Source organism: Phalangium opilio, unplaced genomic scaffold (genome assembly GCF_054372755.1).
Source record: "Phalangium opilio isolate 3A_F unplaced genomic scaffold, DU_Popi_V2 ptg000002l_1, whole genome shotgun sequence".
NCBI classification, from domain to species: Eukaryota; Metazoa; Arthropoda; class Arachnida; order Opiliones; family Phalangiidae; genus Phalangium; species Phalangium opilio.
The window spans coordinates 7,831,306-7,947,417 of record NW_028324144.1 but is presented as its reverse complement, the minus strand read 5'-3'; the positions used below and the strand labels follow the sequence as shown (position 1 = coordinate 7,947,417).

General features: G+C 38.1%; 7 protein-coding genes and 2 long non-coding RNA genes across 12 annotated transcripts; 3 read left to right on the top strand and 6 right to left on the bottom strand.

Annotated features, from left to right (window-relative positions):
* Positions 1 to 5,743: 5,743 nt before the first annotated feature.
* On the bottom strand, positions 5,744 to 14,007 carry LOC149718599 (medium-chain acyl-CoA ligase ACSF2, mitochondrial-like). Its single transcript, XM_089860953.1, has 15 exons — positions 13,779 to 14,007; positions 12,190 to 12,349; positions 10,727 to 10,855; positions 10,599 to 10,652; positions 10,258 to 10,424; positions 9,780 to 9,888; positions 9,611 to 9,703; positions 9,334 to 9,482; positions 9,173 to 9,264; positions 9,026 to 9,099; positions 7,988 to 8,098; positions 7,781 to 7,926; positions 7,215 to 7,356; positions 6,809 to 6,919; positions 5,744 to 6,032 (listed from the first exon to the last, which is right to left on the bottom strand). The coding sequence occupies exons 1-15, from the start codon at positions 13,814 to 13,816 to the stop codon at positions 5,862 to 5,864; spliced, it is 1,746 nt and encodes a 581-aa protein (XP_089717079.1). The 5' UTR covers positions 13,817 to 14,007; the 3' UTR covers positions 5,744 to 5,861.
* Positions 14,008 to 25,944: 11,937 nt separating this feature from the next.
* LOC149718598 (ATP-binding cassette sub-family C member 1-like) lies at positions 25,945 to 43,742 on the bottom strand. Its single transcript, XM_089860952.1, has 12 exons — positions 43,701 to 43,742; positions 43,435 to 43,641; positions 42,879 to 42,969; positions 42,047 to 42,417; positions 41,250 to 41,417; positions 34,130 to 34,314; positions 33,062 to 33,167; positions 32,433 to 32,957; positions 30,612 to 30,811; positions 30,321 to 30,447; positions 26,633 to 27,402; positions 25,945 to 26,563 (listed from the first exon to the last, which is right to left on the bottom strand). The coding sequence occupies exons 1-12, from the start codon at positions 43,740 to 43,742 to the stop codon at positions 26,452 to 26,454; spliced, it is 2,904 nt and encodes a 967-aa protein (XP_089717078.1). The 3' UTR covers positions 25,945 to 26,451.
* Positions 43,688 to 65,648, bottom strand: LOC149718597 (multidrug resistance-associated protein 1-like). Its single transcript, XM_089860951.1, has 14 exons — positions 65,626 to 65,648; positions 56,126 to 56,191; positions 54,988 to 55,060; positions 54,688 to 54,864; positions 54,427 to 54,540; positions 54,226 to 54,363; positions 54,021 to 54,158; positions 53,582 to 53,640; positions 52,437 to 52,739; positions 47,947 to 48,121; positions 47,632 to 47,886; positions 47,195 to 47,398; positions 47,032 to 47,107; positions 43,688 to 43,752 (listed from the first exon to the last, which is right to left on the bottom strand). The coding sequence occupies exons 1-14, from the start codon at positions 65,646 to 65,648 to the stop codon at positions 43,742 to 43,744; spliced, it is 1,812 nt and encodes a 603-aa protein (XP_089717077.1). The 3' UTR covers positions 43,688 to 43,741.
* LOC149718596 (ATP-binding cassette sub-family C member 3-like) lies at positions 62,180 to 88,651 on the bottom strand. Of its 3 annotated transcripts, none has more exons than XM_089850467.1 (22): positions 88,337 to 88,651; positions 88,210 to 88,270; positions 87,390 to 87,566; positions 87,181 to 87,294; positions 86,979 to 87,116; positions 86,792 to 86,911; positions 83,971 to 84,029; positions 83,164 to 83,457; positions 82,299 to 82,473; positions 81,984 to 82,238; positions 81,710 to 81,913; positions 81,228 to 81,374; positions 79,257 to 79,347; positions 78,740 to 79,110; positions 78,283 to 78,450; positions 77,510 to 77,685; positions 70,157 to 70,259; positions 69,532 to 70,056; positions 68,615 to 69,126; positions 68,319 to 68,445; positions 66,015 to 66,775; positions 62,180 to 65,945 (listed from the first exon to the last, which is right to left on the bottom strand). In XM_089850467.1, the coding sequence occupies exons 2-22, from the start codon at positions 88,252 to 88,254 to the stop codon at positions 65,834 to 65,836; spliced, it is 4,674 nt and encodes a 1,557-aa protein (XP_089706593.1). In that variant the 5' UTR covers positions 88,255 to 88,270; positions 88,337 to 88,651; the 3' UTR covers positions 62,180 to 65,833. The 3 variants fall into 3 exon arrangements, with proteins under 3 accessions (XP_089706593.1, XP_089706610.1, XP_089706641.1); XM_089850484.1 differs by having other exon boundaries at positions 88,391 to 88,651; XM_089850515.1 differs by having other exon boundaries at positions 68,319 to 68,447; positions 68,929 to 69,126; positions 88,210 to 88,649.
* Positions 88,652 to 97,093: 8,442 nt separating this feature from the next.
* Positions 97,094 to 98,569, top strand: LOC149718595 (uncharacterized). Its single transcript, XM_089849560.1, has 5 exons — positions 97,094 to 97,586; positions 97,665 to 97,836; positions 97,896 to 97,935; positions 98,002 to 98,343; positions 98,431 to 98,569. Exons 2-4 carry the CDS (start codon positions 97,784 to 97,786, stop codon positions 98,245 to 98,247), a joined length of 339 nt encoding a protein of 112 aa, XP_089705686.1. The 5' UTR covers positions 97,094 to 97,586; positions 97,665 to 97,783; the 3' UTR covers positions 98,248 to 98,343; positions 98,431 to 98,569.
* On the bottom strand, positions 97,567 to 99,848 carry LOC149718594 (uncharacterized). The gene is made up of 4 exons (XR_016371959.1): positions 99,641 to 99,848; positions 98,669 to 99,564; positions 98,372 to 98,576; positions 97,567 to 98,297 (listed from the first exon to the last, which is right to left on the bottom strand). It is a non-coding gene; the product is annotated as an uncharacterized LOC149718594 (long non-coding RNA).
* LOC149718593 (uncharacterized) lies at positions 99,031 to 100,139 on the top strand. The gene is made up of 4 exons (XM_089849552.1): positions 99,031 to 99,164; positions 99,227 to 99,546; positions 99,604 to 99,915; positions 100,025 to 100,139. Exons 1-3 carry the CDS (start codon positions 99,123 to 99,125, stop codon positions 99,812 to 99,814), a joined length of 573 nt encoding a protein of 190 aa, XP_089705678.1. The 5' UTR covers positions 99,031 to 99,122; the 3' UTR covers positions 99,815 to 99,915; positions 100,025 to 100,139.
* A 2,646-nt stretch (positions 100,140 to 102,785) lies between these two features.
* LOC149718592 (uncharacterized) lies at positions 102,786 to 106,543 on the bottom strand. Of its 2 annotated transcripts, XR_016372038.1 has the most exons (4): positions 105,654 to 106,543; positions 105,465 to 105,572; positions 104,794 to 105,322; positions 102,786 to 104,720 (listed from the first exon to the last, which is right to left on the bottom strand). It is a non-coding gene; the product is annotated as an uncharacterized LOC149718592 (long non-coding RNA). The 2 variants fall into 2 exon arrangements; XR_016372040.1 differs by having other exon boundaries at positions 104,794 to 105,087; positions 105,145 to 106,543.
* Positions 106,544 to 114,463: 7,920 nt separating this feature from the next.
* LOC149718591 (uncharacterized) lies at positions 114,464 to 116,039 on the top strand. The gene is made up of 5 exons (XM_089849305.1): positions 114,464 to 114,517; positions 114,576 to 114,744; positions 114,851 to 115,068; positions 115,130 to 115,449; positions 115,504 to 116,039. The coding sequence occupies exons 1-5, from the start codon at positions 114,506 to 114,508 to the stop codon at positions 115,712 to 115,714; spliced, it is 930 nt and encodes a 309-aa protein (XP_089705431.1). The 5' UTR covers positions 114,464 to 114,505; the 3' UTR covers positions 115,715 to 116,039.
* The last annotated feature ends 73 nt before the right edge of the window (positions 116,040 to 116,112 follow it).

The window sequence follows — 116,112 nt, the reverse complement described above, 5'->3', positions numbered from 1 at the left end:
CAACTCTTGCAGTTTCATAATATCTATCAGGATATCGAAATAATGATTTTGGGTGATTTTAACTGTAATTTCCTCCATAAACCAGTACTACCAAGAGTACGAGCGCTGAAGAAAACTCTCCTTAACTTTAAACAATTAATTGAAAGTCCCACACGTACAACCTTAACAACGCAATCGTTACTTGATCTAATTTTTACAACCCGTCCAGATAGAATCCTATACCAAGAAGTTATACAAACCGGTGCATCTGATCATGACCTAATTATGTGTATAAGGAAGAAAAAAGCTCCGCGTAAAGAAAAAGAGATTAGTTTTATTCGGGACTACAGAAACTTTGATAGTGAAGAGTTTGTAAAGGACTTAATCAGTAACCTCGATCACTTAGGATTAGAAAACATAGATGATGGTGTCTCTTCTTTACAAAATACTATAAAAAGCACACTTGACAAGTATGCCCCACTACTATCAAAACGCAAATTTATAAATAGCCCACCTTGGCTTTCCAATGAGATAAAACATGTTATGCACCTTAGGGATATGGCCAAAAAGAAATCTTTTAAACAACCATTATTTATTGATAAATATAAAAAATTACGTAATTTGACGAGTAACTTGGTTCAAAAAAGTAAAAAAGATTATTTTCATAAAAAATTAAAGGGTGGGGCTAACTTATGGAAATTGGTAAAGCCCTTCATGAAAGCCAAATCTAAATCTATTGTCATGATACGTAATAATGGAATAGAATATACAACTCAATTTGAGATAGCAAATAACCTAAACAGGCATTTCACGAAAAATCCATGTATAATTAATCCACAGTTAATAATCGAATTGAATGATGTATGTAATTTAAAATTAGTAGAAGTATCAGAAAGCATGATTTTTACTTATTTAAAGAATTTAAAGTCTTCGAAAGCAACAGGGTCAGACGGATTGTCGAGTGACCTGATAAGGGGTCTAGCTATAGTAATTACGCCATTCTTAACTAAGCTAATTAATTTATCCATAAACAGTCACACCTTTCCAAATCAATGGAAAGATGCCAAAGTAGTCCCTTTATATAAAAAAGGTGACCCAACGGAACCTAATAACTATAGGGGCGTTTCAGTTCTGCCAATTCTTTCAAAGATCCTTGAAAAGATCGTATACGACCAATTGCTGGCACATGTTATCGATAATAATTTATTATATGAAATGCAGGCTGGCTTCGTACCAGGTCACTCGACGACCACGTGTGTCATGAACCTTTTTGAGACCATAATACAAAGTATAGAAAAAGAGTGGTATGTTGGAATTGTCTTTGTTGACTTGTCTAAGGCCTTTGATTGCGTAAATCATGAAATATTGCTTAATGAACTTAGATCATGCGGGGCAGATACGGGCACCCTTAAATGGTTCACGTCTTATCTTAGTCAAAGAACACAATCCGTAATAATTGGTAATACAAAATCTCAATCAATGACTGTATCTACAGGTGTTCCTCAAGGTAGTATCTTGGGGCCACTATTATTTAACATATATACGAGACATAATCACAAATGCTTAAAATTTTCAAAGTCTTTTGAATACGCGGATGACGATGCCCTTCTCTCTGTATCAGATGACGCTTCTAAATTGATCACTGAATTAGAATCGGACGTAATAACTCTAAAGAAAATGTTAGCCTCACGAGGCCTTATTTTTAATGAATCTAAAACTGTTTTTATGATTATTGAACCTAAAAAATTAAGAGGTACAACGCAAGACATAATCAAACTTGGGTCCCTAGATATATCACGGGTAAAATCATATAAATATATCGGAACCATCATAGATGAAAAGTTAGATTTTATTGATCACATTGAATATGTACTAAATAAGGTAAATAAGAGACTCTGGCTCGTCCATCCACTTTATAAATGTTTGAACATTCAAAGTAAAATTACGCTACATAAATCTATGATCCAACCCATCTTTAATTACGGTAATTTATTTTACAATATTGGCCCCAAAAAATACCTACATAGACTTCAAATTATACATAATAAATGTGCCAAATTAATATTACTCCGAAATAAGAGATCATCTGCCACAGAGGCTCTTAAAAACCTAAATTGGATGACCCTATCTCAAGAATATGAATATCAGCTATTAGTACTAATGTATAAAATCTATAATAATCAAATGCCAAAGTATATCCTTGATATGTTTCATTTAGTCGATCATAACTATAATACCCGCATAAATCTTAAAACCTTTGTTCTGCCATCAAAATTAACGACAACCAACTTGAAAAGTCTAAAAAACAGGGGAATCCAATCTTGGAATAACTTACCATGTGATATAAAAAATATAGCTAACATTAATGAGTTTAAGAGAGAAGTAAAACAGTATATTTTTAATGTTTAACAATTAATTTAACTAATGGACCCCTTTGTAAACCAGTTTCGACTGAACAGGGATATCCAATAAAGCTTTAATTATTATTATTATTATTATTTTTATTTCTAGTCTTGAAATACCCAATGCCAAAACTGTATTGAAAGTTTTCTAATAAATATGTGATTTTCTCTTATAGATTTAAGGGTTTTCACGTGTTAAAGGCTTGTTACTTTAGTGTTCATTTTCCCGATTCATGCTAGCCCAAAATGGAACTAAAAGAATTTGAATTTCTTGGAAAAGATCGATATTTTAAATACAGGTAGAATTAGTATTTTGAAATTTGAAATGTCATATTTGACTTGAAATGAGTTATCATAGGTACGCCAAAGAAACTCCAATAAACATTACGACAGTCACGGTGAGTTCATCAACATTCGGTCGTTTGTGCACTTGATGAAAATCAAACTTTTAATATTTATCCCAGGAAACGTGGAAGAAGGAGAATCAAGTGTCATTTTACAAAATCATGGGGGATTATTTACAACGATCCCTCAACATGAAGTATTTTTTTTTCATAGTTCTTAACAAGAAAGAATCATTTTAGCACCTAAGCATGGTTTTCACTTGACCGAAAAAGCACTTTGCGGCTAGACGTTTGTTTTCCGTTGTCGCCCAGCATTATAGTGTTTTCACTCAAAATTCAGTCGTAGTATGAATGGTCTACCGCCGGACTCCGGCGTAAGTTTCAATTTCTACCGTCGGCTGCATGATTTCCGCCGGGTTTTTTCGGTCGAGTGGAAATCTAGCTTTAGCGTAGTTCCCGCAAATAATGGAACCTAAGCTTTTACCAGATTATCTGATAATTGCACCAATTACGGCCCATTGTTCTTTGTAATCTTTGTGTCCCATATCATAAACATATGGATGGTTTCGAATCCCTTCAATAAAATTTTCCGAATTGAACTTCGGCATTCTAAGGAATTTGTACTAGTAACTGACTCGATTATTTTATTATAACTTTATTTGGTCGATGATTTTAGGTCAATTTACGAAGGGCATAAAGTTAACTTTTTAAACGCTAGTAAAATATATACAGCGCCTGATGTGTTCAACGTAAGTGAAAGAGAAATCAGACCAAAATTAAAGAACTCAATTTTTCAAGACCCTTTTTCTGATTTTAGAATGCTAACTTCATATTAATACCTGTGTCAAGGTCTTTTTTCGCTGGTCGACAAAAATATTTCAGTCCGTCTCCGGTATTCAATACGGCTCGGACAATTATCGTGTCCGCCGCCCCGAAGAGAGTCATGTCAACTTCTTTGTCCTTCTTAAATATGGACACTGAAGTAAATTTCGATCAACAACAATGCACTTATTACCCACTTTATTGAATTTCCTCCTTGGTTCCATCAGCTGGTGATTTTAACGGTGTCAACCGTGCTCCTTCTGTCCCTTTTGCTCGTCATTCACTCCTTCGTTACGAACAAATACAAATCGTTGCCCACCAAAAAAGCCGTTAAGAAACTAGCCCAAGAAACCGTCGGAAATGTCTGGGACAACGCGTCCCTCTTCTGCGCCGAACGTAAGTATTTTAGTGATCGCTTACATTTGAAAAAAAAACCATTACGTCACATTGTAGAGCAAGCCAGTTATGAATGAGTTATCTAATAAACAGAGCCAGGAAAGAATGGCAAGCACAATAATCATACAATAATTATTTTTAGCGATTCCCGTCGTATCGCCCCACATTACTTCTCGTCTACTAGTTTCATCGTGGCTAATCGGAGTCACTTTCATTCTTGTGTTTTTGGGTTGTTCCTTGCATACGGATTTCACGACGGAAAGCTACAATTGTATCGACACCCTCTCGGACTTGATCAAATCGGGAATTCCACCTACTTTGATAAAAGAAACCGGAACTCTTGACCATCTGAAAGTTTTGGTAAATTCTCGTTACCGTGTTAAGTTCTCTTTTCTTCTGACGGCATTGTTGCGTATCTCTAGGCATCAAAGGATCCTGTTGTTAGGAAATGGCTAGACACACTCGATCAGAAGAAAATTTTCAGCAATCCACTAGAATATTTTCAGCGTGATGGATTCATTCCTATTCTTTCTGGGGAAAAAGCTCTGATTACAAGGGATCCGTTTCTCGTTTGGGCAATGGGAACTGTCCTGATAACTGATTCCGAGAGTAAAGATTTCTTCGCGAGCAAAGGAGGATTTTACTTTTCGCAGCATGAAGTTGGCTTCGAGTACTTGCATTTCATTTACAACACCTCTTGGATAAGGAGCAGTCCACTGGTGCACGAGAACGCCCAACTAAGGTCGGTGCAAATTTTATCGCAAAATGTTTAACGGGATTGACAACAGTTACTGTTTTTTTCAGCCTTGAACCTATTTTCGAAACACAAGTTTTCAATCATATGCAATTTCAGCTAAGTCACGTCATTGAACAAGTCACTTGGAAGAGACCGTTGAAAAGCACCGTTGCCTTGGACCTCAGTAGCGTTATAGTTCCTTTCTATATGCTCTTCATGCTGATGTCAGGAACAGTATCTGTTGTTATAACCGAAATATTCTTAAATCACTTCGCATAAACGCTAAAAGTATTATTTTTCACGACAAGAGATCTTTTCTTGGAAAATATGAAAAACTTTTAAGCTTTTAAATGTTGTATACATGTGATGTCATTTTACATCTACTCATAAACATATAGTATGTATTCTATCAGGAGTTTGGTTGAAGGTTATTAGTTCACCTCGCGGGGTTCTGGAATTTCTCCAGGCAGAGTTTCTTTATGAGGAAGGTAAAGGGTCTTTGTCTTTGGGTTAGTTCTTAAGGCTTTTGCCAAACTAGCTTCAAACTTGCTAGCGTGAAGACGGGGGCGCGCGTCAGCGTGGGACCAATCCCTAATTTGATCTGTCCTACTCTCCAAAATTATCCAGCCTTGTCTTTTCTGACACGTTTATCACTAGGTAGTTCGGGGTCAGTTCTAATGTCATTGAGCCAAGTATGATTAGTTAGGGGTCAGCCTTCCCTTAAGAAATAGCTTGAAGTTCGTTGTAGGCCACATCAACTAGAGGGTACCCAGCTTAAGGGAAAATCCAGCCATAGAATTTGAAAAAGGGAGCTTTAGCAGCGTATATTATTGTGAAGGGGTTTTTTTAACATGAACAGTTCGAAAAATAGTATTTAGAAGTCCACAACATAAAATAAAATTGTTACAAATCATTACAGGTGGCAAACTTATTGCTTCAATTACGTAAGCTAAAATGACGCTACAAACGGACTACAAGTTTTGCTTTTGTATCCTTTACAATTTGTGGATAACCTTTTTTAGATGAGGTTAAGAGTGTGGAAGTAGTGCTTTGAAAATCTTTATTTACAGAAACCATGATTAGAACCAATAAAATCATTAAAATCAGTGAAAATTGAAAACTTCACTATTCGTCCGTCAAAGGCTTATGTCGTATACTTAGATACGTTTTGAATAAAATTTTTCAAAAACCATTTGAAACTGCGGTCGTCAAATTTTCGAAGCTTAATCCTTCAGATATTTTTAACTGTTGAAGTGCCAGCTTCGAAACTTCGCGTTTCATAACCTTCCCACTAGGAGTTTGAGGCAAATAGTCCATAAACAGGCAGTATTTTGGTATTTTAAAGTATGAGATCTAAAAATGAAATAGTTTATTATTTCTTTTTTAACCGGAATTCATGAAAGTACTAATTGGAAGCAACAAGTGGTAGCCCCTTTTTAGCTACTATGGTAAAACTAAGTTGAAGAGGCTTCGGTCTGCCTTTCCCAACCGGTTTCGGATTTTACATTGAACTATTTCCAAAATTATATACCGCCACGATGTCGACTACTTTAAAATTACTATGATACGTCTTACTGCAATGGTAAGCCTTGTGGGCAAGATATTTAATAAGACCACCTTCGCCAATCGGCACGCTTACGGCAGCTTGAGCGAGAACAGATTGGAATGTTTCTTGCTTCACCTGGCCAGCTATATCTACCGCAAACCAGGCACCAAAGAGACTCAATAAAGGGAGCGGAAGCTCCTCCCTTTGGCAATGCAAAATACGCTGTAGCTCAATCGAGTGGGCACGTTTCAAATAGTTGGGCAGGTTAACTTCCGATCACATGACAAATCTAACACCTTCGAGCTTAGGAAGAAAGCTGACCTATCTCAACTCTTATGTCCGATCACTTGGTTTTTAGATATACTTCTTTCCCTCCCAACAAATTTCCACTTCATAATTCGCTCTGTGTTTTCGCGCACACATACCACTCTCATGTGAAAAAGTAGCCTTGGCATTAAAGCAATTAAGATGAGAACTCTGGATCGACTAACGTATCTCTTCCACCCCTCCCCTTCAAGTCATCTACTCTGGGGTATGTTTTACTTCATGTTTCCAAGTAGTACTCTGATAGTTTTACTGTTACCTTTTCTTTTAAAAATGATTTGATGTGTTCGGTGGTCAAGTTTGCGTCTGGGTCTGAAATTATACAGGCGCACACTTGTTCGCCAAGTTTTGAATCAGGAACTCCAACAACCTGAAATCGATGTAGTAAAAACACAAGTTTATAACACTAAACTCTACAGTCTAATGCATGACACGTTAACATAGTTCAAAAACCACGGTAAAATTAACTACACAAGGGTTATCAGTCAAGTATTTACTGACTAAGCCTTTGATAATGCCTCTTAAGGATTTATGCATATCTAAGATAACCTAGCCATAATCAACTTATAAAACATTTATATACTTATATTTAGGTCTAGTACGAGAAAGACTCGAGAATTGACTATAAATTACAAATCACAAGCCTCTAGTGGAAGAAGACATACCACAACATTGCGCACAGCTGGATGCCTAAGTATGTAATCTTCAATTTCAGCAGGATAGATATTGACACCTCCTCTAATTATCATGTCCTTGATTCGGGCTACAACGTGAAGATATCCTTTTTCATCGATATACCCAAGATCACTGAAAATTGAGAATGAAAGTTCATAATTAAATATTGTTAACTCCACTCAATAGCAGAAAAATTAAAAATAGAATATGACTTTTTTAAATGTGCAATACAGTAAGTTTTACAGGTGAACCTTCTGTAATTCTACTATTTCACTTGCATTTGAAAAACGTCGTCGTTGGTACAGTAACGGATGGGGGAAAGGGGGGAGTAGATAGTTCGTTAGAAATAAACTGAGTTTCAAGTAGGCGACAGCGCATATTCTCGTCGTTTGGAGCTACACAGGAAAGTTTCACTAAAGGGGCGCCAACTGAGCAGAGTTTCCCTTTAAAAACTAAGGGAAATGTGGCTTAACAAACGGTTCTACGTAATGTATTCTTTATAGAAGCGTACTGAAAAATAAGTCATTCCTTTAAAATTAACATTACTGATATTTACCCTGTTCGATACCATCGGTTATCATCAATAACTTCTTTCGTATATTTTTCCTGACAATAATATCCTAAAAACACTTGATATCCTCTGACCAAAATTTCACCTCGGTAGCCAACAGGTACTATTCCCTTAGCATCCACGATTTTTACCTGAAAAGGCAAAATTTCAGAATGTATCGCAACTTAAGCGCCTTTATTCAAAGTTTATCACCTCAGTGTGATCCATAACACTTCCGCAAAAGCCTTCTGAACTTAAATCCACTCGGTCGTAATAATCGATGTTAGTAACAGGGCCACTAGTTTCAGTAATTCCATAACCAATCTGATTAGCAAATTAGAAAAAATATGGATATTATAATTGGAATGCTGTCTGGGCTTAATGAAATGTGTAATTTTGGCATATTGAAAGAACCAATATGAAAACTTGCGTCAAACCGTTCATCTGCTATTTTAATACGGCAAGTCGATTTTTAATATGAGCAATCTGCCTTAATGTATCGTTTGTGACGAGCTAACAAACACACCGTTACTAGCACTGTGGGTCACTTTCAGTCCTTTGCTACTACCTAAGCCCTAACTTAAGTTAATGGAACCTCACATAATATCAAGAGGAAATAACTTAGTAGTAAGTAATGTAGGAAGGATAGTGAGACCCGCGTCCGTTTATGTCATAAAACAGGGCAGGTGGGCATTGTTACAGAGAACATCCCGACAGAGTTTGACACCGAAACTCTCAAGGTAGAGGTTTTCCTCTACTTTCTTGGCAACGATTTTGCCGCTGGTGAAGCTGTAAAAATCATTGACAAAGACCACCGCTGCCTAGATTTTCTAGGTAACTATGAACTCTGTCAAACGAGTGGGTGAAAAATTTGTTTGTTGAAAGGCTCAATTCCTTATAGACTACTCCATTGATTCGAATAGAGAAGTAAACGAACAGGAGGAAAGCCTACCATCAAAGGTTATTTCTCTAGCGCCAAGAAGATCAGCTAGAGACAGTGCTTCACGCGCGTGGTAAGCACGGGCTATGTCTGGCATTGCCTCTTGGCGATCGAAGAAAGAAATCTAAAATGGTGGCCGTGGTCTAACTCCTGTATGTTGGTTTCTTCATGCTATTAATGAAGTGATCTATTCTGAGTAGAATTAGTTTTTCTTACATGCTCATGACAATAAGCACTGAATTCAAACATAAAAATAATGATGCAATGGCTCGTGTTCATATTGGTACTTTGGAACGGTATTTTATATTTACAAGAGGTTTGGCATCGAAAAACTGTTGAACTTGAGCTATGACCTCTGGCCGGAAGATCGAGCCTCCCATGGAAACTACAAATTCATTAAAAAAGTGATATAGTAAATGTATGTCAAGTGCTAGTCAAGTGTGTAAAAACAGCATTACCAATTTTTAGGCTTGAGAAATCAATGGTACGTTTGGTCGATAGGTTCATCATCGTCATAAGCATAGCCTCAACTCCAAGAAGGACAGTGCATCTGCAATAAAGTTATCGCTTTATTTCAACAGTTCTTCGTTGAATGTCTTATGATTGCAAGTGTATTAACCGTTCAGTTTCTATTGCCTCCAATGCAGGCAAAGGCTCAAATTTAGTAGATGGAAGTACCAAAGTTCCTTGCTGACTTAACACGCTTCCCATGGTCAATAACAGGCCAAACATATGGTACAATGGCACAGGGCAGCATACAACCAAATCCTTGAAAGAATAATAAAGAATAGCTTCAATTAATATGTTGGTTAATGTAACTACAGAAACATAACTGCTTTAAAATAAGTAGTTAAAACAATCGGTCTTTGTGATCAAATAGAAAATTTAGAACTCACATTGTTCATGTGAAATTTTTCGGCAAAGAACCGACCGTTGTTGATAATGGCAAAATGAGAAATTGAAGCTGGCTTTGGGCGACCAGTAGTTCCCTGTGAAAAATGCTCATTTAAATTTTACTTCAACTCCGCGATTCCCGAATCAAAAATTGCTGGTATTCTTTATTACAGATGTGAACTGAATGAAAATGATGTCGTCAGGAGAAACTTTTATTTGTGTATCTGTTCCAAGAGATTCAACTGGAGTTTTCAGTAGATCGTCAAACCAAATAGTTCCTCTAGAAACGTTTATTTGTTGAAGAATACATTTTTGTGGTGTGATATGATATCATTTATTAATTTTATCATAAGTTTATAAGATATGTTCCATAAGTATGACATAAATATACTTCGTAATGCTAGAGACTTTTCCATCTTCCAATCTATTCTGTGCTAACCTTTGACATCGCCTCACCATGCGTCACTTTAAGAGAATCTAGGACTTTTCACCTACGTCACTTCAGAACAAGCTCTCATTAACCAATGACAAACTTATGGAACATGTCTTATGAACTTGTGATTTTATCATATACGATTTAATTGGTAAATGCAAGCGCATGTTTAATTGCGATGAACAGAAACAGTTAAAATGGCCGCTATTCTCTTACTGTTTGTACTGTTTCCCGCTGTAGATAACTGTTTTCAAATGGGGAAGTTTTTCAATGTTCAGATGAGATCCAGCAGCATTGGCGAAACACGAATCAATCCGACAGAGAATGTCGAAGTAGTTTGTTTCATCGGAATCATGGAGGATTATCACAGCCTTGCATGGAACCTAGAATGACAAAGACAGATTTTTGGAATAGAATTGAAACTTGATTATTGGTTACAGGGATAAAATCAAATCCGGTCGTCTGGGACTAGGGTACAAATATTTGAATCTCATAAGCTCACAAGTTTGCCAATTTTGTGAAATTCAATTTAGCTTCATAACATTCTGTTTACTTACTGTCTCTAGAATGTACTGAACCTCCATTTCTTTAAACGCCGGACATACTGTAACCTGCAATTAAATTTATTCAATTTTCAGAATTTGATTTTTCAGAACATTAAATACTTAAGTTATCAAAAACATACCATTATGATCCCCGCTTTAGCTAGAGAGAACGCTGTCAAAATCCATTCGTACGAGTTTTTACCCCAAACAGCAACGATGTCACCTTTGACGAGACCCAGTCGATGATAGCTCGATATTAGACGATCAACCTAAGAGGGTTATAAAAAATCCAACACAAAACTGTAGCAAAGTCAAACAGGAATAACAGAAAGCCTTCCGTGGGGTCGAGTAGTTTAGTAAGTGAAGTCTCATTTTCTCTCTTACTTCAATGGTTGGTAAGTCCCCATTAACTTTTCAATGTCTGACTAAATAATTCGACTTCTGAGGTATTCGGGACGTTAGAATATTTTTCGGTGTTAGCGATCACACCTTTCATTGTTCAAAGCTGATAAGTGTAATTCACCCGAGAACTCGCGCTAGTCATACGTGAGTTTCCTCCATGTATAATATATATCACGTGGGTAAGGGGGCAGTAAATATGTTCTTAGTTTACTCAGAGGCATCGTGAATAGCGTCTGCCCTCTCTTTAATTTCCAGCTATCTGATATTTCAATTTCCCTTTGTCCCAACATTGTCAATGAAGTAACCCATATAAAGGGTACTTTTGAAAGGTCCATGGCCTTTTTTGTCAAACCGATTAAAAAAAATCAAGTTCCGGCGATATTGGCCCAGGGAGAAGTTGGTCCCCAAAAAAGGGACATGATCAGAATATTATGTTACTCAAGAAATTCGGCCCGACTTAATGAACATTTACACAGGTCACGAATGAAACGAGATAATCTTAATGACAAAAAGAAAACGGCAGAATCTCATAATGTTAAGGATTACAACATAGTTAAAGGTTGTAGTGTTGAGTTAGTTGAAGCTACGAACACTGTTCAAGGGTTAAGGTCAGACTTGCCTAATTGAAGTTATCTTGAAATGTTCTTTGTAGTAACTCATGGGAACATCAAAATAACAAGTCTGATCCTAACATACTCAGGTTTAGCCAAGGACTTTTCAAAAATATCTTGTATGAAATAAATATATAGCCAGGGATAGATTTAATTTTAGATGTAGGAATGGAGAACAGAGTAATGTGGGCGCGCGTCAAAGTCCCGGACCCCCTTCCCCGGGACGGAGGGGTATGAAAGAAAAATCGGGTCATAGCGACAGAGGTAAAATGGAATCACACATTTTTTGCCGTACCCGTTAGCAACGTCATCAAAACGTATAGTTTAAGTGAGCCAATAAGATAATTTTAACTTTTCGATACGTGTTGGAGGGAGGGGCTCTATACCGGGCTATGAGTCGGACTGAAGAAAATACTGACCGTTCTTCATTCCTACTTCTAAAATTAAATCTATCCCTGATATAGCATAATAAAAAATGAGGTTTAATGTAATATTATCTATTTTCCCAACCGGAGAAAGGGAGATACAAGAGTTTGTTAATGCCAATGAGTAGCAGCTCATTTGTACTCCCTTTAGTATAGTAAACGTACTTCAGCGTTTAATTCCGCATAGGTTTTCTTAATGGATTGATGACACGAAACCACAAATACTTTGTTGGGAACTTCTGCTGCGGCTTTCTCGAGGACATTCCCGACTGTTGTATACTGTAGAGGTTTATCACTACAGTTGTGCACGTAGCTCTCTTCTGATCTGTGATTAGAAAGTTGTTATTGTTTGCGTTTTATTTCGATATAAAAGTAACAAGTTACATAATTTATAATTGCTCGTGTATCGACATACCGATATTTTTTTTCCTATTACAGCCTATTTGTATGGAACTCGAAAGTTCTTAAGCTAGGTTTTAAATTAAAATAAACTGACATTTTTCGATTTTATGTTAGTTTTAACCTTAAATAAGCAAAACTTTACGCGTTTATAAGCTATAGCATAAGTTTATCATGCCTCTAAGTAGAGAAATGGCTACTACTCCTATGGCAATAGTGTTTGTCTGGCTCCCTTTAATGAAACCCTATACTCTCTCCGTATCATTTATCACCTCAACTTCAATACAAAATTGTACTGCCTAGCCTAGCGTTTCTTTTGTCCCTTTTAGAATGTTTCAGGACTGAAACCGCCTCTATCTCACGAGAGAGAGAGAGGGATTTGGGGTTGCTTAAGTTAAATTCATTTCCCACCCCCAATGCCTGCCTATACGAAACGTAAAAATCTTGACCCATTTAGTAATTGTCTCGACCGCTTGGCGGCTGCACCGCTGCAGAAATTTCAAAAAAAATCTCTCTTCGGATCTTAGCGCTATACGAGTTCTGACGTCACAGTAGCCTGCGGAAGATGCCCAGTTGTAACCCATATTTGTGTACTTAGAGGTATGATAAACTTATGGCTATAGTAGAGTCGTGAAGTCATTTTTGACCATGAATGTTCGGAAGAGAACTTCTGCGGTCCGCCATGTTTTAATTAATTTATTTAGTTCGTAATCGAGGCAGTTACTAGTAAAAATCCCTGATAATGCCAAAAGTTCAATGCTGAAAGTTTTATTGAACAGGTTCGGAAACATCCGAATTTTTATGATGTGGGACACAAGATTACAGAGACCAAGAAAAAATAGATAAAAATAAAGACAATATATTGGTGCAATGTTCAGTTTATCTTGGTTGCATTATTTGCGGGAACTACGCTAAGTAGTTGTTTTCGGTCATGTGAAAACCACGCTTAACACGCTGGTAATAAGCATAGCATAGCATAGTTTTTGAGTGGTTCTGAATCTTAAGACTTTAGTAAGTTTATAACCCCCATTTGGTAGGATTTTACTTTATCTACCTAACCCAACTAAAACTTCATTCTGACTAATTAGAGTTGGAAAAAAGTAGTGAAAATTTGACCAAAAATTGGTCAAGCATTTTTCAGAAAATTTAAAAATTGCATGTACGCGACTAAATTTACAATTCTCATTGATCAACTTCTCGTAGGATTAGAATTTTTCACTGCTTTTTTCGAACTCCCCGTGGTCTTATTTGTCCGAATGAAGTGTTGGTTGGGTTAGATAGATAACATGAAATCCTACCCTTCATTTAATAAACTAATACCAAAATTAATATAAGAACAATTATTCAGCACTTACTTGCAAATTCCAAATCGTTTTACAAGCGGTGTCGTCATGATTGTTAATAAATATCAACCGCCGAGATCCCGATTAAAGCAAGCTTAAACCTGTTACAAATTACTAGCGGCGCGAGCACAAATGGAGCTACCGTCTACGATGACAATTAAAACTAACTGTGGTTCGTCTGTTAACATTACTAGTAGCATGCAGCTCAGTAATAAGGACAGAATCTATTCGAAAATCACCTCGAAATATAGGTACTCGTTCAGTCTTCCTTAACAATGGTATGAATTGGGAGCGGAAAATCCCACAGATCAAATGCTACACCCCCTTTCTAGTTCTACCCCTTCCTACAATATTCCAATTATTTTCTCGAGTCAAGTAACAATATTTTAATTTCCTAAACAGCTAAAAAATATAAGTTGCATAAGTTTATAAGATATGTTCCAAAAGTATGACACTTCCTATACTTCGTAATGCTAGAGACTTAAGTGAGAGATGGTTCGAGAACTACGCGAGAATTGACTTCACACAGTTTTGCTGTCCCTCTTCCTATTTAGTCTGTACTAAGCCTTGACAACGAATCACCAGGCGTCGCTTTACAAGAATCTATGACGTTTCATCTACGCCACTTCATGACAAGCTCTCAGTTACCAGTGACAAACTTATAGAATATATCTTATGGTGTTAAAATATTTCACATGATATTTCTTTAAACAGAGTTCGTATATTACGAAAACTTAAAAATTCATTAAGTTACGTGTGCTACAGTAACTCCAAAAAACCAGGAAAGTTTTTATCTTAACCGAGACGCAAATCACTTACGGTTAGGTTGTTTTTTAAATAAAAGTAAAATTAGTCTAAATTAAATCTTACGCCATTTTCCATTGACGTTTTACATAGAGTAGCTTTCCTGGATTAAATTTAAGGTGCCATGAATAAGAATTAAACTGAAATTGGTCTTCCTAAAATATTACTCCATGGTTGTAATTAACTAGCAGACAATGGAAAACGGCATAATAATTTTAAAGAATTTTTATCAAAATCATCATGTTAGGGTAGATCATTTAACAAAGAAGTGGTTTGACTCTCTAATTAGGGAAGTAATTGAGGTTCGTACAGGTGGTGAAAGATGGTGGATTCGGGGGAAGTCCCCAACCAATGAGAGGAATAGGAATAAGCCAATCACCAGAAACCGGATCTAATGTATTAAAAATAGATGAAGCCATTTTAAAACGCTTCATTTTCTGCTCCTCCTATTACATTCTCTTTGCTTTTAACGTCCCTTTGCTCTTCTCTCTCGCTTTAAAGCTTGTTAAAGTTCGGCCAGGGATAGATTTATTTTTTTTAAGACGGAATGGACAACGTTTGGCCTTTACTTCAGTCCGACTCATAGCCGAGTATGGAGCCCCTTCCTTCAACACGTAACCAAAAATTAAATTATCTTATTGGCTCACTAAAACTACGTATTGGTGACGTTGCTGACAAGGAGGGCCAAAAATACGTAATTCCTGTTTACCTCTGTCGCTATGACTACGACCCCTCTTGCGTTGTACAGATTAGCGTCTTCACAGGGGTTCAAAATGGAGCCGTCTAAAAGCGAGGGTACCGAAATTATTCGGGAATTGTTTTTAAAGGGATGTACAATCCGTTATGTATGGGCGTGTCTATAAGACTCAAGAACTATATTTTTTAGTAGTAGTGTTACTATTTCCTGGAGTAGTGATTAGGCTGTCGTCTGCTTGAACGTCTGTTTCTACGGTAGATGCCCGTTCCCAATGCACTGATAATGCTACGAACTTCACGCATGCTCAGTAGAGCTATATTTGATGGAAGATAAGTTTGATATAGGTCCCGCCCATACATAACGGATTGTACATCCCTTTAATAGCAATTAAGATGATAGTTTAATTTGGTGCCGGTGTTTTGGATTTGGAATACATCTGTAAGGGTGAAAAGTGTTCACTAACTCTTTCTTAAGCCAATCATGTCTACTATCCTCATGATTTTGTAAGCGAATTTGATGAAGTTAACCAAGGCTTAGTGAATGGCCAGGAGTTTTGTGAGCTTAGTGTTTGGTTAAAACCTGTTCTTGTTGTAATATCTATGAAGAATATTCGATTTCATTACTCAATTCTAACTCACTTTTAACTTTCTTGGGTCTTCCCCGTTTTTTTCTTCAGTTTCAAGCCCTATGTCTTGTGTAACTTCCATTTTTAAACAATGTTCTTTCAAAAATTACAATCCGAGCCCATTCCAACTTGGCAGACGAAGGGGCAGATGTCGTTTATTTGACCCGGATATACATACAACCATAAGTAACATAATAAACATAAGTATGACTCTTCCTATTGTAATAATGCAAATTTCAAACTGAAACCTATAATCAACACTGACACTCTCACTTACATCAGGCCAGGACTTGCAACCCCGTCGAGTACTTCATGCTGGTCTTTGGCGAATGACATAGTTCTACAATTTCAGCCAATCAGAATAAACCATCTCCTTGAACGTATTTGTGTCGGAAATAGCTCGTCTGCTATTTATTTTACAAGCTCGCGCTGTCGCTGTGTTTGTATGTATGACTTTGAGATTGCCATAAGTCGGATATTTCAGCACCAGAAATGATAATCCTAAATATTCGGTAACTAAATTTACCTAGTGCAATTTTCAACTTCGTAATGTGGTCGCGCTAAAGTCGGTAAAAAGTCAATACAAATCAACTATATAACCAAGGCTTAGGACCGTTGACTCAAATCTCAATGGCGTCTCTATAAACCTCTGAACCGGATTTCCGATATGGGGCGGAAGTCGCTTCATTTTCCACCGCTAGGGGTCTCTGTGCTGGGCGCGAACTCATTATGACGTAAAAGGTCCGAAAATAGGTTTATAGTTAGTTTTGGCTAAGTGTCATACTTATGGTTATTATGTTACTTATGATACAACGCCATAACGAAAATAAGACCCGCCTCTTCTTTCATACCCCTCCGTCACGGGTAAGGGGGTCGTGGACTTGGACGCGCACCCGAATAACCCTGTTACCCATTCCGTCTTAAAAAAATAAATCTATCCCTGGTTCGGCACAGCAATGCCTAAAATCGTTCTCAAGGGCTTCAAAAACTCAGTTATGGTTTAGCGAATCCTACTTTCCTAATAAAATGCGACATATTATATCAGGGATAGATTTAATTTTTGAAGTAGGAATGGAGAACAGAGTAATCTGGGCGAGCGTCGAAGTCCCGGACCCCCTTCCACGGGACGGAGGGGTATGAAAGAAAAGGTGGGTCATAGCGACAGAGGTAAAATGGAATTACGTATTTTTCGCCGTCCCCGTCAGCAACGTCATCAGAACGTAGTTTAAGTGAGCCAATAAGATCATTAAAAAATTTTCGTTACGTGATGGAGGGAGAGAGATCTCTACTAGGCTATGAGTCGGACTGAAATAAATACTAACTGTTCTCCGTTCCTACTTCTAAAATTAAATCTATCCCTTATGAAACTAACCGATAAACGTATAAGCCAACGACAACGTGTTGCATCTATATTTTTACGGGTAAAGTGTTAATATTATAGTTCATTTATCGAGGAGTTTTGTTATAGATTTAGAATCTTTACTATGCATGGAAAAGTTTTTGAAATTTGAATTTTTGTTGAAAGAGTTTTGAGTGGTTTCAGAAGCTATTTCAAGGAACTTCAAATGACATATTTCTGATTTCAAACGACTTCATGCATGACTTTGTTATGAGCCTTGAATTTCACGAGTGGTTCTCTGTCAGTTCAGTTTTGATTAGTGCATTAGGAAGTATTGGAATTATATTTTGTTTTTCTCCGGAGTTGGAAGGAGCCATTTTGCAGCTCTTCATTATTTATTTATGTCGTTATAAATACAACTACCATACACTACAGACGTCTCGGTTCTCTATTATAGTTCATAAGAATCATAGCTTAAAAACATGGGGAAATGGGTCAAAAGCGTTGACGCCACCTTTAGCGAGGTTACTTATTATTAATTTACGGTAAAACTAGCATATGTGGGGGATTTTCCTACTTATTTATAAGAACTAATTGCTCATTAACCCTATTTTATCGTAACGATTTGATAAGGTTAATAGAACGGGAAAGCAATTAGGACTACTTTAGGTTTTTCCGGTTTTCTTCAGATCCATAAAGATTTTGTCAACAATTTCAAGAATTGTTCTCCTTTTAAAACCGAGCAACTAGGAAAACGCGTCGCAAACTCTAAACAACTATTTAAATCATGATCGTTTCAACCGTGAGTTTGTATTATGACGTAATATAAAACATTGTTTTATACCCCTTTTAAACAAAAGCCAGATAGTGGTCCTCTCACGTGGATATGTATAAATACTAACGTATCATGGATTCCCATCTCTTATGTTCCACAAGACATTACGCTTTGGAGAACGTTCAGCAGAGAAAATAAAATGAGCAGAAACCCCCACCCTTGTGAGGAAGAGCGAAATTCGTATTTTTTCTCTCTCTGCGCATGGGATTTACACAGCCGTCTTAAATCCGATGGTGTAACGCGTTTTTGGTGACCAGATTTTTTGCCTCTTTGAGAATCCATAATACCAAATGTGGATGAGAGGGAAAGTATGACAATGACCATAGAGCCTGTGTTAAAAAACGCGGACACCAAAGTTTCGCCAATAGCTATTTAGTTTACTAGTGACTGATGGACTTGCAAACTCGCGATTGAAAGTAGTTCAGACATTGATGCTCCTTGGTTTAACCATAACCTACTCGATCACGCGCATCACGACGCAAGCTGCTCGCGCTATAGCTAAATTACCGAGATTACACAATAGCAGACGACAGTAACCGCGTAACCGTGAATAAACACAAGACCTATTTAAAGGGAGTGAACAGTCGCAGTATAGCTACGCCAATAAAACGGTCAACTACGGCGAAACTCTGATGACTCCGACTTTTGGCCATTTTCATACTTTTCCTCTCATCCACTTTTGATAATACGTTAGTGGAAAATCAGCCCAGGATTAGAGAATTCAACTTTTAATGGAGGTGACTTTTTGTTGCGAGTTTGAGCCTTTGTTGGTCTCTTATCTAAATTAAAAGACTCCTACGAAATACATGTCAATCACAATTACATTCCCTTCATTGCTAAATTACGGGGAATCTCAAGTATATTAATCAAAAATGTCTTGATTAGAATCAATACCTAACAAGTTGGGAAAACCAAAATATTACCTCTCCGAGTCAAGACGACTACTTACAAACTTATTTACCCAGATATGGAAATGTTTCTTAAGTTAAAATTTATGAAATATTAAAGCAGTATACAAAGAATAGCAAATATACTGTAAATCAGACGACATTTTACATCCAATAATGATATACTTGTACACATTAAAATCATCCGATGGGGGAAAAACGGGAAATGAAGAGATAAAACTTTGGAGGGATATTACCTTTACGTAATTGTAAAGGCCCAATTTTCTACTCCTCAACTGTATGCCCTCTATGTTCAAAGCCATATTCACAACAGGGTTGCCATGTAAACACTATCCTCTCGTTTCATCTCAACGATTTTCTTAGTTTGTCAACATGACTGTTAACGTTACATAACACCAAAGCTTATTTGTGGCTACACACACTGAAAGTAAATGCGTACCATAAAAAGCATGAAAACACGAAGCTATTATCCGATTACGATCAGACCTTTCACTGGTCTGGGCTGCGTTCAGCAGAGCTCACCAAAAAAGACAGCGGAATATGGAAATTTTACCGGTGAGCTCTGTCGTCATAGCTTTTCTCCGGTCATCGGCGTTTTATAAATGACGCTAGCGCAATAAAGCGTGCAATGTACCAAGGCTTAACAAAAATTGGATGATAACATATTTATAGAGATAGATAACAACTTTTTTAATTAAAATTAGAAACTAACATATCTCTTAAAATTCTCGCGTGATCAACTGGTTTCACGCCAATTAAATAGCTGTAGTCCCATAGAGCTATTTGTATTAATTCCTCCATGGTTTTTTCGCCAAGCTGAGAAATAGGCGTTTTACGTCACGTTACCAAAGAGCCGACTACTTTCTTTGAAGACCGCGCTAGCTAAGCGCTAAGCACCGTGACGTCAAAATCCAAAAACAAAATCCCGTTAAGTAGGACACTGTTAACAGCGCTGGGCTCTGCTGAACGCGGCCCAGATTTCCACCATGATTATAATATCTAAGCCTAAAGTGTATTTAACTTTCGGCTCACTCTGAACCGTTAATGTCTCTGCATTACAGAAACGAAAACCAAACCCAAGCGTTTACTTTTTGGTTCACTATGCCTATTGACAAATAAAAGTTCATTTGACCAACATAGTAGTGTTGTGCTTGTATTCACTTAAGAAAGGATTATGCTATAAACAGATGTAGTATAGCTTAAGTAATATATAAACATCCATTTTAAATAATAATATTAAAAAAAATCTTTGGAATATCAAAATGAAATAGAGCTTTAAAGCTACAAAAGTACTAAATGCATCATAATTACGAAAAATATTTCCACATATTCACTTTATATTAAGGATAAAGGGAATATTAGGGTTCTGTAGGATTTCTTTACGCATCAAAACAAAACGAACTTTTAACGCAGCGCACTACTGTAACAACGGACGGACACACACAGACAAAAACATAGACTGCTTTTTAACTCTTTCCGTATTAATTTTGAATTGAGAAACAAGATTATCTTAAATATTAAAATAAATATAATTAATATTTAATATTTTCTTCGTTAGTTATTCGCCTTATTGAACGTTACATCGTTTTAAAAAAGAACAATTATACAATCTTGAGAGACTTGACTAATATTGGCGTTTGAAATGAAGCATACCCCGGTTGCTTCGCCTTTCTCAAATAGGTAGTATATAAGGGTGTCGAACTACAGCTAAAAGCAAGAACAACCGCAATTGCGAAAACCTTTGGTGGAGATCCCACCTTAGGGAGGCTAGACGTTTCTCGTAACCCTAGCTGATCGCCGCGAATGTCTTAAACCAAACGATGACGATGGAGTAGAAGCCAGTGTTTACAGACTGGTGTCCAAGTGGGATGGACAAAGACCAGAAGATGGTGGTGATTAGAAGCCAGTATGTACAGACTGGTGTCCAAGTGGAATGGACGAAGACCAGAAGATGGTGGTGTTAGAAGCCAGTGTGTACAGACTGGTGTCCATGTGGGATGGACGAAGACCAAAAGATGGTGGTGAATAGAAGCCGGTATGTACAGACTGGTGTCCAAGTGGAATGGACGAAGACCAGAAGATGGTGGTGATTAGAAGCCAGTATGTACAGACTGGTGTCCATGTGGGATGGACGAAGACCAAAAGATGGTGGTTATTAGAAGCCAGTAAGTACAGACTGGTGTCCGTGTGGGATGGACAAAGACCAGAAGATGCTGGTGTGAGAACTCAAGTAGAGGAGCCATTTCCGTGACTGTGAAAGCAGTTCGGAAATGGCGAACACGTTTGCTCCGATTTGGAAACTGCGAACGCGGTCACGTGGGGTCTGACAGACACACATCCACACAGACAGACAGACAGACAGACACACACACACACACAGACACGTCCAGTGTAAAACCTCTCCGTGACGTCATCGTCACTCGGAGAGGTAAAAAGTATCGATAAGACTGAGGTTATCACTTGTCTGAAGGATCAGATATTATTTTTTCTTTTTAATTGAAACTTAAATGCATGCTTAAGAAAAAACAACGTTCCATTACCGTTTTCCGTTGAAATAAATTATTTTACTGGTAATCAATTTCAAAAATTTACTTATCTCGGCTTTTCGACCACAATTCCATTCCCCGAAAACATTTTATCATTACATTAATTAGTTTTGGGAGAGTACGTGTATGGTTTTACGTTTTAAAAGGTTCCTAAAGACGTTACATCACCATTCGTGACCGGCACGCTTCGCAGTGGACCATTTTAATTATTCTAAAACCAATGGCACCAAATTCAATAGGGACAGTAAGATTTTTAATCGCGGTTTTGCAAAATGATGTAATATCAAGTGTACTTTAGTCAACCGTCGTATTGTTCTTTCTCATAGTTCAGGGCATGATCAGTGTTACTGCGCAATTTCTCTCTCTAGTTTTTAACAATGGTTAGAGACTATTTGATAAGTCACGGCAGAACGTTATATACATTTGTAAATTCTAAGTAGCACAAAAGGAAAAAGAATCCATTTTTTGATATTTTGGTTTGAAATAAATAAACTCATGATAGTAGTTATAACGAACAGAAAGTCAAGGGAATGGCACCGGTAATGAGCAGCAAAAGGAGAGGAAAGTTTGCTTCAAGTTAGCAGAGGGACATGGTAGTGAAAATAGTAATCTAGAATTTTGTTCGTTCAAACTTTAATATATCATGAAAAATTCAAGTAAGGAGGCGACACTACCTAGAAAGATTGATTTTGGCAGATAACAGCGAAAAAATTATGTTCTACACACACTGGGACTATGAAAGAGTTTCAGGGCCGCAGGTCGCACATGATGAAATTTCAACTCCAGTTTACATCAATTCTCCCTGTTTGTGCTAGTAGCAGGTAAAGCTATAGTTTGCTAAGGTCCTGTTAGTCTCGAAAGGGTTATATAGTCCTTGTAACTTTTAAAAGATTGTTGTCATTGCTAAACAGACCGCTATTACAGTTTTTTATTTTTTTATAGGACATTTTGACACGTTATCTCCCAAAAGTAATTAATGTAATGATAAAATGTTTTCGGGGAATGGAATTGTGGTCGAAAAGCCGAGATAAGTAAATTTTCGAAATTGATTACCAGTAAAATAATTTATTTCAACGGAAAACGGTAATGGAACGTTGTTTTTTCTTAAGCATGCATTTAAGTTTCAATTAAAAAGAAAAATTAATATCTGATCCTTCAGACAAGTGATAACCTCAGTCTTATCGATACTTTTTAGGTCTTGATTCTAATCAAGACATTTTTGATTAATATCTGTTCCTTCAGTCTTCATTTTAATTAAGAATGTTAAGAAACTGTTTTACATTTTCAAAATCTGCACTAAGCAGAAACATATATAAAGGGGACTATAACTTTAGCTCAATCAGACATTTATTTATAATGATACATTAGAAAAAAACGTAAATCAATAAAAGTTTCTATTCTTATTGTAATTAACATAATACAATTTTTTACAATCATTTATTGAAACGCCAGGCGCCCCCTAAAAATTCCAGAAATAGGAAAAAATTGACAATTTTACAAAAATTTTTAAAATGCTGATTTATGTCCGTTTAACATTTAGCTCAAAATTGTCATAAGCCCAATATGAAATTCGGATATCCTTGAAACTTCATAAAGACGATCCAAGATTGTCAATTTCAAACTTTTTTGTAGCATAAACTAACGTCTGTTTGAAATCAGGGCTACTCTAAATGTTCACAAAGATGATCCAAGATTGTTAATACGCCTAAAAAGTGTCATCTTCAAAATATGTAGCCGGGGAAAAGAGAGCGTGATCGAGTGGGCTATGCTAGTGGTTGGAAGTCGCGGGGGTTGGGACAGAGATAAGGTAGTTGAGATGGATTGGAAATGATGATGGGCGACCTGCGGCACCGTATCTCTCCCAATGTACCTCGCGCATGCCCTACCCTTCGGTAGGCGATAAGTGCTGCCGCGTAGCGCCATTTTATTTGTATGAGAACTAGCTTCTATTTTAAAGATAGAGGGAGCGCCCTTTACAATTTCGTCCAGTACGACCCTACCTAACCGCTGAGGATGCTGGGAGGACTATGGTGCCGTAGGTGGGGGTACACAGGCAACGCTATAGGTATGGGGGTTTCCACTCCATTCCTCTCTCCTTCAAGGTTGGGACTCCAGGCATAGCCAACTCCATCACGCACTCGACAACGCAAAGCAACTCGCGCCAGCGTGGGAATTAAGGCGGTGACACAGGGCAAATGACCAGTTAAAAATTGCCTGGTCCAGTTCAAAAATTAAATCGGAGGGGGGGGGGGTCAGTGGTCCACGAGACTACTAAGAAAGTTCAAGGGTGACCAGACTCCACACATTAAAATTCTAATATTTTAATTATCCACTTCTTTAGTTTAGCAGACGACGTGCTCTGGTCAATGGTCACGGACCAGTTTATTTATCCCAAGTTAGGAAAGTCGCTGCTTATTTGGTCACGGACCAGAAAACTCACGTAAATGCGACGCGAATGACGAAAACTACGTATTTTCCGACTGAGGAGAGGCGAAATAGCCCGGCCTCCTTTTACGTCCCTCCTTGTATTTTGAAAGTGGGACTGGGACTATGGCGCGCGAATACTTAGGCATCTTATACCTTCTCCCTAGTGAACTAGATATCGCTTCTTGGTAAAACTTTATATAACTAAAACCATGAGTTATAACATATGTTCCATAACAAGGTTCATACAACTTTCGGAAAACAAATTTCCATGAGATTTCCAGGCTTTTCCCCATATACTTCCCTGATTTTTCCAGGTTTTTCCCGTATATGGAGTATCCTATGGAGCAAATGTTAACGAAGGAGGGAAGGGGCAAATAGGACTATTACATAATCAAAGGATATCCCCGTATCTCTAATATAACCAGAGTTACGAGCTTCCAAAATTTAGTGTAATGTTAATCCTATGGAGGAGGCAAAGTACCTACAAGCACCCGGGGCAAGTACCTACAAGCACTCACAAGAACCTACAAGTACCCGGGGCAAGTACCTACAAGCACTCACAAGAACCTACAAGTACCCGGGGCAAGTACCTACAAGCACCCGGAGCAAGTACCTTACAAGCAGCTGGAGCAAGTACCTACAAGCACCCGGAGCAAGTACCTACAAGCACCCGGAGCAAATACCTACAAGCACCCGAGCAAGTACCTACAAGCACCCGGGGCAAGTACCTACAAGCACCCGGGGCAAGTACCTACAAGCACCCGGGGCAAGTACCTACAAGCACCCGGGGCAAGTACCTACAAGCACCCGGGGCAAGTACCTACAAGCACCCGGGGCAAGTACCTACAAGCACCCGGGGCAAGTACCTACAAGCACCCGGGGCAAGTTCCCAGAGGCACCCGGGGCAAGTACCCACAAGTACCTTCAAGCACCCACAAGTACCTTCAAGCACCCACAAGTACCTACAAGTACCCACAAGTACCCACAAGTACCTACAAGTACCCACAAGTACCCACAAGCACCCACAAGTACCTACAAGTACCCACAAGTACCTACAAGTACCCACAAGTACCTACAAGTACCCACAAGTACCTACAAGCACCCACAAGTACCTACAAGCACCCACAAGCACCTACGAGCACCCACTAGCAACTACGAGCACCCACAAGCACCCACAAGTACCCACAAGCGCCCACAAGTACCCACAAGAACCCACAAGTACATACAAGCACCCACAAGAACCCACAAGCACCCACAAGCACCTACAAGAACCCACAAGTACCCACAAGCACCTACAAGTATCCACAAGCATCAACAAGTATCCACAAGCATCCACAAGCACCTACAAGCACCCGGGCAAAGCACCTACAAGAGCTCAAACGCCATGTTTTTCTTGCTTAATATCCCTCTAACGGCGTGAATCACGACGAAAACGCCGTAAGTCCAATATAAGAAATTAGGGCTAAAAAACAGTGGTAAAACGCTGTAATTCCAATACCCAAAACAACGTAAGTCAAAGTATGTGTTAATATTGATAAAAATCAATACTTAAACTTAATTGATCTTAATGAAACTAAGAAAAGGCACATCTATAGACTGTTATCTTTCATTTAAGATGGTTGCCAAACGTAACGAATGAATAGTTTCCTTTATACACTATCCCAATTAAGGTCATTTTTCAAAAAAATCCCATGTTATCTCTATGGAAGAATATTGTATCTTTCACCAAATGTCGGATTAATTTTATGGATTCTAAAACCACCCTTAACAACTTTTTACATTATAGAATTAACTATTAGTTGGATCTCTTTGAAATTTTAACCACAAAATTAGGGCCCAAATTTTTGTTCACTGGCAAAATTTCAAAGCAGCAAACACAATACGAAAAAAGTTACGGCCAATCAAAAAACCCTCCTTTAGCATTAGAGGCGGTATCAAGTCTTATCTAAGAGAGCGACCGCTCTCCTAGAATACGGAAAACTATATTACACTTAAAATGTTCCACAACGAAAACTTTAATCATCAAGATACATAAATATTCAGACTATTTGAATGTCTCAAATGTCAAAAAGTATTTTCATTGGAGAGAAATTATAAGTTATAAAGTAATAGTGATGAAAAGCAAAGACAGGTCGAACGAACAAGCTAAAGAGGAAGATATAAAGATTTGGTTGGAGTACGTCGTAAACCATACGGAGGACGGCATTAATTCACTCTAATGACTCAATATCTCTTACTTCAATTTGCCATTGCTACAAACCCTTATTCGTGAAATGAGCTTTGTTTGGATAGTCTATATAAATTGTTTCGTAATGTTTATAAAGGATTCCTCTTAATTAACAGGGTATCTTATTGTGTTTCTAATAATAAAACTAATAATATACAATGACAAGGTTATTGCTAAGAAAGGTAAAGTGTCGAACATTGATTGAAAATATTAAAATAAAGGGAGAAGTCCATTAAATTAGCCTAGGCTAATTTAATGGACTTCTGATAAAGGTGATCTAGAGTATATTTGCATCTTTGGCTAAATCGTAAAACATTGATTGCTCATTCTTCAAGAGTGCCTGTGGAGAGTCGAATTCCGTAATTCGGCCCTGATCGAGAACCATCACCCTGCGAATAGTTAATTGACGACAAATTAGTCAATAATTCTTAACCGGTTTTATAGGTAGTTAAACTAACTTGTCGTAGTCCAAGATAGTGTTTATTCTGTGCGCGATGGTGATGATAGTAGAGTTGGAAAATTCCTTCTTGATGGTCTCTTGAATGAGATCGTCGGTGTCCATGTCGACCGAGGCCGTGGCTTCGTCCAAGATCAGAATCTTGGTGTTCCTCAACAAGGCACGAGCCAAGCAGACCAACTGACGTTGTCCGACACTCAAGTTGTTACCTCCTTCGGCCACGGGGTGATCCAGTCCCTGCTCGAGTGATGCTACGAACGATTTCAGGTGCGAATGTTCGAGGGCGGCCCACAGTCGCTGGTCATCTTTTTGTCCAAAAGGATCCAGGTTGAGTCTGAGCGTGCCCGAGAATAGGACGGGCTCTTGGGGGATAATGGTCAGCCGTGATCTCAAATCGGACAAGCCCAATCGCTCCAACTCCACTCCGTCTATGACGATCTGACCGCGCACCCCCTCGATGAGACGGAAGAGCGACAGCGTCAGCGAGGACTTTCCCGCACCCGTCCGTCCCACCACGCCCACCTTCTCTCCGGCTTCGATCCTGACATCGATGTCCTTCAAGACCAAGTCCAATACTTCTCGATATCTGGTGCTGTAGTCCTGAAATATGATTTGCCCTCGGTGAGGCCAATCAGCAGGTGGTTGACATTCTGGTTTTTCCCATTCGGCCTCGGACTCCAAACGACAGTATTCGTCAACTCTTTCTACGGAGACGACATTTGATTCCAAACCCGTAGAGCCAGCAATGAACATTTTCAGATATTGCACAAGCTGTTAGATCAAAATATAAAATTAATATTTAATTTGTAGAAAATAAATAATTGTTCCACGGAACAGAAAAGCCTGAACAATTTTCTTTCAAAATTCAATGGAAATGTTTTAGACCATTAAATTAAAAAATATATCATCTTTCAAAAATAAGAGCTGTAACGACTTAAATGTAAGGATAATGGTATATCACCAAAAGTATATAAATTAAAACAAAAGTCTCGATCAACTAGGGTATAGGGTGCCTGGTCACGCCTGTTTTCCAAATTTCCAACCCTTTTTCCCGGAGATATACCAAATGCAGTATAAAAAAAGCTTGTCAATACCACGTCATGAAATGACGATAAAAAGTATTCTTAACAAGACGGTCCAAGGGCTCGTAATAGTAGCCACATCGTACGAGTGAATAGCCCCTCTATACCCTCATGCGTGGATAACCCCTCTATAACTTACCCTAATGAGTGAATAGCGCTATCTTTTACAATGCTTAAATGATTTACCGTGCATAAAATCAGAGTTAATAGCCCCTCGATGCCCTACTCTAAACAGTGATAAAATTATAACCGTATAAATTTACTTATGCTGTAATTCTAATATTCCGGCGAATCGAAGAACAGATAGTTTTAGTGATAATCCCCTCGACGAGTTTACAACATAGACTTATGCCGATGCACACTTATCGCATCTTATAACATGCCCAGAAACGTTTGAAAGAGAGTTTAGTTATAGTGATTATCCCCTCGAATTACCTTTAGCAATGCTAAAATGATCAAACGCATAACGCTAATTTAACACTATGTTAGCTCTATCTAAACCCATATCTGAATTAACCGCCAAAACGTTCCAGTCAAACATAACATAGATATCGATAACTACTGAACGAGAACGAAACACATGAGGAGCGCGGTAGGAAACGGGGAAAATATTTATCTATTTAATTAGCATATAAATAAAAAGAAAATAAATATAAAAATAAAAACAAATACCCCAAACATACAAATTCAGAAGTATCCGACCCCACAGATAAAAATTGAAATGTATCCGACCACACAGATTAAGAGGTACCCCACCCCACCTCACCCCTGACACTTTAGAGATAAAACTAAACCATAAAAACTCAAATTTTCTACCAAGTCTCTATGGCTCAGTGGTAGAGTGTCTTACTACTGTGTGAGCGACCCGGGTCCGATTCCCGGGTCTGACCTGAAAAATTTTTAAATTAATATAAAATCTCTAACCGACCTCAGTTATCCCTATTGGTGGGTTGAGGTACTATAGAGTTCCTTTTAAGCTAAGCTAAAATCTGACGATAACGAAAGCGACAACCCCGGCCACTACTACTACTACTACGGCTAGAGCCTCATCGTATACTACGATGTGGCTAAAAACGTACCAGAATGTTAGCGAAACTAGCTTCTATACTTTACAAACAAGAGGTTACAAGTAAACCCTTACAATTTTGTCGCGCTTTCTAATGTATTTTAGCAATGTATAATGAACTCCATATTGATATAATAGCAAAGGATAATTATTACAAAAGCTATATTTAGGCACTGTATAATTAATGCCTTACTTATATACAGTAACATTGCTAATTAATATTGAAAAAGTATAAAGAATATCTCCTCAACAAAAGCCGAGATACAACAAACCCCAAAAAATCCTTATTTCTCAGCCTGTTACGGCTACAATGACAGGGAGCCGAACATAAAGAGGTCACACAAAAGACACGTGTCCTTGGAATGACCCATATTAGTTTAAAACACGTTTCCGCACAATTTAAATGAGATCATAGTGTTTAGCAGACGGCATAATGAATTTTAAACTTTTTAGGACGGTCTGAGACAAGGACTAGGCAATATCCCCGTCGGCGTTACAGCGTCACTTTCGGCGAAAATGAGCCAAATAACGATGAAACCGAATTAAAAATAACGATGAAACCGAATTAAAAAATTAAACACCGTTAGCGGAATGCAGTGAGCAACAAAAAATGTCGAGTCCGCACGTTTAATTACCGAAATTCAAAGAATAACAGCTAAAACATGAGAGTGGAGGTATTTTTAGTAAGGTCTCAAACACAGTTATAGAAAAGCCCCGTCATGAGTCCCGAGGAACAAACAATACGAGCTTTTCCAAGACCTATGGCAAAACGCTGCCAGTAGGTAAAACCAAAAGACGGCGATAACACGAAAAATAGTTTAAATCACTGAAAATTAAGTTTGATTACCGTTAACGGAAGGCGTTAGAAGTCGTTATGTGCAAAAATCAAACGAAGCCAACTCGATCACGCGCTCAGCAAAAAAAATCCTTATTTCTCAGCCTGTTACGGCTACAATGCGGCTCTGGAGCAATGAGATAGATCTCTATGAGATAGATAGAGTTACAATTCAAATACTCGCGTATGCGTATTTTATTTAACGCGTTTAAAAACTATCTTGACAGCTTGTTACACAGATTATAGCAGCAGACGTTAATAAAAAAGTTCTTAGGGTGGCGCCACCCGTATTTGATAAAGATTCATGCTCGATAAAAGGTGTATTGCGAAACGTCGATCTCGAGATCTCACGTTGTGACTCTAGGTTTCATATATATATTCTATCTCATTGCTCTGGAGTAGTTTAAAGAGAGCGAAGGCGAGACGACGACGAAGGCGGAGCTAATCTTCCGTTTTATGTCTCCGTAATATTTTTTCTCCATCATAGATGGCGACAAAATAAAAACATACATAGGTTTAAAATTACATTGTCGCTAAAGCCTGGTTGCAATGATTTTTCTTTCCTACCGCATACAATTCCACCTCTAGATACTCTTTGCTAATTAAGTCCTTAATTTACTTGTCCGGAGTTTCAATATGAAAGGGTTAAAAGAAAAATCAGCGGAGATTTTCATTTACTCGATTCGTCGTCATTGGTAGCGCTTACCCGATCGGCATTAGCCAAGATCAATCCTACAAAATCAGCTGACAGAGTCCCTTTGCTTAAAATGATAAAAATTGCTGTGCAAAACATCAAGCAATTGCTCAAGATATTGTAGCGTACGGTCAGCCATCTGAAAAAAAAATGGGATTTTAATAAATGTCGGCTTTGTTTTGAATCTATAGCGCTCTTCAACCCAAAGGTGAAAATGCAGTTAAGGTGCCGAAAGAGTTGTTGCTCCAATACGAAAAAAAACGCAATTGAAACCTGGCTTTATCGACGTAATTACAAAATTACCTTTGCGCCATGTTCATCATATAATTAGCGGCGGTGCATTCGTCGATCAGTTTCAGGAAGTGTCCTTCAAAGTTGTCTCCGGCGTCACACGCCCTGATGACAGTGCTGCCAGCAACTGATCCTCCCACGTGCGAAAACAAGAAGGAATGTCTCAAGCTTGTTATCCTCTTCAATTGACGATTGCTCGACATCAAGAAACGCTGCAAAATATATGTTTGAAAATCTTTAGTTTCAATGCGATTCATCCAGAAGTGGGCGCGAGCACTCCGCGGTTAATGTGTTAGTGCCATAATTTTCGTCATCCACAAACTTAAAATGCGAAAAAAAACCTTGAAAAATCTAGTTTATTATGATATGTTTACTTTTGTATTTGGTTTCGTAGCAATTTATAAAATTGCAATCAAAGTAGTGTTTGGAAAAGGCATAGTTAAAATTTTGTTTCGTTTTATGACGTAGTAAGGAGAAATTTTCTCTCTAGATGTCGCTCACGTGACGCCTGTTAAGCCTATTTTATTCAGATTCGCGCGGCATTGGTATACTCGGGAGTCTCGGGCGCTCGCGCTTGGTTTTTCCGCGAGATGCCGTGAGTGACGTAGCAAGGAGAAAACTCGCCAAAAATCTCCGCAAATTTGCTTTTGCCCCTCAGATTTCAAGTTTTCGAAGTGCTTTTTCTGTGTTTTCCCTCATATTTAAATATTGATCAAGCATATTTTTGGAATCAGAAGAGTTTTTAAGCCTGGTTCTCACTTGGCGAAAAAATGCATTTTTCGCCACGCGACTTGATACTCGCGACTAAAATGAGCGAATTTTCTTCTAATCGCCGTCAAAATCGCCCCAAAGAGTCCCAAAGCGACTGTTCTATTTTTTTTTCGCTAAACGCTCGGCGAAAAAAGACTTTCAGCTAATCAGGTTCAGGTAGTGGGAAGGGGGAGTGTGCTATGTCGCCAATTTTAAGCCTTGGTCACTTGGTGAATGAAAATAACCATTGAGTTCTAATATATATGTTCTGATCTCTATGAAAATAACAGAGGTAAGTTTAGGCAAGTACGCTTCTAATTTAATTTTTTAAGAGTGAAATACGTACGCTAGCTAAAATTGATTATGTTTCTATTAGATAAACATGGATGTGTCAAAAAATTCTATTAAGGAGGACCCCAAGAGGGGTAACTTGGTTCATTATTAAATAGAATACAAGTTTGAATTTTTAGGCTTAAGATGCGTAAAATAGCGCCGAAGCGTTTTTAAAATTTCGCGCCCAATGAAAACCACTCCCCCAGCGACTAAAATATCGCCGGTTTTTTTCGCCACGCGAAAATTAAATTCGCCGCGATTACATGCCAAGTGAGAACTAGCCTTAACTCTCAAAAAAGTAAGGTTTTCTTTAGATTTGAGATAATTTTTAAATGAGGTCGCTATTCCTTTAAGATGCTCGTGCTTTCTACATGTTGCAATAAAATATATTAGTGCCAAAACACTATAAGAGATTCAATAATTCAAGGAATTGTATTTGTTTTAAGATCACTGGGTGGAGAAGTCGTGGCACCAAGGCCTCTTTCCCGCTTTTCTACGCTTCATAAAACTTTCTCAAAAATCTTGAAAAAATTCTGTTAACATTAGAAAACAACGAAAATAATATTGCCTATTTTAATGTATATGGGTATGTTTTCTATTATTGCATAGCCTCATTTGAAGAGCTCCAGTGCAAAGATCAGAAGTGGCTACCCCTCACTCGTTACGAATTCCGTGTTTAACCACGACGATTAACAAAATAAGTAATACTGAATAATTACTTTTGACAGGAGACTAAAGGCTAGTTCCTACCTGAAGTAAAATGTATCCAACGACAACAACAATGCAGGGAATTATGAATAATGGTAAATATACTGCAATTGCTAAGATGTAAAAAACAAAATATATCAATCCGCCATTGGTTGCCATTAACATTGCGGGTAATTGCTGGTCGAGGGCGTCGATATCTTGGGAGAAACGATTGAGTATCCTTCCAACGGGAGTCGTGTCAAAGAAGGACATGGGAGAACGAAATACGCTGTCGAGCATTTTCCCATGTAGACAGTTTGCCGCTTGTAGACTGCGTAAAACGTTGGTTATATAATTCAGAAACACGTTAGTGGCTTGGCTTAGACCAAGAACGACTAAGACTGCAATACGGGTTGCCTTTAAGTCCGGGTTCGCTTTAAAATCTTCCTTGGAGCTCGCACACCACAGAGACAGCCAGTACACGGACGCGAAATTAAGGACTACAGCACTGGTGATCATTGCATTGAAGATCGCATACCACGTTATACCGTAAGCCTTAAAATAATATTTGTATTGTGATACGGAAATCTGCAAATTCACAATAACATTATCACGAGGAGAAATGTGTGTAGAGAAAATTACTTCGCAAGAAGAAGAGTTCACACTCCCTTCGTATATTAAAGAGCACATACGTTTCCTTTTTTGAGCGTCTCTTTAGTCATGAGTTTTGCCTCATCTTCATGTGAGACTTTTCCTTGGTATGCAAGATGAAACCTCTCAGCTTTCATATTTAAAGTACTACAACAATCGCGTTACCAAAATTTATAAAATAGCAATTAGTGTTCAACTTGAAGAATCGAGTAAAGAAATTTAAAATAAGTGGTATCTCTACAAACAGCACACCATATGCCAATTGCAAACAAATAAATTCTCCCGGTTATTTTGAACAGTGCATGGTTAACTTCTATGACTTCAAACCTTTTTCGCTTTCTCTGCTACGTGCTGGCTGTAGAAAATGTACCAAGATCTCATTCAAGTAAAGAGAGAACGTTCGAGTTAGTCTAATCCGCTTCCATGATGTCAGAGTTATCTTTTTTTTCTGGGAGAGGCCTAGTTTAAGTCGGTTTAGCACGCCACCTACTAACCAGGAATTACTGAATAAATGTAAAATGGGCGCGGCCAGTAGCGACTCGAGAGTCGTGAGAGTCGGCCTAGGCAAGAAGTCGAAAGAAGACAACAATGTTAAGTATTAGTATAAGATCCAGATTAATAACATGAGATGGGGGCCCTACTTAAAAATATATTTATTATCAATCAGGGTAGGGACAGATAAAAATAACGTAGATTTTATGTTAAAATATGGCTATTTACCTGAAGTTTGAAAAACAAGCCTTGGTTGTTCTGGCACTTTAGGAAAATAATAGTGGCTTTTCCTTGTTATAATAATCTAATAACTATTGTCTATTTCACTATTTACTATTCGGCCTATATTTATATCGACATAACCAGCACTATCAACTGTTGCTCTAATAAACCTTTCTACTAATTCTGAAGTCAGCCTCCCTCACATCGAGATCGAGACCGACAATTTCGATAAATAATGAATGCATAGTCCACCAGGCGGTGTTCGTGTATCGAAAAAATGGGGGGTTTTTTTAGGGGGGGGGGCTTAGGTAGTACTTGATGGTAGCGAAGATGAAGGTAAACTCGAACGTTCTCTCTTTACGTGAATGAGATCTTGAATGTACAAAATTACTCACGACCGTTCTTCTTCATTCTCGTCACTCATGTCACTCATGTGTTGCGTGAAATAATCTCTGGCCATTCCCTGACGACTCATGATTTCGTCATAGTTTCCCCTCTCGATGATTCGTCCGTTGTTCATGAAGAAGATTTCGTCCACTTCTCGAATGAAGCTCAAGTTGTGCGTCACCAAAGCTCTCGTCTGTAAGAGATTGAATTGCTACTTGTCGAGCGAGCAAGGGACTTCAAAAAACGCAACTATCAAAAGCGAAAGACTGAAAAGGGTTTCTTTGCTAGTCACTTACAGTATGAATATGTATAAATACTACGTATTATGGATTTCCATCTCTAACATTCAACAAGGCATTTCGCTTAAGCCCCCGTTAATTGAGAAGAGATAAAAATACACTCTAAGAATATGGGGTGTGCTTTAACACCTTTAAAAGTAGTTTATATGGGTCCAAGTTTGACACCATTACAGGTGTTCATTTACACCCATGAAAGGGTTTAATAACACTTATTTGAGAAATTGGTGTCAAAGATAAGAATAAAATGGTGCAAAAGAGGTGCAGTTTAACACCTTTAAACTCTTATATCGAACTAAAAGTAAATTTTTATTCTCATATGAGTGTTGTGCAATTCCTTAAAGGGCGCAGCATAGCACCTTTTCGAGTGTCGCATAACACCTTTGCGAGTGTCGCATAACACCTTTGCGAGTGTCGCATAACACCTTTGCGAGTGGGTGATTTATTTGCAATTAGTGGTATATTCATAGCAAGGTTCCACCTTGAGAGAACTTAATAGGAAATTTCTTACATGCAGAACTATACCACTATAAGCAATGCTAGTTCTCGCATGCAGCGTGAAACTGTATGAAAAGTTGGTCGTCTATACCGTTTTAATAACTTTTGTAAAAGGCAGAATCTTTTAAATAGTATAAATTCATCGTGTATTAAATTGGTTTTGGAGGCCATAATATCCAAGCAGTAGATACAGACGTACTCCTTAACTTTAATAATCTCTTTTCACGAAGAGTTTTTCGAGCACCAGAAACGCGTTTGACCTAATCTACTCTACAATATTTATAAAAAAGTTCAGTTTCTACTCTAATGCTTCTCAAAATAAAGATAAGACATGTCACAAAAACTGGCGTCTATAGTCGCCCTACTGTGAGGCCAGTACCTAACCTAGTCTCGTTTTTTAGTATCACACAATACTTTTAAGAGTATCGCATAGCACTTTCAAGAGTGCAATACCGTTGCTAGGGTTTGAAATTTGGGGGCTTAAACTTATTATTCGTATATTAAAGATATACAAACTTTTATTGATAAAGAGTACGGAACCTAGTTATCGGCTATGAGACAATTGTGGAAGAAAGAATTTCACTCGTCTTTTTTATGTTTAGTTTTCGTTTGCTTTTAGTCCCCACTACTGTTTGATATTGAAATTCATCTCTACAAAGATGAAGCTTAACGAACTTATCATAATAATTATTATACACTAAATTGCTACAGAATTTTAGGGGGCTACGAGCAATTTTAGGTAGAGTTTACGGATTATTTTGAGGGGGCTAACTTTGAAATATTGGGGGCGCTATAGGCCCCTAAAAAGACCTAGCGACGCCAAGAGTGTCGCATAACACTTTTAAGTGTGACGCATAACGCTTTTAAGAGTGTCACCTAACACGTTTAGCAGTGTTTTATGAATGTACAATACCGCCTGATTACGAATTTCTTTGTTAATTTTATTTAAAGGATAAAAATATATTCTTTCATGAATTTCATCTATAAAACAATGTTTAACAATTAAGTTTTCAAAAGATTTTTACTGTTTGGATTGACTTTAATATTAAAACATTAATCAAAATGAAAGACCTTATTTAAAAAAACCGCAGTGCTATAATTTTCCATTTTTAATTTCAAAGCGGTGTTTTAAAAGTTTTATTTTACACCGAATTTACACTTTAAATTAGCCTCAAAAACTCAAGGTAATAAAACTCTTTTGGGCGTTTTTACAGTGTAAAAAGGTGTTTTCTTAAATGACACTCTTTTAACACGTTTTTAACACTTCCGTTTCTTAGAAAGTATGACTTTAAATCTCCCTAACCTTGAGTGAGAGGGAAATCCGATTTGGTCGCGGGACTAGTTGGTCTCACAGATTTGGTCTCGGGACTATTTGGTATCGTGATTATTTGGTCTCGGGACTATTTGGTATCGTGATTATTTGGTCTCGGGACTTTTTGGTATCGTGATTATTTGGTCTAGGGACTATTTGGTATCGTGATTATTTGGTCTAGGGACTATTTGGTATCGTGATTATTTGGTCTTGGGACTATTTGGTATCGTGATGATTTGGTCTCGGGACGGTTTGGTCTCGTGATTATTTGCCACCTTTTCCAAAACAATGGTTCCAATAATTCGTTGCCACCTTTTCCAAAATATTCTCCTATTAATTAGTTGTCACCTTTTCCTAAATATTCTCCTATTAATTAGCTGCCGCCTTTTCCAAAACATTCTACTACTAATTAGCTGCCACCTTTTCCAAAATATTCTCCTAATAGTTAGCTGCCACCTTTTCCAAAATATTCTCCAATTAATTAGCTGACACCTTTTCCAAAATATTCTCCTATTAATTATCTGACACCTTTTCCAAAATATTTCTATTATTGCTAATAAATTGTTCGTGGTAAGAGGCGGGCTTATAATACTAATATAAATAATCTTCTTACCTCCAAACAAGGATAGGTTGGGTTAGGTCCCGTGACCCATTTGTCCCGAGACCCAATTGTCCCGAGATCCATTTGTCCCGAGACCCAATTGTCCCAATACCCAATTTTCCCGAGACCCATTTGTCCCGAGACCAAAACGGCGAGACCAAATTGTCGCGGACCGTTGCCCGTCAGCCCGTCGGGACATTTTTTATTACTTTTCATGCGGACATTATTCCATAAAGAAGGGTTTTAAGTTTTTGGCTGCCATTTTTAACCGAACCCGAAATACCATTCAGCCGGTCTATAGGTTAAAGGAAACCAGTGTATTAAATATTTGCATAAGTGGATCATATTACAGTTCCCTATAAGTACTGGACGTAGGTTATGCTTTTGTAAACAGCGTTTTCTTCCAAGACATCCAAGTCCGCCATCTATAGCTCAGTTTTACAAGTTCAGTTTGCCCTTTTAACCCGGATCCAGGGTTACGTTAAGCTACTGAAGTTCCGGTTGATGGTAATGGCTGTCAGACCGCCGTCAGTGTCGTGATTAGTGTGAAGCTTGTTATCGCGTTATAATTTTGATTTAGAGTGGCTGATATTTCTTTGCTAATTAGGAAAAACGCCTAAGATCAATGTCACTAATTACAGTCGTCACATGCCCAAATTAAAGACACATCTGAACACGATTTATGTGATATTAAAAGCACTTAACCGTAAGCGACTGAACGTTTTGTAGAACTGAAAAATATGGACGAGCATCTTTCACAAACGGAAAACGTTAACGCATTGAAAAAATTTGTCACACTTAAAAAAGGAAATCAAATTTCTATGTCGAAGCACATAACCTTTAATTAGTAATAAATCGTTCCAACTATTCCCGCTAAAAACCTTTAAATCGGTGGAAACTCAGTGCTGTATAAAGGATGCTTTAAAATGATCTAGCATGATGACGGTTATTTTGAACATTTGAATTCATATTAATTTCCTTTTCAACACAAGCGTTTAAAAATTGCTCGAAATACCTATAGACCGCCAATTATTTTTTTAAAATCGGAAAAATAAAGTGGACTTCTACTATTACATTCACAAACCAACTCTATGTAAGGAACAACTTGTTTCTTTCCGCGCTCCTCTCTCTCAAGCCTTTCCTCATTGGCTACCACTTCCTACCGTTTGCTTGCCCCGCTTATTAAAAATTTCTTTCGCGCCAAAATCATTCCTCTGGTTTAGTTCACAAATTCGCCGCTGCGTTTCGCATATACCCTTTTCCCTTCAGTGCTGGGAGACAATGCTGATGCACAGCGATGTTATACCGTCCGGTACTTCTAGGGAGCTGTAATATGATCCACTTCTGATATTTGTGAAATCCGTTGAAGAAGAATTTTTACATTTCTGGGCGATATTATGATTTTTTCAGATGACGGCAGATTGGAAAAATCTTTCTTAGTATACGCGTCTTCTACTTATGAGTAACGATCCTGGAAATTTTCAGCCTTCTAGGGCAAGCGGTTTGGGCTATAGGCGATGATTATCAGTCAGTCTGTCAGTCAGGACTTTGATTTATATAGATATAATAGTCTAGAGGATATCTGCTATATTTATTTTTAATTGTGCACATTGGGTTAAAAGCATGGAAATTGGTTTACAAGCGCATAAAGATATTCTAAAACGAATAAATATTGGAGGCATTCACAAAATGTGACGTAAGAAGTGTGACAATCATTTTAACACGCCCGACTTTCGAAAATCTCTCCAATGAACGGCCCCTAAGAAGCCGATTCAAGAGAGACGAGGAAGGTGCGCTCATTTCTTTCGGGGGTTAGGGATAAACTATATAAAGTATTTTTGTCGAGTATTTGCTTATACCTTTACAAAGTTGATGAGGTATTATGTGCTGATAATTACATTTTTATCTAAGTTAATATGAACAATTCCTAGTTTAATTCTTAATTTAATCCATAGAAATTTTTAATTTGCTTTAAAATTGATAAAATATTCAGATACTTTTAAAAAGTTGTCATCGGTATAACTTCAGTAATATGACTTAAGATAACTTTTTCTCTAGGGGTCAGACACTTTGCTTACAAATCATTCTCTGTTCATGCCTAGATTTTTACCAGTTTGAAATGTTTTCTGCTCATATTTATAAGCCTTGAATTTTGAGTATTCCTAGGTTAATTAAGAATGAGTAAATTAAAGTTAGTTAGTGATAGTTATTTGGAAAGGAAACCAATAGAAACGACAGCAACGGATTGGAACGAAAGTTTCATTTGCCAAGAAATTAGAAATGAGAAATTAACTTGCCCTTCAAATTTCAAAGAGAGATTCCGTTTGGCAAACTACAAAACTATAGCAAAAATTTTGAAAGCCTTCAATAAGATAGGATCTTTACCCAAAAACTTTAAACATTGACCGTTTGGACGATGGAAGCGGTCTCGAAGAAACCTTTAAATTGAAAAACGCGAAATTCCGCCGACTACAAGTCGCAAACTACCCTCTCGCTATCCCAATTATTGGTTTTCAATTGTTCCCGACGACGCAACGCGAATTTAACAACTAAGCACAACGAAAGAACTGAAACGCCACTTCCACTTTTTTTAGGAACAATGATACATTCAAAAACGCGCTCAAAAGATGTGGTAGATACTTTGTACCGCTTGGGACTCTCGGTTTCCTATGATCGTGTCTATCACCAGGGACACAGAAAAATATTAATAAGAACTGTAGATACCGACGTTGTTGTCCTTAGCCTTAGATTTTTACATGCCATTAATTGCGAGAAGCTATTTGTCGCATTTGGAACTGGTAACTCTTTCCGCTACTTGAATGTGACGCAGATGGCTAGTAAGCTTGGCTACGACAAATGCCTGGCCTTGCCAACTTTTCACTCACTAACTGGATGTGATAAGACATCCAGCTTCGGCGGTAAAGGGCTACCTGGAATGCTTTCAGCGATGTAACTCCCGCTTTAAAAACTTTATCTACACCACTCGATCACCATCGAACTCGTTAAAGAATTGCTTCCCACCATAGAACGCTTTATTATTCTAATCATAATGTATGACCGATGCAGCTCAGATGAAGACATAAACTCTGCCAGACTATCCCTTTTCACTCAGAAAAACCGGCAGATTGAAAACATCCCTCCCACAAAGGATGCCTTTCTGCAACACTTATTCAGAGTCGCTTATCAAGCTGGTCATGTTTGGGGTCAATCTCTGAAGAATAATCCCCATTTGCCAGATCCTGGTAATTTTGGATGGTGCAAGAATGAATCAACAACCATCTGGCAACCACTTTGGATGACTAAACCACTGGCCGGTGTGGCTTGTAGAGAAATTATTAAGTGTGGTTGTGTGAAAGGTTGCCGAGGACAGTGTCGCTGCAAAAAGCCCAACTACCATGCACAGCTCTCTGTAAATGTGGAGGGTGCGACAGTGACATTTAAAAATTAAAATTTCTAACGCGATTAAAATTGAACTTCAGTGTTTTGTATTTCTTTGAAAATGAAAATCCAACTTGATAATGTAGAAAATAGAGACGGGCCGATACCGATCCCATATCGGTATCGGTACCGATATATCGGTATCGGTTAAAAATTAACCGATATTTCTACCCGATATTTTTTAAAGAAAAATATCGGTTCATTTTTAACTGATACCAATATATCGGTTAAAGTCATATGGGATCGGTATCGGCCCATCTCTACAACCTATATTATAGCATCTATTTTCTTATTGATTTCGGTAAATATATCGGTATCGGTTTAATATCGGTTTATTCGAAGGATCGGGTAAAATATCGGTATCGGTACGTATCGGTTTCCCAAGTATCGAATGATATCGGTATCGGTTAAAACTGGTATAGGTCCATCTCTAGTAGAAAATAACTAGCTTAAATATTTTTAAAGTAATAGTTTTTTTCGCCGCCTAATATATTTCAAATGGTTATTGAAGTTTTTGAAAAAAAAATAAATATTGCTACATTTTTGTAAATTCATAAGCAAATACTAGACAAAAATACTTTATATAGTTTATCCCTAACCCCCGAAAGAAATGAGCGCACCTTCCTCGTCTCTCTTCAATCGGCTTCTTAGGGGCCGTTCATTAGAGAGATTTCCGAAAGTCGGGCGTGTTAAAATGATTGTCACACTTCTTACGTCACATTTTGTGAATGCCTCCAATCTTTATTCGTTTTAGAATATCTTTATGCGCTTGTAAACCAATTTTCATGCTTTTAACCCAATGTGCACAATTGTTTCACATATCAACCAGACTATAAGATTTCTCAGCTGAAATTCTTTTCACAGTAAAGACAGTACCGACTACTTTACAGGTCAACATATTCAACTACTACCGTGATTTAAATGAAATTACATGCGACCATTCATTAATGGTCTTTTAGCGGTTTCAGAGTAGCGTTATTTACTTTCTTTCGAAGAAATCCTTTTGGTCCGATGACTTCGTTGAAGAGATGTTTGGCCACATGCGAGTCAACCGCGCCCAAAGGGTCATCAAAGAGATAAACATCGTCATCGCGATAAATTGCTCTGGCCACGTTGACCCTTTGCTTCTGACCACCACTCAAGTTGATACCCTAGCATGGAAAATTAGAAAACGAACACATTACCAACGAAATCAGCCATCTATGGAACTATGAATAAAAATAGAAGTAGGATGAGGAATAGAAGTTTGGAAGAAACTGAGTTCCTCTCCAAATAAATGAGACGCTTCAAGCGGATTATGGCCAGACTAAATGAGGAACAGGCTAATTTTGAACGAGCAAAGTTTATACTTGCTTTTGCTTTTAAAATGCTTCTCGAGATGTGGCAAAATCGACGCAACTTCTGTGAACGTAATAAACACTGATCTGAGAAGATACGTGTATTTTGACACAAATCGAGGGCAGTTTCAAAAGCAAAAGTAAGTACTGTACTTCGCATGGGGTTAAGGCGCTGTTTATAACGATCTCAGTTGTCTCAACAAACCTTCCTTATATAGAAAATGAGTCATCTTTCTCTTGTGTGGGGATTATTTTCAAGTAGGGCTAGATCCCATTGAGTCTCGAGGCTATTCATATATCCCGATGAGTAAGGAACAGCGATAAGACTAAATGATTTGTGGAATGTTCATTTCTCATTAACTCTTCAAATTAAGCAAAGAACGATGTGGCTAATATTATGGCTAAGACCTTTCGGTCATCTTCTTGGTTTCAATATTACGTACTCTTTCTCCGATCTCCGTTTCGTCGTCAGCCGGTAGCTGGTCGAGGTCCGGTTGTAAGGCGCATGCGCGTATCACGTTGTCGTATCTTTCCTGGTCCATCTCGTCAACGAAGAGTATGTTCTCTCTAAATGAGGCGTTCTGGATCCAGGGTTGTTGAGTGACGTACCCCACTCTCCCAGCCACTCTCACCTCCCCCTCCACCTTCTGCATTTCGGACACCAAAGCGGACAAGAGGGAAGACTTGCCACAACCCACCGGACCCACCACGGCTACCAACGATCCGCGGGACACTTTAAAATTGATCTCCTGAAGAGGGGCCGCTGCTTCGTCTTCCAAGTTCCAATGAAACGTTCCCTTCTGAATCTCAATTGCTGAAATTTTCACAGAAATAAATTGATGTTAACATATAGTCAAATGTGATCAATTGCGAGTCCAAAAATATATTCAAACATTCAAAAAGCGACTTCATGCTTTCCTCTATAAGAACGACATGTTGACTGGCTTATTATACTAATAAGGAGATAGTTGAGTCTCTGCGGAGTTTCCTTCTAAAATTGACTATTGGGCTAAGCCAGAATTCCTTTTGATCAGCGAAATAAACCTACTTTGGGAATAAACTTGATGATTGTAGGAGGATATTTTCTTTTTATAGCAATGCTCCTGATTGGTTAGTTAAGTTCTGAAGAAGATCCATCAATTTTCTCTTTCTCGCGCTTCTACCATTTAAGCACAATTAATTTTGAACTTCATTTCGTACGCTTGGGTATGAGTAGCTGCCGCCATTAATAAGCGACCTATCACGTTTTTGCAAGTCTTTAATCAATTGGCATACCATATTGTGCGTCACTAGCCATCTTCTCCACGTAATGCTTGGTTTCCCCACGATTCAATAGGTTTGCAATTCTTCTTACCGAGACGTGTGTCTAAAAAGAACTTTTATTGTGGATTTATGTCATTTTGAGATGGTTTAAACTAAAGGGAAGGGCCTATCAAAAAACAATACATCTTTGTTGCGAAAATGTATTGTACTAAAACATAATGAGGCCAACTATAATTTCGAAAACTTCTTTTACAGTAGCGTGATGAAAATCGAATGATGCTTAATATCAAAAGTATATATATTAAAACAGAAAGTCTAGATCAAGCTGGCTAAAGGGTGCCAGGTCATATCCATGTCCCTAAGTTCCTATCCCCCCTTTTAAGCCGTCCTTCTTTGGGTCAAGGAAATTGAATACAATCACGAGAGCTACGCCAAAGGACTATTTACTGTACCCACGTTTCCTTGTATTTTTGACGTATTTGCATCTTTTATGATCGGAAAACATTAAACTTAGTAGAAGAAGCAAATTCTAGATTTATCTTTTGACCCTCCCTGACAATGTTCTTACCAAAACTAGGGTATTTGCTAAATCCGGAAACGTCTTCATTGAAATCGCTAATAATCGTGTCAACTGATAGGATACGAAAGCTTTCCTCGAGGTGAGAACGTTATCTTCGTCGATTAATACGTACATGGCGAAACAAGGTGTTGTAATCTGAAAATTTATAGAAACAGTATACATGTAGGAACTCAAAATCAATATAGTGTGCAAGTCCTGAAGATGAATAGTTCAACAGAAAGGCATGTCGACCAATAGTAAAAAAAAGCTTCAACCCTTGTTCTCCGTGTGCTTTTAACATCGTTGTAATGTGGCATTATCGCCTTTTAGCCCAGTCATTTTAGCCAAAAAAATGGCATGACCTAGAACAAATTCAAAAAGATTTGATATTTGGCAATCTGGTAGATTTTGAGGTGCTCTTTCACGTGGTGAGTTGTCCCGATTTGTCCCGCTTATGCTTTCGCCGCCATCTTGGAAAATGGCGGCCAAAAACCATAAAAACAGATATAGTTTTCTTTGTGCTCAAGCTACAGTCTCGGGACTTGTTTTAATCAATTTCTAAGGATATCTTACACCTGAAAACAGTTTTAATATACTTACTTTAAATCAGTTAATTGTCATTAAACGTTAAGAACTTAGACCCTCGAGAGGACATTTTGAAAAAAAACCCTAAATATTCAGTTTTTTAGGTTCTTAGACTTGATTTAATCGATTTCTAAGGATATCTTACATATGAAAAGCTTTTTTATATTTATTGATTATTTAATTTTCATTTTAAGTTAAAATTTTAGACCCTCTCTCCCCGGAGTGGAAAGTTACAAAAATTACAAAATTTTTCCAAGACTTTTTATGATCACGCACGATGCAGAACCTTCAAGCGAGTCGTTAAAGTAAAGAATAGGCCTACATGTGTGTAGTTTAGGCCTCTACTTTGAAATGGCATTCAACGTAGTCTAGTTCATCTGTAAACATGTCGTGCTTAATATGTGGTAGCGAATTAGGTGATGAAACAACATCAGAAATTGGAAAAGGATTAAAAACCTTAATAGAAGCAAGTTTAAGGCGTTCAGACGGGCTCCATAAACAGTTTGAAGATGCGACGACTCTTCGCCTACATAGGGATTGTCGCAAGGAATATACTAGGGAAAGAAACATTTACGTGCTATGGAGCAAGGTCCTTCATCGCCATTACCTACGGTTGAAGATGTTTTCCTGCGGTCCTTAACTCCAAGTTTTGACTTCAAAGAACATTGCTTATTTCTGAGTTCCTTGTTATTCAAGCTTCCAGTGACGCCGACACTTTAATAGTCTCAACCTCCATTAACTTAGCCTGGAACGATATCAATAAAACGGTAGCTGTTGTTGGAGAAGACACGGACTTATTAGTTTTGATGTTGGCCCTTTGGAATCCCAAGAACACTAGTGGCAAACTCTATTTCAGCAAACCGGGGCATGGAAACATTGCAAACAAAGTGTATGACATAAAAGCCATTCAAGAAAACTTGGGACAAACTAGAGAAGTGTTGCTGTTTATACACGCAGCCACTGGTTGCGATACAGCATCCGCGTTATACCGTAAAGGCAAAAAGAAAGCTTTCAGTCTAATTCATAAAGATAATTCCTTGCGAGAAAAACCTACTATTTTTGGACTTCCAAATGCTACCCATAAAGCTGTAGAACAGGCTGGTGAAACATTTTTACTATCGTTGTATGGAGCTTCAGACAGCGAGAGCCTGAACGCTTTAAGATACAAATGTTACACCAAAGCTACCGCGCGTTCTTCAATCACCTCAAACTTTGACCCGGCCACTCTTCCACCAACAAGTGCATCCGCCAAGCAACACATGTACAGAGTGTATTATCAAATACAAGACTGGCTAGGCAATCAGCTGCTTCCTACAGACTGGGGATGGAAACTTGTTCGAAATGAACTGAAGCCATTCATTACAACACTACAACCTGCTCCAGCAGAAGTCCTCAACATGATAGCCTGCAAATGCAAAGATGTGTGTGATAGGAGGTGCGATTGTAGAAAGACTGGCTTGGTGTGTTCTTATTTGTGCAAAAGGTGCAAAGGTATATCTTGTACCAATGAAAGCCCTGCTGTTCTTGACGAAGTAGATTCAGACATAGAACTGTGATATTAAAATTTTAACTACTCTAGTCTAAAACAAAGGTGTAGTTATGAAATGTAAATAAATTTACATATAATAAATTTAATTTGCATGGCGTTACTTACATAAAGTAAGATATTTTGATGATTAACATATATTAAATAAACGGCATCGTGTATGAACATTAAAATCTAAAAAAACTGAAATATTAGCTGTTTTTTCCGAAAAATTTCCTTTCTAGGGTCTAAATTCTTAACGTTTAATCATGAGTGAATCATATACTAGCTCCCTATAAGTTACTCAGCCACACCGGCCTAATGTATCCAGCATTTTCTTCCGAATAGTTGAGAGGAGGGGAGACGGGTGAAAGTGATAGTAGACGGCGCCCTCTCCTAGGGCCTTTGAAATTAATATATCGAGAACTTTATCGTCTGCTTAATGCTTATAGAAATGTTAGGCTAGGTAAAGCCCGTGTCGGAGATAAGTTCTTCGTTAACTAACTTGAGGGATTAATTTAAATTAATTTTGAGATATTTTTCAAATTTAATTGTCTTTGGTATCAATATTGGGCAAAAACGGTTAGATAAGCCACATATTTCGTTACCGGTGAAGATAAATGAGAGTAAATTAAAGACCATAGATAGGGCGACACAATATGATTGGACACTTAGTATGCAAAATATTCCAGTTATAATTTGGTTTGTTTCACCAAAATAGTTATAGTCTCTGAATTTAAATGGGTTTCTTTCATTTGGGCTTTATCCAAAATTCTGCAATTTTAATGCGAAAACCAAACTTTCTATTGCGCCAACCCTATCCCATCATTAAAAAAAAATTCAAAGACAAAATACAAAAAAAAAGTTTCATTGGTTGATCCCTTTTTCCGGTTTTTTACCGGAAATACGTAAGTGCCGAGAGTAGTGTTATTTTCTCTCACTGCGGTTCGCATATAGGTAACACTTTTTAGGCGGGAAGAAAATGCTGGATACATTAGGCCAGTGTGGCTGAGTAACTTATAGGGAGCTAGTATATGATTCACTCATGGTTTAATGACAATTAACTGATTTAGTGTAAATATAATAAAAGCTTTTCAAATGTAAGATATCCTTTAAAAATCGATTAAAACAAATCTAAAAATAAAAAAAACTGAATTATTTAGGGTTTTTTTTTTCAAATGTCCTCTCGAGGGTCTAAGTTCTTAACGTTTAATGACAATTAACTGATTTAAAGTAAGTATATTAAAACTGTTTTCAGGTGCATGATATCCTTAGAAATCGATTGAAACTAGTCCCGAGACTGTAGCTTGAGCACAAAAACTATAGCTGTTTTTATGGTTTTTCGCCGCCATTTTCCAAGATGGCGGCGAAAGCATAAGCGGGACAAAGCGGGACAACTCACCACGTAAAAGAGCACCTCAAAATCTACCAGATTGCCAAATATCAAATCTTTTTGAATTTGTTCTAGGTGTTTTCGTATTTTTACTGAACTATTTCTTGAGTCTGGTGAAAGCGTAGAGATTTCAGGGACATCCGCCTTTTTGAGACGAGTGAGAACGCTTGGAAAAGAAACTATTACGGAGTTGAAATCTCTACACCTCTATGTGCCTCCAGGATCGATAATAATAATCCACTTTTGGTAAATTTTTATGTTCGTACCAAAATCGGGACGATAGCAGCTATAAACATATTTATTCCTTGGAAGAGGCTTTGTTTTTTCATGAGTGAAAGTTCGTTCTTCCTGATTTCAAGAACGATTCTCTGGAATGATCTTTCCCAGGCGTACAACTTCAAGACGCGGATTCCATTCAGGATTTCGCTCATCATTTTTAATCTCCTGTCCTTCAGCTTCATAAGCTCAATCTAATAAACGAGAAGAATTCATTAACAGAAACTCCGCCGGTAGTGATATTGTAGTAAAAGTTAATATTCGTCTCAATAAAGCGCGTAATGCGAACTGTCCCATGGAACATTTTTTCGAATGCGAACTTTTTTAAATCGCTGTTAACATTCATGCGTTCTACTGGAGATTGTTATTAATTTATACGTATGGTCCCGATTACGGTCTAGTGGCGTTTTAGATGGATATCATTTACCTGCAATTCTTTGCATTTCTTGGTGCTGAGATAGTTTAGTGGTAGAAGAACGACAATAGGAACGATTCCAGCAAAGGCTGAATAGCCCAGTTCTTGATACATGAAGGCGAAGCAGAGTACTAATTGAACCGGCACTGACCACAAGAGATTCAGCTGCGGCGACAGAATTTGGAATCTGTTCGTGTCGACGTACATCGTGTTCAGTATTTCGCCCATTGTCAGGTCACGTCGATCGCTGCTCGTCAAGCGAAATGTCTGTTTCGACTAATCCCATTAATGAACTAGCATTCCACTTTTACGATAACACTATCTTACTTTCTTGTAAAGAACGTGCATGGTGGCGGATTTGAGTCTCAATCCTAGTTTGGTGTGGAAAATGGCACTGCCTTCTTGCAAGAAAGATTGTACAAGACCGGCCAAACCGTAAAGGCAAGCGTAGAAAACCCCCTTCCATAAAGGATCTTCGCTAGTAGAGTAATCAATAATGGAACTGAAAACAAGAGAAAGTAAGCTGGTTAACTTGATTGCAAAGTTTACTTAGTTCATTGCAGCGTGCGGTCAACCACTTGCAATCTCAACCTTTGTTAGAATCAGTTTTAGAGAATATTCAGAGGAATAAACACATTCCCCACAGAAACAGAAAATGTTCTTGCTCATGTAATTGGACCTTTTCTACGGACGTTAAAAGCAATTTTGCACAATTTTCAAGCTGGTTGAAAAGCTACGGGAGCTAGGCTTGAGTGTGTGCTAACAAGAAAAGACTTTCAATTCAAATCTCGTGAAATTCCAATAATTTCGAAAAGTGATACTGTTACGATGAAGATAAAAAGATTTAAATTATAAGTCAACAAGTTGGGAAAACCAAAATATTACCTCTCCGAGTCTAGAGGTCTACTACTACAAACATATTTACCTAGAAATGGAATTATTTCTCTTTTTTGGAGTAAAATTTACGAAATATTGAAGCAGTATTCCAAGTATAGCGAATATACTGTAAATCAGACGACATTTTACATCCAATAAGGATAAATCTTGGACACATGGAAATCAGTCAATGGGGAAAAGAACAGGAAATGAAGTCTACGCTTCAGCTGTTTACCGTATATTCTGATAGCTACATTCACAACTGGTTTGCAGTGTAAACACTGTCGTCTCGTCTTCCCTCAACAATATTCTTAGTTTTCCAACATGAATGTTAACGTTAAATAACACCTAAGCTAAATTGTAGCTAGAAAAAGGGAATATTAAGTTTCTGTGTGGTTTCTTAACACATCAACACAAGGCTAACTGCTAACGCGACGCACTAGTGTAACAATGGACGGACACACACAGACAAAAACATAGACTGCTTTTTAACTCTTTCCGTATTAATTTTGAGTTGAGAAACAAGATTATCTTAAATATTAAAATAAATATAATTAATATTAAATATTTTCTTCGTTAGTTGTTCGCCTTATTGAGCGTTACTCGTTTTGATAAAGAACAATTAAACATTCTTGAGAGACTTGACTAATATTGGCGTTTGAAATGAAGCATTCGCCGGTTGCTTCGCCTTGCTCAAATAGGCAGTATATAAAGGTGTCGAACTACAGTTAAAAGCAAGACCAACCGCAATTGCGAAAACCTTTGGTGGACAACCCACCCTAGGGAGGCTAAACGTTTCTCGTAACCCTAGCTGATCGCCGCGAATGTCTTAAAGCAAACGATGACGATGGAAGCCAATGAGACAGATTGGTGTCTATGTAGAATAGACGGAAGACCAGTAGATGGTGGTGTTTAGAAGCCAGTATGTACAGACTGGTGTCCAAGTGGGATGGACAAAGACCAGAATATGGTGGTGTTTAGAAGCCAGTATGTACAGACTGGTGTCCAAGTGGGATGGACAAAGACCAGAATATGGTGGTGAATAGAAGCCAGTATGTACAGACTGGTGTCCATGTGAGATGGACGAAAACCAAAAGATGGTGGTGATTAGAAGCCAGTATGTACAGACTGGTGTCCATGTGAAATGGACGAAAACCAAAAGATGGTGGTGATTAGAAGCCAGTATGTACAGACTGGTGTCCATGTGAGATGGACGAAGACCAAAAGATGGTGGTGATTAGAAGCCAGTAAGTACAGACTGGTGTCCGTGTGGGATGGACAAAGACCAGAAGATGGTGGTGTGAGAACTCAAGTAGAGGAGCCATTTCCGTGACTGTGAATGCAGTTCGGAAATGGCGAACACGTTTGCTCCGATTTGGAAACTGCGAACGCGGTCACGTGGGTGTAACAACAGACACACACACAGACAGACACACACAATCGTTACAGAACCTCTCCGTGACATACGTCACTCGGAGAGGTAAAAAGAGTGTCACGCTTTAGATGCTAAAGTTTTGACGTTGTAAATTTATAAACCTAAACGGTAAATTTTAATTATATTAAGACTGAAGTGGCAGACATTATAAAAAAAGCGGTACGCGACAATTTGGTCTCGCCGATTTGGTCTTGGGATAAATTGGTCTAGGTACAAATGGGTCCCGGGACAAATTGGTCTCGGGACAATTGGGTCTCGAGACAATTGGGTCTTGGGGCAAATGGGTCTCGGGACACTGTGGTCTCGAGACAAATTGGTCCCGGTACAATTGGGTCTCGGGACAAATTGGTCCCGGTACAATTGGGTCTCGGGACAAATTGGTCCCGGTACAATTGGGTCTCGGGACAAATTGGTCCCGGAACAATTGGGTCTCGGGACAAATTGGTCCCGGAACAATTGGGTCTCGGGACAAATTGGTCTCTGGACACGAAAGTCTCGTTTTAAAAAAATATCACCCCTTCAGCATTTTTTAAAACACCCAAATTTAACCGAGCCAAACCAAACCTTACCTAACCTAACCCAACCCAACCTTGTTTGGAGGTAAGAAGATTATTTATATGAGTATTAAAAGCCCGCCTCTTACCACGAACAATTTATTAGCAATAATAGAAATATTTTGGAAAAGGTGGCAGATAATTAATAGGAGAATATTTTGGAAAAGGTGGCAGATAATTAGTAGGAGAATATTTTGGAAAAGGTGGCGGCTAATTATTAGGAGAATATTTTGGAAAAGGTGGCAGCTATTAGGAGAATATTTTGGAAAAGGTGGCAACGAATTATTGGGACCATTGTTTTGGAAAAGGTGGCAACGATTTATTGGAACCATTGTTTGGAAATGGTGACCACGAATTATTGGAACCATTGTTTTGGAAAAGGGTGGCAACGAATTATTAAGACCATTGTTTTGGAAAAGGTAGCAATTAATTTAGGAACCTAATAATCACGAGACCAAACCGTCCCGAGACCAAATAATCACGATACCAAATAGTCCCGAGACCAAAAAATCACGATACCAAATAGTCCCGAGACCAAAAAATCACGAGACCTAATAGTACCGAAACCAAAAAATCACGGGACCAAAAAATCACGAGACCAAATGGTCCCAAGACCGAATCGGTGAGACCAATTAGTCCCAAGACCAAATCAGCGAGACCATATTTTCCTGTTCCGTAAAAAAAGTCTTGGTTTGGACCAAGGCTGATGTGAGTGATGTTTATCAATAGACCCAAGCAACAAATAAACAAGTTGGGCTGGTCTCGCCTACATCTAAGGGATAGGATCACGTGCCTAACAAAGTTGACTGTAGTACCATCTGTCGTTGAGCGACAAAAATAAATCTCTTATTTTTCTGATGGGATTAGAGTCTCACTCTTGGCCTAAAGCAGGTTTTGCGCATGGCAAAATCAAGCCAATCAGGTTATCACTTTCTCGCCTCAAAACCCAAGCACGACATCTGAGGCGATATAAAAATTCAAAAGATTTGTTGGTTGGGTCTATTGACTGGAGATCCAGATGTTGCAATTTTTCTTTAATTAATTTAATTCTTAATCCTTAAAAACTATTTATTTCAATCAATTGATTGTACCCCAATATTACCATATACATCCATCATCTCAACCGTTCCACATTAGTAAACCATACATGACTCTTTAACCTAACACTATACTGTATTAGTGTACATGAGTGAGCATGATTATGGCTTGCCACCCCCAAGCGCCCAAGGGCAGGTCACTCAGTGTAATCGGTGTACACTGTTGGTACATTTTATTGTACTAAAGTAATCTTTAAAACCTTGCTATTGACAGTGCTGAAATTTTCAAGCGTTATTTGTAACCGGTGAACAAGAACCACCAACAAAGTATAAGGTTGGTGGCGATTCGAATGAAGGATAAGTTATGACCAAGAAGCTCTGAAGTAGGCCTATACGGAGGCGAAAATTGCAGTTAAACCTTTCCTTGATAGTGGCGACAAAAGAAATGTAGCATTTCGATATTAAATGAATAAATTCGCGCATCACCCTGATCTTACATCCGCTCTAATAAAGTTTTCATTCTGCTTTCGAATCAAAACATCCTTTGCTTTTTTAGACAGTACGTAGAATATTTAAAATATTCAATATTGATTCTCCAACACGTACTCCTTTCAAAATAATAAATTTCCTGAAAAATTTTTTCGGAAATTTGAATTATTCTTGAAAAAGCGGAGATATGTTATTTTTTCAATTAATTTAGAGGGAATAAATTGATTAAAAATAAAGTCAGTTGATTTAATTAAATATTGATTATGGATTAAATTAATAAAAATATTTTAAGAAAAATTGCAATATCTGGATCTTCAGTCAATTGATAAACCTCACTTATATAGTTGGCTTTTTTCGGCCTTGGTTCAAACGAAGATTTATCATTTATGACGTTTCTTATATGGTTGAAAAAGTGAAATTGTTTACCCTGTCAAAAGGGCAGGACCAATAGAAATTACGTCGGACAGAACTTGTAGGACCACTCCAGCTATCAAACATGATCCGATTGTCCTCAACAAGGGCCAAGCAATCGACTTGTTTTGATTTTTGGTTGTGTTTCGTTCTTCCGAAAATCTTTTCATTTCCATGTCTTCGCCGACACTTTTGGTCTCAGCTTGGGGTTTCCAGTGTTTTTCGAAAATTCGTGAGACAGTCAGCGCTCGCTCCGAGTTATTCAAATCATACACGTGCGATGACTCCAGGTTTTTCTTCCAACCTTTCCACAGGGCGCTACAATTTGTTAAAAAATTTAGAAGAAAAACTTGACAGTTAGAATTAAAACACAATGAGCTGCGCTATAATACCTTCAAGTAAGGGCAATACATATCAACAAAAATAAATAGGGGAAAGTGTTGGACTGCCTTATTTTCCTGCCTTTGCCTTAGCTTGACATGCATTTTGAGACGCTCAAGCGCGCGAGAGGTGTTTAAAATGGTATCAGCCAATCAGATTTGTAGTTGATGTCATACTTCTCGAAAATAGCGCACGCACGCCACCAAACGGGAGAATTTGGCATAGGCGTATCTCAAGGAAGACTCACAACCTCGGACCTCCGCGCTCTGTTCTATTTTCTTTAGTGTTATTTTCACGTTTAAACGAGGTTAAAGTTTGTTTAAAACGTTAGCACGCCGAAATTAAGTTAAAAATGCCGCAGATTTTTTGAAATCATCATTTAATTCAAAAAACACATCGTTAAAATCGTTTAGAATTTCATTTTAACTTAGGCCCTGGGTTATCATTATAAGCTATACCTTTTAATATTAGTAAATAACATCAATATTAGCAAACTAAATTAATGCAATCGTGTACATCATGAAATTAAATTGTGGCGATAAACTACAGTGGCCACGGTTAGAATCAGCCAAAAGCAGCCAATGGAAAATAAAACCGCACTATTTCTTCACGCCCATATCACAAATTATCTTAGGTACATGGTGAATAGGCGAGGGGGATGAAACAGATTTCGCGAGTACGCATTCACCCCTCCAAATGCATGTCACAGACGAAGGAGAGAGTCCGACACTTTCCCCTATTTATTTTTGATAACAACACAAGAACGGGACTAGATTTACCTGGTAAGCCATGAATGAACCATTCGTGAACAAAACGATGCATCATCTTCCCTTGATTTCTTAATGTTTGAAAATAATCATAAAAAAATAATTATTCATTTTAATAGAAAAATTAAGTGGGCAGGTTCCATAACTAGCATACACCCTAAAGGGTTCATTATGGAGAAATTTTCTCATCTTATCTACGCGGATTTTGTGGGTTAAGACCTAGACTATCATTATGCATGACGAATTTTACCTTTGAAATAATCTAACTCGTTGCACATTGAACATTGGGCGCGCACCCGACCTCGCGTTACTACTAACCAAGAAAGTTGCACGCTTAAACTTTACTGAGAACTAAATTGAGAGCGACAAGCGAGAAGGCTAGAGCTCCTAGTAACCAGTGCCAACATATCATACATAAACCACATACAATAAAAAAAACCTGGTGTATTACCATTTTAACTTCTATTGCGTTATTATGTTTCTCGCAGTGTGGAGAGATGTCACTCAGTGTGTGTAATACGAAGGAAACTACTACTAAAGGGTAAATTACCGACTCAATTACCAACCCGAAATAGTCGTCCTTGTCGTTCTGAAATATTTCAAGTTTTTATTTTAGTGTAATATTATTATAAAATGGATAATAAACCTTCGCTTACTTGTAAATAGTATTTCATGATGGTCGATCTCAGTGTTACAGTTAGTGTTAGTGTTAAGAGGAACCAGAACAAAGTCAGGATTCCGGACAACACCGTGCCACCCCCTCTGCCGTAAACAATGAGGAATAACGCCAAGATCTGCAACACACGAGTTCAAATTAATTCATCAAAACGTTTTTGCTTTTTTTTAAATTGTGTTACATAAGTTCCAAATTGAAGGATGACCGCCAAATTGTCAAGGACTTGAAAATCGCCGTAGTATATTTGTTTGCCAAAGTTTAAGACGCTAATTGCGGCCAGTACCAAAACTAAGAGCTGGAAACACAAAGCAAATGTAATACCTAATTAATAGGTATTGCAGTTCAAACAACGAGCGTTTCCTACTTTCCTGCTACTGCAGATGTACAATGCGTATTGCACGAGCAATGATGATCACTGCTCGTTAGGTGTAAAAGGACTTACACTTTTAATAATGGAAAGATGAGAACAACGAAAGCTTCGCCGTTCCGACTTGGCGATCAATGCGACTTCTAATGGGAGGAACAACCACAGAATCGCGCATGGCACCCATACCAAGATGGTTTTTTGAAAACAGGGCGTGAAATCAGGATTATCCGTGTACCATGTCAAATTGGCGTCCTGTTTAGAATAATGTGCACACTTAATGTCTAAACGCAAACGTGAAATTGTGAACCTTATTTTCACGCTATCAAATTCCATAATCAGAGTTATGGTAAATTAAATAAACAACACCTAACACACCCAAAATTTCGATTCGCAAAAGTCGTCCAGAATAAATGAATCCATTTGAAGATGAGTAATATTAAAATCTTTGCTAAAAAAATTGAGGAACTTGTTTAACGAACTAGTCGCTGTGATATTTTCGAGCGTCTAACTAATACTTCTATTTTTCCCCAATAAACCTTTACGTTAATAGCGTAAAACCGTCAAACCCTACATTAAAAGACCTTGATCGAAGCTCTCTCGCAAAACACAAGTGTATTTCAGATTCGTCTACATTAAAACCAGAGAGAATATGTAATAGTGAGCGGAAACTGGGGAATATTATGTTGCTCAAAAATCACATGATCTGCAAAACTGGCCAGGTCTATTTCCGGTATAATGTTTTGTGGCCCCACCCTGTAGGGTGGTTCTAGAATGATGCGGGAGGGTCTCTAGAGGAGATAGTGACTACCTTTTTAGGGAAAGGGAAACGTCTGACTTAAAATAACTCCAAATGACGCCAGCCGCACTCAAAATCGCGAACCCTTATTTCGTAATTGTACAATCAACAGTGATTGAGGTCAAACTTTGAAATTAAAGGAGTGTCTTGTGACCAGAAATTTACCTGCCCAGTTTTAGCATCGCAGCCTACTTGTTTGAGCTACATTGTATTTAGCACTGTCAAGGGCAAGAGCTTCCACTCCTTATTATAAACTCTCTCTGTTAAAACTAAATAACAAAATAACAAACTTCGGGCGTTAAAATCCTTCGTGCACTTTTATGAAATGTGCATTTTCTCGAAGAAAAATTGTCCTTAGTATAAATAGGAAAGACTATTTAATAATCTTATGATGATATGCCATCGTTGATAACAAGCAAAAAGAGTAACATTTATTTATAAAAATGTATACGCTTCTCAAGATAGCGTAATCTTAAATGAATTGGAGCCTTCGTTTAAAATTTAGTAAACTGACGTTAGGCCAACGTATCGCATAACGGAGAATTAAACAATATCAAGGCTGTATTGATTATCAAAAGTCAAGATGGCCGTTCCCTTTCTATGGAATATATCAAGTCCTGGATTAAACAACTGGGCTTCTGGTCATAAGCATTTTATTGAGGTTATTTTTTCTATCATTGCTAAAGCATCGGACGTCCTTAATCGTCACGGGCCTACCAGTGCATAACGCGTAATTTAGGATAGATCATTTTGTCTTCATTGCCCAAAGTAGCTACTAATGATCTAATCTCAAAATTAATACCAACAAGGTTAATTATTTACAAAAAGGTTTTCTAAGTTTTCCGTTTTCGAAGCAGTTGATGATTTGGAATAAACAGTGACCGACCTCTCACCTAAATAAAAATTCCAGGCTTCTCGCTTTCAACGCTTTATCCCACCTTTTTTGCAAGCTCTTAATTCTACGAGGGTATATCAGGAATATACAGGGTGTTTCTGAAAAGTCCATCACAAATTAAGGGGCGTGTTTATGGGACCAAACTGAGCGGAAAGTACCAAAGAACATGGGGTGTACAACATTTTGTTACGGAGATATGGCCTTCCAAACATTCGCCCCTAAAACAAGGAAATATCCAAAAATGAGGAGTAACACTTAAGACCGACTAACCAGCTTGTTTAAAATTACTAGACAATTTCAATAGCCTTTAATCGAACAATTGATTTCTACCTTTACTAATCAGAAGCGTATAAATGAGTAGAAGTATGCCTACGGTGGTAATGTAAAATTAATCCCAAGTGACATGATGTTTCAAGATCTTCCCAGCACCAAGTAAAATGGTTCTGATTGAAGGGACTTTTATTAGCACAGCGTAAACAACGTTATTTTCAGGAATTAGTCCAAATGTCCACGGGCGGCATTACAAAAACGAGGCAGTCTTTCGAATGATACTTGGACATGTTGGAAGATCCCTGGCTTGTTCCTGTTATCTCAAACCGTAAAAAGCTACGCAAATCTTCATCATCACGGACAACACTCTTGTACGTTAGGTATGACCTTGAGAAAACCTAAAAGGACATCTCGAATGTATTTGAAAAACCCATCTCCAATTAAGGGGCGTGTTGTTTGTTTCCAACAGAGTAAACTCGCCCAGAGAACAATTACAATGCAGAGCCACGTTTCGGCGTTAATGGCCCACAAAGGTGGTCCCAAACAAAAGAACAAACTTTAATTTGTTTCGTTCAGTAAGTATTTCATGTGTCATAGATAAAACGCCATGATTAATGCACAAAGAAAATGTTATTGACAAGTTTTCGGACCGCGATGCTGAAATGTGGTGGTGCACCATCGTGCATGAACCACATTCTGTTTATTAAACCTAAGGGTACGTCTTCGAGTAGTTCTGGTAAATCGTCCCGTAAGAACTACAAGTAAGCCACACCGTTTAACCTGGGCTCTAGGAAATATGGCCCAATTAAATTGTCACCCACAATACTACACCACACGTTTAAGCTGAATTGTACTTTGTGAATTCTAACGCAAGTTGCGTGTGGTTTTTTCTTAATCAGCAAACCAATTGGCGGCTGCTTGTTTTTGGATCGTCCTCGAAAATAGTGAGAACTTCGCCTATTCTTAAAAAACAGAGCACTATGTTTTTTAAGAAAGGAATAAAAGAGGTTTCACGTACATGTGTTTGTTTTATTAAACTCATAATTCAATGAAGTCTGTTACAATGCCTTTCTTCACAAATGCCGAATATGCGGATATGCACCTAATGTATGGACTAGCCGAGGGGAATGCCGCTGCAGCTGTACGCTTGTATCAGGAAAGATTTCCGCAGAGGCGACTACCAAATCGACTGACGTTCGAGGCTGTGGACAGACGTTTGAGGCAAGATGGACGAATCCAACCGGCTGGACCTCAACCTAGAGCGAGAGCCATCCCAGAGGCCGTAGAAGACGAAGTTCTCACCATTTTCGAGGACGAGCCTGAATCAAGTACCCGCCAAGTTGGTCGCCGATTAGGCGTAAACCACACGCTCGTGTGGAAAATCCTCAGAAGCCACCGGTTTCATCCTTTCCATGTTCAAAAAGTTCAAGGTTTGAATCCAGCGGACTACCCACGACGCACGGCGTTTTGTCAGTGGTTTCTGGCTAAAGTAAACGATATCGATTTCCCACGGGATTTGTTGGTTACTGACGAAGCTAACTTTTCACGGGATGGTATTATTAACTTACATAATAAACATCAATGGTCCCAGCTAAACCCCCACGCAACTTGCGTTAGAAGTCACCAAGTACAATTCAGTTTAAACGTGTGGTGTGGTATTGTGGGTGACAATTTAATTGGGCCAAATTTCCTAGAGCCCAGGTTAAACGGTGTGGCTTACTTGCAGTTCTTACGGGACGATTTACCGGAACTACTCGAAGACGTACCCTTAGGTTTGGTAAACAGAATGTGGTTCATGCACGATGGTGCACCACCACATTTCAGCATCGCGGTCCGAAATTATCTTAACGCGACCTTCCCTTTGCGGTGGTTAGGTCGAGGTGGACCTGTGGAGTGGCCTGCTCGATCACCCGATCTGAACCCTTGTGATTTCTTTCTTTGGGGCCACCTGAAAGACTTAGTTTATCAGACTGAAGTGCCCGATGTTGAAGAGCTACGTCGACGAATAATTCACGGCTGTCAAACAATTCGCGAAACTCCAGGCATTTTTCAACGTGTAAGGGAATCATTTGTAAGACGTGCTAATGTGTGCCTTAACGCGGGTGGTGAACACTTTGAACAATTTTTGTAACTAGTTGCAATTAAATGTTAAAACTTGTCAATAAATTCATTTTCTTCGTGCATTAATCATGGCGTTTTATCTATGACACATGAAACACTTACTGAACGAAACAAATTAAAGTTTGTTCTTGTTTTTGGGACCACCTTTGTGGGCCATTAACGCCGAAACGTGGCTCTGCATTGTAATTGTTCTCTGGGCGAGTTTACTCTGTTGGAAACAAACAACACGCCCCTTAATTGGAGATGGGTTTTTCAAATACATTCGAGATGTCCTTTTAGGTTTTCTCAAGGTCATACCTAACGTACAAGAGTGTTGTCCGTGATGATGAAGATTTGCGTAGCTTTTTACGGTTTGAGATAACAGGAACAAGCCAGGGATCTTCCAACATGTCCAAGTATCATTCGAAAGACTGCCTCGTTTTTGTAATGCCGCCCGTGGACATTTGGACTAATTCCTGAAAATAACGTTGTTTACGCTGTGCTAATAAAAGTCCCTTCAATCAGAACCATTTTACTTGGTGCTGGGAAGATCTTGAAACATCATGTCACTTGGGATTAATTTTACATTACCACCGTAGGCATACTTCTACTCATTTATACGCTTCTGATTAGTAAAGGTAGAAATCAATTGTTCGATTAAAGGCTATTGAAATTGTCTAGTAATTTTAAACAAGCTGGTTAGTCGGTCTTAAGTGTTACTCCTCATTTTTGGATATTTCCTTGTTTTAGGGGCGAATGTTTGGAAGGCCATATCTCCGTAACAAAATGTTGTACACCCCATGTTCTTTGGTACTTTCCGCTCAGTTTGGTCCCATAAACACGCCCCTTAATTTGTGATGGACTTTTCAGAAACACCCTGTATAGATTTCATATGTTTACTGCTTGGTTGATTGTTTAAGAAGTATACTTTTTACTAGTAAATGTTAGCCCTCGTCTCGACTCGGAGAGGTTAATTTTGGTTTCCCAACTTTTATTTTTTTAATTTTAACTTTTTTTTATTAATTTTTTTTTACAAACCGTGAATATAGCCATTTCCCTTCTTACACGTTTGTAAGGCTTGCAGCAGATAAAGCGTTTACCCTTAATCCACTGGATTTAAGCAGCAGATTTCGAGCAGCTATTTTCGAAGACAAATCTATGGTAACTCAATGTTTTTTGAAAACATTTATTTCAAAAACACCTTTTACACCGAGTCTATAAACACATTTTTGGCATAATTATACACCTCTAATAAGAGTGATGTCTAACACCTATTAAAAAGCAGCAACGTTAATTGAATTTAAAAACACTAAATTAGTCTCAAAAAACACCTTTTTTAAAGGGTTTGTAAACATTTTTTTTGGTATTAAATTACACCTCTATTCAAAGTAATTTTAACACATAACATGATTTAAAAAGGACCTTCAGTGTAGCTATTATTTCGCACTATTTTCAAAGGTGCGTATTGACATCATCTGGAAAAGTTGCTTTTCAACACCAATAGGGGTGCTACTGGGGATGCAAAATGAAACACCTCTAAAGATGTCAAATAGTTCCATTATTTTTAACAATGTACACTCTAAGAAATGGAAGTGTTAAAAACGTGTTAAAACGGTGTAAACACCTTAAAAAAACCCAAAAGAGAGTTTTATTACCTTGAGTTTTAAGGGGCCAATTTAAAGTGTAAATTCGGTGTAAAATAACGCTATTAAAACACCGTTCGAAATTAAACATGAACAAGTTGGGAAAACCAAAATATTACCTCTCCGAGTCAAGACGACTACTTACAAACTTATTTACCCAGATATGGAAATGTTTCTTAAGTTAAAATTTATGAAATATTAAAGCAGTATACAAAGCATAGCAAATTTACTGTAAATCAGACGACATTTTACATCCAATAATGATATACTTGTACATATTAAAATCATCCGATGGGGGAAAAACGGGTCATCGGCGTTTTATAAATGACGCTAGCGCAATAAAGCGTGCAAGGTACCAAGGCTTAACAAAAATTGTAGGATAACATATTTATAGAGATAGATAACAACTTTTAAAATTAAAATTAGAAACTAACATATCTCTTAAAATTCTCGCGTGATCAACTGGTTTCACGCCAATTAAATAGCTATAGTCCCATAGAGCTATTTGTATTAATTCCTCCATGGTTTTTTCGCCAAGCTGAGAACTACGCGTTTTACGTCACGTTATCAAAAAAGCAGACTATTTTCTTTGAAGACCGCGCTAGCTCAGCGCTAAGCACCGTGACGTCAAAATTCAAAAACAAAATCCCTGGCCCGCGTTCAGCAACGCGAGGCTCTGCTGAACGCGACCCAGATTTCCACCATGATTATAAATCTAAGCCTAATTATTTAAAAGTGTATTTAACTTTCGGCTCACTCTGCACCGTTAATGTCTCTGCATACAGAAACGAAAACCAAACCCAAACTTTTACTTTTTGGTTCACTAGGCCTATTGACAAATAAGAGTTCAATTGACCAACATAGTAGCGTTGAACTTGTATTCACTTTAGAAAGGATTATGCTATAAACAGATGTAGTATAGCTTAAGTAATATATAAACATCCATTTTAAATAATAATATTAAAAAAAATCTTTGGAATATCAAAATGAAATAGAGCTTTAAAGCTACAAAAGTACTAAATGCATCATAATTACGAAAAATATTTCCACATATTCAGTTTATATTAAGAATAAAGGGAATATTATGGTTGTGTTGGATTTCTTTACACATCAAAACAAAACGAACTTCTAACGCAGCGCACTACTGTAACAACGGACGGACACATAAAGACAAACACATAGACTGCTGTTTTACCCTTTCCGTATTAATTTTGAGTTTAGAGACATGATTATCTTAAATATTAAAATAAATATAATTAATATTAAATATTTTCTTCGTTAGTTATTCGCCTTATTGAACGTTACATCGTTTTAAAAAAGAACAATTAAACATTCTTGAGAGACTTGACTAATATTGGCGTTTGAAATGAAGCATACGCCGGTTGCTTCGCCTTACTAAAATAGGTAGTATATAAGGGTTTCGAATCGCAGCCATGGATAAGAACAGCGCAATTGCGTGAACCTTTGGTGGAAGCCCCACCTTAGGGAGGCCGGACGTTTCTCGTAACCCTGGCCGATCGCCGCGTATGTCTTAACCTTAACGATGATGATGGAGTAGAAGCCAGGTGTGCAGACTGGTGTCCATGTGGGATGGACAAAAACAATGACCAGAAGATGGTGGTGTGTAGAAACCAGTGTGTACAGACTGGTGTCCATGTGGGATGGACAAAAACAAAGACCAGAAGATGGTGGTGTTAGAAGCCAGGTGTACAGACTGGTGTCCATGTGGGATGGACAAAGAGCAGATGACGGTGGTGATTAGAAGCCAGTGTGGACAGACTGGTGTCCATGTGGGATGGACAAAGACCACAAGAGGGTGGGGATTAGAAGCCAGTGTGTACAGACTGGTGTCCATATGGGATGGACAAAGAGCAGCAGATGATTGTGATTAGAAGCCAGTGTGTACAGACTGGTGTCCATGTGGGATGGACAAAGACCAGAGGCTGGTGATGTTAGACAGGCAATGGAGTAATAGCCTGTAAGTGTAATACAATTTTCGAAATTTCCGGAAATTGAGAACACGTTTGCTCCGATTTGCAAACTGCGAACGCGGTCACGTGGGTGTAACAACAGACAGACACACACACACACCCACACACACACACACACACACACACACACACAGACACGTCGAAATTAGAACCTCTCCGTGACATACGTCACTCGGAGAGGTAAAAATTATAATACTGCGGGTTTCTTAAATAAGGTCTTTCATTTATTTTTCATTAATGTTTTAATATTAAAGTCAATACAAACAGTAAAAAATTATTGAAAACGTAATTGTTAAACCATTTTTAAAGGTGATATATTCATGAAAGAAATCAATTTTATCCTTTAAATAAAATTAACAAAGAAATTGGTAATCTGGCGGTGTTGTACCTTCATAAAACTATGCTAAACGTGTTAGGCGACACTCTTACAGGTGTTAAGCGATACTCTTAAAAAACGAGACTAGGTTAGGTACTGGCTTCACAGTAGGGCCAGCTTGAGAAGCCAAAGTGGGGCACTTGCTTTTGTGACAAGTTTTATCATTATTTTGAGAAAAATTGAGAGAACTAAATGGATTTTTTTTTGTAAAATCTGTAGTGCAAATTAGATTAAAGGCATTTCTGGTGCTCGAAAAACTCTTAGTGAAAAGAGATTATTAAATTTAACAAGAACGTCTATATCTACTGCTTGAATATTATAGCTTCCAAAACTAATTTAATACCCTATGCATTTGTACGAATTGAAAACTTTCTGCCTTTTTCAGAAGTGTATAAACCCGTATAAATAACTTTAAATGCAACAACCCTCGCTTAAAGAGGTATAGTTCTGCATGTGAGAACTTTCCTCCCTATAGGTGATGAAGTTCGCTCAAGATGGAACACTGCTATGAATATAGCATTAATTGCTAATAATACTGCGGAATGGCGTATAATCAAAATTTAATTAAACGGGAAAACCATACGCGATATTTGAGTTATGCCTCATGAGTGGTCAAAATGTAGCTACTATAGTGTGTTTTACGTCATCGGTTTTGCTCTTAAGTCTAGGAAAAGTACTAGAATTTCTACTACTATCCTACCAAAAACCTCCCACTCTTAAAGGTGTGAAGCGACACTCTGAAAGGTGCTATGCCGCACCCTTTAAGGAGTTGCACAACACTAATATGAGAGTAAAAATTCACTTTCAGTGCGATATAAGAGTTAAAAAGGTGTTAAACTACACCTCTGATACACAATTTTATACTTATTTTTGCCACCAATTGCTCAAATAAGTGTTATTAAACCCTTTCAGGGGTGTAAATGAACACCTGTAACGGTGTAAAATTTGGACCCATATAAACTACTTTTAAAGGTGTTAAAGCACACCCCAATTTCTTAGAGTGTAATGCTATATCTTTGTTTATTTTTGCTGAATTTTGTTCCATTCTTTTACAATCTTAGGGGTTACACATTCCTACAAGATATTCTTTTACCGTTATTTCATTGTTGTCAGATCTCGTCTTTAACGAGTCAATCCTTTTAGAACAAGATAAACACTGCTATTTCCCAAAATGACAACGCTGCTGTTTTTTTGGAATCGCGGTTGCTATTTCGAGAACTGCTCTTCTGGGAACTGCTGATACGAGGTACACCCGTGTATTTCACTCTCAGAGATAACTAATCTATGAATACTGGACCAGTTTCCATAACAAAAATGGCTGCACCTTCAGCTAGGTTACTTAATACTTAGTAATTTACGTTAAAACTAGCATATGTAGTGACGTGACGTAATAGTACGGGAAAGCAATTAGGACTACTTTAGGTTTTTCCGGATTTCTTCTTTTCTATCAAGATTTTGCCAACAATTATCATTTCTCTATGTATCTATCAAGAATTGCTCTCCCAATCTAGTTAAATCGTTTTAAGAAACTTTATTCCCAAAATCATTTTAAAAGTTTGTATGGAAAATATTTTTCGGAATTTGGATGCCTTTAGTAGTTTCGTAGCTGAGAAAGTCTGTTTTGGTTTTTTTATGAAGAGACATTAACGTATCAGAGGCGAGCCGAAAGTTATATACAAATCATAATAAACAGGTTTAGGTTATTTAATAGAACGAAGTGTCATCATGGCAATTAGATCAGTCACAGGTCTTTTCGTAATCGGGTTATGGCTTCGGAGCTTTCATTCGTTTTGAGCACATTCTCTTTTGCGCGGCTAGACATAAATCATGATTTTGGTGGTCTAACATTAACAGCCTTGCTGGCAAACTAAGAATGCATCATACGGTTTACACGCCAACCCAATTGTGATTGTAGCTTCAAACTTACAGTAGAGGTGTAGACACTTTAGCCTTTACCAGTGAAATTTTTCCTATTGACTGATTTCTTGCTGTACTAGACATATCCTTATTCTTTGTATAATGTCGTCGGCTTTACCGTATATTTAACTTAAGCTTTGTCCACATTGAGCTCGAACTCGCGTGCTCGCGCCTTCGTTTATTCGCATCTTCGTAACAGTACATGAAAAATATTTGCCCTACTGTTCAGATACACGCAAATATTTTGCTTTTCCTATTCTGAGAGCCAATGAAATTTGAGAAATCATTGTGCCATCTACGTTGACCATATTTATTAATAGTTACTCGACTGAGGTGCACGCTGCTTCCGCCACTGTGAAAATGTGATAAAAACGAAACTAATCTACACCCTCCACACCCCACCCTTCCTCTCGTCTGTGATTGGTGCTTTTCCTGCGAAGGCCCGAAATTCTTGGCCTAGTTGCAAGAAATTTGCATCTTCGCGATATGAGGACTCAAAGTAGCGAAAACCAAATTTGAACAGTAAAGCGTGGTTGCAAATAAGCGAAGCGCAAAAAGTGTCAGTCTGGACAGGCCTTAATTCTTTAATAATTCATTAATTTTAATTTCTGCTATTGCTTATCAATAACGAGTAATAATTGCGTAACTAGGTAAATATGTTCTAAGTTGAACGAATCCTGTCAACAACGCGTCAAGGAAAAAAACATTTACTGTCCCCCCAGTGGTATGCCAGTGGGAAGAACTAACATGAAAATATGCTTATTAATAACCATATTACATTTAACAAATAACTTGTTTGCACTACGAAAGTTATGATCATCCAGAAACAAAAATATTCATACTATTCGAATATCTTAAATGTCAAAACTATTTTCATCGAAGAAAAATAATGACTTAGAGTAAACGTAATGTAAAGCGAGCGAAGACAAGTCGAACGAAGAAGCTAGAGAAGAAGAGATAAATATTTGATTGGAGTACGTCGCAAATCATTCGTAGGCAGCCTTTCATTCACTCTAGTGACTCACTTTCTGTTACTTCTATTTGCCATTGCTACATACGTTTATGCATGAAATGAGCTTTGTTTGGATAGTCTAATTGTTTCGTCTAATGTTTATAAACAATTCGTTTTAATTAACAAGGTACCTTATTGTGTTTCTAATAATATAGAATAAGGTTATTGCTTAGACAGGTAATGTATCAAACATTGACTGAAAAGATTAATATAAAGGTGACCTAGAGTATATTTGCATCTTTGGCTAAATCGTAAAACATTGAATGCTCATTCATCAAGAGGGCAGAAGGAGAGTCGAATTCCGTAATTCGGCCCTGATCGAGAACCATCACCCTATAAGGAATTAAATGACGACAAATTAGCCAATCATTTTTAATATTTTTTATAGGTAGTCAAACTAACTTGTCGTAGTCAAAGATAGTGTTTATTCTGTGCGCGATGGTGATGATGGTCGAGTTGGAAAATTCCTTCTTGATGGTCTCTTGAATGAGATCGTCGGTATCCATGTCGACCGAGGCCGTGGCTTCGTCCAAGATCAGGATCTTGGTGTTCCTCAACAAGGCACGAGCCAAGCAGACCAACTGACGCTGTCCGACGATCAGATTCTGTCCTACTTCGGCCACGGGGTGATCCAGTCCTTGCTCGAGAGATTTCACGAAGGATTTCAGGTTCGAGTGTTCCAGGGCGGCCCACAGTCGCTGGTCGTCTTGTTGACCGAAGGGATCCAGGTTAAATCTTAGCGTGCCCGAGAAGAGGACGGGCTCTTGGGGGATGATGGTCAGCCGTGATCTCAAATCGGACAAGCCCAATTCCTCCACTTCTACTCCGTCTATGACGATCTGACCGCGCACCCCCTCGATGATACGGAAGAGCGCCAGCGTCAGCGAGGACTTTCCCGCGCCTGTCCGGCCCACCTTCTCTCCGGCTTCGATCCTGACATCGATGTCCTTCAAGACCAAATCCAATCCTTCTCGGTATCTTGTGCTGTAGTCCTGGAATGTGATTTGTCCTCGTTGAGGCCAGTGAGCAGGAGGTTGAGAATCTAGTTTCTCCCACTCGGCCTCGGACTCCAAGCGACAGTATTCGTCAATTCTTTCTATGGAGACGACATTTGATTCTAAACCCGTAATGGCAGCGATAAAGACTTTTATCACCTGTAGAAGCTGTGAGATCAATATAAAAAATAACATTTTAATTGGAATATAAATAACCCTTGAATTCAGGGAAATTTTTATTAGCCAATTAGAATAAGGAATGAAATATATTTCATGGATAAGACCTGATAACGACTTGAATGTAAGGAAAATGGTATATCACCAAAGGTACACATATAATAACCTGCAAAAGTTTCGATCAAGCAGGCTTTATACACGACCCTATACATTTTCTCTATAGCTCAAGGCGGCGTATCTGAGGGGTGCTACCTATGATGTTAGGCGAGTTTCAAATTTCACGACCACTTTGACGGCCTGTTACGGCTGTGACAACAGAGATAGGGAATGCCTCCAATCTTTAATTGACTTCATATACTTCAAACTAACTTTATACCAAGTTTCATGCTTTCTTTAAAAAGTGCACGATATTTTCAGCTATCCTTCAGACCAAACATTATTGAACAGTATAAATTCCCAAACCTAAAATTACATCTTTGCTAAACTTTCTACGCTTCACTATAGGCCTATCAAGACTGATTCCGGCGCTGGCGCCGGCTATTACTGTCAAACCACAAGGGTCGGCTTTTCTGCTTGCCTGGGCACCTTCGCTAGTGTGTTCCAGGCTGAAATTGCCGCGATCTGTTATTGCGCAGATTACTGTATTAACAAAGGGTATACCGGACGGACTGTGAGAATTTATTCTGACAGTCAGGCTGCCCTGAACGCTCTGAACCAGTGTCAGATTACTTCTCAACTGGTGCGTAGCTGCCTCGACCTGCTAGCGCGACTGGCATCCTGCAACAGGGTTCTGCTGTACTGGGTGCCAGGGCATAGCGGATATTATGGCAATGAGCAAGCCGATAGATTTGCGAAAAGGGGTGCGGATGCCAAGCTCTTGGGGCCGGAGCCGGCCGTCCCCATCCCCTACAGGCACGTCAAACGGTGTCTGCATGACAGGTTGACTGTCATGCAAAATCAGCTCTGGCACAGCATGGAGGGCCAGAGACAGACAAAGTTGTTTGTCGATGGTCCCTGCAGGTCTCGTGCTAGGGACCTAATTTCGCTCGGCAGATGGGATATTAGGCTGGCCACCGGTCTTTTGACCGGGCATTGCCGGCTTAATAGGCACCTCCATCTGATGGGTTTTGCCGACGACCCTCTCTGTAGGTCGTGTCAGGAGATGGAAGAAACATCCGCCCACGTACTTTGCGAGTGCGACTACTTCGCCTCGCTTAGATCAGAATATTTTGATTCACACACCCTGGAACCCTCGAGGGTCTCCTCTCTCACGGTGGAGCGAATTCTTCGCTACGCTGCAGCTACAGGCCTATTCAAGGCCTGATTACGAGGATGCACAATATGCCTTTGGCATCGGTGCTAGGGCGCGTACCCTCCTCATCAACAATAATAAATAATAATAGGCCTATCAATCTCCCATGCAAACCCCAGCCGCATTCAATTCCATCTCGAGATATTCTTTGCATTATTGTGAGATTTTAACTTGTGGAAAAGATTTTGATTTTCTCGCTTCGTCGTCATTGGTACCACTTACCCGATCGGCATTAGCCAAGATCAATCCCGCAAAATCAGCTGACAGAGTTCCTTTGCTTAAAATGATGAAAATTGCTGTGCAAAACAACAAGCAGTTGCCCAAGATATTGTAGCGTACTCTCAGCCATCTGAAAAGAAATTGAATTTGATTGAATTAGAAAAATGAGTTGCGACTTGGAATTCCCGCTTTTCATTGCATAAACAGCTTTTCAATCCAAAGGCAAGGTAGATGTTGAAAACACTGCCGATCCAAAACAAAAAATATGCAACTGAAAAATTACGCAATTACAAAATTACCTTTGCGCACAGGCGTGCGCACGGGTCGGGCAGGGTGGGCCCTGGCCCGACATGAAATGTTTCAAGGGGGCGCAAAAGTCGGAAAAATAAGGGCGCAAAATTTGGGTATTAGATCTGCAGACTGCAGGAACATCAGCGAAACGCCGAAAGGGAACGGAAATGTGAATAACAGAGCCACTATGAGAAATGCGATGGTCAGACGGGGGACGGGAAAATTTTGTTCTCTCTCGTATAGTCTCGGGTGTTGTTGATACCAAAGAAGAGGGAAATTGGTGACGTAGTAGCCCGAAAGAGGAGAACCAATGGCAAAGGCTTTGCGCCATGTTCATCATGTAATTAGCGGCAGTGCATTCGTCGATCAGTTTGAGGAAGTGTCCTTCGAAGTTTTCTTCGGCGTCACTCGCCCTGATGACAGTGCTGCCAGCCACTGATCCTCCCACGTGCGAAAATAAGAAGGAATTTCTCAAGCTTGTGATCCGCTTGAATTGACGATTGCTCGACATCAAGAAACGCTGCGAAAGGTATGTTTGAAAATCTTCATTTTTAGAAAAAAATCCAAAGGAGTTCACGCCAGCACGCCGCGTGCATACTTTCTACATTTTTTGCCATAAATTATATTAGTGCCAAAACACTTAAAGTGGTTCAATATTTCAAAGATTTGTATATTATTTTAACTTCGGGTAGAAAGTGCTGGGTGGGAAAGATATCACAAGGTCTCTTTCCCGTCACTTTGTAAAATGTCTGTTAACTTTTGGAAATCTTGGCAATGTTTATTGCTCTATTTTTCAAAACTCCCGAATGATTAAGGATCAAAAGTGGCTATCTCTCACTCGATTCGAATTCTTTGTTTAAAAATTAACAATTGACAGTGTTACTGTATAAAAACGTATGACAGGAGACTGAAATATAGTTCCTACCTGAAGTAAAAGGTATCCGACGACCACAATAATGCAGGGAATTATGAATAGCGGTAAATATACTGCAATTCCTAACGGGTATACCACTAAAAATATTAATCCCCAATTGGTGGACGACAGCAATGGAGGTAGTTGCTGGTCGAGGGCGTCGATATCTTGGGAGAAACGATTGAGTATCCTTCCAACGGGAGTCGTGTCGAAGAAGGACATGGGAGAACGAGATACGCTTTCGAGCATTTTCCCATGCAGACAATTTGCAGCTCGTAGACAGCGAAAGATGTTCATGATCACGTCCAGAAATGCCACAATGGCTTGGCTTAGTCCAAGAACGACTAAGACCGCAATACGGGTTGCCTTTAAGTCTGGGTTTGCTTTAAAATCTTCCTTGGAGTCCGCGCACCACAAAGAAAGCCAATACATTGACGTAAAATTAAGGACTACAACACTGGTGAGTAATACTTGGTATATCGCACACCATGTTATACCGTAGGCTTTGAAATATTGCTTGTATTGTGATACGGATATCTGGAAATGCGCAATACATTATGACGAGGAAAAATGTACGTAGAGAGGTTTAGTTCTCAAGAAAAGTTTAAACTAGCCTCTCATATTAAAAAGTGCATACATTTCCTTCCTTGAGCGTCTCTTTGGTCATGAGTTTTGCCTTATCTTTATCCGAGACTTTTCCTTGTGATGCAAGATGAGGTCTCTCAACTTTGATATTTAACCTACCACAAAAATTGCAATGGCATAATTCATAAGTTAGCAAACGGTGTTCAACATGGAGTTTGTTTCTTAAAGGGATACTATTGGCAAAAATTAAGTATTTTTATTCTGATTCCTTATGTTAAAATATGCCGCCTTGAATTTTTTTCTGATTTTTTGAAGCGCTATTTATAGTATTAAATAGTAATTGCAGTTTTGTATCCAAAACATGCATTTGAATTTTGGTAAAGCGACCTACCGGCCAATGAGCGCCCGCGATTTATAAGAGGCAATCCCCAAAGGTTTTCTCGCGCGAGTCTCATTTGCGTCGTCTGATTAGGTTCAGAAATATCTATTCTACTTTTTAGTACTCGAAAGAAAGACGCCGGTTCGATCGTCTAACGAACTTTAGTAATTAGCAAGTTTACGCTATTACGTTTCACTTAAACTCAAATTACTCTCGTAATTTTATTATGTTAAAATGTGGCGGGTGGATTTTTTTTATATCTTGAGTGTCTAGTTATTAGCCTTTGGAATGGGAAGATCTGTATTCTTAGATTATTGTTTCTATTATTTTTTGTGATTTTCGAGATAGAAAAAATTAAAAACCCATCTTTTACACCTCAGCAGAGTCAAGCTGCAACACAATTACTATCCTCCTCAAACTTCAGCAGACGACGGGCCCCGCGGAGTCACTGGTAACGAGCCCTCTCTACAAAAAATACTTATTTCCCGCCCTTGGGAACTCAGCTCTTACTGTTTGAAGCAGACAACATACGACTTAATATTTTCTAACCTTCACGGGATTGGCTGATTTGGCTCTATCCCTAAATATGTTTTTATTGGCCGGTAGGTAAGTGCGCTAAAATCGAGACCCATTGCTAAGCCTAACAAATTTTAAAAAATTGAATTTTCATTGAAAAAATTGTTTGAAAAATCAGAAAAAATTTGAAACTTCATATTTAATTGTAAAGAACCAGGAAAAAATAAAACACGGCACTAAGATTTTCAGCTGAGAGTAGGGTTCTAAATCGGTAAATTACCATGGTAATTTACACGGTAATTTACCACGGTAACTGTAATTTACGATTTTCTCGGGTAAATTACGAAAACGGTAATTACCCTGGTAATTACCGTGGTAATTTACACTGGTAAATTACCACGATGGTAATTTACCACCGAATTTTCATTTCTTTCACTTGGAAAACGGTCTAAAAGCTCCATATTTCGCTCTACCCGTGCAAGCACACATTTCTTCCCATGAGACATGAGTAAGTCATAAAAGGTCGAACGGCAAGCGTGGGAAAAATTTGATTAAGAAAATGAAATTTGATTTTCTCGTCTATTCTTGTTGTCGAGTTCGTTTACGTCAGCTGGAAAGCTGTAGTTGTTGAGATGGGCCAATAACCAATATCGGTACCGAAATTTGACTAAACCGATATATCGGTATCAGTTTAAACTGGTTTCGGCCCTTCTCTAGAATTTTGTTCTAAAATCGTGAAATAGCAATAATTCGCAAAATTGGTAAGAAGAAGCAAGTGGATGTTGCTGTTCAAAAGTATTTGGAGCTGCAAACATCAAAACTCGGTGTATGAATAATGTACGATAGTATGCTATAAAAATAATAGCTGTGTTCAAGTGATATTTTTCATTATTTAGCTTATAAACGATCAACATAATTTAATTTTTGAATTTCGTAAATTACCGTGAACGGTAATTTACGCGGTAAATTACGCCGTAATTTACCATTTTCCAAAATTACCGTAATTTTCGAACCCTAGCTGAGAGTCTCCCTTTAAAGCTAGGTTCCCACTTGATCGAAAATGACGACCGAAAACTTGAGCACTGCGTCAAAAAAGTGAGTTTTACGCAGCCCTTCGATGGCAACATTTTAGTTCGGTTCACACATACGACTGAATTTAGACCAAAAAGGGCGGTCGACCGGTAGTCACGTGGCACGAGTTGGAATTGGGACTCAGAGCCAGAAGAACCTAAAGCCTTGTTCACACTTACATGAGAAAGCGATTCGAAGCGATTCAAAAAGCTTCCAAAGTTAAGTGTGAACAAAACTGATACTTGAGAAGCTATTTACAAACTTGGTTTCTTGAAGTTGCTTCACGAACCAACTTGAAGCGGCTTTGTAGGCTAGTTTCTAGTTTTCAGGGGTATTCCAAACTGGTACTTATATTTGTACTTGTAATTGTACTTGTACCGGTGCTTGTATTTGTACTTGTACCGGTGCTTGTATTTGTACTTGTACCGGTGCTTGTATTTGTAATTGTACCGGTGCTTGTATTTGCACTTGTACCGGTGCTTGTATTTGTACTTGTACCGCTGCTTGTATTTGTACTTGTACCGCTGCTTGTATTTGTACTTGTACCGCTGCTTGTATTTGTACTTGTACCTCTGCTTGTATTTGTACTTGTACCGCTGCTTGTATTTGTACTTGCACCGCTGCTTGTATTTGTACTTGTACTGGTACTTGCACTACAAGTTATTGAGCATCGACACTAAATCCCTTCAAAATAATTTCATGGATAATGTTTTCGGAAAATGGAATAGTTCTTGAAAAAGCGTAGATATGTAATTTTTTTTAATTAATTTAGATGTAATAGATCAATTAACAGTAAAATCAGTTGATTGAATTAAATAGTGATTAAGGATTAAATAAATAGAAATAATTAAAGAAAAATATAACGTGCAGTCAATCGGTAAGGTTATTTTCACCGCGCCTTAGCAAACAACACCAATGCGTGAACCAAGGCTGCTGAAATCGCTTCGAACTATCAGAAGTGGGTCATATTACAGCTCCCTAGAAGTACTGGCAGCTGGACGATATAACATCGCCGTGCATCAGCATTGTCTCCTAGCACTGAAGAGAAAAGGGTATATGCGAAACGCAGCGGCGAATTTGTGAACTAAACCAGAGGAATGATTTTGGCGCGAAAGTAAATTTTAATAAGCGGGCGAAGGAAACGGAAGTAAGTGTTTCCCTTTTGGCCTTTCTCTCTTCTAATAAAAAAAAAAAAGTAAGTGGTAGGCTGGTAGCCAATGAGGGAAGGTTTTGGAGAAAAGAGCGCGGAAGGAAACAAGTTGTTCCATACAAAGTGTTGGGTTGTGAATATAATAGTAGAAGTCCACTTTATTTTTCCGATTATAAAAATAATTGGCGGTCTATAGGTATTCTTAAACGCTTCAGTGGCGCCGCCAGGATTTTTTTACAGGTAGGCTAAGGAAGATTTGGGGCCCCCTTATAAAATTTCAAGAGAAAAATTTTGTTGCACAGCGTCGATAATATTAAATTCACAACTATTTTTATCATATTATTCATATAGAGAAGTTTAATATATTAAAGTTCAGTATTATCAGACAAAAGACATATTATTATATAAACTATAGTTTGCGAAAATAATAAAAACGCGGAATCGGAGAGAGGGGGATTTTCAGTTAAGCCCCCTATGAGGTCGCTGTGCACTGTCGATTTGGTGACGAAAAGGGAAATCGGTTTACCAAAACGAGTCTGACCTCGAAGTTTTATGGGACCATAAGCAAGGAATATGGAGATAGGGAAGTTTCGTGTAACGCTATAACTCTAGTCGCCCAAAAATCCCGTTTTCGGCGTGGATGTGCATGTGCGCATGCGCCGCACTTTTCTCGCGCATCGTGCTGAGGATAGGCGGCACTACCGGTTTCCTGCGCAGTTCAAACTAACGCCGAATATAAGTCATGTGACCTGCTACATTTCGTGAAGAGAGATTCCTATACTGCCCAAACTTCCCTATCTCCATACTCCTTGAAAGGGAGAGAAGAAGATTAGGTAAAGAGCGCGAAACAAACAAGATGACCTTAGGGCTGGGCTCATAATTTTAGCCACATCGTAGCGAATAGAAAATTTGAGTGAATAGCCCCTCGATGCGTTACCTTTAAGTGTGATATAATCATAACTAGTAATCATAACTTCGATTCATTTACTTCTGTTATAATTGTAATAGTGCAACACAAATAGGAAACTTGAGTGATTACCCCCTCCATGCGCACCCTTTAACAGTGCAAAAATGATTAATCGTAACGCATAATTAAACCCTTAATTTAAGAAAAGAAAATCAGACTGATTGGTCCCTCGATGCGATATCCCTAACTGTGCTTAAATGATTGCCCGTAATCTGTACATCAATAATGTACCTTCTTTTATAATTGTAATAGCGCGACACAAACAGAAAACTTGAGTGTGTAGCCCCACAATGCGCAGCTTTTAAAGTGCTAAAACAATTACCAGTAACGCATACCTAAACCTAAATTGAAGTACAGAAAATCTGAGTGATTAGTCCCTCGTTTCCCTGATCTAAAAAATAATTACCTGGACCGTAATCCTTACGTTCATAAATTTGCTTATGTTCAAATTGTAATATACCATATTAAATATATAAAGATACTATATACTTCCTTTTGCTTTTAAAATTACTCTCGCTTTCTGGTGAAATACACGTAAATTCTGGGATCGTGATAAACATCGCCTTAAGACCATTCAAAAAATATACTATCAGTATAAACTTGCTTTTGCATTTAAAGTTAACCTCGATTTCCTTGAATATTTAAATAGAGGAGCGGGATTGACTCCTTATTGTCGACGGGTGACAGAAATTTTAAAGGGAGAGTTTAACACCTTCCATTATATTAAGGCAATCCAATAATCGTTTCTTTAGCTTTAGACATATCGAGAAAACGTAAAACACAATTCATAATCACTAACCTCACTTGTACAATTAAGTGCAATGCTTAAACTTACTCTTACAATCCCCATCCATGTAAAAAAAAGAATGAAAAATATCACCTCACCACAATCCTCTCCCATTCACTGTCCCTTCAATGACGAACCAAAAATTTTACACTACTACTACTACGAGAATAACAAATCGTAGATGTACATCATACGATGTTGCTAAAAATCAAAAAGCGAGATAACTTTTCTGGCTAGTCAAAAACTTTTAACACAAGTGTGTTAACCCATTTTGTAGAATATTGTAAATTATCCAATGCCAAAAGATTCAGCCTTATGAAAATTGTCTTGTAGGCCTAGATCAAAATATTGTAATAATAGTATTATGGAAACCTAATTTCGGGGCCCCTCTGAAATTTACGGGTAGGCTGTAGCCTACCCCCGAGCGGCGCCACTGAAACGCTTGTGTTGAAAGGAAATTAATATGAATTCAAATTATCAAAATAGCCTTCATCATGCTAGAATATTTTTTAATGTATCCCAAGTACAGCACTGAGCTAAGCTTCCACCGATCGATTTAAAGGTTTTTAGCGGGGATAGTTGGACCGATTTATTACTAATTAAAGGTTATGTGCTTCGACATAGAAATTTGATTTCATTTTTTAAGTGTGACAAATTTTTTCAATGCTTTAACGTTTTCCGTTTGCGAAAGATGCTGGTCAAAATTTTTCAGTTTTACAAAACGTTTTTTTAGTTGATTACGGTTAAGTGCTTTTAATATCACATAGTGTTCAGATGTCTCATTAATGTGGGCATGCAACAATTGCACTTAGTTACATAAGCCATTCTAAATCAAAATTATAACGCGATAATAAGCTTCACACTAATCACGACACTGACGGCGGTCTGACAGCCGTTATCATCAACCGGAACTTCCGTAGGTTAACCTAACTCAAGATCCGGGTTAATGGGAAAACTATACTTGTAAAACTGAGCTATAGATGGCGGCCTTGGATGTCTTGGAAGAAAACGCTGTTTACAAAAGCATAACCTACGTCCAGTACTTATAGGGAGCTGTAATATGATTCACTTATGGAACTATTAATAAAGTCTGTTTCAAAACTAGTTGTGCAAACGAGTTGTCAAGCGACTCCTGTGCAAGTGTGAACATAGCATAAGCATTGGCCTTTGATTTCCCCTTGATGGTATCTTAATTAGGGAGCTTACTTTTACCAAATGTAGGTCAGAGATTCGAATCAAAGGTTTATTGCATACAAACACGGCAATAGCGATTCGCGATCAAATCCAATTAGAGAATTCAGACATAAACGTTCAGAGCATGCAACTGGCGAGTTGAAAAAATATCTCAAAGCGGCGATAAAAAACTCCCCTATTATGACGTCAACAGAAGCTTCATCCCGAAACGAATTTTGATTGGTTATGAAAATAATTTTACGTCTGCCTCTGCGTCAAAAATAGAACACCAATTGCGTTCGACCGAAAACTGTTTCGGTCGCGTTCTTCGGAAGATGGTTTACAGTGTTTCCGTCGTGTTTTCGGTCAAGTGGGAACTAAGCTTAAGAGGATCAGTAAAGGAGACAATTTTTATCCCCCGCGAACCTATCACAGGTCTTCTAGAAAAAACTGCTCTTCAATACAGTATTTACGAGAGCGTGGGCGCTTCTGTAAGCTGTCGGAGTGTGCCTTTTGTTACTGGATAACATCCCCTGTCGGTGGTCGCGCTTCGTAGCATATATAGACAGAAAAACCTTCCGAAAAGGTCGAATAGCATCTCCAATATTGAAATTTTATGGTTACGACCATATACGTAGTGGAAATAAGAAAAAAGCTTCAAGTCACAGAAGTTAACCATGTACTGTACAAAATAACCGAGCGAATTTCTTTGCGGACACCGACCATGTGGCGTATACTGTTTGTGAAGATAACTATTATTTTAAACTTTTTGAATTGATTCATTAAAGTTGAGGCAATATATTAAGAGGAGCGGTAAGCGCTAGCTTTCCACTGTACATTTTGTCTCTCCCCGCGTCTCGATCAGCTCGCGCGATAGGCTGGGACTAGCCAAAGGTTGGACCATAAAATTTCCATTTGGAGATAGGGACTTTTGAGGATTTTAACCAACCCCCTCTGTTCGGAGAGTTGTTCTGTCAATGCTACGAAGCGCGACCAAGAACAGTTACTGTTTGCCACTAACCAAGGCACACGTGGCTTACCGACAAGTATGGAACCATGTATTGGTTAAATGTCATCTAAAGCATGGGCTTCTAAGAATCAAGACACTGTTTACTAATGATTTACTACTCATAACTATGGTCAAATTGAGTGGGGGAGGGAGTAAAAACGGAAAACGAAACGAAAACTCATAAGATGAACATCTATGTAGATGTGGCAATTATTTTCTTAGCTTGAAATCTAACTTTGCATTCCTCAACACCATGGAGGCTGTATTTAAGAGCCTTCCACTGTACAATTTATTTCTCCTTGCGTCTCGAGCGACTGACTGGCGGTAGGAAGCGTAGCTTCAAATTTACTCACGACGGTTCTTCTTTATTCTCGTCGCTCATGTGTTGCGCGAAATAATCTCTGGCCATTCCCTGACGACTCATGATTTCGTCATAGGTTCCCCTCTCGATGATTCGTCCGTTGTTCATGAAGAAGATCTCGTCCACTTCTCGGATGAAGCTCAAGTTGTGCGTCACCAAAACTCTCGTCTGTAAGAGATAGAGTTGCTATTTGTAGAGCGAGCAAGGAACTACCAAACAGAAGTAGATATAAAAATCGAAATACTGACATATTTTGATTCTAGAGCCAAAGAGGAGAGAAAGAGGGAGAGAGAATCAGTATAGGCAGCCGTGATCCATGCGTGGTGAAAACGGGGGTAAATCTACGGTACACCGCGGCGCCTGCTGAGCGCTGCTTTCTCGCGCACAGTTGACGTAGGGGATGACAGAGATAAGGCGAGGTGGTCAATCCCCCTATGCGCAAAGGATGTGCGTCCTAAAACCAAAAATTGTTTTTACTACTCCCCTATTTTCCCATTTTTCGACGGATTTTATAAAGCGCGTTTCTATCTCTCTCCTCTTTGCTAGAGCCGCTATTATAGAACGGACTTAAATAAAAATCAATGCGGCTTAGATAAATACGTATATACGAGATGTCAGCTAAAATTTATTTCACAGAAAATACACTACTTACTTTCCGGGCCACCATTGTGAACTACTATCGGGATTTAAGCAAAAAGACATATCCAACACTAGTTAATGGACGCTTAGCGCTTTCATAGAAAATGTAAGAGTAACGTTATATACTTTATTTCGAAGAAATCCCTTTGGTCCGATGACTTCCTTGAAGAGATGTTTGGCCACATGTGAGTCAACCGCCCCCAAAGGATCATCAAAGAGATAAACATCGTCATCGCGATAAATGGCTCTGGCCACGTTGACCCTTTGCTTCTGACCACCACTCAAGTTGATACCCTATTAAGTAAAATTATTAAACGAACACGTTACTAACGAAACTATCATCTTATAATAAAAATTTTTCAATACAAGAATCCTTCCTTAAAAATCATTGTAAAAAAGTGCTTCGTCTTTTGCCCCGTTTTATTTTTCAAAGCATAAGAACATTGGCCAGTAGCGTAAGGGGTGAAAAAGTACCGCGCGAGTCACGTAAAATATACTAAAGGAGAATGTCAAGAAAAGTTCCACCAAAAACCTAATGATGGACACTTAAAGAACAAGATTATATGTCTATGATAATACGTACTCTTTCTCCGATCTCCGTTTCATCGTCAGCGGGTAATTGGTCAAGGTCCGGTTGAAGGGCGCATGCGCGTATCACGTTGTCGTATCTTTCCTGTTCCATATCGTCGACGAAGAGTATGTTCTCTCTAAGTGAGGCGTTCTGGATCCAGGGTTGTTGAGTGACGTATCCCACTCTCCCGGCCACTCTTACCTCCCCCTCCACCTTCTGCATCTCGGAAACCAGAGCGGACAAGAGGGAAGACTTGCCACAACCCACTGGACCCACCACGGCCACCAACGATCCGCGGGACACTTTCAAATTGATGTCCTGAAGGGACGCCGCTGCCGGCTCTTCCTGTTTCCAATGGAACGTTCCCTTCTGAATCTCAATTGCTGAAATATTCATAGAAATAAATTTGGGTTAACATAGGTCAAAATTGACAAATTAGAAGTGAAAAAATTTCTGCAAACAAGCTAAAAGCGACTTCAGGCTGATTGGCTTATTTTACAAATAAATTTTTTAAAAAAGATTGACTTACCATATTGGACGTCGCTAGTCGTCGGCTCAACGTAATGCTTGGTTTCCCCACGACTCAGCAAGTTTGCAATTCTTCTTACCGAGACATGTGTCTGAAAGAAATTACATAGTTAATTTGCATCATTTTGAGATGTTTTAACTAAAGGGAAGGTAAAAGTTACAATCATGTACGATTATTTGATTTGAAAATGTTTTAAACAAAAGTTTTTAAAATTGGAAATTAGTTGCCGTTTTTAAATGACGCCAACTATAATTTCAAAACTTCCTTTGACAGTACGACGATGGACAGTCGAAGTATAAACAATATTTAAAAACCAAAAGTCGAGATCAAGAAGGTGAAAGGGTGTCATGTCGTACCCGAGTTTCAATTAAGTTCCTTCGAATCAAAGTAAAGATTTTGAGGATAGAGGTGCGAGGGAGACTTCTACTACCCAGGCCCCTTGCCCGTGCTTAGAGCTCAGGTTTGGACCTCTCGGATGGGAGATTAGTTCACGCGCACCTAGTTACCTGCTTGCTACAATAGCTTCTTAAGCTGCGCAAGAAAATATATTCAACCATTCAAGGATGGAGTTCACTGAACACGTAATTATATTTCTAAATTTGGTCGGGCGTAAACTCGACTCTCAAACATCAATCTTAATCACTTTTCCAGTTGAGTTTTTGGTTTAGGGAAAGAGTAAACAAGTTGGGAAACCAAAAAAACCTCTCCGATCGATTCGAGACGTTTTTCTTAAATAATTGAATAAATGTAATTAATATTAATTACTTTCATCGTCAGTAATTTACCTTAATATAAGTAAAGTCGTTTTAAGAAACGTGTTTCCTGCAACAATTCAAGCGTATGCCTCTTTAATAACTTTTTGAAATTTAGGGTTTATAAGGCGATTGATTCACGATAAATGATAAGTAAACCCACAACTACGTGAACCTTTGCTGGAAGCCCTGCCATTGGGAGGCTAGAAGTTTCTCGTAACCCTAGCCGATCGCCGCGTACATCTTATCCTAACGACGATAATGGAACTGCGATCGCATTCCGGATAGCATATATATTTGCTCTCATTTGCCAACTACGAACGTGGAGACAGACAGACACACACAGACAGACACAAACAGACAGACACGCCCAGTGTAACACCTCTCCTGGACGTCATCGTCACTAGGGGAGGGAAAAACCGTACCCTTTATTACAGTTTTACGTAAAACAATCATTCCGACAACCCTCGTAACACTGTTTTTACTACGATCTATTTTGTTATTAAAATTTAGGCCTACTATTATTTATAATAAACGTTACGTTAAAGCTCTAAAACAATGCAGCGCGATGCCTTAAGCTTTTACCAAAAATAAAAACAAATGAGCAGACGATGACCGATGTGCTCGGATTTAGTTGCTCAGCGAGGAATTTCCCAGAACGATAGTGAAAACAGAGGGGGAACGTGGTATAGTAGCTGGGGGAAACCACGGCCGATAATCTGTAAGTGCGTTTCAATGGGCAGCCGAAGTCTCCATCACACGTGACACCTCTATCCTCCCAGTTAAAAAGTTTTTGAAAAAGACATTAAATTCCCTTAACAATTTTAAACATAAAATAATTAATTTCACGTAGAACACACCATCATTCACTGACTCTAACTGATACAATGAACATGAACATTAGTAACAAAAACTAAGTTCTTTCAAATGACGTAGGTAAAACTGTCATTGGGTGAGAGCTTGAATTGCATTGACTGCTACGATAATTAGATGGCAACCAAAAACAAAAGTGAGGAACCAGAAAGTTTCGATATCGTACATACTTTTCATAATATTCAAAATTATGTATCAAAACACGCCAAATAGTTAATTAAAAAAACCCCAAAAAATCCAGAAACTTTCAAATCTTTCATTATCGTAAAACTGTTTATATATTTAGGCTAGTAGAAGAAGCAATTTCTGAGATTTATCTTTTGTCCATCCCTGACACCGTTCTTACCAAAACTAGGGTATTTATTAATTCCGGAAAGGAAAGCATTGACGTGGCTAATAATCGCACCAACTGAAAGGAGACGAAAGCTTTCCTCGAGGTGAGAACGTTATCGTCGTCAATTAATACGTACATGGCGAAGCACGGTGTTGTAATCTGAAATTTAGAAACAAAATATGTATAGCAACTTGAAATCAATATGGAGGTAAAAGAGTGTGTAAGCCCTGAAGATGATTAGTCTAAGAAAAAGAGATGAGGACCGCCAACAGTAGAACCAACTTAAACCCATTTTCTTATTTCACCACTGAAATATGGCATTGTCGAATTTCTTGAGCCTGGCGAAAGTATAGAGATTTCAGGGATATTTGCCTTATTGATTCGAGTGAGAACGCTTGGAGAAGGAACTATTACGGACCTTACATCTTTACACCTTTATGCCCTTTCATCCATAATAATAACACCCAATTCTTGTAAATATTTTACATACGTACCAAAACCGGTATAAGAGCAGATATAAAATTGTTTATTCCTTCGAATAGGCCTTGTTTCTTCATGAGCGCAATTTCTTTCTTCCTAATTTCAAGAACGATTCTCTGGAACGATCTCTCCCAGGCGTACAACTTCAAGACGCGGATTCCGTTCAATATTTCGCTCATCATTTTCATTCTGTTGTCTTTCAGCTTCATCAGCTCAATCTAATGAACGAGATAATAAAAGAAACCATTCACAGAAACTCTACCGGTCGTGATATTGTAAAACATTTACCTGCAATTCTTTGTATTTCTTGGTGCTGAGATAGTTCAGTGGAAGAAGAACGACAATAGGTACGATGCCAGCAAAGGCTGAATATCCCAGTTCTTGATACATGAAGACGAAGCAGAGTACTAATTGAACCGGGATAGACCACAAGAGACCCAGTTGCGGCGACAAAATTTGGAATCTGTTCGTGTCGACGTACATAGTGTTCAGTATTTCGCCCATTGCCAGGTCACGTCGATCGCTGCTCGTCAAGCGAAATGTCTGCTTTGACGAATCTCATTAGTGAACTAGCATCCCACTATCACGATAACACTATCTTACTTTCTTGTACAGAACGTGCATGGTAGCGGATTTGAGTCTTAGACCTAGTTTGGTGTGGAAAATGGCGCTGCCTTCTTGCAACAAAGATTGCGCAAGACCGGTCAAACCGTAAAGACAAGCGTAGAAAAACCCTTTCCATAAAGGATCTTCGCTCGTACAGTAATCAATAATGGAACTGAAAACAAGAGAAAGTAAGCTTGTTAACTCGATTGCAAAGTTTACTTGGTTCATTGCAGCGTGGTCAACCACTTGCAATCTCAACCTTTGTTAGAATCAGTTTTATAGAATATTATGGGGAATGAACATATTCAAAAAGCTGATCCAAAGAAACGGAAAATGTTAAAACTCCTGTGATTTGACCTTTTCTACGTTTCATTTTTCAGTGTGAGAAAAGAACCAAGTGACAGAAATCAAAACCCAATATCAAGCTTCAAGTGAAAGCCATGTACAGACTCGTTTTTTTAATTTGAATTTAATCTTACAATCTTTATTTACCATAAATAATTCTACAATGCCGGTATAATTAGAATATTTAAAATATTAAATATTAATCACTTAACACGTTATCCTTTCAAAATAATTAATTTCATGATAAAATGTTTCCGGAAAATGGAATTGTTCTTGAAAAACCGTATACGTGTACTTTTTCGATTAATTTAGAGGGAACAAATTGATTAACAGTAAAATCAGTTGATTGAATTAAATAGTGATAAAGGATTAAATTAATAAAATAATGAAAGAAAAATTTAAATATCTGAACTTCAGTCAATTGATAAACCTCACTTATATAGTTTGTTTTTTCGGCCTTGGTTAAAACGAAGATTTATGACGTTTCTTACATGGTTGAAAAAGGGAAATTATTTACCCTGTCAAAAGGGCAGGACCAATAGACATTACGTCGGACAGAACTTGTAGGACCACTCCAGCTGTCAAACAAGATCCGATTGTCCTCAACAAGGGCCAAGCGATGGATTTGCTTTGATATTTGCTTCTGTTTCGTTCTTCCGTAATTTCCATGTCTTCGCCATCACTTTTGGTCTCAGCTTGGGCTTTCCAGTGTTTTTCGAAAATTCGTGATACAGTCAGCGCTCGCTCCGAGTTATTCAAATCGTACACGTCCGATGGCTCCAGATTTTTCTTAAAACCTTTCCACAGGGCGCTACAATTTGTTTAAAATTTAGAAGAAAGTTAGAATTAAAACACAATGAGCTGCGCTGTGATACCTTCAAGCAAAAGTATATAGATATAAAAACAAAAATACACTTCATTAACACTTCCCTGCCTTTGGGTGTAGACGACATGTAAACCTAAACCGAGAAGCAAACTACCCTCCGCTCAACCGCCTACACGAACTAACCATTCAGGGAAAAGTTTCTTGACGCCATAGGTTTATAGTAAGTAGTACATAACTCTGGCGATCCAAACGTTAATTATTGGTACTAGAGCCAGCATCCGCTACTTTATGAGCCTTTTCACGGCTTGTACCCTGTGCCACGGTCGGGAAGGTAATCATACGCAGAGGGGGTTGGCACAATTCTGGGGTAAATGAGGGCTTCTCATATTTCATGGCGCGAGAAAGTTTTAACGAAGTGTACTTTTTGTTTTTATATCCATATACTTTTGCTTCAAGTACGGGTATTATATTTGAACACAAGAACGGGACTAGATTTACCTGGTAAGCCATGAATGTACCATTCGTGAACAAAACGATGCATCATCTTCCCTTGATTTCTTAATGTTTGAAAATAATCATAAAAAATGTCATTAAAAAAAAAAAACAAGAGTATATGTTCCATAACAGGCATACATCTTATAGGAATTATTGAATTATTGTGTAGTAATTTTTTCATCGTATCTAAGCGGATTTTGTGAAAAGACCTAGGCTATCATTACGCATGACGCATTTTACCTTTCACAGGGCCGGATTAAAGCGGGGGCGAGGGGAACTGTCCCCCCCCGGGCGCAAGGTTTGTTTGGGGCGCATTGAGTTAAACTATTCCCCCTCAGCAACACTTGATGTTCTTTTTTCCGTCTTAAAGGCCTGTCCAGACTGACACATTTTGCAAGTTCGCATCTTCGCTTTGCTTGTTTGCAAGATAGCACTACTGTCCACATTGGGTTTTCGCTACTTTGCGTCCTCACCTCGCGAAAATACAAATTTCTTGCGACTAGGCCAAGAATTTCGCGCCTTCGCGAGAAAAGCACCAATCACAGACGAGAGGAAGGGTTGGGCGATTAGTTTCGTTTTTCTCTTTGGACAACGTCGATGGAGAATGGCAGATGGGGCAATGATTGCTCAAACTTAATTGGCTCTCAGAATTGGTAAAGCAAAATTTTTGCGTGTATCAGAACAGAAGTGCAAATGTTTTTCGTGATCTGTTGCAAAGATGCGAATAGACGAAGGCGCGACTACGCGAACGCGAGTTCAATGTGGACAAAGCTTTAGGGGGTGTAAAATTGCTTAATCCAGCCCATTGAACCATGCATGAGCACCCGCCCTCGCGTGCGTTATTACTATCCAAGGAAGTTGCACAGTTAGAAAGACGTTAAAGGAATACTCTTCCACGTAAACTACCATACTGATTTTAACGCTAGATGGCGAGACCATCAGGAGGCGTGTACGTTTTATTTGAAATATGTACATCAGTCACCATGGCCAATTGAGTCACGTGGTACAAAGACCTAACATCAGGGACTGAGAAATGTAACAGAAACCGTGGCTAGTAGAAGGGCTGGGGTCCTGATTTTGGTAATTCTCGCGTCTTTTTCCCCTCTCACACCGGGTTTCTTTGAATTTCTTTCGCCATCCGGCCTCTGGGAAAGTTTTGGCTTTGGAACGATTCGGTTTAGGCTGTTTATTTTTAGCCACATCGTTTGATGGAGGTATAAGTTTCACTTGGTTTGAAGAAGATGTAGATGTAGAAGAAGAAGTATCGTTCGTCTTATTAAAGGGAAAATGAAAAGAGGGATTGGTGATTTTCAAAGCGAGAGGATTATGATTTGTCTATAGCAGTGCGTTGGGAATGTACTCTGCAAATATAAATTAACTAACTTAGAGTGAAAAGGAATAAATTGTGCTAAGGTGATATTTTTCATTCATTGGTGATTTTAAAGGAGAAAGGATTATGATTTATCTATTGACAGTACAATGCGGATGCTCTGTGAGAATATTAATGAACAAACACTAGTATCTGTATGTCTTTTGTGAACACACAAATTTGTCATATTAAGGTTCACTTAGATGTTACGGGTAATCATTTTAGCACTGTTAAAGGCGTCGAGGGGTTATGCACTAATGAAAATTTTCGTTCATAGGTGATTTCCATTGATTAAAAGGGATAGGGATTCATTGGTGATTTAAATTGGATGAGGATTAGGGGTTATGTCTAGATTACGGTTAATCATCGAGGTGCAACTCACTAGAAACTCGTCCATTTTAAACTAAATTGGCATTAAGGTATACTTAGAGGTTACGTGTACTGTTAAAGACAACGCGTTGCGGAGCTTTTCACTAATGGTAATTTTCACTCATTTTTTAAAAAGGAATTTGTTTAAAGGTTACTTAGGGGTTGCGTGTAATTATTTTAGAAACGTTAACGTAGCGCGTCGAGGAGCTACTCACTAAAAGGTCATTGACGATTTTAGAAGAGATTGGGAATAAGGGCTATTTTAAATAGTGGTTCCGGGTAATCATTTAAGCATTGTTAAGAGCAGCGCGTCGAGGAGCTATTCACTAATGAAGATTTTCTTTCATTGGTGATTTTTATTGATGCATTTAAAAGTGATAGGAATTTATTAGTGATTTAAAATGGATGGGTATTAACGGTAACTAATACCTATTCCAAAGATAGAATGTTCTCGATAGATGGAGAATTACAAACGATACTCGAGTCGAATTAAACGAATATAATTCGAAAATTCAAGTATTCGCACAGCCCTAACTGAAACACGTATAGCATTTCGCTTCACGGGAGATCCCTGCTAGAGCGTGGGCTTCGGCTAGAGAGAGAAAGGGCGCTGTAGGAGGGAAACAAGAAGGTCTAGCCCATAATTAAGCCGCATCGTTTACGTACTCTCGCTATCCATACTACAATAAATATACTTCTAGTGAAATATCCCCTGATATACCGGTCAGGGGGGAATAATTTTTCAATTGCTGCTTGGCAAAGTGAATCGTCAACGCCCGTTACTAATTTGCAAGCTTTCGAACCTAGGTGTCAGCACATTTACTCTCTCTTTTTAGGGCTAAGTAAAGTTAGTCTCTAGGGGCTCGAGCCCAGCAGAGTATTCCTTTAAGAATAGTGTCGCAAAACCATATAGAAAATAACATGGGATATTTTGAGTCACAATATTCCAATTAGAAGTGTGATACTTCAACCTTACTGAGAGTCAAGTCGAGAACGACAAGCGAGAAGGCTATATAGGGCTTCTAGTAACCAGTGCCAAAAATGTAATACATAAACCACTTATAATAGAAAAGCCTAGTGTATTACCATTTTAAGTTTCTCGTGGTGCGGAGAGGTGTCACTCAGTGTGTGTAATACGAGGGTAGCGACTACTAAAGGGTAAATAACCGTCTCAATTACCAACCCGAAATAGTGGTCTTTGTCGTTCTGAAATATTTCAAGTTTATATTTTGCCATAGTTTTATTATAAAACGTAAAATAAACCTTCGCCTACTTGTAAATAGTATTTCATGATGTTGGATCTCAGTGTGATAGTTTGCGTTAGTGTTAAGAGGAACCAAAACAATGTCAGGATTCCGGACAACACCGTGCCACCCCCTCTGCCGTAAACTATGAGGAATAACGCCAAGATCTGCAACACATACGAGTTCAATATAATTCATCAAAACGTCATGTTTTTTTTAAAATGGCCTTACATAAGTTACAAATTGAAGGACGACCGCCAAATTGTCTACGACTTGAAAATCGCCGTAGTATATTTGTTTGACAAATTTTATGACGCTAATTGCGGCCAGTAACAAAACCAAGAGCTGAAAACACAAAGCAAATGTAATACCTACTTAATGTACAACGCGTATTTCATGAGCAATGAGACTCTGTGCTCGTTAGGTGTAAAAGGGCTTACACTTTTAATAACGGAAAGATGAGAACAACGATAGCTCCGCCGTTCCGACTTGGCAATCAGAGCGACTTCTAAAGGGAGGAACAACCAGAGTATCGCGCATGGCACCCAGACCAATATGGTCTTTTGAAAACAAGGAGTGAAATCAGGATTATCCGTGTACCATGTCAAATTGGCTTCCTGTTTAGAATAATGTGCATACTCAGTAGCGTCGCTAGGGTTTGAAATTTGGGGGGGGGGGGAGGGGGGCTAAATTTTGGCAAACTAGTTATTATAAGAACTTAATAAAAAAATTGCATAATGGGGTCATTGGAAAATGTGTAGACCTTTAAAACTATCCGTAAATTTGTGTCAACTTGAAATTATTTGTATTTTAAAGATATACAGCCTTTTATTGATAAAGAGTACGGAACCGATTATGAAGGATTTTCACTCGTTTTAAGTTTATTTTTAGTTTTGGTTAGCTTTGAGTCCACACTTTTGGGACTCCCTTCGAAAGAAAATTTTTTTTTTCTTCAAAATTGTACTGTTTTATATTGAAATTCATCACTGCAGAGATGAAACTTAACGAATCTATCATTATAATTTTTTATATATTGCTACAGAATTTTAGGTTGCTAACAGCAATTTTTTGGTAGGGTTTATTTTGGGGGGGGAGGGGCTAAGTTTGGAATTTGGGGGACTATAGCCCCCCCGCCCCCCCAAAAATGGCCTAGCGACGCCACTGTGCAATCTTAATGTTTAAACGCAAACGTCAAATATTTAACCTATCAAATGCCTAAATCAGAGCTTTGGTAAAGTAAATATACAACAGGTAACATACCCAAAATGGAGATTCGCAAAAGTCATCCAGAATAAATGAATCCATTTGAAGATGAATAATACTAAAACATATGGTAAAAAAATTTGAGGATTTTTGTATGAAACTAGTCGCTGTGACGCTATCGTACGTCTAACTACAACAATGAACAGCAACGTTGAAGCGTAAAACCGTAAAACCCTACTTTAAAAGACCTTCCTCGCAAAACACATGTGTATAGTTCAGAAAAGATTCATGTACATTCGAACCGAATAACAAAATTAAAAACTTTAGGCGTTAAAAACTGAAGTACGCTTTTATGAACTGTACATTTTCTCGACGAAAGATTGTCAGTATCAGTAGGAAAGACTGTGTTACAATCTTGTGATGATATGCCATCGTTATCTGGAGTCCCTTACACTTGGAGTGCAATCAGCCTTTGCCCATACCCTCTTCAGGGCTTAATTCAGGCAAACGCCGCGACGCTAGCGCCACCTCTGTGAGACCCGTGCGATAGCGGCGGTCCCAAGAGAAAAAATTATCTCTTAAGGGGTGTTTCTTTTTTGCATTTGAATTTCCCATACATAAGGCAGCCTATAAGAACAGAGAGGTTGTAAAAAGTGACAACCGAAATTCCCCAGAACGCAACGCGGCGCAGAGGCTAGCGTGGATATTAGGGTTAGTTTTATTTAAACTACGAAAAAACCTTTTTTGCCGTTTTAGTTAAGCTCGTTGAATTTTATTTAACTAATTTAGTTAGCGGAATATGAGCAATATATTAAAAAATCGAGAGCTAACAAATAACAATAACCGAATACTGATACAAATCCAAAATTTTAGGTAGGCCTAGAGCACTTATGAAACTCTCCCGCCAAGCCTTCTTCTAACCCTATACCCTTTTTAGCCACATTGTATGATGTACAGTACTACGATGAGGCTCTTAGTTTGACCTACCTGTTGTTGTTATGGTAGTAGGGGTATCACAGTAGCGCCTTTGGCAGTTTAAAATTTTTTGTTCGTCATTGAAGGGGAAGTGAAAGGGAGAGAATTGTGGTGAAATTGATATTTTTCGTTCGTCTACTTAAAAGGAAGGGAATTATGATACTCTACCTTTAATATTCCTCTCACCCGTCGGCAATACGATTTCACACTTTCAATATCGCTCCCCTATTTCAACATTCAATGAAATCGAGGCAAATTTTGAAAGCAAAAGCAAGTAGTTACTGACGTTATTTTTAGAATGGTCTTAAGGTTCCGGGATATTACAATTATTAGGTGTTTTACCGAATTCTTTCTCCTTCAAATGCTTCTGACCATAAGTGCATGCACAAGGTGAATAATCTAACACCAAGGTCCTAAATAAGATTTTTTGCCGTAGCCTCTAGTTCTGAAAGTTATGACGTTAAGCTTTTTTACGTTCCCAACGGAGCATGTACGCCAGTTAAGTACGGTACGATATGGCTACTATTACAAGCCGAGGCCTTGGGTCGTCTTGTTTATTAGCCACATCGCATGATGGATATCTACGATGGGGCTCTTTGTTTGACCTGCCCTGTAGTAGTAGTAGTAATAGTAGTAGTAGTGCCACAGTCCTGCCTTTGGCAGTATCAAATTTTTCGTTCGTCGAGAGAAAATATTTTTAGTTAACGTTAAACTTGATACAGGGAAGAAATTTTTATTTAATTTTCTTCCTACCAGCCCAGTACTAAGCAGCCTCGCCTAAAATCGCTTGATAAAGGAATAGTTCACGCATAAACCCTTTAATTTCACCCAAAACCAAGATTTTGAGAGTTAAAAAAATTTTACATTAAGTATATATTAAATCAAATCAGTAAAACCAGAAGCCGATTAGGCTTTACACATGAAGTACGTAACATGTGCCTGGGGGAACTACACGATATTCTCTGAGCTCCTAGGAAAGAACCTCCCCTTACGCGGAGGGAAATAGTTCAGTAACGCGGCTCCTTCGGATCCATTCGATCCTTCCGTCTAAAGAACCGATTTACCTCGTACCTAAATTCGAGAACTACTATAGAGACTGAGTAGGGTGTCTAAAATATTCTTTAGATAAAACTATTCACAATATCAAAGATTATTTGGGAGTAAGGCGTTAAAATGTTATCAATCTGGGTAGCTTTTGCTTGGACTATTTAAGACGCCGTACATCTGTTTTTAACGAGGTATTTTTCTGCTCTCGCCGTTACGGCAAGCCCGGCCGCCGGCGGCTCGAAATGGGCCGCTCGGCCTCAGCCGCTGATATCTAGCCAAGGCTTAGTGTAGTTTTCGTGTCTAATTCTATTCGCAGAGCTATATTTATGTTGAAATTTAAAGAAAATCTTATAATATTTAGTTGTTATCAATCTGGGTAGCTTTTGCTTGGACTATTTAAGACGCCGTGCATCTGTTTTTTAACGAGGTATTTTTCTGTTACGGCAAGCCCGGCCGCCGGCGGCTCGAGATGCGCCGCTCGGCCTCAGCCGCTGATATCTAGCCAAGGCTTAGGGTAGTTTTCGACTTTTCGTGTCTAATTTTATTCGCAGAGCTATTTTTCTGTTGAAATTTAATGAAAATCTTATAATATTTAGTTGAAGACCTAGTAAATGTCTCAAAAAATTTCGAAACTTGAGCTTTAAAACGTTAAATATTTTATAACGACTACGAACGATACCGCAAACTTGCCTTCCCGGGCTTCCCGGTTATGGCGACGGCGAGGTAGAGTCGAGGTCCCATGCAAGAAAATAGTAATATCCGTCGCCTATTGGTCTGACATTAAAGAGGTTATCTATGGTTAGGGGGCTCATGATTGGTTAAAAGCTTTTTTGTTCGTCTGCTTAGTTTTTACTTCGGGAATATCATGAAATCAATGGCCAAAGCTATGGAAAAGTGGGACTTACGTACTTTATGTGTGAAGCATAATCCGCTTTTGGTAAAACCAGAAGCGGATAAGAGGAGAAGCCTCTATCTAGGCAAAAACGTGAAACGTCTTGTTTTCGCGCTTAGAGACATCGACGCAGCGATACAATTTTATTGACGGCGAAAAAATAGCGCCTTTACATAAGACATAATAGTCCTACGCCAGCGGCTATTTTGAAATTGTAACTGTCGTTTGCTACAGCGGAGTCTGTGATAAAGTGATGGTAGGCCCAGGGTTAGTTCAATAATGGATATTGAAGCTGTTTATGATTTAATTTTAAAAGATATTACAAGTGAAAGTTTTGTAAAGCATATTGGGAATGAAAGGCAAGAAATTTTACATAATTTATTTGTAAAAATCTCGCTTACTTTAGACAAACACACCCAAGTAAACTTAGGACTTTATGGTCTAATAAGAAGGTTATGTTCAATATTTTTAAATCTGAAAGAGAATATTTCCAAAAATGATTCCAAGAAAAAGTCCCAATTTTTGTAGTTTAACCGTTGTTTGCACATATTTAGTGCTTGTTTGTTTCAAATCAAGAAATACTTGGCATTGAAAATTTCTCGTCTGTGGTATGTGCACCGCCATTTTATTTTACCATTTTTTTATTTTTTTTCTTTCTACAAAGACTATTCATAAGCTGTCAGTCCTCAACCACTTTAGTGTTCTCTTTAGTGAAGCGCGAAACCAAGACGTTTCAGATTTTTAACGTGGCGTCTATGGCTTGATAGAGGCTTCCCTCCGAAGGAGGTTTAATTATAGGCTTCTGTTAAAACTAATTGCATTGAGGATCCCCTACAAGTTGACTTTTCTTACGAACTCCAGTTTTGGCTTGGCAAAGCTAGAGGCATTTGTGGGCGTGATTTATACTTGCATGTATAAATCCCGCCCACTAGCCTTTGCCAAGCCAAACCCGGAGTTCAGGAGGAAAGTCCCCTTGTAGGGGATCTACTGGAGCCGCTCTATTCTTCAAGTATTGAAATATATATTTGTTACGTAATAGTTTCTTAAAACTTACCCACAAAAAGGATTACACCTTTAATCATCTGAAGGGCCAAGGTTTAAAAATCCTGCCCAAACTAAGGGGCTGTTACTTTTTTTTTTTTACCACCAACGAACACTAGTGCTTAGCCGTGAGGCCTTGAGCACCAGGAAGAGGTGAGCGTGAGACCCAACACCGACGGGGGCCGCTAGGTCGTATTTGTGTAAACCGGGAAGGAAATGAAGTTTACTTGGGAGGTGACGGAAGGTGGAAAGGGGGGTAAGTCACCTCCGGCGGACACGGGACAGTCAGCACCTATAAGGTATGATCGCCGACATGTGTCGTATTCCCTCAAACTTTGCCGCCCAGAAGCTGGGCTTACAGGAGTGCGCCACACTCCCGACGGGGCTGTTACTTTCGGGATTGGTTTTCTTATTAGCAATTTAGCAGCAGTAAAGGTTGCAGACGAATTTTAGGGAATGTTGAAATTTCCCCAAACACAAGTAAAAGAAATTCCAAAAATGCTTCGTAGGAGAATTCGTCTCATCGTCGGCGTTTTGCCAAGAAACGTTTTCAAGGCAAAGGTTAATTAAATTCACATTCCAAATATATATTATTTATAAATATGCTTACCAGGTTTTTAGTCAAATTGATACATTCATATTCATTGCAGTAGCGTCGCTAGGGTTTGAAATTTGGGGGAGGGGGGGGGTATCTGGGCAAACTATTTTAAAGTTATTGTAAGAAATTAATTACAAAATTTTGCATAAGTGGTTCATTGAAACTTAACGAATCTATCAATATAATTTTTATATATTGCTACAGAACTTTAGGGGGCTACGAGTAATTTTTGGAAGGGTTTATGGATTATTTTGAGGGGTCTAAGTTATTTGGGGGGGGGGGTATAACTCACCCCCCCCCCAAAAAAAAAGGCCTACCAACGCCACTGATTCATGGAATTGTATTAATACTTCAAGTTTAAAATCATTCTTGGACGACAAAGAAAAACCATGGATATAAAGAATGCGCGTAAGGAAATAGGTTTTCACGCATGGAATATTTTGGCTTAAGATAATTATACGAGATTATATCAGCTAATGCGATAATTATCTGCCTGTATTCCTGTTTATATTAATATCGTAACCTTAATCGCTCATTATTTCAAAACAAATGTAAAATATCACGGAACCCTGAGGTGAAAATTTCTTAACACCCCAGAGTGGATTTGAAGAAATTTTCACCTAGGGTTCCGTGGTAAACTGCTAATGGAGCTTATCCATGTTAAATAACTCTTGACTTGAAATGTAAAATATAAAAATTAAAGGAAAATAACCCGTTTTTCATTATTATCTACTGTTCTGAAGACCACAAAAGGACCAAGCAGCCTCATCGAACTTGTTTTCGTTAATTAAAAATAAGTTATCAAAGTTTCATACTATATGTCTAGAAAATCCACGGTTAGTAGGGCTGTCTGTTGTACGACTAACTTGAACGTGAAGAAACGTTTAAGGGATTGGGTCTATGATTGGAAGTAATTTAGATAATTAATTATGGCAGGAAGACTGGGCTTCACGCGATTGGTCAGCCCAACAGAGGTTCAACTTTCCGCGGTCATTACCGAAATATTTTTTAAACAATGTACTTAAACGATGAAAATTTAATAACTCAGCCCCCAGAAATCAAATTCCTAACACCAACGAAATTACTGTAGTTTACGTTACTTCAAATTGACTCTGACCACTACCAACGAGATATACAAGGCCCATGCGGGCGCCAATTTTTTTTATTTTTTCCGGACCTTTTAAATTGCCACGATTCTCCACTAGAGGCGCGTTTAAGTCTAAAAAAATTACGTAAACCTGACGTGACCAGCAGCCTGCTCTAAGTTTCGAACCTCGAGCGAAGGAGCGCGCGGCGGGCCTAATTAGTAAGTGTATTAAAGAGACGAAGAAGAGCCATCTATCAACCACACAAGTCAAAAATATAAGGGTGAGGGACCCCCCTTTGAAGCGAGCGTGAATGGGCCTTGTATATTTCGTTGGTAGTGCTCTGACTTATAATTGGTAATTATATAGTTTTGATGTCATTGAGATTTAACGTAACAATTTTCACTCGAGTGGGAACCTAATTATTGTTCCAACCCAGACTTAATTGTCTTACATTAATTACAAGTTGATAAACGAAAATAATACCTCTCCGAATCTAGAAAAGGCCTACCTACAAACTTATTTACTTAAATATACAATTACGGCTTTTAATTGACAAGTAAGTGCCGAAGTTAAAGTTAATTCAATCATTATTATATTGACAAGTGGGTTGACGTGTAAACACAATCACCTCGTTGTATCTCAAAGAAATTCTTAGTTTAAGAACATAACCAACACAAGACAAACTGATAACACGGTGCACTAATGTAACAACACGCACAGACACACAGATAGACGACTTTATTACTCTTTCTGTATTCTACAGGACCGGTAGGCTCTTGTAGATATGACTTGATACCGTTTTGTAACGTTAAAGTAATATTCACCTGCTTTTGCTAATTTCCTATGGAGATTAACATGGGTTTTTCGTGATTTTTCCCCACCGATAACTTAAAAACTACAGCGAAGATACTTTTCGAAATTATCTTAAATTAACAATTAAGTATTCAGGGTGTGCTATCGGCCAGCTTGATCAAAACAATTAAGTCTAAGTATGTTAATTTTAGTTAATTACAGAAGTACGGTTTTGACCATCGTGATTGGACATAATAATTAGCTAGATCTCTTGGAAAACTCAGTGTTACTACGTATGTGTAGTGTGGTGGTTATCACGTCTGCTTCACACGCGGAAGGTCCCAGGTTCGAACCCTGCTAGATACATGTATTGACCATCGTGATTGGGCGCTTGAATTAGCTAGATCTCTTGGAAAGCTCAGTTTTACCACGTATCTATGATGTAGTGGTTATCACGTCCGCTTCACACACGGAAAGTCATATGTTCGAGCCTAGGTAGATACATGTTTTAACCATCGTGATTGGACATAATAATTAGTTAGGTCTCTTGGAAAACTTAGACTTACCACGTGTCTGTGGTGTAGTGGTTATAATAAATATTTAACAATTATTTCACTTCACTTGGTTTAATAATGTGACATAGGTAGCGTACTTTTTCCCTACTTTTAAAACCATTAAACTAAGTAATATTAGAAGTTCAACAGATTGTCAAAAAAAGATGTTAAAAGCCACTGTAAATGGTGCTTAAATGCCTAATATTTCCTTAATACTTCCAAATAATATTAGTAAATGGCGTGAATTGATCATAGAAATGGGGTTAAAGTACACCCTAAATGATGTCTTTTTTGGCACTGGAAAAAACAGCATATATGGTGTTTGAATGCACCATTATATTTTAGAGTGCAAATGTATGACGGTAAAGCAAACATAATTATTCAAAATTTAATTACATTAAGACTGAAGTAACAGATAGTATATAAAAACGTCTTGGTTTGGACCAAGGCCGAAAAAACAAACGATATGTGTGAGGTTTATCAATTGACTGAAGTTTCAGATATTGAAATTTTTTTCTAGTTATTTTTATCCACTCAATCCTTAATCAATATTTAATTCAATCAACTGATTTTACTGTTAATCGATCTAGTCCCTCTAAATTAATTGAAAAAATTACATATCTACGCTTTTTCAAGAACAATTTATTTCATGATAAAATGTTTTCGGAAAATGTAATTGTTCTTGAAAAAGCGTAGATATGTAATTTTTTCAATTAATTTAGAGGGACTAGATCGATTAACAGTAAAATCAGTTGATTGAATTAAATATTGATTAAGGATTGAGTGGATAAAAATAACTAGAAAAAAATTTCAATATCTGAACTTCAGTCAATTGATATCGTTTGTGTTTTCGGCCTTGGTCCAAACCAAGACGTTTTTATATAATTAATATTGAATCGAGAAACAATATTATCTTAAATATTAAAATAAATATAATTAATAAAAAATATTTTCTTCGTTAATTATTCACCTTATTGCGCGTTACATCGCTTTAAGAAAAAAACAATTGAACATTTTTGAGAGACGAGACTAATATTGACGTTTGAAATCAAGCTTATGCTTGTTGTTTCGCCATACACAAATCGGTAGTATATAAAGGTTTTTAATTTCAGTCCAGCGTAAGAACACAGCAATTGCTTTTAGCTTTATAGAGACTAAGAGAGCCCCACCATTGGAAGGATAGGCATCTCTGGTAACCATAGACGATCGCTGCGAATACCTGAATGATAAAGGAGTAAAGTTACAGACAGGTGTCGGCCAGATGATGGTTGCTGCTAGAGGCCATTAAGTATAGCTTAGAGGGAGTCAATGATTTTCTTCCCCCTACCTCGCCTACATTTAGACCAGTGATCACTTAAAAAAAATAAATAAACTTCGAAATTATGACAATATAAATCAGGAAATTTTAACATTCCCCGCTTGTCGGGCCTAAATGGGCAACTTCGTGAACCTTTGACAAAACCCTAAATACAATCACACCACCTAAGTAAGCCTTGGTTTATAATATCAAATTTTCTTCTCAAAGTTCTTAAAGTAATCAAAATAAAAAATTGTATCATTAATCAAAACCTGACCTATATTATTTCAAACCGCGTACATTCACGAGAATAATCGCCTAAACCAGAGAGAATTTATAATAGGGAGTGGAAGCTCTTGCCCTTGACAGTGCTAAATACAATGTAGCTCAAACAAGTAGGCTACGACGCTAAAACTGGCCAGGTAAATTTCGGTCACATGACACTCCTTTAATTTTAAAGTTTGCCCTCAATCACTATTGGTTGTACAATTACCCAATAAGGGTTCGCGATTTCGAGTGCGACTGGCGCCATTTGGTGTTATGTTAAGTCAGACGTTTCCCTTTCCCTAAAAAGGTAGTGTCCATCTCCTCTAGAGACCCTCCCGCAACATTCTAGAACCACCCTAGAGGGAGGGGCCACAAAATATTATACCGGAAATAGACGTGGCCAGTTGTGTTGATCACGTGATTTTTGAGCTACATAATATTCCTCAGTTTCCAATCCCTATTATAAATTCTCTCTGCCTAAACTAACTTTGACGAACAACCCGTCAATCATAATGCACAGAGCATATGTGTGGTTTGCGAAACGTGAGTTTACAATTCAATCTTAGAAAGGTTAGATATTCACCTAGAAAACCTCTGCTTTCCACGTTTAACATTCGCATGTTCAACTCTTCTAACCCTGAGGTTTTATTTTTTAATTACAAAAAATATAATGATTAGACTTTCGTGGTGTGACTCCACTTAGCTGTTATAACGAAACGAGCTTACTGATTTTTCTTTAGGTTGCCATATAATAATTTTGTTTTTTGAGAAAATGAAAGTTGTTAGAAGAAAGCGTTGCATCGATTTCTCGAAACAAAGTACCCTATAGCTTAAAACCACGCCCATACGTTTTTTCTACACGCTAACTTCAACCAAAAATTAGGTATAGCCTCTTACTAAATACTAAAGCGAATAAATAGTTCTTTCAAAATGCTTTTAATTAGTTTCTGTTTGAGTTTAGAGAGTCTCAGGGTTTAATTTGGTACTACGATTAAACCCACTCGTATTTCGGATACATGACAGAACACAGTCTTCGAAGGTTCGCATTGAATAAGGGCTAGAATTTAAGAGGAGCCCAAAATGACAATACACCCATTTCAGTTTCTTGGAAATAACCGATATTTTAAATACAGGTAATTTTCAAATCGTAACGTTGTCATCGATTAGAAAAATAACATTTTTTCCATTATAGGTACGCTCAAGAAACTCCAATAAACGTGACGACAATTACGGTGAGCTTATTGACAATCGGTGGCGTTTCTCAATGGCAAGTATAAACTTTTAATATTTCTTGTCAGGAATCGTGGACCATGGAGCGAATAGTCACGTCTTACAACATCATAACGGAATATGCAAAACGATCCTTGAACGCCCGGTATTTTTCATACTACTTTAAATATGTAAATTGGGCCGAGCGAGAAAGTATTATGTTGTTAACTCGCCATAGTCCTCGCTCCTCGTTCGGTCAAATGGCGGACCGAAAGTTCGAGAATTTCACTAAATTCTTTGCCTTTTTGACTCGATTTGACAATATCTCTGTGTAATTCAATTTTGAAGATGATTTCAGACTATATTTCGAAAACCATGAAGTTAGCTATTTCGAAAATAAAAAATTATACGATGAACCTGATGCTTTCAACGTAAGAGAAACTAAAAAATAAATCATACCGAATTTAAATGCAAAAATAGAACAAAGTTTGAATAGTTCTTCATTAAATTGGTTTTAGAAATCAAAAATTATCTTGATTGCCTTTCCACTTTCATATTTCGATGGTCGGCAGGAACATTTCACTCCGTCTCCGGTGTTCGAAACGGCCAGGCTGCTCATCCTGTCCGCCGCCCCAAAAAGAGTCTTGTCCACTTCCTTGTCCTTCTTAAATATGGATGTAAATATATCTTAATTACAATCCAATTCATTGAATTACATTCTTCCATCAATTAGGTGGTGATTTTAGTGGGGTTTACCTTGGTGCTTCTGTCACTTTTGCTCGTCGTTCACTCCATCGCAACCAACAAATACAAATCGGTGCCCACCAAGAACTTTGTTAAGAAAATGGCCCGAGAAACCCTGGAATATGTCTGGGACAACGCGTCACTCTTGTGCGCCGAACGTAAGCGATTAAGTTATTGTTAATATTCCATATTATATCAGAATGTTGAGCGAGTGGCTTCGGAGAATTCAACAATACGCAGATAGGGTTAATTCCCCTTAAGATAATCAAACATAAATACGTTCCCTGTAGCGATTCCCTCCATTTTGCCCCACATTACTTGTCGTCTGCTGGCTGCGTCGTGGCTGATCGGAGTGACTTTCATTTTATTTTTCTTGGGTTGTTTCTTGCGTACGGAATTCACGGAGGAAAGCCACAATTGCATTGACACTCTCTCGGACTTGATCAAATCGGGAATTCCACCCTTAATGGCAAAGGAAACCGGAACTTTCGATTTTCTGAAGCATTTGGTAAAATGGCGTTTCCGTGAAAAGTTACTCAGTTCTTCTGACGTTATTGGTGCGTATCTTAGACAACCCAGGATCCAGTTATTAAGGAATGGCTAGACGCACTCGATGAGGAGAACCAATTCGCTGATCCAATAGAATATCTGTCGCTTGAAGCATACATTCCGATACTTTCTGGGGAAAAAGCTGTGATCGTGAAAGACACTTATCTGTTTTGGTTCTTGGGGCAAATCTTGACATCTGATCCCGAGAATAAAAAGTTCTTTGACGACAACGGGGGGCTTTACATTTCGCAACAGGAACTTGCCTTCGACTACTTACACCTCATGTTCAACACGTCTTGGATGAAAAGCAGCCCCATAGTGCACGAGTCCCTCCAACTGATGTCGGTATGAATTTTATCCTAAAATGATCCAGGGGGTTGATGAATGATTTATTGCAGCATGGAACCATTGTTCGAAACGCGAGCGTTGGATTACCTGGATTTTGAGGTGCGTCACTTAATTGAACAGATCACTTGGAAGAGGCCGATGAAAACCGCGGATAATTTGGACCTCAGTAGCGTCATCGTTCCCTTCTATTTGCTTTTCTTGCTGTTGTCAGGAACAGTAGCCGCCGCAATCACCGAAATATTTTTTAAACAATGTACTTAAACGATGAAAATTTAATAATTCAGCCCCCCGAAATCATATTCCTAACACCAACGAAATTACTGTAGTTTACGTTATATCAAATAGACCCTAACTTGTAATTGGTAATTATGAACTTATGACGTCATTAAGGTTTAAAATAACAATTTGCATTCGAGTGTGAACCTAATTAATGTTCTAACCCAGACTTAATTGTCTTACATTAATTTCAAGATGGGAAACGAAAATAAAATCTCTCCGAACCTAGAGAATGACTACCTACAAACTTATTTACCTAAATATGCAATTACGGCTTATAATTGACAAGCGAGCTGTGCCGAAGTTGGAGTTAATGAATTATTCAATCTTTATTATATTGACAAGTAGGTTGACGTGCAAACACTATGCTCTCATTATATCTCAAAGAAATTCTTAGTTTAAGAACATAACGGTTTTGTATAGGATTTCATTACATAGCAAAACAAAGCAAACTGACAACGTGGTGCAGTGTAACAACGCGCACAGACATACAGAAAGACGGTTTTATTACACTTTCTGTATTAATATTGTATCGAGAAACAAGATTATCTTAAATATTAAAATAATTATCTTATATTTTCTTCGTTAATTATTCACCATATTGCGCGTCAAACTTGTAAATGACACACTTTTCCAATTTCAATATCGTGGAATCGATCAATCCAAAATGTGATACTTGATTTAATTCTTATCTAAATCTCGAATTAACAATACACTTCATTTCACACTTGTAAAGAAAATTAGGGATATTGAATTTTCTTGTAAATGTTGAAGGCTTAATTGTAAATACAAAAAACCACATTCCGCTTCGTAACCATAAAGACTAAATAATCTTAGTCAAATTAAACGTAGTGGCAAAAATATCGACTTGTTGATTGATTAGTTTGACGTCTTCGTGAAAGTTTTGACTTGTAGCGGTCGAAAATTGAAAATGGCAAATGTAGAATTTGAATTTATTATTAATGGCAGATGCAAATAAAAATTGCTTTTTCAAATCTAAAACGTCATCGTAATTGATTGTTAAAATGAATCGATTAGACATACGACAAAGCAATTTCGAACTAAATTGGGAATTAACAAGTTGGGAAAACCAAAATATTACCTCTCCGAGTCAAGAGGTCTACTACTACAAACTTATTTACCTAGATATGGAATTATTTCACTTTTTTGAAGTAAAAATTTACGAAATATTGAAGCAGTATTCCAAGCATAGCGAATATACAGTAAAGCAGACGACATTTTACATCCAAATCTTGGACACATGGGTATCAGTCAATGGGGAAAAGAACAGGAAATGAAGTCTACGCTTCAGCTGTTTACCGTATATTCTGATAGCTACATTCACATCTGGTTTGCAGTGTAAACACTATCGTCTCGTCTCACCTCAACAATATTCTTAGTTTGACAACATGAATGTTAACGTTAAATAACACCAAAGCTAAATTGTAGCTAGACGCACTAATAGTCAATGCGCATCATAACGAGAAGAAAAAGTCTGTAGCTACTACCCGTTTACCATTAGCCCTTTTACTAATCTAATTGCCACCATCTTTTCTTCCATTATAAAATCTTAACCTGATTATTTAAGAGTGTATTTAACTTTCGGCTCACTATGAACCGTTAATGTCTCTTCATTTCAGACACGAAAATCAAAACCAAAAGTTTACTTCACCTCAGGCCTCAATTATTTACTCTTTGTTTCACTAATCCTATTGCGGATAATGCGCGCTTGTTATACCCGCCGGAGTCTAGGTCTTAGTTTTCTTCATGAAATCACTAAACCAAGGATTATTCTATATACAGCTGTAGTATAGCTTAAGTAATATATAAACAGCCATTTCAAATAACAATATTAAAAAAAATCTTTGGAATATCAAAATGAAACAGAGCTTTAAAGCTACAAAAGTACTAAATGCATCATAATTACGAAAAATACTTCTACATATTCACTTTATATTATGGAAAAAGGGAATATTAAGGTTCTGTAGGATTTCTTTACATATCAAAACAAGGCTAACTGCTAACGCGACGCACTAGTGTAACAATTAACGGACACACACAGACAAAAACATAAGCTGCTTTTTAACTCTTTCCGTATTAATTTTGAGTTGAGAAACAAGATTATCTTAAATATTAAAATAAATATAATTAATATTAAATATTTTCTTCGTCAGTTGTTTGCCTTATTGAGCGTTACATCGTTTTGATAAAGAACAATTAAACATTCTTGAGAGACCTGACTAATATTGGCGTTTGAAATGAAGCATACGCCCGTTGCGTCGCCTTACTCAAATAGGTAGTATATAAGGGTTTCGAATCGCAGCTATGGATAAGAACATCGCAATTGCGTGAACCTTGGCGGAAGACCCCGTCAATGGAAGGCTAGACGTTTCTCGTAACCCTAGCCGATCGCCGCGTATGTCTTAACTTTGAGGATGATGGTGGTGTTAGAAGCCAGGTGTGCAGACTGATGTCCGTGTGGGATGGACAAACAATAGAAGATGGTGGTGTTTAGAAGCCAGTAAGTACAGACTGGTTTCCATGTGGAATGGACAAAGTCGAGAAGGTGGTGGTGTTTAGAAGCCAGTAAGTACAGACTGGTGTCCATGTGAAATGGGCGAAAGACTAGAAGATGGTGGTGTTTAGAAGCCAATAAGTTCAGACTAGTGTCCATGTGGGGTGGACAAATGAACAGAGTTGTTAAACAGGCAATGGAGTAATAGCCTGTAAGTCGAATACAATTTCCGGGACTGTAAATGCGGTCTGGAAATTGAATACACGTTTGCTCCGATTTGCAAACTGCGAACGCGGTCACGTGGGTGTAACAACGGACAGACAGACACACAGACACACAGACAGACACACAGACAGACACACAGACAGACACACAGACAGACACACAGACACGTCGAAATTAGAACCTCTCCGTGACATACGTCACTCGGAGAGGTAAAAATAGACTTGATTTTGCACGACTGAACAAAGTTTTGGTCTCTTAAATCGATTTTTCTTCTCAAAAGTTCAAACGTCAAATTTTAATGAAGGTTTGGAAGCATTAAGTTAAACCGGACTCTAACTAAATCCATAACGAGAATAATTAGGCAAAATTCTTAACAAACTTTGTTCCAAAATCATCCAACCGTATCATTTAAAACGGCGTGTAATATGAGCCTGCTTCGAATAGAATTCAATCTTAGAAAGGGCAAATATTCCCGTAGCAAAGTAATTCCCATCCATGTCAAATTCTACCCAATCTGGGTTTTATGAAACTTTCAGAAATATTGAACAGACTTTCCGGGTTTAAGGCGTCATTTAGTGGTAATAATAGAAATTAATTAAATTTCAATGTCGCGTCAAGCTTCGTGATTTCGTCTAATTATTCCGCGATTCCTTTTAAACCCCAGCAACAGTTTAGTGAGCGGGAGTCGGTGGTTAAGAGCGAGAGCGGTTCAAGCGCTCTCAATGACGCCTTGCACTAAAAATCTGCCAAGGAACGAGTCCAGAATTACTTGATGCCATAATTGTACTTAAAAGACTAGGTTAAAATATTCTTTCAACTCCCGATTATAGATTTGATTATAGCTTTGTTACTTTTTCCTCACCTTATCCTTAACTTTCTGGCTATATTTATGCCCAATTAATTGGTGCCTATCAAACAATGAACGTTGATTTCCCGGAATTATAGTACACTAGCGTAAAACCACACCCTTCGAAGTATTTTTCTCGACGCTAACTTAAAGCAACAATTATAGCCTTTTACTAAATACTTACACATTACCGGGTAGAAGTGAATTAAAAGTCAAAACAAAGAGCTTTTACTTCATTTCTGCTTGAGTCTGAGCGCTTAATTTCCACTTAACTACCATTAAATATTCTCGTGTTAAATAAACAATTGCAAATCTATCAACAACTCGTTACAGTCTTCGAAGGATTCATGTTTGATTACTCGCTAGGATTAACGTGGAAGCCAAAATGACAATGAACCTATTTGAATATCTTGGAAATAACCGATATCTTAAATACAGGTAATATTTTGCATTTACAAATCATAGTGTTGTCGTCGATTTGAAAAGTAATTTTTTTATAGGTACGTTCAAGAAACTCCAATAAACGTGACGACAATTACGGTGAGTTTATGTCAACATTCATTTGGTGCCAGTGTCTTGCAAATATGTTAATGGAAATTATACTTTCAATATTTCTTGTCAGGAATCGTGGGACTTGAAACGCGTAGGGACAACTTACAGAATCGTAGAGGAATATCTAAAACGATGCTTCAACTTAAAGTATTTTTCGTACTATTTTAAATTTGATTGAACTATATAAACTGTTGTATCGCTCAGATTGGTGTGCTAATATTCTAGAGTTTTAATTTCATTTGATTTGTTCGACTCGATTAAACCGAAATTATTAACCATAAATCGCAAAACACAGACAACACTGATATTAATTGATAAATAATGATTGCGGTTCATAATTTAATTTCCCTAAAGTGTGTCTCATTTTACACAGTCAAATGTTAACTATGTTAACATCAGCTAACTTACGTACTTACTCTCATGGTAATTTAATTTTCTCGATCATTTTAGAGTATGTTACGAAGAGCATCAAGTTAGCTTTTTCGATCTTACCAAAATATACACTGAACCTGATGCTTTCAACGTAAGTCAAACTGAAAAAGAAATCAGAATTTAATTACACAAACTGGACAAAGTTTGAATGATCCTTCTAAACTTCGGTCTTAGAAATCAAATTTTATCCTATTTTCCGCGCCACTCTCATATTTCAATGGTCGACAAGAACATTTCACTCCGTCTCCGGTGTTCGAAACGGCCAGGATGATTATCCTCACCTGCGCCCCGAAAAGAGTCTTGTCCACGTACTTGTCCTTCTTAAATATGGACACGAATGTAAATATTTCTTAATTACATTCATATGACTACCCAATTCATTTAAATTCATACTTCGCCCAATTAGGTGGTGATTTTAATGGGGTCAACCTTGGTGCTTCTGTCACTTTTGCTCGTCGTTCACTCCATCGTAACCAACAAATACAAATCGGTGCCCACCAAGAAAGTTGTCAAGAAAATGGCCCAAGAAACATTGAGAAATGTCTGGGACAACGCGTCCCTCTTGTGCGCCGAACGTAAGCTCCCACACATTTGATTATAATATTTCTCAGGTCAGATTGCAGCGCGAGTCAATTTCCACAATCCAATTAGCGGAGATAGCATTTCCGTAACGAACGATGACTAGCCCTTTAATCAAACATTATTACGTTCCATAGCGATTCCATCCATTTTGCCGCACATTACATGTCGTCTGCTGGCTGCGTCGTGGCTGATGGGAGTGACTTTCATTCTGTTTTTCTTGGGTTGTTTCTTGCGGACGGAATTCACGACGGAAAGCTACAATCGCATCGACACCCTCTCGGACTTGATCAAATCTGGAATTCCACCAACAATGATCAAAGAAACCGGAACTTTCGACTATCTGAAAATATTGGTAAATAGGCGTTTCCGTGTTAAGTTACTCAATTCTTCTGACGTCATTGTTGCCTATCTATAGGCAACGCAGGACTCGGTTGTTAAGGAATGGCTAGACGCACTCGACAAGGACCAAATTTTCACCAAACCTGTGGAATATCTCGACCCGAATGGATACGTTCCTTTACTTTCTGGAGAAAAAGCTCTGATCACGAGAGACACTTTTATGATTTGGTTCTTGGGACAATTCTTGACATCTGATCCCGAGAACAAAGAATTCCTCCTGAGCAATGGAGGACTTTACTTTTCACAACAAGAACTTGCCTTCGACTACTTACATATCATGTTCAACACCTCTTGGATGAAAAGCAGCCCCATTGTGCACGAGCTCGCCCAGCTGATGTCGGTATGAATTTTATCATAAAATGATGAATGATCTCGAGGAATGTTCTATTGCAGCATGGAACCATTGTTCGAAACGCAAGCTTTGGACTATTTGGATCTTGAAATGCGTCAGATAATTGAACAGGTCACTTGGAAGACACCCATGAAAAGCGCGGCTGATTTGGACCTGAGTAGCGTCGGCGCTCCCTTCTACTTACTTCTCATGCTGTTGTCAGGAATAGTAGCCGTGGCCATAACCGAAATATTCTTCAACGGATTTGCTTAAACATTAAACACGTCACGAGACGAAATTGAATGCTTTGAAAATCTAAGAAATATTTTGTACTTCAATCAAGCACACGAACAACAAAATGGCTCCTTTGATAGTCACTTCAGATGTTCCCTTTTATCTTACAGGTAGTAATTATGTACTTAATGATAAACATAAAATTGCAATCGAGTGTAAAATTAATTAGCAATGCAATACAAATTACATGTCCTATACCGTCAAAAATATAAATAGTCTTGGTTGTTTTTCATTAACAAACTTGTTGATTGACTAGTTTGACGTGTTTATGACAGTTCTGCCTTAAAGACCAAAAGCACAGCACAGTTGTAGATAAAATTTGATAATTGAAAAAGATAGGTACATGTTGAATTTGAAATTCTTTGGAAACGGTATAGATGCAAAAAAAACTGTTTTTTCAAATCTAAAACGTCATCGCTGATTTTAAAAACTAGCAGAAGTAATATAAGAAACCTCCCTACGGGAGGGAAGTATACAAGGCGCCATAGGCATAACGTTAAAACACGCGAGACATCCTCGAACCGCCAAATACCATATTCAGACACTATTGCTTACGGACAAGGTACGGTAGATCTTAGTCCTTTGATATGGTCGTTGGAATTGGGAAAGAGGAAAAAGCGCTTCAAAGTAGTGTAGTCTGCTTAGCCGTCTGTCGTAAAGAAATAGAAGATTCCTGATTTTGCTAATAAATATTCACATACGGTTATTTCGAAACGAAAATCTAGTTTGTTGTGAATCCAAGAAGAAGATGAAAATTTGAATACAAGAACAAAATTTCGAGATAGATAATAACACCATTTTAAAATCTATCTATGTATAGTGTTAGTCGTATACCTTGGCAAGGTAAGGGTTTAATTCAAATTTTATGCAAAGACCTATGAAAATCCTATAATCGAGTCACTGCCTGTTTATTAATGATTGATTATCATCAAAATCTAAAAATGCTGCATGAATTATTTCATTGGAAAAGTTGAAAATTACAATGAGTCTATGAAATTGACTTAACTTAAGCAGCCGACGCAATCGCGAGATCAGAGAGTGTATTCCTACGCTCTACGCGGCGCAGCCCTATTTTTTAAACTTTGTTTACGGCCGTATAAGTGCGCGGGGACATTCGCGGTACGAGGATGTATCGGGAAAAATTCGCCTTTGTATACTTTCCTCCCGAAGGGAGGTTTCTTATATTACTTTTGAAACTAGTTATTTGTAAGCATGATACACAGTTGCAATGGAGTGTAAAATTAATTAGCAATCCAACACAGATTAAATGTCTTAATTATAATAATAATAATTAAGAGCTCTATTGAAAGGATTTTCCCGTTCAGAACGAGTTCTGTTTTACGAGGGAGTCACTTATTAAATTACATTATATGGGTTCAAGCAGAAGTGGTATGAGACTAGAAGTATTGAGCTAACCAAATTCTTCACTCGGCATTAGTGAAAAGACTTGATAAAACACAAACGGTTGGCCCTCTAGTGGCGGTTTCAGAATTTTCCCTCCAAAACGTGAGACGCTCGCGGTGGTAGACGGCCGAACTAGATTCAAGGAGCCGGGTCCGTGTTCTGCGGCTTTAGGTTGAGGGGAAGGGGGTAGGAAATGTTTTTGGAACTCGACCAATTTTTCTCTCTCTAGTTTTAGCGCGTGGGAAGCGGCATAAAATCCTCAAATTTGTTCACTAGTGCCAGGATCTATTGCCAATGCTAGAGCCCTTTACTTCTAGTCTCATACCACTTCTGGTTCAAGTGATTAAAAGATACAAATATTTAATTATATCGTTAACGCATTTAGCATTTCTTTTTTGAATATTGATATTGTGGTTGAACCTTTATAGGGAGTTCATTCCATAAAGCCACACCCCTAGTTTTGACACTTTTACGATTAGAAGTCAGATAAGAGTAAAAGTGTATGCTAAACCAAAAATGGCATCTTATAGTGTCGTCGTCACTGTATTCCGCGAGTATAAAATTGGGCAGCCATTTCTCAAGTTTATGTGGCACCACTGATTTTATGAAGTATAACAGACACTGTATAGCCTTAGATCATTGTAAAGTGCTGTACTACCTTATCACATTAGAAACCACACGGAGTATTAATAATGATTTCGGCCCTTGTTCATATTTTCTTGTTGATTTCGGAACAAGGAAAAATATGATGTCCTGGCAGCGTGAGTTGTTAGAGTTTTTTTTTGAGTGTTCAATGCAAATTGGTTCAGGATGTGTGTAAGCAGGGGAATGAAAATGAGGTGTACTTGGGAGATGACGGGCGGGGTGTGGGGTTCAAGGCACCTCCGGCGGACACGGGGCAGTCGGCACCTATAGGGTAGGATCGCCGACATGGGTCTTATTCGCTCAAACTTTGCCGCCCAGAAGCTTGGCTTACAGGAGTGCGCCACATTCCCGGCAGTTTTCACGATTTTTACACGACCTGGAGACGCAATATTTAGGCCTAACCATTATACACAAAATAATTGAAATTTTCACCATCCTAGGTAAAACCAGGGGTAAAACTGGGGAGGATGGCGCCTTTACGGTTAACCCCTGAACTGATTCTGACACTACAGACAACAGAGTTTTTTTCTTATCAAGATTTTCACTAGAGGGCAGTTCATAGTGTGATTTTGCCAAAGCTCTAAGGAAGTTTTTCCCCATCCCTCTTTTCTCCCTTTGTGGAAATGTATGGTGAAAGTTGACATTGCAAAAAGCGCGTAATTCGTCTCCATGTCCACTTCTCCCTGACAATAGTTTCCTCTAAGTGTAACAATTGAATTCTTTGCAATATTAAATCAATTAAAGCTAATTTATAAACAATTATGTTAACATCTCATTTTACTTCTATTATGTTGATATTTTAGGATACTTTACGAACAGCATAAAATTGAATTTCTTGATGTGACAAAGTTATGTACTGAACCTAATTTTTTCAACGTAATTGAAAAGAAATAACAGAAAATACTGAAATAGTGACTTAGAGCTACCCTTATTCTTGTTTTAGAATGCTGGTGTTATTGCGTTACCCACGTCTCTATCATTTTTCGAGGGTCGACAAGAATATTTCAGTCCGTCTCCCGTGTTCCTTTCCACGTTAAACTTTACCATGTCAAACTCTTTTAATATTCGAAATATTACATTAAGAAAAATTTGGTCCAAACTTTCTTCATTAAATTCGAAGCGAAAACTTAATCATAGACCACATATTTCTAAATTACACCAAGCTTCAAGATTTGTTTAATTACCCCATTATGGTTTTAACTTCAGAAGTAGAGAGAGGTAAACAGAAAACGCTTTTAACTTGGTGTTTATTAAAAGCTAAGAGTCCTGAACTACCCGATTCTAACTTTGCAAAGGCAAATAAAAGCCTTCATTAGATTATATTTCACCAAAAGTTTAAATATAAAGCACTGAACATAATTTTGAAATATTAATCAACCTCTATCGCTGTACACTGACCACGAATCACGCGAAATCAATTTAGCAATGCCTAGGGTTGAGTTTTAATGATGACTCTTACTAACGTTAGTACAGCGTGTCCACCGATTATGTCGAATGACTTGCCCCTCGATCGCAAACGACCAATCATATAAGGTTCTTTCCGTGACTCACGATCCAAGGATTATTTAAATTGTCATTTTAAATAATCCTTGCACGATCCCTTTAGTAGAATTTTACCTCAGAAAAGTTATACTCTCTTGTTCGCCAAGAAACGCTTATTATAACACGTTTTTACCAAAAGCGGATTATGCTTCACACATAAAGTACGTAAGTCCCACTTTTCCATAGCTTTGGCCATTGATTTCATGATATTCCCGAAGTAAAAACTAAGCAGACGAACAAAAAAGCTTTTAACCAATCATGAGCCCCCTAACCATAGATAACCTCTTTAATGTCAGACCAATAGGCGACGGATATTACTATTTTCTTGCATGGGACCTCGACTCTACCTCGCCGTCGCCATAACCGGGAAGCCCGGGAAGGCGAGTTTGCGGTATCGTTCGTAGTCGTTATAAAATATTTAACGTTTTAAAGCTCAAGTTTCGAAATTTTTTGAGACATTTACTAGGTCTTCAACTAAATATTATAAGATTTTCATTAAATTTCAACAGAAAAATAGCTCTGCGAATAAAATTAGACACGAAAAGTCGAAAACTACCCTTAGCCTTGGCTAGATATCAGCGGCTGAGGCCGAGCGGCGCATCTCGAGCCGCCGGCGGCCGGGCTTGCCGTAACGGCGAGAACAGAAAAATACCTCGTTAAAAAACAGATGCACGGCGTCTTAAATAGTCCAAGCAAAAGCTACCCAGATTGATAACAACTAAATATTATAAGATTTTCTTTAAATTTCAACATAAATATAGCTCTGCGAATAGAATTAGACACGAAAACTACACTAAGCCTTGGCTAGATATCAGCGGCTGAGGCCGAGCGGCGCATCTCGAGCCGCCGGCGGCCGGGCTTGCCGTAACGGCGAGAGCAGAAAAATACCTCGTTAAAAACAGATGTACGGCGTCTTAAATAGTCCAAGCAAAAGCTACCCAGATTGATAACATTTTAACGCCTTACTCCCAAATAATCTTTGATATTGTGAATAGTTTTATCTAAAGAATATTTTAGACACCCTACTCAGTCTCTATAGTAGTTCTCGAATTTAGGTACGAGGTAAATCGGTTCTTTAGACGGAAGGATCGAATGGATCCGAAGGAGCCGCGTTACTGAACTATTTCCCTCCGCGTAAGGGGAGGTTCTTTCCTAGGAGCTCAGAGAATATCGTGTAGTTCCCCCAGGCACATGTTACGTACTTCATGTGTAAAGCCTAATCGGCTTCTGTTTTTACTAAGCTAACTTCTGTTTGTCTTTGTCAGAACCACTTCTACCGAAACGATTTCTCCCAAATTTGGTGTGATGACAGACAATACATAAATCAACGATGAAAACAGCAAAATATTTGCATTTAATAATTTAAATCGAATCAAAAGTTTTCTGTCAAACCTTGAATGGCTATTCCGCATCGCATATACTTATTAAAAGGCAAGTCTCGTTTTAAATGCACCTTCAAAATCCATTTAAATGCGGTAGGGGGTATTTATCACTTTAGAATAAAACACGTTTCGTTAAAATTTGTTAGCATTTAAGAACGATAAAAATATTTGAAATAATTAAAAAAAAACCATGTTCACCTCGAAATCGATTGTTATACTCGAAATGCGCGGGAATTAATTTCTTTCCTATTCCACGTCATAAATACGTAAACGGTTGGCTCACTCGCCAGCTCTCAGTTACTCACTAATCGCGCGCTTAAATTTAAAGTTTCAACCTGGGCTTAGCAATAACATTGCCTAAAAGATTAGGCTTATTTCTAGTGTACTTTTCACCTCCTACGTCATAAAGAACGGGCTTTAACTTCCGGTAGCGCGAAATTTTGAATATACTGTTTTGAGGGAAAAAAATCATGTCTTAGGTTTAAAAAGTAAAATTTTTAAAATTTTTGAAAGATTAATTTTTTATGCAATCAGATATGTTTAATGGCGTTTACGACTTAAATGAGATTTGCTTTTTAAGGCCAAAAGAAAGAAGAAAAAAATAATAGATAAGCATACAAATGAAACACGTCAACAAGAAGTGATATTTAGTTTATTAAGGACAAGGTTTAAATTCGCCACTTTTCCAGCTTTATCTCCAGTCCAAACGTAGGTCCGGAGTTAATCCCCACCTTTAAATTACAACCTGCGTCTCACTGGCGACGCGAATGACGAAAATTACTTATTTTCCGACTGAAGAGAGGTGAAATAGCCCGGCCTCCTTTTACTTCCTCCCTTGTATTTTGAAAGGGGGACTGGGACTATGGCGCGCGAATACTTAGGCATCTTAAAATTCTCCCTAATAAACTAGATATCACTTATTGATGTCAAGCACAAAAGAAATTAAACTCTACCACCTCTTCTAATAAAACAAATTCGTTCAAGCGGAGCCTCCGAGATACCTAGGCCCGTGCGTGTCGATTTTTATGTGGGGAAATATCCAGTTTCATAGAGGAAATATTTTCACCCAATATGTGTACTAGATGGCGCTTTTATTACAGTTGCGAAGGGGGTCTTCCATAAATTGTCGCTGATATTTTAGGGGCCAATTATAAAAATTTTATGAAAGAGAAAGGTTTCACCCTTAAATTAACGTAATTGTTTTAGGGGCTATTTATTTTTTATTGAATCTTTTGGCTAGAGTGTGTGGACAACAAAACTTATTTTGATTTTAACATTGTTGTTTTTTTAGTAAAACAAAACTTCTTGAAGTTGCTAATTCACAGTTTTATTATACCATAAGAGGAATTTTTTACTCCTTCATAACCTTTCATTTTTTTAACCTTAGCTTTTTTTATCTTTTACTTCTTTGGCATGATTGTTTACTAAAGGTCTTCGTAAATTTTCTAAAACGTTTTTTTTTTTTACTATCCGCGACCTCGGCTTCTTAATTTAAATTCACCTTAAGGAAAAATTGTAAATATTTCTCAGTATGGCCGCAAAATAAATGGAGGGTGAACTTCCCTTTCTTCCTAACATTAAAAAATACTTACTGTTTATCGGTTAGAAATTGTATTGTGAAGTAAGAGACCTGCATAAAAAATCACCGTTTTGTTATTTATAGAGTCTGAGTAGGCTTAACGTATGAGACTATATTGTCTAAAACCAGCAGCTTAACTTGTTTCGTTTTCACTCTGTTACAAATGTGCAAAGGCAAATTTATCAGAAAATGTTTAGTCTTTCAAACTTTCAGATTCCGATTGTATTTTTTAGGATTTACAAAGTTCCGCAATGGCTGATATCAAATTTGACTTTCTTGGAAATGATCGATATTTTAAATACAGGTAGAATTTATTTTTTAAATTGCAAATGTGATTGTTGATTTGAAAACACATTAATTACTAAAGGTGCGCGCAAGAGACTTCAGTAAACGTTACCACATTAACAGTGAGTTCAAGAAATTCGTGGTCATGTTTTTCAGATACGTTTCTTTATGGCAATGAAACTTTTAACATTTCTTGCCAGGAGTCATGGGATATGGGAAACCAAGCGTTACGGTACACAATAATGGAGGAATATTTTAGACGAGTCTTCAACGCTAAGTATTTTTCACTGCATTTGGAAATTCATTCGAATGATTCGCCCGAATCCGTAAACCCTACCAAATTACTCGTAGCCCCCAAAATGTTCTTATGGTCGTATTTGTCCCCTTGTCAACGATACTAAAACTTGGGGTACAGAGGCCGAGTAATTAAGCAAAATTTTCACAAAAATTCTCTCCATAGGATTAACATTACACTATATTTTGAAGGCTCATAACTCGGGTTCTATTAGAAATACGGGGAGTAAGTTATGGTCGTACCAATTGGTCCCCTTTAGACGAGTGAAATTCCTTCATCCACAATTGTCTCATAGGCAATAAATTAGGTTTCGTACTCTTTATCAAAAATAGTTTGTATATCTTTAAAATACGAATAATTCCACACTGACACAAATTTTTGCCATATTTATGAAGGTCTACATATATTCCAATGAACCAATTATGCAAAATTTTGTTATTAAGTTGTTATAATAACTTCCAAATAGTTCGCCCAGATTAGCCCCTCCGTCAAATTTCAATCCTTCGCGACGCTTCTCCGTACAATAATCGAGAATTTGAATATTGTTAGCCTCGTTCTACTCAATTAACTATAGACTGTAGAGAAAACGTGCCTTTTTTTGCGAGTTTTTAACTATAGATCGATAGGTTTTGGTTTCAAATTCGATGAACAAAATTAGTGGCGTTTTAAAATTCCATTGTGCCTATTTCCGGCTCTGTATATGGGTTGATATTGTTGAGATAGTTAAATTAATCGTGTGTTCAAAACATATTATTAATGCTACTACAGCCAACGGACTCTTTATTTCTAATTAAGATTCTCACTAGAGGGCAGTTCATAGTGCGAATTTGCGGGTAATCTGAAGCCACTCCCCACATGATAAGCGATAACCAAGTTTGCCCCATCCCCATTTTCTCCCTTTGTTTGAGTGTATAAAGACAGTTGCCAGTCTTCAAAGCGCCTACAGTTCTTCTACATGTCTATTGTCCCTGATTCTAACTTCTCCTAAGCGTTGACGTCGAATCATATACTTTGAAATTTTAAATGAATTTAAGACAATTAAAATATCTTGTTTAGTTTTATTTTTCGATGGTTTTAGGTTAGTTTACGAACAGCACAAAGTTGATTTTTATGATGTTAGAAAAATATATTGTGAACCTAATTTTTTCAACGTAAGTGAAAAGAGAAATAAAGGAATATACTGAAATTTCTAGTTACCTTTTTTCTTCTTTTAGAATGCTAGCATCATATTGTTACCCATGTCACTATCTTTTTTCGATGGTCGACAAGAATATTTCAGTCCGTCTCCAGCGTTCGAATCTGCCAGGGCGGTTATTGTGTCCGCCGCTCCAAAGAGAGTCTTGTCAACCTCCTTGTCCTTCTTAAATATGGGCACTCAAGTACATATAGCTTAATAACAATCCACCCTTTTTAAAATTACACTCATGGTCTAAATAGGTCGTGATTTTAATGGTGTTAACCGTGGTTCTTCTATCACTTTTGCTCGACATTCACTCCATCGTAATGAACAAATACAAGTCGTTGTCTACAAGGAAAGTTGTCAAGAAACTGACCCAAGAAACCCTGGAGAATATCTGGGAGAACGCGTCGCTCTTATGCGCTGAACGTAAGCATTGCCGCCTCTATTGTATAGAGAGGCGGCAATGACGTAAGCAATGAACGTGCTCGCCAATATTTGATGTTTTCCCTAACGGGATAATAATGTTCCGTAGCGATTCCCTCCATTTTGCCCCACATTACTTGTCGTCTACTCGCATCGTCGTGGCTGATCGGAGTGACTTTCATTCTATATTTTTTGAGTTGTTTCTTGCGCACGGAGTTCACGACCGAAAGTTACAGTTGCATCGACACCCTCTCGGATTTCATCAAATCGGGAATTTCACCTTTAATGTTCGAAGGAAGCGGAGCTCTCGATTACGTGAAATATTTGGTAATTAGGGGTTACGTGTTATGACCCCAATTCTTTTGACGTCATTGGTGCGTATCTACAGGCAGCCCACGACCCAGTTGTAAAGGAATGGCTAGACGCATTCGACGAGGAGAATATTATCCGAAATCCAGTGGAATATTTGGATAGTGACGGATACATTCCGATTCTTTCTGGGGAGAAAGCTGTAATAGCTGAGGACACCTTACTGGCTTGGTTCTTGGGGCAAGTCCTAGCAGATAATCCCGATAGTAAAGAGTTGTTCGTGAACAAAGGAGGACTTTACATTTCGCAACATGACGTTTACTTCGACTACATACACATAGTTTTCAACACCTCTTGGATGAAAAGCAGTTGGCAACTACACGAATCCATCCAACTAAGGTCGTTATGGATTTTATCATAACATGAACGGGCTTGACCAATATTGTATTGCAGCTTGGCACCGCTATTCGAAACGCAAGTCTTGAACCATCTGGACTCGAAAATGCATTACTTAATTGATAAGGTCACCTGGAAGAAGCCGTTGAAAAGCCCGGCGGACTTGAATCTCAGTAGCGTCTTTGCTCCTTTCTACTTGCTCTTCATTCTGATGTCAGGAACAATAGTAGTTGTCTTTACCGAAATACTCTTCAACAATTTTGCCTAAATGTTGAAATTTTCTGTGAAGTTTTTGAAAAATATTTAAAACATATTCTGCTTCGAAATGTAGTTGTCGAAAGAAATCGCCGTGTTATGTCATTAAACTGATCGTTTTATCTTACAGGAGCTAATTATGAAACTACGATGTCACTATCATTAATACTTTGCACTGAAGTGAAGACATAATTAGCCACATTAAATAACTTTAATATTGTATATCTATAAAGCATAAACGATAACATCGCTTCGCTTGTGTATAATAATCAGCACAATCGCCTAGAAATGTTATTCTTTGTATATCTCTTACCTGCTTAATAAACGATATTATCCCAGTGAATAACATCATTTGGGGATAAACAACACTTACGTCAATTAAAGGAAAGGGAAGTGCAATCTTGGTGCAAT

What these genes read in the sequence shown, in the direction of transcription:
- LOC149718599 (XM_089860953.1), bottom strand. Translation starts at nt 13,816, where the DNA reads ATGACGACACCGCTTGTAAAACGATTTGGAATTTGCAA. An exon ending in GAGGCAATAGAAACTGAACG is followed by an intron (nt 9,265 to 9,333) that starts GTTAATACACTT and finishes ACTTTATTGCAG; the next exon opens with ATGCACTGTCCTTCTTGGAG. An exon ending in TTTTCGATGCCAAACCTCTT is followed by an intron (nt 8,099 to 9,025) that starts GTAAATATAAAA and finishes TTTGCTAATCAG; the next exon opens with ATTGGTTATGGAATTACTGA.
- LOC149718598 (XM_089860952.1), bottom strand. Translation starts at nt 43,742, where the DNA reads ATGCCACATTACAACGATGTTAAAAGCACACGGAGAACAAGG. An exon ending in AGACGCTCAAAAAAGGAAAC is followed by an intron (nt 32,958 to 33,061) that starts GTATGTGCTCTT and finishes GTGAATTTGCAG; the next exon opens with ATTTCCGTATCACAATACAA. An exon ending in ATGATGAACATGGCGCAAAG is followed by an intron (nt 30,448 to 30,611) that starts GTAATTTTGTAA and finishes TTTTTTTTTCAG; the next exon opens with ATGGCTGACCGTACGCTACA.
- LOC149718597 (XM_089860951.1), bottom strand. Translation starts at nt 65,648, where the DNA reads ATGGCAAATAGAAGTAACAGAAA. An exon ending in TTTGCGAATCGAAATTTTGG is followed by an intron (nt 54,865 to 54,987) that starts GTGTGTTAGGTG and finishes TATTCTAAACAG; the next exon opens with GACGCCAATTTGACATGGTA. An exon ending in ATCTTTCCATTATTAAAAGT is followed by an intron (nt 54,541 to 54,687) that starts GTAAGTCCTTTT and finishes TTGTGTTTCCAG; the next exon opens with CTCTTAGTTTTGGTACTGGC.
- LOC149718596 (XM_089850467.1), bottom strand. Translation starts at nt 88,254, where the DNA reads ATGGATTCATTTATTCTGGATGACTTTTGCGAATCTCCATTTTGG. An exon ending in TTTGCGAATCTCCATTTTGG is followed by an intron (nt 87,567 to 88,209) that starts GTATGTTACCTG and finishes TATTCTAAACAG; the next exon opens with GAAGCCAATTTGACATGGTA. An exon ending in AAACGGAGATCGGAGAAAGA is followed by an intron (nt 78,451 to 78,739) that starts GTACGTATTATC and finishes TTTACTTAATAG; the next exon opens with GGTATCAACTTGAGTGGTGG.
- LOC149718595 (XM_089849560.1), top strand. Translation starts at nt 97,784, where the DNA reads ATGACAATACACCCATTTCAGTTTCTTGGAAATAACCGATATTTTAAA. An exon ending in AACCGATATTTTAAATACAG is followed by an intron (nt 97,837 to 97,895) that starts GTAATTTTCAAA and finishes TTTCCATTATAG; the next exon opens with GTACGCTCAAGAAACTCCAA. An exon ending in TAAACGTGACGACAATTACG is followed by an intron (nt 97,936 to 98,001) that starts GTGAGCTTATTG and finishes ATTTCTTGTCAG; the next exon opens with GAATCGTGGACCATGGAGCG.
- LOC149718593 (XM_089849552.1), top strand. Translation starts at nt 99,123, where the DNA reads ATGGCAAAGGAAACCGGAACTTTCGATTTTCTGAAGCATTTG. An exon ending in TCGATTTTCTGAAGCATTTG is followed by an intron (nt 99,165 to 99,226) that starts GTAAAATGGCGT and finishes TGCGTATCTTAG; the next exon opens with ACAACCCAGGATCCAGTTAT. An exon ending in CACGAGTCCCTCCAACTGAT is followed by an intron (nt 99,547 to 99,603) that starts GTCGGTATGAAT and finishes GATTTATTGCAG; the next exon opens with CATGGAACCATTGTTCGAAA.
- LOC149718591 (XM_089849305.1), top strand. An exon ending in TCGATTACGTGAAATATTTG is followed by an intron (nt 115,069 to 115,129) that starts GTAATTAGGGGT and finishes GCGTATCTACAG; the next exon opens with GCAGCCCACGACCCAGTTGT. An exon ending in CACGAATCCATCCAACTAAG is followed by an intron (nt 115,450 to 115,503) that starts GTCGTTATGGAT and finishes ATTGTATTGCAG; the next exon opens with CTTGGCACCGCTATTCGAAA.